This window comes from Ictalurus furcatus, chromosome 20 (genome assembly GCF_023375685.1).
Source record: "Ictalurus furcatus strain D&B chromosome 20, Billie_1.0, whole genome shotgun sequence".
NCBI lineage: Eukaryota > Metazoa > Chordata > Actinopteri > Siluriformes > Ictaluridae > Ictalurus > Ictalurus furcatus.
In genome coordinates, this window is record NC_071274.1 from 20,471,123 (window position 1) to 20,575,037 (window position 103,915).

Genomic DNA, 103,915 nt, shown 5'->3' on the forward strand with positions numbered 1-103,915 from the left:
GTTCTCACCTCACATCTAGTGTTTTCGAGAAAGCAGATGAATGAGTGTAATTTGTAAATGCACGGTTCTAGATAAAAGGTACTTACTTATTGCCTTACTTACATCCATAAGGAAAAGTGTAGTTTAGTACCCTGGTCCTTGGGGCATCCCCTGTCCTTGTGTGCTCCTAACTAATTATTAGCCTTTTCGGCGTCAAAATGAGTGTTATACAGCAGGAAAACATTAGAATGTGCACAATAAGGGGTAGTCAAGAAACAGGGTTGCGAACCTGTTTAGAAACTTAGAACAGTCGGCCATGAGAACATTAAAATAACCATGAAAAAACACTTCATAGAGTCCGCTTGGCATGGAGGTCTGGTTGAGGGAAAAGAGGTTAGACGGTGAAATCTGGCAACCCGGGTCTTGGCGTAGAGGCGGGCACAGCGGTGGAGAGAATGACACGAACATCCATTGGTGGCGGAGCGCCTGGTACCCAGGAAACAAGGAGAGGAGAATGTAGCATCTTTCCATCAGCATATTAGCACAGGAGGCTAGCGCGATGCAGAAGCGGGGCGCTTTTGTGGGATGTGTGAGAGTTTAACGGAGTAACATGGCCTCCAGAGACTGAGGAGCTCTGGTTTCGGAGCATGATTCACCGCCAGGTGATACTGACTCAGGTGAGTGAACGGAGAGCCTTAGAACTCACTTAAACTGCATACTTGCGTACTAGGAATTAGTAGGGATGAAAAATGCCTAATATTAAGGACCTATTATGGATGCGTCCTAATCTAGCCTTCATGGCTACTCCCTTACTAAGTAGTAGGCTGTGTCAGTACATTACGCGCTTAGGTACCCTACTATTTTGGCATGCTACATAGTAGAGTAGTAGCCTGTCTTTGTTTACTGCGTTTTTCCATAATAACTCAAACTGTATGTCCTTAACCGCGCCCTATCCACTATATAGTGCACTATTTATTTATTTTTTAGACTATCCAGGGCACTCATGAAATCCCACAATGCACTGCAAAAGGTTCGGGACCAAAATGATGCACTCGAGTATGCACAGAATACCCATAATGCACCTGTATGTTTGTATGGAACAGGAAAAAAAAAAAAGTATCCTAAAGGTTCTTCAGTAGGTGTCTCTGTGGGAACCTGAAAATAGAGCGCCTGAAAAGGTTCGGTTTGTTTCTTTGTGGGAACCCAAACAACAGACGATCCTAAAGGGTTCTTTGGTGTGTTCTTCTAGGGGATCCAAAAGAGTTCTTAGATTTGTTATTATTGAGGAAACCTACAGCGGAGCATCCTAAAGGGTTCTTCAGTTTGTCCCTCTGAAGGAACCCTGAAACAGAACATTCTAAAGGTGTTCTCTCTTTTTTTGTCCCTTTGTGGGAACCCAACATTGGAGCATCCTAAAGGGCCCTTTGGTGTGTTCCTCTAGGGGAACCCAACAACAGAGCATCCTAAAGGGTCCTTTGGTGTGTTCTTGTGGGGGAACCCAACAACAGAGTGTCTTAAAAGGGCCCTTTGGTGTGTTCTTATTGGGGAACCCAACAACAGAGCATCCTAAAAGGTTCTTTGGTGTGTTCTTCTAGGGGAACCCAACAACAGAGGATCCTAAAGAGTTCTTAGGTTTGTTCTTCTAGGGGAACCCAACAATAGGGCATCCTAAATGGTTCTTGGGTTTGTTCTTCTAGGGAAAACTAACAACTGAGCATTCCTAACGCGTTCTCCAGCTTGTCCCTTTGTGGGAATGTGACAACAGAATATTACTAAAGGGTTCTTCGGTTTGTTTCGTCACCGAGGGGGAACCTCACAACAGAGAGTTTCCTTTTCAAAAAAGGTTCTAAACAGAAGCTAAAACATTTAGAAAGCTAACCATCCCAAGAACCCATTGAGAAACGGTTTTTCCTAACGGTATAGGACACCGTTTTTTTTACATGGTTTCAAACATCGTTTCGATTTTTTCCCCCAGAATTCCCAGTCGGTTACTATAGCGACCAGAGACACATGGCTGATTTCTAGCCTTAAGGTCTCAGCATCCCAGTCCTCGAGTCGACTGTGCTTTTGTGTGTGCGTGAGTGTGTGTGTGTGTGTGTGTGTGTGTGTGTGTGTGTGTGATACACTTTTTGCTTATCCCTGAACCTCTTTAAACCTCGTTTTCTACTTCTAATCACATCTGTGTTTGTTTTCCGCGTAATTTGTACATTATATTCATGTTTCATAGCTTGTATAACCCCGTACACTGATGTACTTGGTGACAGTGAAACCCAGGAGCAGTGAAGCATGTAATTTGATCTCTTTGTGTTGACCCGGAGCTGGTATTGAGCATGATCGGTAATACCCATTGACATCCATATCATGATTGCTTGATGGCTCTTAAATAGATAACAACAAAAATGTAATAAGGCTGCCATTTGTGTTCTCCGGTATTGTAAGGTGCTAAACAATGGCTGGGAATTGAGGAATCCTGATGATGATGATGATGATGATGTAGTATGATGATGATGTCATGCTTTTAGTCAATCATCTGTGAAATCAGTGCCTAGATCTACGTTGTGGGCAGTGTGACAGTATTTAATAGGTTATTTGAGCGTAAGCTAATGTGCATTTAGGCACCAGATCAAGCCAGATCAGGATTAAATGAATAGCAGTGTGTGTTTAGGAGCCATTTAAAATCAGGCCAGGCCCAGTAATGACCCTTCTTGCAGGTTCATGAATTTTCAAATCGAAGTGTTATGAACTATGGAAAAGAAGGAGGAAAGAAAAGGAAAAAAGCAACAGATCACTTTGTCCGTTTGGGTCTATATTTAACTCATTGATTTTTAAAGGGAATGGTATCATTTGCCCATGCTGTACATCCACGTCATTTACATTGACATTTACGGCATTTGGCAGACGCCCTTATCCTTATACTGAGCGATTGACGGTTAAGGGCCTTGCCCAAGGGCCCAACAGTGGTTGCTTAGCAGTGCTGGGACTTGAACTCCTTGGAGAACTGAAGTTTATTCTCAAGTCCTATTCCCATTGTTTCACCGAACAATTGTGTGACGTCTATAGCTACAGAACATCGCACTTTTTAATCCGTTTATACGTACATTTATTATTGTGTCCCATTTAATATTATTATACGGCTACTTTGTAACCGTTATAAACAGTCTAACCTTAACCCTCGCTAGTTTCTCTAGTTCGAGGTGAAACTACAAAGCGCTACGAAGTCCTGAAGACTTTCCTGTGGAGGAAAAACTTTACTTCTGACAGAAAAACCAACACCTTCTGACCAATCAGAATCGAGAATTTTACAGCGCGACACATTGTGAAGTGAATAATGATTTTTACAAGGCTTTTTGTGTGTGTGTGTGTGTGTGTGTGTAGTCTCTGAAACACTTTTGGGAAATAATAAGAATGATAATTGAAATGAATATTTAGCATTTGAATGTAGATCCGTGTTGTCCCTGAAAGGTCACATGACCAGATGAGTGAACTGTCTCATTGATCGGGCAATTAGTGACTTTACAAGTCAATATTAGTTAAAATGTCACATCCATAACACTGTAATTACCCTACTGTATTGCCCTGATCCATGATGAAGTACGCATACTAGAGTGTTTTCCCCAATCTTGTGTGCCGTATATAGCAAAAGCAAAGATGGATCGATATCCAGAGGTCATTCCTAATCGTCCGGCTGCACCTGGGTGCCGGTATTTGTTGACGAGGAGAGTTGGGTTAACATCGATTCCGCCGCGAACCCTGCATGCAGACCAGGGTCGGTGACGTGTAGGGCCTTCGGATGCTCTGCGTATTGATCCTGCTCTAATTTCGGCACAGAGGGAGCGAGAGGGAGGCGACGGCGGGGGAGGAACAGAGCCTTGTTTGCTCGCAGACCGTTGCACTTCCTGTTAAAATAACCACCTGCCCACATACCAACCCAGGGTTCAGATACGGCAGGCGGAGGAAGAACGTCGTTAGGGAATATGGATTGTACGATCAAATCCGATTTACTATATCCAAGAATGCTACATAAAAAAGCGTTGAGAGTCTCATACAGCTAAGCACTTTATTAAGTACTAAGCACCACAGTGCTGCTGAATTTTCGATCGCTGGCGCCTGACGGGCTGGTTTGAGTATTTCAGAAACTGCCGATCTCCCGGGATTTTCACACATGACAGTCTTTAGACTTAGCGTTTACACAGGACGGTGCGAAAAACAAAAAACACCAGAGGGTCTGCAGGCTGAAACACACACGACAGAATTTCACCACGTGAAGGGATTTCCCAGGCCGGCACACATATTACAATGGGGCGCAGCTGCACTAAAGCTCTGGAAAGCTGCTATGATAGAGATGTGGTTGTCGGATACACGAAGTATGTGTGTGTGTGTGTGTGTGTGTGAGAGAGAAGAGCGATGTGTAACATGCTGCTGCATTTTATAGGTCAGAGAGAGACGCCCAGCCGTTCTGTCCACACACACTTTAAATATGCATGGAGTCATGGAGTCACACAGGGAATGCGAGACGCTGACGAGAGCAGGGCGCTGCGCTTTTCAATCAAATAAAGACTGGGAAAGAAACGGAGGGCGAGAGAAAGAGTGATGACATAAGAGATAACGGATAGAGAGAGAGAGAGAGTGTGTGGATTAGGTGACCTGAGGGCACATGGATTGACACTCTGCAGCTCACCAGCTTCTAGAAACCAATCAGGATCCACACCTCGTTCCACCTATGTATCAGTTGATCAGGTAGTAGGTGCGTCTGCTGCCCGGCCATGCTGGAGCTACGAGAGTTAGATTGGACACCACTCGACTTTAGAGTCTGACTGATATTAATATAGACCACTTGAGCCTTTTTATATCCTGAGGAAAAAAAGAGAGTTTGAAGGCCTGCAGTCTCACTAAGATTCCTTAATACCCCACTGATGAACTCCCAGCAGGCCGTCCGCCAGCTCCCTTCACCCTGTGTGTCTGTACGTAATGTAATGAACCCTTGTGACAGGAAACTTGCGATGGGAGTGTGTTAAGTGAGGCTTCACGCAGTCTGCTTCTGGATGCCGAATGATCGTAATTAATTTATCAGGGCCTGGCGTAATCGTGAGGCGCGCTTAAAGCCTCTATTACCCGTGTACATACAAACCGCCCACAGTTGATTACAGCATGGTACAGCTTAATGCGGGAAATCACGATCTGGAACTGGAAGAGGGGTATAAAAAAAAATAAAAAAATTGCGTCCACTTGTCCTCGGAGCATGAAGCGTCACTGCAAATCAGTTTACTGCAGTGTTTCTAACCGATCAGCTTTATCGTATAATTTCCTTAACATTTCTTCTATCCTTAAGGGAGTGGTGTCTTCCAGGATGACCCCGCCCCATCCACAGGGCACGAGGGTTCACTGAAAGGTTTGATGAGAATGAAAATGGTGGAAATTATACACGAAGGCCTTCACACTCACCATACTCCAACCCCGTCACACACCTGTGGGAGATTTCGGAGCGGCGTATGAGTTAACGCTCTCGACGACCATCATCAAAACACCAACTGTCTTTTGGAAGAACGATATTCAGCTCTCCAGGACAATTCAAGAGACTTGTGGAATCTGTTGAGAGGCATATTTGAAAGCTATTCAGGCAGGTTTTCCTCCATGTCGAAAACTAATTGCACTCTTAATCTTAAGATCTGTTTGTGCCACCTTTAGAAGCAATAACTGCAACCGAACGCTTCCGATAACCGGAGATCAGTCTTTCACGGCGCTGTGGTGGAATTTTGGCCCGCCCTTCTTTGCAGAACTGCTTTAGTTCAGCCGCACTGGAGGGTTTTTGAGCATGAACTGCCCATTTAAGGTCCTGCCACAGCGTCTCAATTGGTTCAAGTCAGGACTACGCTACTCCACGACTTTCATTTAGCTTTTTCTGAGCCGTTCAACGGTGGATTTACTCCTATGCTTTGGATCGTTGTCTTGCTGAATAATCCAGTTCTGCTTGAGTTTCAATTTACAGACTGAAGACCAGACATTCTCCTTTAGGAGTTTCTTGTAGAGAGCAGAATTCATGTTTCCCTCCATTACTGCAAGTTGCCCAGGCCCTGAAGTAGCAAAGCATCCCCACACCATCACACTTCCTCCACCATGCTCGACTGTAGGTATGCTGCTCTTTTTGTGGAATTCGGTGTTTGGTTTACGGCAGATTTAACAGGACAGCCCTCTTCCAAACAGTTCCTTTTTCGACTCATCAGTCCACAGAACGTTCTCCTAAAAGGTTTGAGGATCATCAAGGTGTGTTTTGGTAAAATTCAGACGAGCCTTAATGTTCTTCTGGGTTAGCAGTGGTTTTCGCCTCACCACTCTTCTATGGATGCCATTTTTGGTATTGGATCTATTTTTTTTTTGCTTCAATAAATAACATTATCATATAAAAACTGTATTTTGTATTTACTCGGGTTGTCTTTGTTTTTGCCTTTTTAGATTTTGTCTTTGGGTCTAGTATTTTTTTGGTCAGATGTGATCAAGAACTACTTACTTTCAGGCAATTTGACCGGCAGGGCCGCTGACCAATCACAGACCTGTAGCACATTTCCTATATATCCTACTCTGAAAACTCAACCTGTTCAAACCTGTTTTATTTTCTTGCAGAAACGAGTGTATTGGACATTGCAGCCTTAAAGATTCTAAAGCTTGTGTCCACAAAAAAATATATAAAAGATAATCAATAACCCGTAGCGCGGAGCATCTAAGACTAAACAGAGATAAATCATGTTATTTTGTTGGATAAATGAAGTCAGGCCAGGCCGACCCAGTAGTGGACCTCTTGTTAGTCCGTGATGATCTGAAATGCGATTACTCTGAGCGAGCGTACGTTAAGTTGATGTTCAGAGTCTGATCTCTGCAGCTAACCGGATCGGTGTATACAAGTACACTATGATGAAGATTCAGTGTATTGATGGAGGCAAGAATTCTGTAAAATCCTCTCTACGACTACAACATTATTTTTTGCTGGATTGAATATGCTTATAGTTAACACGTACCTGTCCTAATTTTATTCATCATAACCGTCCTCTGACTGCTTTTGGTCAAATACAGTATACTAATCAGTATTACTGATATAAATATTGTTTCTTCGTCACACACAGGCTCTGCAGCTCTCAGTCAGACTGTAACCCATGACATGTGTGTGTTAGACATCCCGCTGGTAGTGTTGCTGACTCTGAGCAGTGTTATGGCCACTGCTATAACCCCCACCTCACCTCATCCTCTGCCTGCTGCTCGCTGCAATGTGTCACCTTCGAAAGTCTCTACAGTGTCCCGGTGTTGACAAACCGAAGTAGCGTCTGTTAAAAAAGCTCAACGGTACTGACCACCCACTTCTCCGGCTGACAACCGAACATGTTTCCCCACTCGACCCGCTTCCACAATCTCCAGTGTGAACAATTATATTTTAGAGAATTTGTAATGACCATACTGTACAATCTAGTTAAACATATTTGAAACATTCAGACATTGGCTAAACATCTGCCGAAAAGCTGTTAAAATTGCTAGTTAAGAGCTGTACTGTATATCACTTAAATATAAATAGCTAGCTTCTCAAAATAATATATTACATACAACGTGCCGACTAGCACTACACCAAGTAGCTATACCAGACAAGTACGAATAAGGCAACTCAAAATGGCGGCTGTATCACGTAAATCCTGCCCCCCAGTAAAAACAGCCAATCACCTTGCGGATTAGGCGTTACCAGGCCTGTTACGTGTTACATGTGGCCTGTCATATTCTTATCCGGATATAGCCATTTTAACTCTAAGAACCATTTGAAATCCATGTTTTAAAGGTCATTTTGTCAAATAAATAGGTCTCTGTCCATCCAAGTAGATTTTTAGCTTGGTTTTGCATGGCGGGTTGCCAAGATGGCTGCCGAATGGGACTTTACTGGCTAAACATGCATAGATAAACACCTTGCTAGTTCGGTAGTTGGCTAGCTGCTATTAGGCTATGAATTAAATGGGTCGCTTTAGGATTATGGGTAGTCCAGGACAAGTCTATTTTTTTTCCTCTTCTTCTGTACCAAATCTGTTCTCTTGTAACATGAATGGAAGTTGATCGATATGCTGAAATTTAAATTTGAATGGAATGAAAGGTCTCAGGATTTGTTATCGGACGCGTATCCGGACGCATGCACAACGCAACACAGTATTGAGCGTGGTGAGCGCCGTAAAGTGTGACGTGTACACAGATTGGCCCGAAGCCTGGAGTACGACAGTCCCATCAGTGCAGGTCAAGATCTCAGCCTGTGTGCTCCATCCCTCTTTCTTTCACATTACTTCTCCTTCCTCACACTACAACTGCAGACTGGCAATTGACATTTTGGTAATAGCATGGCGTTAGCCCTGGCAGGCAGACCCCCACGTGTTATTTCACAGGGAGCCGGGAGCATGGAAGGAATTGGTATTTTAATATGGAATGGTCAAATGGTATTAACCTGATATGATGATCTCATTAGCCTTATTGTAAAAATCGCATTCGTGTCGTTTAGAGTGTGACGGCTAGCGAGCCAGATTGATTTAGTCCTTTGTGAACGTGAGGAGACATCCTGAATGGCGATTTCGAGTCTTTTTAGGATTTCAAGGACCAATTAAAAGCACTTGGAGAACCTTTAATCGAAAGAGCGTGCTCTCTTTAAGACAGTATTTTTTTTTTAGCGCTTTGTAAAGTGGTAGAGGATTGGCAAGGACTTGCTTCATGTTGAGTCATCACTGTAAACCCCTACGCATATTCATTCTGCAGGCTACACAATGAAAAGATGTGTCTTCCTCTTCCTGTTCTTCTTCTTCTGCTTCTTCTTCTTCTTCTCCTCTGAGCCAGAAACAAGGACGAGAGGATGCCAGGCGCAACCGAAAATGACTAATAATACGTGCTAATGTGCGATTGCGCTGTGGGAATGCAATCCTGCTACTTAGCGTCTCCTGTCATCCATTGATTTTTTTTTTTTTTCTCCCCCCTCTGCGTTAGCATTGCTAGGCGAAATATTCCTTTAAAAAAAACGTGTATCGAATCGGCAGCACGAGACAAAGAATCTAAACCACAGAAGGAGAAGAAGACGGTTTAGTCAGAGCATCCAGACGGAGCAGATGAAGACAAGAAGACGAGAAGAGAAATAGTCTGACATAGCCAAGAGAGCGCTCGAGGCTCAGATACAGAGCAAGCAGTTTACACCACACAATACAGAGCCGTGCAGACAGAAAGGCAGGCTGTGGCACACACACACACACACGGAATCTGAAAGCTGCTTCATCAGACGGATGAAAAGATCTCCAGAAGTGTGTAGATTGAAAGAGGGTGTGTTTTAGTGGATGCTCGATGCAGCACAAAGCGGAGACTGGTCCTTCATCCACAACCCCCGCCCTCCTCCCTTTACTATCTATCCTTTGTGTTATGTCTGACTGTAATAAAGCAGCACTCTTCTCCAGAGAGGATTTGCACGATTTCCTTCGCCCCCTTTTTAAACGTGTTCATCTCTCCATGACCGAAAAAAGAGTTCCATCCCAAAAACGGGAGCTAATCACAATCCGAGCAAATTTCCATAAAAATTGTTTCCATAAAAAAAAAAGATTACTGTAAATTCTGAAATCAAATCTAGGTATTTTTTTTTTTAAAACGGCAGACTTTCTCATAAAGCGGCTTCACAGAAATCTGGATGTAGATTTAGATCCATCATGAACAAGCCAGAGACAGCAGTGGTGAGGTAAAAAAAAAAAAAAATAATGAAATCTAAAGAAGAACCAGACTCGTCTTCTGAGTAACACCATTTCCAGGAACCGCAGGGATATTGCGCGTATTAGAATAATGTGGACCTGTAATAGCTCTATTAGTTTGACATAGTCTCAGGTGGACAACGTGAGAAATGACAAATCACAGAAATAGGAAGAGCACAATCAGTGTTCTCATCTTAAGAAAAATCTCCAAAGCCATTTCCGGAGACGTGAATAATGTAGTGCTTTGCGGTCGTTTCATTTCTATGCCATATTTCTATTGTCAGAATACTTTAGCCTGAGTCAATAGGATCATAGGATTTTTATCTGTAATATAGTCCTGGTCCTATCTTCATTCCTGTCCAACACAAAACAGGTGAACACAATAAGGCAACAGATGAATGTCAGGAAAGGGGCGGAGACAGGATCATACCACAATGCAGAGATGGAAGCCGTGACACTTGGCTACCCTTCCTCTTTTTTAATTTTTCTAACCTTCCTGTTTCAAATCGACTACTTCCTGGTAGACTGGTTTCACTTCCTATGGTAAATAGAAGCCGTTTATGCCAGCAGTGCTAAATCTATTGTACTACCCTATATGTAACATATCCATCTCTTACCACCTCCTCTATCTCTTCCCTTATTAGAATTTATACCAGAACCGCTTTCTCGGGCTGGCGGCCATGGCCTCGCCGTCTCGCTCGTCCCAGGCCCGGCGCCGGAGCAAAGACCCTATCCGGCACAGCTTCAACCCGGAGCACTTCCCAAGCGTGGACTTCCAGAACGGCGAGCCCGAACAGCTGGCAGCCGCCATACCGCGTTCCACCAGCGATACGGACCTGGTGACATCACACTGCCGCTCTACACTGACCACCAGTACCTCCCACTACGCCATCAGCCAGTCGCCGGACATCACACTCACATGGGACATCAAGGAGGAGGTGGACGCCGGAGACTGGATCGGAATGTATCTCATCGGTGAGTGATCAGAAATCGGGAGGTGTGAGGAAAGCAGTCTGGATCTGGCTGTCTATAAGAAACAGTAAATCTGTTCCCGCTCTCTCTCTCTCGTATATAGCTCTGTAAATCGCTTTAATCCCTCACTCTTCTATCACACTGTCTCACTGTTTCTTTGGGCCCGTGTGAGCTACTGAGATTGGATTGAATCCGATACAAACATGAATCCATTAATCATTTGTTGTCACATTTCTAGCCAACACAGACTTGCAGCAACTGGCTGTGTTATAAATAAAAACGAATTGTTTGCTGAAGAAAAAAAAAAAAGTGCTTGGAATTGGGGACCTACATCATCATTGTGTTTCCCTCCGAGAGGGTGTACAGATTCTTTTCTCTTTCTCAGATGAGGTGCTGTCAGAGAACTTTCTGGACTATAAGAACCGCGGGGTGAATGGCTCTCACAAAGGCCAGATCGTGTGGAAGATTGAAGCCAATTCCTACTTTGTTGAGCGTAAGTGCATTATCTTACACACACACATGCACACAGTATATATTGTACGATAGGCCTATTATAGAGGCCTACTTTTGAGTCTTACTTCGACGACATTGCACAATCGCCATAACCTGCACAACTTGGAGCCTTATTGCGTTTGGATCAGCATATTTTATCCTACAATCTCCACAATCAAATAATCCACATGCAGTCAGCGAATCAGAGCCTCCAGCAGGCCTGAGTAAGGATGATAAGGGTTTGATCTCGATTGTGCTATTACCCAAGCGTAAAGACTGCATGACGTCACTATGTTCTACATAGCTGCCATGGAAACAAACACACCATGTCCACTGACACAGTTTGCTCTGAGCAGTCGACTCTGAGTACCGAGCGCTGTAATACACTCGAGCGAGACTGGCTTTTTTTAACGCCCTGTCTCGCAGCTGGGGTCCACATTTGGTTGCATACTCACACACAATCCCCTTTGTGGCGCAGTGCAATACCTCATTAGATGCGCCTTTGTGTACTGAGAGCGGTTCTGAGCAGGAGTGCTTCGAGGACCATAGACAGAAACATTGGTGTTTCTTTATGTACTGAACTATATGGACATCTTCAATTAGAAAGAAAAAAGCTGTTGAAATTCATTCATTCAGCCACAGTAACCATTTATCCTGGTGGTTAGATCCTAAGTCTATCCTAGGAACACTGGACATGAGGCGGGAATACAACTTGGATTCATATATGTACATGAATGAGCTAAAGGGACAGAATTTCTGAGGGAATACCAAGCAAACTTTAGCTACTAATCGACTATATATATATATATATATATATAAAAAAAAAAAACCTACAACCTATCAGGATTTCTGAGATTTTTTTTTGTGAGCCATGTTAATGTTTGCCATTTTCTAATGCTACCCAGCTAACATGATTAACTTAATAAATTTGAATAACTTTTAAAATGATATTGCTGGCTATCTGGCCTATAAACGTACTTGACTGGATTTCTGAGTGAATCTATAAGTCATATTTATTAACTTTTACTACAGTTGCTAGCTCTAACTAGCTGGCTAACTTGTCAGGATTTCTGAGAGTATTTCTAAATGTCTTTACAAGCTAGCAAATAAGCTAACCTCACAGGATATTTGAGAAAGACTTTCCTCTTTTATAATTTCCACTGCTAATGCTGACCAACTAGCTAACCTAAGTTAACCTGACAGGATTTTCCATAATCCTTACTTCTAATGCTAGATGACTATTTAAAGTCATATTCAAAAAATGTTCCGAATTTTCCAGCTAGCTGCTGGCTAACGCTGACAGGATTTCTGAGAGTATTTCTAAATGTCTTGACAAGCTAGCAAATAAGCTAACCTCACAGGATATTTGAGAAAGACTTTCCTCTTCTATAATTTCCATTGCTAATGCTGACCAACTAGCTAACCTAAGTTAACCTGACAGGATTTCTGAGAGGATTTTCCATAATCCTTACTTCTAATGCTAGCTGACTATTTAAAGTCATATTCAGAAAATGTTCCGAATTTTCCAGCTAGCTGCTGGCTAACAAAAGCTGCCAGGATGTCTGAGAGGACTGTCAAGTCGTTAAGAAAAAAAAATGCTGGTCTTCCAATGATCTAGACTTCTAATGATACTTAGATAGCTAACGTGAGAATTCCTGACAGGATTTCCGAGAGGATTTTAAGTCATATTTTTGCATGTTCACTATTTAATTAAAGTACGTTTACAGGATCTTCATTGGCAATACTAGCCAACCAGCTAAAATAAAAAAATAAACAAACACAGCAACAACAACACCTTGACAAGATTTCTCAAATAATTTTAAATCCATATTCATAAAGATTCACACTTTACCCTAGCTAGCTATCGAATCCAAACCAACTTGACAGGATTTCTGAGAGGAATTGTAAGTTATATTCATAAATATTTAAAAAAAAAAAAATTCACTCTTTAATACCAGTCAGCTAAAATGAGCTAGCTTGGCAGGATATCTAATACATTTGAAGGGCTCAAAGACTTGTCTGCAGTCTACGGAGAGATGATTACGTACATTTCACGTCTGTGTCTGTGGTTCTTTATCTCAGTAATGCATAGTGTACATTCATTTCTGTTGAATTCTCTTGAATAAATAATAACCACCAGTAATAATGGTGGTTGCAGCTTAGCTGGGGTATGCTAGCATCAGTATGACTCTGCAGAAAAGGAGGCCGTCACAGCAGCTGTTTCGGTGCTACGACAGTGATTTATCACCCCCATATGGCATGTTGCAGGGAGAGCGCAAAGCCCTCTGTCTGTTGTAACACACTGCTGTATTACTGCTACATTAGAGACTAAGAGGTTGGCCGATGACTGTGTTGAGCTGGAGGGGAAACACTCTGTGAAAGTCCTGTATCTCCTCCACAGCTCTGTTTTCCTCATATAAAGTGGGGTTTACAGAAAGAGAGAGAGTCGTTACTGACCGCACGCCCTCTGCCTTTGTCCTATAAATCAGCCGTGTTGCTAACAGGAAATGCTGTTGCTGGCAGTCTTCAGCAGTGCAGGATTAATGAAGCTGTAAAGTAATCTATTTGAAGGTGTGTGTGTGTGTGCGTCAACATGGAGGCTAATTTTAGCCATGACACTCAGCACTTAATCCATACCAAACGCTGACCCTCGGCCGAACTCGTCAGCGTTTTCGACGAACGTGTTTAAAAAACAAAACAAAAAAAAAAAACAAGAATTCTGCTGGTCTGATTTGTTTAGGCCATTTTAATGCGAAAGTAAAAAGCCGTAGGGTGTTATTAAAAAAAAAATCTCAAAAGGGACCGTCTGTCATCAAAAGAACCTGTTACACACTTGACTGGCAGCTCTGATGATGTCTGTGCTGCTGTGATTACTTTACATAAGTGGTAGCTTTTTTATTTATTTATTTCTTTTTATATCACAGTGCTTCTGAAACTGTTGGAGGCTAGTAGATGTTTAAGAGGGTAATGCTTTGCTATAAAGTCCACATGTAAGCATATATTAATATGTAAGTAATGCTTTTATAACGTTTCTAATCAGGACATAATGAAGCATATGCTGTACATTAACGGCCAAGTGAGTCATATCTGAACAGCCATTAATAATGGTAGTAGTTAAGTGATAACCATCATGATAATGCATTCTGTTATCGTATTAATTAGGAAGCTGAGGTCAGAGCACAGGGTCAGGTATGATACAGCATGATGACTATCACAGAACCTTAACCACTGCACAATCGCCGCGCTAAAAAAAGTAGGTGGTCAATTTGAACCTCTTCCTCTTTTACTCAGCCGAGACGAAGATCTGCTTTAAGTACTACCACGGGGTGAGCGGCGCCTTGAGGGCAACGACACCCAGTGTGACCGTGAGGAACCCTTCAGCGCCGGTGAGTGTGTGTGTGTGTGTGTGTGTGTGTGTGTGTGTGTGTGTGTGTGCACTGTGACCCAACTTTCACCCTGTAACTTTTACATTGCACTACAATGTTTGCAGTACATCATCATCATCATCATCATCATCGAGTAACACTGCAGAACGATTTTTATTACTGAACTCATAAAAATGATTAAAAAAAAATTTCACAAAAAATGTATTTTTTTAAATTTTCGCAATGGCTGCTTTAATCAGTTTCATCGTCTCCTCTTGAGTGAGGATTAGGCCTCGGGCTTGCATACGCACGGATCATCTTGAGTCTATTAATATAAGCTCAACTTCAGGCAGCCTGTTTATCATTTCTGATCTCACACACATTAGACTCGGATCCTACCTAATCATCACAAAGAATTACAGAAGAGTACTTGTGTATCGGTCCTTCTGAGAATAGACGATGCCCAGATTGATATGTAATCAAGGATTCGATGTATAGGAAGTGCATTAAGAGCTTTTTTATTTATTTGACGGGATAAAATCATTGTCTTGCATGAACCTAGAAACTAAAAGCAAGACAGGATGTTGTTGGTTAAGTAGTGTGTGTATTTTCTGGGTTTGGTATGAGTGTAAAACTGATCTCACTTTATTGTGGCTTTAACTTCAGCTTCTGCAGAATGTGTGTGTGTGTGTGTGTGCATATGTGCCAGCATGTGGTAGCGGTTGGTGAGGGGGTTTAGGTGAGGTGTGGGGATCTTTTCTCTCTGAAGAGCTCACACTCTCTCTCTCTCTCTCTCTCTCTCTCTCTCTCTCTCTCTCTCTCTCCCCCCCCTCACCCACTCTTCGTTTCTGTCTCACCCTCCCTCGCTCAGGTGTTCAAGCCGGTTGCCGTGGACGACGTGCCTCAGAGTCAGGGCAGGCGAAGACTCATCAGCTTCTCTCTGTCAGGTAGAGTACGCACCGCCCCAAGCACGTTACCATAGCAACTGCCACGAGCGCGCTTTCCAATTAGGAGAGAGTAATTAGCTTAGATAAATTTTCAGTCCGACCTCTATTTTTAGTGACTCCTGAGGGACGCTTGTTATCGATCGCCACTGCAATCTTTCACTTACAAATCCTAACATGCCACGGCTTCCCTCCGGAGAGGGGCGACGTAAACACGCTCACATAAACGCTTGGAGCGACGAGCCGAGCACTGAGCCAGCAGACGAGGGCTTTTAAAACTCTTCAGCTTTCTTTACCTTGGGCATTTAATTTGCTGGACTTCTGAGTGAAGCTCGTTTCCTCTTAGTATTTCGTGTGTGTGTGTGTGTGTGTGTGTGTTCAGATTTCCAGGCGACAGGCTTAAAGAAGGGTATGTTCTTCAACCCGGACCCCTACCTGAAGATCGCCATCCACCCGGGCAAACACAGCATCTTCCCTGCTTTACCACACCACGGCCAGGAGAAAAGATCAGGCATCGTCTGCAACACCGTCAACCCCGTGTGGCAGAGAGAGGTGGGGAGATATGACCATACATATGCACAAACACGGACACACATGCACGTACGCTAACCATCCACTTCAGTTAATGTTTCACATTGGATTCAATCTTGTCAGCCAAGAACTGGAATCCTTTGCTATCATGGGCACAGACTCACAAATCAGCAGTTTCTGAAATACTCAAACCGGCCCGTCTGGTACCAACAACAGTCACAGACATCTTCATTCTGATGTTTGATGTGAAGATTAACCGAAGCTCTTGACCTGTATCCGCGTGATTATTTTGCATTGCGCCACTGCCACATGATTGGCTGATTAGATAACGGCATGAACGTGCAGGCGTTCCTAATAAAGTGGATGGTAAAAGTGTATGCTCCTACGTGTTACACCTGGACTTCTAAAAGCCTCTCATGTCCTTCTCTGAGATCCGAGCACGCTGTTGTAGTGTTTTAATGTCGCCCTTCCCTGACTGTCCTCCAAATGAAAATATAGGAGTGTATTTAATAATCATGATTTGCAAATCTCATGCTACGGGTTTTACAAGCGAGTCTGCTGTGTGCATCTGTTTACCAAACCCAAATCGAAATACAGTAAATGAAGATTCTGATTGGTCAGAAGATCTGATAGTACAGCCCCGATTCCAGAAACGCTGGGACGCTGTGTAAAATGTAAATAAGAACAGAATGCAATGGTTTGCACATCTTATAAACCCACATCGAATCACACTTACTTTTCCAGGCTTTTGTTGCCCCCGTCCCGTCTTTTTTGAGACGTGTTGCGTCCATCAAATTCAAAATGACCTTTTTTTTTTTTCTTCTTGAAACGGTACATTTCCTCAGTTGAAACATTTGATATGTTTTCTATGTTCGACTGTGAATAACATACGGGCTTATGAGATTTTACACAGCGTCCCAACTGTTTTGGAAGCGGGGTTGTAGTTCCGGCTACAACTCAGATGACAGGTTTATATTAATGTGCTCAGTGTAACACGTATCACCTTCAAGATAGAGAAAAGAAACGAGAGGCTGATGAGGAAAGGACTGTTTATAGCTGCAATAGCGTAAGCGGTAACAGGAGCTAGCTTGTTTCGCGGACGTTCCACATCACCGACCGTAAACTATACACCGATCGGCCATAACATTAAAGCCACCTGCGTAATATTGTGTATCGGGTTCCCTTTTGTGCCGCCAAAACAGCTCTGACCCGTCAAGGCATGGACTCCGCAAGACCTCTGAAGGAGTGCTGTGGTATCTGGCACCAAGACGTTAGCAGCAGATCCTTTAAGTCCTCTAAGTTGTGAGGTGGGGCCTCCATGGATTGGACTTGTTTGTCCAGCACATCCCACAGACGCTCGATCAGATTGAGATCTGGGGAGTTTGGAGGCCGAGTCAACACCTTGAACTCTTTGTCATGTTCCTCAAACCGTTCCTGAACAGTTTGTGCAGTGTCTCAGGGCGCATTATCGTGTTGAAGGAGGCCAGTGCTATTAGGGAATAACGTTGCCATGAAGGGGTGTTCTCGATCTTCAACAATGTTTAAGCAGGTGGTACGTGTCAAAGTAACATCCACATGAATGCCAGGACCCAAGGTTTCCCAGCAGAACATTTCCCATAATATAATGTGAGAAGATTTTAGGATCTTGAAGGAACTGTTCAGGGAATTTGAGTGTTCATGAATATTTTTGGCAATAATAGTAATCATATTGTGTTTAATAGCGTTGCTTGTAGTTTGCAAGGGAAATACTTAAGGTTTTTTTTTTACGAGCCTGATTTCTCTGGCAACCCGGAGAGCATAATTGGCCCTGTTCTGTGAGTGGGAAGGATGGCGTTTTTGTTTTTTTCCATCTTCTGTGTGTATCTGAGAGACTCTAACCAGGCATCTGTTCGCTGTTGTCCAAAGGGAAAATAAGTCAGTGTGCAAGATATACAGTACAGAGGGGACTGTGCGAAAGGGGAAATCACTTCCTTTTATTCTTTCTGGAGGGGTAAAGAATGACGGACGGCTGGTGTTTTATGATGTGGAGTAACCACTTGCCTCCGAGTGCGTTCAGCTGTCCAGTGTTGTTGTATGAGGAGCGGTTTGAAAGGATGCCATTACATATCGCAGAGGAAGCGACCCTCCTTTTCAGACGGGGGAGTCTCAGAGAGTCGGACTAAATTTGTCGAGAAAACTGGCTAAAGATTGCCAGTCAGAACCCCGTACACGGTTCCTCAGAGAGCACTCGGACAACACGGATACGCCTTTGTTGGTTGGAAGGATGGCTCTGGTTAGGTCTTCTCCAGCTGGATAAATGATCGGCAGCTTTCAGTCAGAGCTTTAGATGAGAGGGATTCATCACGTGAGTGATTGAAGCACCCGGCGCTGAGAGCCAGCCCTGTGGGGGAGGAGGGAAAGTAGGTCGACGTGTAGAGATGTGGAAAATAGGGAAGATTGGTAGAGAGGAGTGAGGCGAGGGTTCAAAAGGGGGTGGGAGGAATCATCTCCTTTTCATCTTTCAGTGAAGGGAAAACGATTGAGGCGGCTTATTGCCGTTTGCCTTGGAGAATGACCTCACCCACGGCTCGCGGTCTCTCCAGCTGTGGCTTTTCTTCTTTCCCCCCACCACCCTCGCAGTTAAACACACAAACACATGCATACTTACACACTCTATGTACAAGTATAAAGATCTACTTAGTGCCCATGCCCGTAAATACTCTAGCAACCAAGAACGATCATGATGTTCTCTGATATCTTTTTGATGCCGTTAAATGCTGGTTAAGAGTTCTAACATGGCGTCTTCTCCGTAAAGACCCCCTAAGGAAGACAGAGATGACAGAGGCATGCTGGGTAGTGTAGTCCGCATTCCATCAGAGACTTTATGCCAGAGGCCTCGGGTCTTAATTTTTTCGCCTTCGCCTGTGCATACGGGCTGCAGTAGTGCTTTGTCATTTCCTTCTCGCTTCTTAGCGTCTAACCTCCTCCCTCAGAGAAGACCAGCGATGGAAGGGTAAAGGAACTGACACCAAAATCGACACCATCTCCCGATCAACATCACTTACTGATCTTTGTCACTGGGTTTAAAACGTACACCTAAATTACACAATGATGGGAAAAAACCCATCAAAATTCTCATCAGTTAGAACATTATTAATTATTACACCTAGACGTTCTAACCCAGGGGATATAAATATGAGAATAAATAAATTGGAAAGCCCATGACTGATTCGAACGAGCAAGCATAAGTGTGGAGTATGTGCGGTGCCGGAGATGCTGTGCGAGGGTTAAAAGTGCTCTCTCTTCTCTTCTTTCATCTCCTGTTTCACAATCTGTGCAGTTCTGCCATTCCCATAGACCCACCGCTTCCTGTGCCGATGCATCACAACCGTGGCAGCTAGGGATTAGATAGGACCTTGCCTGCAGACACACACACACACACACTCTCACACAAAAACAGAAGACTTGTTGGCGTCATGCATGAACAGCGTAGACACACAGGCTTTTTTTTTTTAATGATCTGGGAGAAATCACAGCACACAGAGACACAAAAGCAAAAGGCACTCGTCCAGTCTCCTTGTTATATTCTCAGTGTTTTCAATAATGGATACCCCCCCCCTCCATCTTTCTTCCCCCAGAGCTCTTATTTCTGCTCTTGTTATTAGGAGCATGCCGCACATTTGTTCTGTTTCGCCGATTCCCCTTCTAGCTCGCGTCCCTCTGTCTGAGATCAACCCAAGAAATCGTACTCCTGCTGAGAGAGAGAGAAATTGGCCATATGCCAGTGCGCTGTTACAAATGGAGCAAACCATCAAAAATAGGCAAATATAAAAAAATTTTAAAAAGCACTCCTGCTGATGGAAGGCTTTCGGCGATCAGAGGTGTTCTGAACTTTCGGCGTATTCCACGTCGAGACATCGTGCCGAGAGGGAGCAGATAGCCGGCCGAGAGGCTCGTATGCACCAGGAAGTGGCATTGTAATTATTATTAATTTTAAAGGAGCCATGTACAATTTTTTTGGTTCCCTCTGCTGGCTATGAGGCAAATTGTAACCATAATAATAATAAGAAGAATAAGAAGAATAAAGTGATTGCCGTAGCTTTCCCCTTCCCAGAGCCAAACCAACCCTCCTTTCTGAAACAGTTAGTTCCTTGTCAGTTGCCTTTAAGGAAAAATGGACCAGAGTTGAGCTGCTCTGTTCTGTAAAAGGTTGGCGCTCATTTCTGGGTCAGAAAAACGTGAGTAATATCTCGCTGCAGACCTACGGCAGCAAATGCACAGCACCTCTTTGTCACCTAAAATACACCCACCTTACCTGCTATATTAACTGTTAGCTAGTTAACTGTTCAGTTAATGTTCTGTTCATGTTAGCAAACCAATCGTAGCAAAGTTAGCTAGTGGTTAATGTTAATTAGCTATCTAAAAGATGTTAGGTTAGTTAGCTAGATGGCTATCTTTATCTGTAGAGCAACATTTATGTATCAGATACAGTCTTAAAACCCATTTCAGTATCTTGATTGTACTATTTCTTAGGGGTAGCTGTTGCATTTAGCATTGCTGTCACTGCAGGTGTATTTAATCCAAGTTTTCAAAGGTTTATTGTATTGTGAGTCTAATTTCTCTCAGGGTATTGTGAAGATGGTTGTAACAAATGTTTAGAAAAGTGCTATACAAATATGGATTACTATTACTACTACTACTGCTGCTGCTACTAGCTAACTAACATTAACCAAAACATCTTGCAGTTGACTAACATTAGCTAAGTTAGCTAGCATGCTAAAGTGTTGTTGAGGTATATGTACCTTGTTTTGACTGAATAAATACAGTATACCGTATGTATTGTAAATTTATAAACTCCAACAAGCATTTGTTGAGGTAACTAGCATTAACGTTAGCTGTATGCGTGCTAACTCAGTGTGACCAAATTCCAGTTGTTTTCTTTTCATATCTGTTGTGTGGCAGGTAGTTCTAATGATGCTTGGGGAAGTTAATTTTAGACATGTGGAACTTTTTATGGTCCTAATTGTGCTTAATGGTGTGTTGAAAGCTCTTTGGTTTTGGTAATTGGTAGTGGATGACAATGGCATTTTGCAAGTTGTGCAACTTCATATTTCTCCCCCAGGGAAACAGGGCATGAATAACAATTTGTTTGAATTTATTTGAAATGTTCCTCAGGGGTGTCAGTAATTTCACCACATGTATAACTTGAGAGAAAACACTATTATTTAAAAAAAAAAAGAAAGAAAGAACGAAAGAAAAAGAGTTAGATAGAGCTATAAAAAAGCAGTATTTCGACTAGTTTTTTCCCCCTAAGGTATCTGAAATTATACAATTATTATATATATTTATACATATATCATATACTGTAGTATAGAAAAATAAATTATTACAAACTGCATTTTTATATAGGCTTCTTCTGTTCTTTGAATTTGAGTTGATTTTACTGTGATAAGCACTAAATTGGACCTGATTTTATCTCTTCTCACTTCCTCTCTCTCTCTCTCTCCCTCTCCCTCTCTCTCTCTCTCTCTCTCTCTCTCACAACAGAGGTTTAATTTTGTGTCTTTACCCACGGACGTGCTGGAGATTGAGGTAAAGGATAAATTTGCCAAGAGCAGACCCATTATAAAGCGCTTCCTGGGCAAACTGTCCATGCCGGTGCAGAGATTACTGGAGAAGCATGCTATCGGGTAAGTTCTGCACATACTGGTCAGGAAGAATTCATAATCTGTGTCTTTGCCCTCGAACAATTTTGTCGCCTGACATGGAGTTGCCTATATATGGCTTGATGTTGTTTTTGAATGAATATGCATTTAAGTTAAGCTAAGCAGTGACTGAATCGTAAATTCTACCAAGACAAGACCCGGTTTCATCTTTATACCATTTTCATCTCGTCTACATATACCGTGGATTGACAACAATCTGAACCTTGCTGCCAGTCCATCAGGCTCGGTATTGACAAGAACTTAGAATTGGCCAAAGAAAAATAATTAAATGCTTCTTGGTTTGTTGCTATTTTTGGCCCAGGGTTCCAAATGGAGTTCATTCATTCATCTTCGGTAACGCTTGGTCCTGGTCAGGGTCTTGAGGAGGAACGGGATGCCATTGCAGAGCACACTGACACCTCCACTATTTATATCCACCTACTGGCATGTTTTTAGGGAGTGGAAGGAAACTAAAGAACCCAGAGGGAACCCACATGGGGAGAGCATGCATATCTCCACACAGGCAGTAACCTGAGCTCGTTCTCGAACTGGGGACCCTGGAGCTTTGAGGTGGAGACGCTATTTGTTGCTGTCCAGATGTAGTAAAACCCTAAATGTCTTAAATGTGGGTGCTTACCGCTGCGTTATTTTTGTCCCCTCAACCATATTTGACTCAGAATCATGTGCTGTCTGCAAAATTCTTATAGAAAGTACATCAAGGTGACCGGCGTCCTAAAGATATCCCATCTTTATCTTCATAAACAGAATTTCTTGTTTATTCTCTGTCCACAGTGACCGAGTGGTCAGCTACACTTTGGGTCGAAGGTTGCCAACGGAGCATGTCAGCGGTCAGCTGCAGTTCCGATTTGAGATCACTTCCTCCATTCATCCAGGTTTGTCCTAATTGACTTCATCATCGCAATTACGCTCAATAGGCAGGGATTGTTTATCTGGATTTCTGATACTCTGAGCTGATGTTGGTGTTCTCTTCATCCTCTAGATGATGAGGACATGTCCCTCAGCACAGAGCTCGAGTGTACCACAGTGCCTGAGGAACCCGAGCAGCATGAGCCAGGGGAAGTGGAGGCAGGAGAACATCCAGCTCCAGTCCAAGCCGAGGACACCATGAGCCTGGATCTGGTTGCTCCTGATCTGCCTCTGGATGGGGACACGTCTTCAGTAGAAGTTCCCATGGATGTAGAGACCTTAGAGGCAGACCTGGGAAGGACAGAGATCCAGGAAACGGAGGAGACCGGGGGGGTCCCGGAGGCAGAATCTGTACCCGGAGAGAGCAGTGAGCAAGAGGTGGAAGCCCTGGAAGCTGAGCAAAATCGAGGGAGTCAGGTAGAGGTCCTGACGTCTGAGCAAGACAGAGGGAGTGAACAGGAAGTGGCAGCTCTGGAGCAGATGGAGCAAGGAGAGACAGGAGTAGAAGGACAAGGATACAGTCAAGAGACAAATCATGTAGAAGCAGCTGATATAGAAACTATGGAAAGTACAGCTGCGGCCCCTGCTGTAGTGGCGGAAGAAATGGAGAATGCAACGGGAGGATTTGAACCTCAACCTGTCTCCCCTGAGGATCGTGCTCAAGCAGAGGATGAGGATCAGGAAGAAGAGGAAGTTTGCTCACTCCGGATGCGTGGTACAGCAAAGAGAAAAAATCGTCCGTGCTCACTACCCGTGTGTGAGCTGGAGACGGTAATCGCCTCGACGTGCGAGGAACCCGAGACGCCGCGCTCGCACTACATCCGTCTCCATCACCTTCTCCACAGCCTTCCCTCTAACCAATCAGAAAGCTCTAAAACAGAAGAAGAAGAAGAAGAGGAGGAAGAGGAGGAGCAAGATGAAGACGGTGCAGCCCCAGAGCCGCTGACTCCCAATGGCCCACGCCGTTCCCTTCCTCGCAGCCGCTCGCACCAGCGCCTCTCCGAACTCGTGCAGATATTAGACGGAGAGGGCCAAGCACTAGGGTCCGATGATCAGGTCAGAGACCAAAGGTCGCCAGGTGAGAGCGAGGGTGAGGCTGACCTTAGCCCGGTGCCGTGCTGTAGTCACATGGTGGCGAGGGGTGCAGGCGCGATGCGTGCAGCGTCTTTCGACAGCGCGCGATGCACCAAGAGCAGCGTGTTCTCCTCACAGGAAGACGAGGACGACATGGACGGGCTCGATGGCATCTTGGACTTAGAGGTGGAGCCTTGTCAGGGATTGCGGACTCGGACGAGGGACGGAACAAGGTGGGAGGAAGTGCCTGACACTCATGTGCAAAGTCCACATGGTATCGTGGGTAATGGAGAGTCCCCAGGAGCTGGGACAAGCAACAGGAGTGAGTTTGAGCGATTCTGACATACGCCACATATTTATTTGATGCTCTTGTCATTCATACTTTATGAAAGCGTGTTGTACATGAGTGCCAAACTCATCCCAGTAGGAATGGTGCTAAATTTTAATAGATGAGCTGAATTTCGATTAGTGTCTAACTGATGTAAACGCTGTCGTGAAAACACGTCTCTCCAGACATCTCATATCTTTTCTGCAGTTTGAACTGTTGAATTTTCCAATCTGATTGATCAGACGGCTTTTTATTTAAGCTCCGACAGTAGTGCTAGCTGTCACATAAATCAGACGTTTATATTAACGCCCTCGTTCTAATATGTTATCGTTTCTATAGTAACCGCTTATTCAATGGGACCTGTATCCTGTATGGTGGACGTGTTACATGATCTAAGGCTGATAATAAACAGATTAGAAGAACAGATTGTTATTAGTAAGTTTTTAGGAAGGAGATGTTTATTTTGCATTTACGGAAGGAGTCTCCGGTGTCTTCAGTGTCAGACCCTCAATGCTAAATTAAAGATAGTTTTATTATATATTATTTTTGGTGTGTGTGTGTGTGTAGGAGAGTGTCCTCTGCCATGTAGTCACCCTCCAGTGAGCCATCTCCCTGCTCTGAGGCCGGACCCCCACCACTACCCCACCATCGACGAGCCCCTTCCTCCTAGTGAGCGCCCCCTTCTGGACTACCCAGTCACTGGATGGACTAGTCAATGACGCTTGCATATTTTTTACCCATCACTGATACACACACACACACACACACACACACACACACTATTTATCAGATTTCCGCTTATCTCTGTTTCACACATAACCAGTGTGCTGAGCCAAGCTGTAAGGATTACCTCATTATGACTTTTTCAAATCTGCCTGCTTATCGGTGTCACTCTATCACACCATTCACTCTCTCTGGCATATGTGTGTGTGTGTGTGTGTGTGTGTGCAGACTGGGAGGCGCGTATCGACAGTCATGGACGCGTGTTCTACGTGGATCACATTAACCGCACCACCACGTGGCAAAGACCAACAGCAGCAGCGACGCCTGACGGCTTGCGCAGGTCCGGATCCATCCAGCAAATGGAGCAGCTCAACAGGAGGTGTGTTTGTGTGTTTGGGGTGTGTGTGTGTGTGTGTGTGTGTGTGTGTGTGTGTGTGTGTGTGTGTGTGTGCCTTCACATGCCGAGTAAGGAATAAAACACTTGGTTTGTGCTGTTGTTATAAGAAATTAATCAACGACCAGGCCGGATGTGATATTTTTCCTCCTTTACCACAGCAATTTGCCAACGATCACACTTTTTATCCATTCATACTTAAATTAAATTTGAGTTCGTTCCTGTTCTCACTTCCGTTAAAGCCGAGTTTACTTTTCGACAGCAACGCCGTGTAGGTTTTATTTTCGGCTGAACTTTTAGGGATACAGATTCAGCTGTTTTTTTTTTTTTTCCAAGAACCTTATTGAGAGTGGTCCATCTGTGGATGATGAATCATCAGTGTAAAGTGCATCATACTTCGGTTTGAGGATGCGGAGAGTGACCTACAGAGGGGAAGTGAAAGCGACGTTGTCCGCCTCGACTTCTCTCCGATTTGGCCTCATACGGCGTGTGGATTTGCGTCCTCTGTGAAACTCGAGACCGCTGCTTCCCTTCACTCCTCCATCCCTCTATTATGTCCTGCATGCTCCTACCAAGGACTTGTAAACAGGCACTCTTGCACCACCTGGTGGACAGAAAAATCACGACACGTAAGGGTGTAACAAGACACCCAGGTCACAATTTGATTCGATTCAAGCTACTCAGATTCACGATTCGATCCAAATTGATTCTCAGCAAAATTCTAACGAAGAAAAGTTATGACTGAAAAGTGTTTTTTTCTTCTTCTTCTTCTGAATCATAAACAATGTAAAACTACAGGTTCACCCTATCTTAAAAATAAATAAATACGTTTATAAGTTCTCCCAAAAATTTTATTAAGTCTCAGACCCAGGGAACATTTTCGATTGAAGCGTAACGAACTCCGGAGCAGTGTCGGAGGTGTCGTTTTAACCCAAAATAGAGCTCCAAAGTCAGTTAAAATGCCCGTCTTCCGCAGCCTCTTTTTCGGGCTACAGGAAGCAATTTCTGCTCAAGATCTTTCCTTCCATGACTATCTAGCAGATGTGAAGGAGGTAGCCATGTTGTGGAATGAAACTGTTCTCTGTTTCAGATATCAGACCATCCAGAGGACCATGGCGACAGAGAGGAGGGAAGAGGACGGAGGGAACCCTCGAGTGGAGAGGAGTAGCAGTACAGAGACCGACTCGCCGCCTCAGACAAGCGGTGAGAGCTACATAAACCCACATCTCTTAACAGCTCACAATGTAGTACTGTATTGGATGGATAACCCTGACCTGTCTTTTAGTGAAGTAATGCTTCATCCAAACATACTAAGCGATCTAACTTATTAATAATAATAATAATAATGGGGGGAAAAACCAGGAAGGCTTTAAATTTAAAGCTTTGTGTTTAAATTTAAAGTTAAATGTATGATTTGTGCAAGAACTGTTCATTATTATCTTGTCTCTTTCCTCTCGGCTCATGTTTCTGTCTCTCAGAGTCGAGGAGAGACTCGCACTGCTCACCGAGTCACTGTCAGAAGATCACCCTGCTGCTGCAGTGTCCAGCCGTCAAGTTCATCACGCACCCCGAGTTCTTCACCGTGCTCCACGGCAACTACGTGAGCTCGTACACACACGCTCGCACACCTGTACGCAGGGTTTATTGCGCAGATCTAATCTGACAGACAGAAGCTGACTTCAGGTGTTCAAGTGTAATGAAATACATCTGAAGCCTGTAAGCACAATGCGATGCCTCTCGGGACATGCTGCATGAGGACATTAGTGTATTTATAAAGACGTCGAGTTATTCGACTAGCGATAATCCTAGCTTGTTTTTGAAAAAACGACATATTATCGCGGTTCGATATGGTCTGCGTGGCTGAACGCATGTCTCTTTCTCCCGCTCTCCGTCTCTGATAGGGCGCATATCGCATGTTCACTAACAGCTCGTGTCTGAAGCACATGATCCTGAAGATCAGGAGGGACGCGCGGAACTTCGAGCGCTACCAGCACAACCGCGATCTCGTCTCGTTCCTGAACCGCTTCGCTGATTCCCACACGGAGTTGCCACGGGGCTGGGAGATTAAAACCGACCCCCAGGGAAAGGTAGCGACAAACTGAGACCTTGCCATTAAATCCTTCTTCCGTATATATACTGTATGTGTAACCCAGATCGAATCCGGCTCATGTGAACGACACCAAAATACAGTGATATTTCAGCAGCTTTGAACAGTGCTGACTTTTACAGTTTCTCTCTCTCTCTCTCTCGCTCTCTCGTTTGACTCTGCAGTCGTTCTTTGTGGATCACAATAGCCGTGCCACGACCTTCATCGACCCCAGAATCCCTCTGCAGAACGGCAGGCTGCCCAACCACCTCACTCACCGGCAACATCTGCAGAGATTGCGCAGCTACAGTGCAGGAGAGGTGTGTGTGTGTGTGTGTGTGTGTGTGTGTGTGTGTGTGTGTGTGTGAGAAATTCAAATGAATGGCACATTTTACAAGCTCCTATAAACATCTTTAAAGCCAACGCTTGGAGAAAAAAACAAACGTGTTAACGCTGTACATTAAGTTAGGTTCCCCTAACTCTTCTATACATTTCTACACAGCGACAGCTAACAAACTATAAAGTAACGTAACGGTAACGATGGAATTAACATTGCTGTTCATACCACAATGCTGTTGAATTCTCACAGTCACTGTTACTATGACGATACCGCTCTAACTGCACCTCAAATCACAGGTTTATACCGTCTTAATGCACTCGTTCTTATACGTTGCCGTTTCTATAGTAACAGCTGATTCGCAGGGACTTGTTCGGGATGCACGCTCCGTATAATCGAAGCGCAATGATAAACGTATTGAAAACGTTCCACTAAAAAAAGTGCGATTCATTTAACGTTTGCGGAAGGAGTCTCCAGTGTCGACGTCTACGTTTTCCTCGGTAAACCAGGCTGCAGATGTTTTTTCTCCGTCATATTAACTTCATTACGTGTAACTCTAACAGATTTAACAGATAAAAATTTCCAACCTGTTGTTCTTTCATTAATACTCGCCTTGAATCATTTGCAAGTGATTTAAATATGGTATAAATAGTATAAAACGTTGAGATGCGATTCTCTAGGAATTCTCTTCTCCATCCATGACTAATGTGAGTCTGTTAGTTAGCTTGTTAATGCTCATAAATGTTGCAAAATTCTATTTAAATCACTGTGTGAGAATGGGAAATGGAAATATTTTAAACCAGGGGGTCCCAAACTTTTCCAGGGCAAGGCCCCCCAAATGGCATTAACATTTGATCGAGGCCCCCCTTTTGCAAGATGTCTTTAAAACACATTAAAAATACAGACTTCTGAATATATCCCCCTTTTTTTTAAATTAATAATTACATCTTACATCTTTACATTACATCACATTAGGAATTGATTGTGTGTGTGTGTGTGTGTGGGTGTCTGAGAGTGAGAATTTATTTTTCAGCAAATTGTTGAGGCCCCCTGGGCGCCCCCTGGTGGCCCCCTTTGAAAACCACTGTCTTAAACTATTACATATGGTGAAGTGCAGATTTTTTTTTTTTTTTTTTGCACTATTACTCAATGACTAGTTTTAATTTTTCATCGACAGGCATCCGATGTGTCCCGCACTCGTGGAGTGTCTCTGTTAGCGAGGCCTGGCAATAGTTTAGTAACCTCCATCCGAAACCAAAGCCAACAGGAGCCGGTGCCACTGGGTGAGTACGCAGCAAATATGGAGCAGGTTTTAATTCCACATTTACAAAGTGCTTAAGAAACACTGCAAACAAAAATAAATTATAATAATAAAAAAAAAGCCGTCCTATAGCAGGTGAACATATCTCAAATATGATTCGACCTATTTCTAAACACTTGTACTGATTTCAATCTTAATCTTAATTCCTACTCGTTATATCATTTTACTCATTTGAAGATTTTTGTTCTTTTTTTTTTTTTTTTTTTTAACAAAAAAGTGTCTACGTTCACTTATCAGTTTTTTGCAGCGAAACATATGTCGAGTAAACGTATCTAACGGAACACTTTTTTGTGTCCGTAACAGCGTACAATGACAAGATTGTGGCGTTTCTACGGCAACCTAACATCTTTGAGGTGCTCCAAGAGAGGCAGCCGAGCCTGGCCAGGAACCATTCGCTCAAGTACGACCTGACCTCTGACCTTCTGATCAGTGTATTGAAGAACTGTAGGAAAACCATGCTCAAGGTGTGTGTGTGTGTATGTTTTCAGAGAAAAGGTACACCACATCCGTACAGAAGGCGCACCCAGACTAGAAAAGCTGTCCTGCGACGCCGACTTTGTCATATTATTAAGGTAAGTCATCTCGAAGCTTACACGCTCCAATATGAGGCAACGTTCAGGCACTTGATATACTATCGTTCTGAATAACGAGTACTAATTTACTCACGTGCAAAAATCGTACGAAATGGGCGTGTTGCAGGTGATTTACAAAGACTAATTGATGTCACGTGCGAAGTCGGGGAACTAAACGATGTTCAGAGGATTTCTGCACGGGCTGATTGTTCGTTATGCGTGTGCGGAGTTCAGATCTCAAAGAGACGAGGCTCAAATTACGATACGAAGGTCAAATAAAAGTGTGTGTCTGTAATATGTTAGATGAGAACGAAAATGGAAATCCTGTCAGCATGGGATGTGTGATTTAATTTAATTTTTTTTTTTAATTTTATTTATTTTTGTATAGCGCTTTTTACAATAGACATTGTCTCAAAGCAGCTTTACAGAAATATCAACATGGTATACAGATATTAAAGGTGCGAATTTATCCCAACTGAGCAAGCCACTGAGTGGCGACGGTGGCAAGGAAAAACTCCCTAAGATGTTTTAAGAGGAAGAAACCTTGAGAGGAACCCGACTCAGAAGGGAACCCATCCTCATCTGGGTAAAATGATGTCATCAGCTTTACGATTCTTTTACTATGGCGTTGTTTCAATATATTTTTAATACATATCCTCGTTAAGACTTATTAAATGGTATCATTTTGTCGCAAATGGAAGGAAAACCAGCTTCTGCAAATGTAATACTTGCCTTTTGGTCATACTAATTTGTACACACAACTGCCGGTCCTAAAAGGCTGCAGTAAATCCGATTTCTCCGAGCGGGATTAAACTCCGCCCCCTGTTTACCATCTTTAATATATTATTAATTAGAGCGAAAGCGAAGAAAAAGACGAGCTATGCTATTTTGCTCTTTTGAAAGACGTAATCCTCAAAAGCCCTGTGTTGCTAAGCTAAACCGGCTTGTATGTTGTTGTTGTTGTTGTTGTTGTTGTTTTTAAACATGTTCATGTATGTAAACACACCCCTTTAGTAAATCACGCCGTCGGTTGTTCGGACTGGTTTGAAGGTTGTGTATCTGTGTGCAGTTTGTTCGAGGAGGAGATCATGTCCTACGTACCTCTCACCACGTTTCACTCCGGCTTCGCCTTCTCTCCCCGCTGCTCCCCCGGCTCCTCCCCGCAAAATTCTCCAGGTGGGTTCAGGTTGCTACGCAGCAACCGCGACTCGCGTACTCATTCTACCGTCACGGTTCGCTAAGCAAATTATTAGCTAACGACACGGAAACGTTCGGCTACAGAAGCTTTCCGACGTGAACGTTCCTACTGTACGGTTTCGAGTCTCGCTCATTTGCTTCACAGGAACCCAGAGAGCTCGTGCTCCAGCTCCATATCGCAGAGACTTTGAGGCTAAACTTCGGAACTTCTACAGGAAGCTGGAAGCCAAGGGTTACGGGCAAGGGCCGGGGAAAATCAAGTGAGTTGGCTTAACTAAAAAAATTAACAAATAAATAAATCACACTGAAAAATAACCCAATACAAAAACACAGGATTGTAGATATATTCTTTATCAACTGATATAGATATGTCATGTTATGATAACGTCCATATGTTAATTGATTAATTGATTGATCGTGGCATTGTTGTTGTGTGTTTCAGACTAATAGTACGGAGAGACCATCTACTGGAAGGCACGTTTAACCAGGTCATGGCCTACTCACGCAAAGAGCTCCAAAGGAACAAACTCTATATCACCTTCGTCGGCGAGGAAGGGTATGCCCTGCATCGATCACTGTTCGTAAAGCTGAGGTTTAAAAGCTGAAAATCTGTCTTTAAAGCTGTCGTATTGTAAGGATTTCGATTCTTCAAGCCATTTTGGATGAAGATTTTGTCATTTAATGCGTAGACGAGAAACGGCGAACCAATACACGTTCTAGTGTAGTAGTGTTCCAATAGTTACGGCATAAATTGTCGATAGCGCCATAGATGTCCATGGCTGGGAGTCCAGGAAGGCAAAATTGGCCGTGCTTTCTCTGGGCGGTCGGGGTGGTGTTGCTCTCTCTGTGTACATCTGTGACCTCATGTATGCAGAAGAGGGCAGTTAGCACCAGTGACAGTTCGAAAAAAAAACATGCCTTGACTAGCACGAGCTAGCTTTCACCCTAACCAGTTGGTAGATGTGATAGAAGAGAGCTAGCTACAATAGATGGTGCGGATTGGAGAGAGAAAAAAAAGTTACATATTGCCGCTTTAATACTGAATATATTACAGCAATTATGGTAAATTGGCTCTTCTTTTAAAAGCAATATTATTTACATAATCTTAACACGTTTTTTTGGTTTTTTTGTCCAGTCTGGATTACAGTGGGCCTTCTCGGGAGTTCTTCTTCCTGCTCTCTCAGGAACTGTTTAACCCGTATTACGGCCTATTCGAGTACTCCGCCAACGACACGTACACAGTCCAGATCAGCCCCATGTCAGCCTTCGTGGAGAATCATCTGGAATGGTGAGACCGTCTGAACACTCCTTCAGATTAATCCGTGATTGGTGTGACCTTGAAATGTGTCACTTCCTTACTGTTCTCAAGCTGTGTGTGATATTTCTCTTGCTTTTTTTTTTTTGTGAGAAATCAACTACCCGGACTAAACCCTGACAAACGTACGTTTGCGTTTAGGTTTCGTTTCAGCGGCCGGATCTTAGGCCTAGCGTTGATTCATCAGTACCTGCTGGACGCCTTCTTCACCCGGCCCTTTTATAAAGCCCTGCTCAGACTGTAAGTGCAATCTGATAACGTATTATTGTCCATCAGAAATGGCGTCGAGGACGTATTGTGTGCGCTGTATTAATGTACTTGTTGTGTTCAGAGCGACTGACCTGAGCGATCTGGAGTATTTGGACGAGGAGTTCCACCAGAGCTTACAGTGGATGAAGGACAATGACATCACAGACATCCTGGATCTCAACTTCACCGTCAACGAGGAGGTGTTTGGCCAGGTGTGTGTGTGTGAAGGGGGAGGGGGAATAAGAAATTGGAGAAATAAGAAATTGGCGGTTAATTGTCCAGAGAAGTGTTGTTGTTGATTTTTTTTGTGGCTCACGAACTTGGCTCTGTGTGTGTTGTCAGGTCACAGAGAGGGAGCTGAAATCAGGAGGAGCTAACATCCAGGTGACGGAGAAGAACAAGAAAGAGTACATAGAGCGCATGGTGAAGTGGAGAGTGGAGAGAGGAGTGGTTCAGCAAACCCAGGCTCTGGTCCGAGGCTTTTATGAGGTATACACACCGCCGCTTTTTTTGGTCGACCGATAGCGGATTTTACCGATACCAATAACTAATTTGGGCGGTACGATAACCGATTAATTAACCCCCCCCACACACACACATACACACATTTCAGAATAATAATAAAGTCATCAAAACTCTGGAGTAACACAAATGGAACTACGGGAATTATGTCATGATAAAAAATTTCCAAAATAAATCAAAATAATTTAATATTTTACCGTCTTCAAAGTCGACGTCCTTTTTGCCTAGAATTTCCAGAAATGTATTCTTGGCGTTTTCTCGAGCGATTTCATGAGGAATTTCCCTGAGATGCTTTTTTAAACAGTATTAAAGGAGTTCCCACCTACGCCGGACTCTTATCGACTGCTTTTCGGAAATATTTCGCTCCGAGTCGTCCGTTTACATAAAGATTACTTTGTAAATAAAGTGTTAGTTTTAGTCTAATGAAAGAAACAAATATTATATTTTTGTCTACAAAACCAGTTTCAAACATTTAATCATACACCTTCAGATCAAAAGGTTTTTAGAGATCCTGAGAAATATTTCAGTCGGGTGTCCGCAAACTTTTGACCGGTACTGTGTGTATTAACTGTTAATAAATATTAAAGTAAATAAAAGATATACATCCAAACTGAACCAAAAACGAACGCTCCAGATAACAAATAAAAATAGAGACATCCGAAACGAATCAAAAAACATTTTGAATAACACGACAAAATTTGTCAGTTTGTTATTTCGCCTCTAGAGGCCGCTCTCGTTCCGTATATTGACAGCGGAACCTTGTCGCAACCGGGAAAAACTATCGGTGTGGATTATTGCCGATATACGATAGTGCGTCTAGCTGATTTTCGCATCAACCATATCTATAGGCGTCATTCACTTTACCTGGTATCTGTCTACTTGTGTGTGCAGGTGGTGGATTCTCGACTGGTGTCCGTGTTTGACGCGAGAGAGCTGGAGCTGGTCATCGCCGGGACGGCCGAGATCGACCTCAACGACTGGAGGACCAACACAGAATACAGAGGCGGTGAGGATACGCGCCTCTTTTTAATCATCAGCCATTAACTAGTAATGAAAGAGAGCTGGTTGCTATCGTGATTATAGAAGTTAATATCGATTCGATGATGTCTGTTTGTGCTTTTTTTTTATCTCGTTGTTTGTTTGTTTCAGGCTACCACGACGGACACATCGTGATCCGGTGGTTCTGGGGAGCAGTGGAGCGCTTTAACAATGAGCAGAGGTTGCGTCTGCTGCAGTTCGTTACAGGAACGTCCAGCGTGCCGTACGAGGGCTTTACCGCTCTGCGTGGAAGCAACGGCCTGCGCCGCTTCTGCATCGAGAAGTGGGGGAAGATCACCTCTCTGCCCAGGTACGCTTTAAATACCTACACTAGGTTGAAAAGTATAAAAAAAAAGGGTGTTTCGGACCATTTTTTTTGTCCATAATGTTGTTCTCCATAGTTAGCTAGTTCGCTAAGCTACTGTCAGGTTAAGAGGTTACTAAAAATGAATGTATGAATGTGAAAATATAACGTGAGGTTAAAGCGAGGCTGCTGATTGGTCAGAATTTAAACGTGTTAAACGATAACTGTGCTCAAAGCCAAAATAATTCCCCGGGTTTTTCTCCACTGTATTTCCCGATCGATCTACCCGACGCTGTCTAATCATTTCTCTGCAAATAATCACGTGTAGAGATTGTGAAATGACGTGTCGTTCGTTTCAGGGCTCACACGTGCTTTAACCGCCTCGACCTTCCTCCGTACCCGTCCTACACGATGCTCTACGAGAAGCTCCTCATTGCTGTAGAGGAGACCAGCACTTTCGGCCTCGAGTGATGTGACGACGCTACACGTCTAGGACACTACTATACACGTGGATCTGGGGGTTTTTTTAGCCGATAAAAAAAAAATAGCGGTCTGTATATTGCTTCGAAACCGAAGACACCGTTGCATGCATCACTCACCTGTGTACATGGGCGTGTCTGGGCAGCACCGTGTGCACCATGCAAGCTGTGTATGCAATATGGCACAACAGGCTTTAGCCTAACTCTTAACTCTCAGGGCCTCGACCTCCGCTGCAGCACTACGACTCCAACAAGGCTGCAGTGTTCACTTGGGATACACACACACACACACACACACACACCACTGACTGCTCTCACCACAATCTCACTCACATCGGCTTGATCGACTCAGTCAAGACACGTGAACACTTCATTCCAAAATGGTGTCATTACAGAGATCAGCACTAATATTAGCGTATTTGAAGCAACACAGGAAATGACATCATGAGCCAGAGAGAGAGAGACAGAGGTGTTTAGGAATTTAAAGCATAACTGGAAAACTCCAGTGTTTTTTTTTTTTTTTAATCTAATCTTTATCAACTGCATGAGCAGGGTTGTCATGGTAACTGTACCATGAATCCATAGTTAGAGTATCATTTTTATCATTTACATTATTTATTTTGTTCATTTTTCTGTTTCACTCCCTGCTGAAAAAAAACCCCAATAGAAACCTTCACCAATAGAATTTGTAATGGTTTTAATGGGAATTGTAATAGTTTTAATGGAAACTGTAACAGTCCCTGTGGGTCTCTACTGGTCATTTGTTGCCTTCTATTGGTGGCATGTTATGTCTAGTGGATACCATTAAGCACCGGTTATGGTAATGGTTTTAATGGTTAGCTGATGGTTTGTAATGGTATTTGTAGTGGAAACCATTAGAATTTCTGTGATGGTTTCAATTGTTTGTTTTTTTTTTTTGTTTTTTTTTTGACATGCCATCTACGCTGTGTTATTTCCTGTTGTACCACAGCTCTGTTGAATTCTTGAATCTGATTGGTCAGAAGAGAAGGTGTTGATTAACTTTCTATAACCGCAGCTCATTCACAGGGACTCGTATGGTGGATGGTCTACAATAATATAAGGCTGATAATAAACAAAATATTATATTAAATATATATTATTTATAAAAGAAAAACATGCCGTCGTTCTATAAGGAAACGTTTACTGTATGTACCGTATATGGAAGGAGTCTCCAGTGTCAATGCTTTGTAAGAGTGAGTTTCCCGAAATTCTTCAGGATGGAGGTGTTTATTGGGAGATTCTTCAGGATGGAGGTGTTTATGCTTTTTGTTGTGGTTTGTGGGGTTTTTTTTTTTTTTTGTCTTATTAACTTTAAAAGAGAAGCTGGTGAGGGAACAACTGTTTATAGCTTTTATACACGACTTAAGCGATGACAGAAACTAAATGGTTAAACAACGTGGCGTTCTTTTATTCATTTTGAAAAATTGGTAATGGTTTGCAAATTGCTGTGGTATAAGAGGAATCAAAAAAATTATCATTTTAGCTCTCCTTATAAATATAAAAATTTGGGGGTTTTTTTTTCCTTTTATTTAATTTTTTATCGGCCAATTTACATTTTTCAGAATTTTTTCTTTTTTCTTTTTTTTTTTTACAACCAACATAATCTTTGCAGGAGCATAGCAGATGCAAGATTTTTTTTTCTTTATTATTTGTTTTGGATACATATATTTCTGACTTACGAACTTTTTAAAAAAAATTATTTATTTGTTTGTTTCTTTATTTGCGTATTTTTTGGGGGGCAAGAATTCAGCCACAGCGGCGTTCGAAAAGTTTTCCCCGCGTAAAATACATTTCGCATAAACGTTTACTGACTTCTATTAGATGTGAATTTGGAGTGAGCTTTTTGCCTGTAGCAAATCATACACACACACACACACACACACACACACACACACACTCTGCAGACCCAGTCGATGGTAATTAGGTTGGAAAACGCTGGAGTATTTTTTACACTAAAAAAAAACAAAAAGACAAAGATGAGTCGAGCAGGTTGTGGTATTGCAAGTCTTTCAATAAGCTTAACATTTTTTTTTTTAAATTGATACAATATTTCATTTTTAATATTCTTTTGTACACTTACCCAGACGGACTTCTGTAAAGATTAATATTCAGTGTAACGCTCCATTGTGTACGGTGTATTCTATGTAATACTATGTAATTACCCTAACGACTTATATGACGTTGTAACACTTAATTTTTTTTCTTCTGTCTGGCGATTGTATTTCTTATTCATACAAATGTACTGTAAGTGGTGCAGGTCCTGGGATTGTCCGGTGATTCTGGCTTGGTCATGTGACGGTTATGGTGTCTATACTTTCGCTTTTTTTTAAATTTTTTATTTTACCTCCTCTCTCTCGTCGTATTTACCCGTCTGAGCACGTTTCAGAAGGACGAGCTCGTGTGCTGTAGAGTCAACGCTTTATATATCGTATGTAAATTGAAAGATATGATACTTTCAGCCCGAAAATCCACATTATCCAAGTGTACAGATATTGGATTTTGGGCAATCTTTGTATTTGTAAAATGAAGTATTGAAATCGAAGACTCTATTACAAAGTAGTATACAAATGAAAAATGCTGCAGCACTAATTATGATTTTTTTTTATTATTATTATTATTATTATTTCCTATTACGCTCAATCCTGGATATACCAATGCATTTGTATTTAATGTGTCACTTGATACGTCGTATAATGGACGTACTGTAAATCAAATGTCTATATTATTGTCTATACGGTGCGTGTAAGGTATAGATATCAATTTTGAAATGCAATGTATGTATTAGGGATTAAGAGGCTTCTTTTTTTAATCTATTAATCTAACTCTTTGCTTAAACTTTGGTTAGATAAAAGCGTCATGCTATGCACATTTTTATTTAAACTAACAAGAATGCAGTTTCCTGTCAGTCGCAGAGGGCTTCTCTTTCATTTCCCAAAGTCTCGGGCGTACGGGAAGGGTTCGTCTCGAACGGACCGAGCAAACTGCCTTACAGCACCTCGGCTCGAACCGTTTCATCCTTCGGAGGTGTGAGAAAGTTCTGGCACCCTGCATCGTCCTCATGAACATAAACACACCCACTGTCCTGCACGAATCTCTCATCCTGTTGCACCGTGTGTTCATCGGGTCTTCGTCTCAGCCGGTTTTGTATCCTGTAAGACTCCTGGCTGCTTTGTCAGGGCGAGCTCTGTTTAAAAAAAAAAAAAAGAAAGAAAGAAAAAAAAAAAGAATAGCGCTGTGCAAGAATGTCAATAAACAATCACTTCGTAATCCCCTGCCTGCTGATCGTTCTCGACACAAAAAAAAAGCACATTGCATTTTGAAATTCTGAACATTGAAATAAAACTTGTTTAAACTTTAAAGATATATGTATTTCTAAATAAATAAATAAATAAATACAGATAAGGGGACTCGAGATATTTCAGTGTTAAGAATTCAGTGGTTGTTAATTTTGAAATACAATTTATTTTTTGAAGTTCACATTTTTTACCTGACTTTTTTTTATTTGTTTTCTTCCATACACCCCATACTCCTCTGCCCAGGACGGCAAGTATGCGGCATAAAGTCAGTTCAAATGATCAACATATGTTTATAATCTATTCAGGGGTGGGCAATCTTATCCGGAAAGGGCCGGTGTGCGTGCAAGTTTTCATTCCAACCAATCAGGAGGCACACCTGATTCCACCTGTTCAATCAGCTGATCTTGGCTTTCAATAGATTCCGGTGTGGCGTCTGCTTGGTTGGGATGAAAACCTGCACCCACATTGTCTACAGTGTCGTTGTTTTATACCCTACAGTATGTAGTAAGCATATTTAGTGAATAGGATTTCATTTTGCATAAAGTCCTACCCGGGATGTTAGGCACTTAAGCCAGAGATTATGTCTTTGTACTTTGTGTTACGTATAGGATTCATATATGAATCTTTTTCAGTATGTCTCAGATTACCTATAAGTATAGATGGACAGCATGGAAAGGTAATAATGGATGCATGAAGCACTAAATAATGCATTTTATGTGCATTAGGTTAAGAAGCAGGTGAATGAAGTAGACTGAGAAATAAAGAACGTTACTACTTGATATGACATACTGCTTACTATGCACAGAGATTTTTTTTTTTTTTTTTTTTTACTTAGTGTACAGTGTTCAAAAAAAAATTTTTTTAGATTGATATTGATGTTCATTTTTAAGAATCGTATTTTATGCTGCTACTCCAAGAAATAAATTATGGAAAGGTTACCATCCGTTTCTACAATAATTATTACTTAATTTCTTCATACGCAATTTTAGAAAGAAAAAAAAATTGGTTATGAATTTGGAAAATATTGAAGATTTTCTAAACCAGCTTATTGTTGAGTTTGCGTGTTCTCCCTGTGCTGCGGGGGTTTCCTCCGGGTACTCCGGTTTCCTCCCCCAGTCCAGGTAGGCTGATTGGCATGTCCAAAGTGTCCGTAGTGTATGAATGGGTGTGTGAGTGTGTATGTGATTGTGCCTTGCGATTGAGTGGCACCCCGTTCAGGGTGTACCCCGCCTTGTGCCCGATGCTCCCTGGGATAGACTCCAGGTTTCCTGTGACCCTGAAAAGGATAAGCGGTATAGAAGCTGGATGGATGGATGTTACTTTGGCCTGCATACTCTATTTATGTAGTTAATAATGTATATAGTCAAGGACAACATGTGCAAATCCCTTTGCTGGACACTAGGTGTCAGGATGGATCTTTTTCCTCTTCTTTTGCGGAACCAACACACTAATTTTAACAGAAGAAGCATTCCTACACGGAGCTTTTATCCTGTTGCTCCCGCGTCCGAAATTGACAAGCAAGTCCACCAATCATATCTCATGATGCGGGTTGTATTAGCCATTCACAGCTTAGGAGGCGGGATTTGTGTGAACAAGCTCGGAAAATGGTTGCTGTAGCGACGCGGTAATACGTTAAAAAAAAAAAAAACAGGTAAGAGTCTGGCATCTTGTTGTTGTTGTTGTTGTTGTTGTTGTTGTTAGCAACGTGCAAAATTAAGGGGATAACTTGCCTAAAATGTAGACAGTGTAGCCAAGAAATGTTTGGTATCTGAAGGAGCTCTGAGACTATTCTTTAATATAACAAATAATGGAGGCTTATAGCTACCAGTGTAGAATTATGCAATAAACACATTCTAAAGTTGTTCAGGAGTTTGTTTATGTGGTTTATGACACCCTAGGACATAATGTTACACTTTTACAGAGCTAAACATATGTATTTGTTTTTATTAATATGGTATAGTAGTTTGAAATAGCTTTTTATCACTTTGTATGTGTTGTTTTTTTAATGCAGGTGGAATTAGTTAGTCAAATTTGGAGTAAACAGCGGGGACAAAAACATATATATGTATGTGTGTGTATATATATATATATATATATATATATATATATATATATATATATATATATATGTATATATATATGTATATATTTGTATATATTTGTGAATCATATTTAAAAATCAGTCTAATATCTGCATGGATTATGTCCATCAAATTAATTAATGATTTAACATTATTCGTAAGAAAGGGAAAGTGAAGGGGTCTGTAAAAAAAACAAAAAAACAACAAAAAAAAAAACATTTGAACAATTCATGGTGTCCCTGAGAGATTTTGAACCTCTGTGTTTAGCTGAACTTTATTACATTCATGTATTATGTATTGTTTTTGTTTTTTGTTGTTTTTTTTTAAATCTAACAAACAAAAAAAAACAGGAGTGTCTCATTTTTTATAGTGACCTGAATGTTACCAATAAGTTTAAAACTAATAAGAAATCAGAAAAGGTTTCAATTTGATCATGAACTGACCCAGAAAGCACTTTAATAGCCTTGTTATATTATACACAGTGGTCTAGCAGGTGAACATCTTCATGACGCTCTGGTCCTGTGCTTTTTTTTTTAAGCCGTGACACGACGTCTGTATCCTTGAGTGATGTTCAGCGTCCCTTCGTCGCTCGGCATGCTTCACTCCCAGAGCGTCCAGCTCCTGTGTCTCACGGCGTCCAGCGGCGTTCCGCTCTTCTGCCGTGGCTCCACCAAGCAGCTGCCCTTCTCCATCATCGGTTCCCTGAACGGCGTGCACATGTTCGGGACAGGCCACGATGCTGCGCTGTCCTGCTGCGAGACCGAACGAGGTGGACGTGTGCTGTGGAGAGTCTTCCACGACAGCCTGATGCTCATCGGCATCAGCAGCAACGCTGACGTTAGCGAGCTGCACTTGCGGCGTTTGCTGGAGAACGCCTGGAACTGCATGGTGCTCGTGCTGGGCCTGGACGAGCTGGCTAACACGCGGAACGTAGAGCGGCTCAAGAGAGAGCTGCGCTCTTGCTACCGGTTAATCGACATGCTGCTCGAACGCGGCGTGGACGATCGCGATGGCGATCGGGGCCTGATGGGAGATCTGACGCACTGCGTTGACTGTATACTGCTCCCTCAAGCCGACCTCCTCCAGGAGACGCTGGACGCCTTCACCAGGGCTGCCGAGAGCGAGTTTGGCTGTTTGCTCGTCCGCGGTCGACTCGCAGTAGCTACCGAGAAATGGTGGCGTCTCGCTCCTCAAGAGCTCGTCCTTCTTTCTGCCCTTGCAAATCTGCCCCCTGGGAAGACATCATGTGACTGTCCAGTCTTTTTACCCCAAGGTAGCCCTAATGTCGCGCTCAGGCTGCTGTGCTTCCAGCTGCTCCCTGGCGCCATAGCTTGTGTCCTGTGTGGTCCCAGACCGTCTCTGTACCACGTCGAGAACGAGCAGGTTTGTCGTTTTTGGTCTCCCGTAGTGGAGAACCTGCGATCCTGTTTGGACCAAGCCAAACGCTCGGCTCTGTCTCCTTCCGTCGGCCTCCGCCGGGACGTCCTAGCTCTCCTCCTAATAAACCGTGAATCGCGCAGATCGGTGGAGTCTCTCGGCCACGCCTGCTCGAAAGCCACGCCTCCCCTTTCGCCGGCTCGTCGCTGGGAGCTTCTGCGCCTCTTTTACACGTTTGCGGCGACGCGCTATTTCAGCTCGGAGGAGTCTCCGAGCTCAGAGCGTCCAACTGCCGAGCTGCTCCACGAGGAGTTTTCCGCAGGGTTCACACACCTGCCCGTGCACTGCTACCTCGTGACCGATGAATGTAAATGCTACGCCGTGCAGACGCCTCAGCACCAGCTCTTCCTCCTCACCGACCTCTCCGTGCCCACGTTCGCTTTGCGCTCCGTCGCCACACACACTCTGGATGCCGTCACCACGGCGACCGGCTTTTAGTGCGCCAGACAGCGTAGGTGTAATTACTGGGATTATATAGTACCATGTTGGAGGTTCTGCCAAGGTGAGGCATACACTAAGTCTAAAAGGGTTGGCGTTTGTCCAAAAAAACAAATAAATAGTATTTATATAAACTCTATATAAAATGTGAATGACTTTGATAAATAAGTAAAACATTCCTGTGTCTCTCTCTCTCTCTCTCTCTCTCTCTCTCTCTCTCTTGTGATGTGGCCAGCACGGTGGCGTCCCATCCAGTGTGTTTCTCCCAGCGTGCCCAGTACAGACTCTGGATCCACCGCAACCCTGACCAGGATAAAGAACTTACTTACGTGCCGAAGATAAACAAACGGATATCCACACCGATACACAGCTACGGACTGGGGGAGGAAACCGGAGTACCCGGAGGAAACCCCAGCAGCACAGAGAGAACATGCAAACTCCGCGCACACACACAGGGCCACGGTGGGACTCGAACCCCGGAGGTGTGAGGTGAACGTGCTAACCACTATGCGCCCCTGTTTTCCGCACCATTCTGTGTAAACGCTAGAGTGAAAATCAGTGTGAAAAATCCCACTGAAATATTTCTGAAATACTCAACCCAGTACTAAGTCCGGCACCAGCGACCATATCAGGGTCAAAGTCGCTGAAATCACTTTTTTTTTCCCCTCTCCCTTCTGATGTTTGATGTGAACTTTAACTGAAACTCTTTGCCTGTATCCATCTGCTGTATTTTAGCTGACATCGGACTAACACCGAAAATTCACCATGTCAGCGATTACACAGTTTGAAAAATGTTTTTCCATGGACCGTCTGCCAGATTGTCCGTAGAAAAATAATCAACACGTTCTGACCAATCAGTATCACGAATTCAACAGAGTTATGGTATAAAAATATTTTTAAAAACATGATGCTTTTTGAAGAAGGACAGTTTCTTCTGTGCCTGAGTTTGATACTGTTCTTAAAGAAAGTGTGACTGTGAATCAGTACCCATTTTGCTGACCTAATCACTCTACCCATTACATTGATTTTTTTTTACCCATTAGCAAAATTGGGTTCATTTTGAAGCCAGGATTCTACTGCACTTTTGCCTGTAGTGGCCAGAAACGATAAAGTATAAGCGTTTCTTATTATACATTCAGTACAGGGAGCCTTTTAATCAGCTACTAGCTAGTCCTTTTGTCTGATGTGAAACTGAAATCCCATAAGAGAAACATACTGGGTGATGGATTTTGTTCTTTACTGGTGATATATAAGTACGTTTTGCAGTCCTGCACGTTGATGTATTAGTGTTCTTTTCTTCTGTTAGATGGGTCAGGAATTTTTCCTCCACTTAAGCTGTTCTCTTTTTCTTCTTCTTCTTTTTGTTTTTTTCTTTTAAATTTATTACCAAGTTGTATCTTGGACCGAAATTCGTATCCAGATTTCACCGACATCCCTATGTTACTTTGCTTTCTATTAAATGTTATTCTCAGTTGTGAGAGAATACTGAGGGTCTGTATTGTGAAATATCATGTGTGTACGATGTATCATGTATATGGACAGCGTGAGATAATGTCTGTGCAGCAGTTTGGAGAATGTAGGGTGTGTCACAGACAAAGAGTTGAGATATCTTCTACACTGCCGGTTTGAACGGCACTTAAAAACCGGGTTTATTTGTACACTTTAATAGGCACAGTTAATCTGCACAAAGCGAGCTCCATGAAGACAGGGTTTGCCACAATTGGACTGGAAGAACTTGAGTGTCCTGCACAGAACCCTGACCTCAACCCCACTGATCACATTTGGGATGAACTGGAACGCCGACTGCACCCCAGGCCTCCTCATTTAACATCAGTGCCTGATCTCACTAATGCTCTTGCAGCTGATCACAAATCCCCACAGCTACGCTCCAAAATCCAGTGGAAAGCCTTCCCAGAAGACTGGAGGTTTTTATAAGAGCAATAGGGAACTAAACCTGGAATGGGATGAGTGTTATGGTGAGGTGTCCACAAACTTTTTGGCCGTATAGTGTATTTTAAATCCTAAATGGCTGTGTATTGTACATGTAAAGCACTATAGGCTGCAGAAGTCATTATCTAATGTCTAGTGCATTTAGGAGTAAGGAGCTATTAGGGATTATCTTAATATGTATCCGTTTGAATAATCATTGAACAGTTAATAAGTAAAGACCGACAACTTTGGCAGAAGAAGACGTAATGTGTAATGTAATATGTACAGTGAGTAAATTAAATTAACAATGCCGAAAGTAGAATGAATGTATCAGTGTAAATTATTGAAAAGATCTATATAGAATAATAAATTAATGTTGTTGTGTTTTTTTTTTTTTTAAATATTCAAGAACTTACTAAAGAATCCAGGAACATCTCTAGAAGCTTTTAACGATAAGAGCTGAAAGAATCGACTCTTACTAGTGAGCTTGAGCCGAGTGCCTTTTCAGTGAACCGTTAAGGAGCCAAAAGAATCGATTCTTCCCGGTGAGCTTGAGTGCCCTGGCTATGAACCGTTAAGGAGCCAAAAGAATCGACTCTTACTGGTGAGCTTGATCCGAGTACCCTGACAATGAACCGTTAAGGAGCGAAAAGAATCAGCTCTTACTGCTGAGCTAAGCAACCAAGTGTCCTGTTAATGAACCCTTAATGAGCCAAAAGAATCGACTCTTGGGAGCCAAAAGAATCGACTCTTACTGCTGAGCTTGAACCAAGTGCCCTGTTAAAGAACCCTTAATGACCCAAAAGAATTGACTCTTGTGATCCGAAAGAATCGATTCTTATTGCTCACAATAATAATCAATTCTTTCTGCTCCCAAATGGAAAATTGGCAGGCTTCTTCTTCTTGACTCCCCGAAAAGAGCTGAAATTCCTATTATTAAAAAAAAAAAACCCTCGTATATATGTTCCTCGATTTTGTTTAGCAGTTTCTTGAATATTTAAAAAAAAAAAAAAAAAACATTTATTTATTATTCTAGATAGACCATTTTAATGGCTTACACAGACATATTTATTCTACTTTACTATTCAGTCTTGCGTTTAAAAAAAAAAAAATTGACTCATTTACACAATGTACATATTACCAAAAAAATATTTAGGGCTGTAATTGGTGCATTTTGCAGTTTGAAGCATACTTAGTGTTGTTGTAAGAAATGGTACATTAAAAAAAGGCAAGACCACCATATGGACACATTCTCACGGGTGTACCGCCGTGGCTGTGTCCTAAACCCGCAGGCACTCAATAGGTAGCCTACTCTTGCGACTTCCTATTAAGTGTTGCAGAATCTTTCGTACCTCGGGTCTGTCATTAGCGCATGGGCGGAGTCGGACACAGGCAGTTTCATTCAAGCCGTGTCTGACTAAAGTCTCCTCCTAGAGTTGCTCTGCGCGCGGGGAATCTTCACTCTGTGCAGCAGTCGGTCGTCTCGGAAACCGGGGGAACCTTCTTCAAACACGTCTGGTGCGTAAATACTGATGAATGAGAGTGGGAGTGGGAGGTGATGGTGGTGGTCCCAAGAAGTGCAAATGTATGCATGCATGAAATAAGACCTTGGTGAGGAAGTGTGTGTGTGTGTGTGTGTGAGAGTGAGTTAGTTGTGTAGGCTACACTCGTGTCCAAGCGTGCTTTGCTTATCTTAGTACTGTCCCCGGTCGGGATCAAAGGTCTCATGGAGTTTTTATAGCCCGTGCGCGTGCGGTGCATTTTAATCGAGTCGCGCTTCTGTTACAAGCTTGTAGCTTATTTATTTGAATTACGCAACAAGTTTTAAAAACAAACAAACCAAAAAAAAGCAATGTTTCCGTGCACATGCGCGAGACCAGGAGTGCGCCGTGTGATGAGTTTTCCTCCTCTCTCTCCTCTGGGGTCTCCCATCAGGACTTTCTCTGTAGGTCGGAGCCGACTCGCGTGGGGGAAGATGGCCGAGAACAAGGCGCTCAGCCAGCGCAGGAAGGTGCTCACTATTGACACGATGAACGCCAATGTGAAGAAGGTGGAGTACGCGGTGCGAGGACCCATCGTGCAACGCGCCGTGCAGCTGGAGAAGGAGCTGAGAGAGGTGCGGTGTCTCATCTCCAAGCTTTAAGGCTCTCAGACCACTTTTTAAGTGCAAAACAAATTCCACTTATCCCCTCCAACTGTACACTCTCAGAAGTAAAGGTACCAAAGTGTTGTTTTGTCTTGGTACTCCACTGGTGCAGTGGTCACCAACCCTGTTCCTGGAGATCTACCCCGTCTAATCGTTACCTTAAGAAGTTCTTGGATCATCTAAAATAGATGTGTTCGATTTGGGGTGGAGATGAAACCTGCAGGAAGGTAGATCTCAAGGCCGACGGTTGGTGATCAAAGCTCTAGCGGTACCATGAAAGATCCAAATGTTTACCTGGGAAGGTAACGTTAATTTAGGAAAGCCTTTATTTGACACGTATACATTACAGCACAGAGAAAAATATTATTTTCACATATCCCGGTGAAATTGTTAGGAAGTCAGAGCGCAGGGTCAGCCATGATACAGAGCCCCCGGAGCAGAGAGGGTTGACGGCCTTGCTCAAGGGCCCAACAGTGCCTCGAACCCCTGACCTTCTGAGCAGTAACCCAGAGCCTTAACCATGGAGGCATCCCTGCCCTTTTAGACCTAAACAATACACCAATGGTAGGCTACAAGTGGTGTACATACGCTTGATCAAGGAAAAGTGCAGTTTGGTACTTTCTCTCTCTCTCTCTCTCTCTCTCTCTGAGAGTGTACACATAGGCTAGGCTATTAGGCTAGTTATTTCGGCTACATGTGTGTATTAATAATTTGGTTGTTTATCCGAGCAGTTGAGCTTTTCATTCTCGAACTCCCCGTTTGTATTTGTTCAAGTACTTGTTGTACATGTTATTAATTATTGATGTTTGGTTTAAAGCCGTTCAGTTCAAGTAACCAGTCAGACCAGCTAATAATTATAAGAGCTTCGTATTAAATATAAATCCGTGATAATGTTGGGAACCGCTGATCCAATCATCTAATCCGCTCCAGTCCAGCACTTCACATTTCAGTCTTTTTAATGCTTTACTGAACTAACCAATACGGAAACTTGTGCAGGTCCCCAAAATATGCCGCGAAGCCGTTTCATGTAGAGATTCTCGGTCCAGTCTTCAGGGACCACCAAGTCGTCGAGGGCTGTGTTCTAAACCAGAAGTACTATTACGCTGAGTAATACTGTTCTCACACTCAAGTTTGCTTTACGGCTAAAGTTAGAGCAACAAAAAAAAAAAAACCCCAAAAGAAGCTGTATCCGTGCTCATATCGATAAGGGTTTAAACTTCTGATCTGATCGTTACACTTTATTAAAGTACATGCATTCAGCAGAATGTATTAAACCCCAGGTTTTTGCATGTTGTGCGAAATAACCGTCACCCTGCGATGCGTTTTAATATCTTTATAGGACATTTGTCAATAGAAATGTTTGCGGTTAAGTGTACAAGTTACGTATTCTAGCTTTGGACATGGTCCAAAAAGTGAATCAGGACAGACATTCGAGCCCCTTTGCCGTCAAGAATGTGTAATATGTGGCGTTTGCTTTGTTTTCCTTGTTTTCCTCAGTGTACTACAGGTTACTGTGTTATTTCAGCAGTTATTTCATGACTCGCTTGCTTAGACTAGGTAATAAAGGCTGCTAAGCTCTTGGAGATCTTGCTCGGGCATGTTTGCAACCTATGTTACTACATACCACACACTTGGTCGTAATGGGAGAACATGCGTTATCTGAGCGATGGTTCTCAAGTTCTTATCATCGACAGCTTTCGAGTTTGGGTGAGATTCTTGGATAATTGCACATAATTGCACATAATGGGTGTAAAAAAAAAAAATATGAGCAGACATAACATTAGATTCTAGTCCCTTCCTATGGTAATATTTTAACACAAAGATTTAGCTAGTTCATCACAATGACATGTGAAGATTTTTTAAAAATTTTTATTCTTGTACTGAGTCTGCAGACATTAGACAGGAGATTATTATTATTATTATTATTATTATTATTATTATTATATATTTTATTTTGATTGAGCTTTCTCAACTCACAGACAAAAATGCAATAAGATTACAAATCAAACTATACAGTCAAACTTCAATAAAGAAGTCCAAGAGAGCAAAACTGCCTTCTCAGTGGGAGGGGCATACTCTCTCTCTCTCTCCCTCCCTCCCTCCCTACCTCTCCTGATTGGTGTGTGTCACTGTGAGCTCATGTATGCAGAAGAGGGCGGATAGCGCTTTGCTGAGAGTATGTTACATTTCCCTGTGATGCAATGTAAGCAGCAATTTGAAAGGGAAAAAAAAGAAAAAAACGCTGTTGGCTGGCTTCACTGTGGCTTAGTGGTTAGCACGCTTGCCCTACACCTCCAGGGTTGCAAGCTGATTGGCATTTCCAAATTGTCCGTAGCGTGTGAATGGGTTTGCACCCCGTCCAGGGTGTCCTCCACCTTGTGGGTGTGCCCTGGACTAGGCTCCCTGCGACCCTGTGTAGGATAAGCGGTATGGAAAATGGATGGATAGATAGCTGAAAGCTATCTATAAGCTGAGTTGCAGTCACAGTCAACAGGTGTAACTTTTGCTTGGTGCATTGTGCGTGAACCATCTTCTCTAGCACCTATTTAGCCATTATGAGCGCCTTAGCTCCTTCTGTGCAAGCAGATCAAGGTGCTCGAGCGTCATGATTTGGCGAGGCATTTCTAATCATTCGGACCCATGTTTTAAGTGTAAAGACCATGTCATTGGACCAGGCCCATTAAAAGAGTGTACAACCTGCACGTAGTCAAACGGTACATTATAACGTAAGAAATCAGTGTCTAGTAAATTGTGCAAGACAGTGGTTCAGACCTCAGTACTTCCGTTGGGGAAGTACTACATTCAGCATGCGCATACAGCGTTGTTCTTTTGGGAGTGAAGGACGCATGAAGCTCTCTACCAATCAGCTGCCTCTGCGGCTTTTGCTTCTGTCAAACAGCTCATCAGAATGACCGAGTCGCAAATCTGACCGAGTTGCTGGAATCTCTGGGAGTTTCAGGCAGCTACCAGTTTCCACGGTTGCTCCATTAACACTGGCTGCTCTGCAGTCTATTATACAAAAGTGTCTTTTATATAACTTCCATTCAGACACTGGTTGTTGTTTTTTTGGCGTATCAGACGTTTACCTGGCGCACCTCTTCATTTCTACACAGACGTATTGTTAAGGATAATTAGACCAGATTTGATATAATTGTGAAGCTATAGTCACGGTTGTTGATTTCCAAGTGAGCCAGAGGTGAACAGGAATTGGGAGGTGAACAGCCTCAGGAACACGGCACAAGAACATAAGCAGTTTGTTTTGGATTAGACTGTGTGATCAGTGACAAGGGTTTCTGGACCGTAAAGGGCAGAACTTTGAGTAAAATTCAACACTAGTCACAGATTGACGGTATGACATCACTGCTGACCTTCTCATTTCTTTGGCTGGACACGCCGCTTATGAGAAAAAAGCTGCTTTTTCTTATACACACACAGTATAGTAGCTGAGCAACATTAGCTAAGATAATCATCCAGCTAGTTAGCTTAGCTTGAATTAAAGTTACTTTGGTAGCTTAACACTAGCTAATGGTATATTAACATCACTTGCTAGGTTCACCAACAAGCTCACTAATTATTAGTTAACTACTTTATTTTGTAATTAACACTGGTAGTTAGATAATGTTAGACTAGCTTATTAGCTAATATGAACTACATAAGCTAGCTTATGGTAGCTTAACTACTTTATTTTATAATCAACACCGATGGCTAGTTTGGCAAACAAGATAGCTAGCATGTTAGGCTAACATCAACTAACGTTAGGTTAATTATTTTGTAATTAACTACTTTATTTTGTCGTTAACGCTGGTCGCTAGGTTCACTTGGTTGCACCAGTCACATCCCCACCCTTTCCATAATCTGAGCTGCTTTTCACCTGTACTGAACCTCGTGATTAGCGAACACAATAGTAAGGCCTTGGGCCGGTCTGTGCTGAAACTGAATAGTTTCCTGAGGAGGAAACCTGTCCGGCTCTGGCTGCACTTTATACATGTTTACACACCCACATCTCAAAGTCTACCAGCGGATCATTTCTGAAAGCACATACTCAACAGAGCGCTTTGTTTGCTTTCTAGTCGCATAGATCAGCCTCATCTTTGTTTGAGTGTGGTCCGATCTTAGAGGCCCGTTTGCCACAGAACTGAGGACATAAAAGGAGCTATTCAGTTGAGCAAACAATTAATTACACAAAGGCTACGAGGACGGGTCGAAAAATTGTGACGCAAAGATTCGAGAAAAACAGGCCGAGAGACTGAAGTTCACTCTGACCTCGAGAGCTGGTTCACGCCAGATGATTCATGCTCACCCAAGTGTGTCTGAGATCACACATTTACATATGGGAATGCGCCTGTCATCCATTGTGCCCGTACTCATTTTGTAGTGTCACTAAAACGGTTAGTTAGTAATATACATTAGTTAGCTAAAGAACATCTTTCGATATAGAGCTTAAACTGTAAACTGAATTTTCATAAGTTCAAAGGTTCAGTCAGGGATTGCACAAAATTCTTGGAAGTGCTGGACTTGTCATTTTGGCAATTTAAGCATAATAGAAAATAACATTGGCAATTGGCCCTTTTTTTCAAACCCCAGATCATACATTTATCCATCGTTCTCCTGAACACTGAAGTCTCGCCCGGATCATACCGGAAGCCTGTTTTATATTTCCGTTTTCCGGGGTTTATAGTCAAATTAGTGTATGTTCCTATCTGATACTGTGACGTTAAACGTGTGAAAATGGCTTAAAAAAAGTGCTGAAACTTTTACAATATTGCATTGACCGTGTTTTGACAGTACCTCACCCGTGAAAAGTTTAATAACTGTTCAGATGATCTGACGCCATGGCCTGAGGCTAGCTACGGTGATATAATTAACTACGTCGTTTTCTCTGTAGGCGTTCGTGGCGAAGAACTCCGAAATTATAACAAGCACAGAAGTATATAATCACCTGCAGCGCAATAAAACAGGCCAGGTTTTGTACAGGAAACATTATTTTTTTGAAAGCAGGCAGCTTGGGTAACTAGCTTTCGCTGCTAGTTGTCATACTTTTTATCCATTTATAGTTACATTTAATGTTGTAGAACATACCTGTCTGCGAAACAAGTACATATATATATATATATATATATATATATATATATATATATATATATATATATATTATAACGGCTATAAACAATCATGCTCAAAATCTGACACTAAAGACTCCTAGACACAATCCAGATGCTCTCATTTGACACCCGCTGCTCTATTTCAGTCCTTTAAACCAAACAAAAGGGAAAAAAAAAAAGTCAGTGCTCGTAAAGTCCTGGAATTTCATTGAGAAGTTTAGGTGTAAATCCTGATTTGGTCACCCTGTACATAATTTCTGATAAACCCCATGACATGTGTGCTGTTACTATTGCACTGAAGTAACAATCATAACAAGCATTTACTGCACTTCTCGTGCCATGACCCCGAGTTGAAATGGCCTCCATGGTTACAGAGGCATTGCTGTTTGTTAAAGGTGGTCGTAAACTGAACGTTGTATCCTTCCACATCCTTCCAAAATCGGACACTGAGGGGACTTGTGGATGCATTAGCCATGTTTCCATGTTAAGAGTTTAATCAGACGAAACATAATGACCCCCTAATAAACGTATTTCTTAGTGAATAGAGACGGATAAATAGTTATTTATATATAGTTAGCGACCATGTGTGTGTTAAATCTCAGAACTGTCCGAGACGATATCGAGTCGTCGATTAAGATGCTTAATCCGGAACCGTTAACGGGTGCTGTGCGAGGACCGAATCAAGTCTGAATTCCTTTCAAGTTGGGATATTTGTGGCAGCCTGAGCAAATCCGTTTCGTTTAACCGTACACTTGTGTCAGTAAATTTCCTTTCAGAAGTTCAACTAGTTTCAGGCTCAGTTTCAGGTTCAACTTCCAGCATCGAAACAGCAACCATGTCATGTCTTCAGATTACTGTAAAGGAGCAGATTCAAAGTCAAAGATCGGATACATATTTTCCTCTTTACTCCAAATGTCATGTTTGATGTTCAAAGTTTGTTTGTTTTGTTTTTCTTTTTTCTCCTCTCCCCCTTTTTTGTTCTGCACTGGTGCTAGAAGTTGACTACATATCCAACAACATTAACCTTGTAGCACCAACAACAATGTCGCCCTATTTAAAGTGCGGTTGGATTACTTTTTGGGCGTGGTGTGTATATTATGAAGTTTATTTGGGGCTAAATTAAAAAAAAAATAATAAATTTGCTTTAATATATTTAATGGAAATAATGTTATATAATATAATGGTATGGAAGAAAGCAGGGGTGTATGTATGTTCAATCTTGTGGTTTGGGAGGGGGAAAAAAAACTTTACAGTAATCCCCTTCATCTCACTTTAATTGTAATTTCCTTTCTGTTTCAATATCGATCACAATATCAAACTGTTTGTCTGTCTTACCCTCCAGGAAGATGAGCTCTGTTTTACAATTCCACTAACCTTAAGTGAACTCGGTACCGGCGCAGGTTGTGTCTTGCTGGGTTTTTCTCAGCAGGGGAGCAAGTCATGTGCTTTGAAAACATGAACCGACAGTTTCTCAGTTGCCGTTGCTTGCACATGTCGTGTATGTACGAGTGCGTTTTTTTTTTCACACGCTGTCAGCATTATAGCATTAAGTGAAATACACACACTAATCCCGTTTTATTCTATAGTTATATACATATCAGATGTATATCTTTTCAGTATTGTGGAGGAACATGTATGGGTTAGAACTGATCCTGTACGCTGATCGGTGTTGGTTTGATTAAAACCAGGAACTTTATCCTTTTTATCTTTTCTCAAAGTTCAGACGTAACATTAATCTGACCCTGACCAGTCCCTCCAGGATTTGGCGATTTTTGCGATCGCAGAAATTGCAGCAAAATCGAGCAAACTTCGCAACATTCGGAGGAGCTTGAAATTTTCCAAAAAATTTCCGCAGATTTGGGCGCGTTCAACCGAAGCCCTCTTCGATTCTCGTGTGTTGAACACGAGTAGAACTAAAAGCTCTAATTTGCGAACAAACATCACTGCGAAATACCGTGCAAAACAATTGCGTGCGATTGCAATTTCGCCAATTCAAGGAAAAGAAAAAAAAAAAACGCACAAAAATGTCTGAACTGCATCGCAAATTTGAATAAAATCAAGCATTTTTGGCCACGACAATCACACGTTTATGCAAAAGATCACAGATCTGGGTTGGGCCAATCAACGTCACACGTTCATGACCTAAAATAAATCAGATATTCCAGTATTTAAAATCCGATCTAATACTATCCTACCAGCCCTGTACTCACTACTAACCGATACTCAGTAATGGATCAGTTCATGCTTAGTATTTATTATTTATAAAGATAATCTTTGCCATTTTTAACGGGACCGAGAGACCTCCATCTCCATGGTTACGTTCTGAGCAATTTGGCTTAAAACTGGCTCACTGAAGAGCTATAAATCTTCCTAACAAACCCTTCGATCCGTTACGGTGTCTTGAAGAATGTTACGTGTTCAAGAGCTCAACACACTACCATTCGCTTGCTTATCGACTCGACTCGACTCTCGTGCACACTGCCCAGGCTTTTATTGTTTTTTTTCTTCACGCATTCCTGAGGACGTCCAGCTGTGTGTATTAACACAGCTTTGTTTTTTTAAACCTGTACCATACACCAGACGTCCAACAGAACGACTCTGCGTGAGCGCAGAATAATAATAATAATAATAACTGCTTCATCCTCTTAGTGATCTGTGAAAAAGTCTTGACCAGAAGACGTTGATTTCCATAAAGCTGCTTTGTGACAACGTCTATTGTTAAAAGCACTAGACGAATAAAATCCACTTTTAAGAGTAATAAAGATTCCTGATTCAGATTAGACTTTTTTTTTTTTTTTTTTTCTTCCCAAAATGTATAAAAATCTCAGCCATGTTGGAGCGTCATCTCAGTACACGTATGATGTATTACAGTATATTATAACGAAGTGGATCAGTTCTGTTTGCTGTAAAGTGTCGCAGCTTAGGAGTGCCTTATGACTGGTTGTAAACACACCAGGCTGGGTTGGTGTGTCTGACCTTTGGGGTGTTTCTCACATGCCTCACCTGATTGGCCACCGCTGATCGGCATCTCTTTTGTTCGACCAATAATAGGAGCGGAGGCTCCATACCGGCGAGGGTGGTTTTATTCAAAGCATACGAGGACTCCGAGGATGGAGTTTCCAGCTGCTCCTATTGGCCACACACACACACACACACACACTCTCTCTCCCTGTAGAAGAACATAAACAGTGTGTCGGTTCTCATGCGCACCACCTGCTTGTCTTTCACACGCCTGCCATGGGAAAGAACGACAGAGTTGCAAACGGAGAAGGATGTTGGATCCGTATAAAGCTGTTGGAGAAACCTGATGTGTATTTAGGAGAAAGTGTGTAGGTTAGACACTGTATGCAAAGTTAAATGCAAAACTAATCCTGCGCTCTGATTGCTGTACCATGATTTTAATTTGTTTATATTATAATGTCATGCTGCGTACCGGTCTATAATCTTTTGTATAATATTTCTATAGATTTGACTGTTACGTACTGTTATGGATCTGTGTCATGTCCATCTTCGCTTCTTCCAGCATTTCAGGGTCTGTAATCCCCGTATCTGACCTTTCACCCCCGTACTCCCTACACACTCGTCCTCTGAAGAGTCACGGTCATCGACCTTAATCTTTTTTGTCGTCGTTTGTTTTATTTCTTTTTTTGTTCCTGTGTTTGGATCAGTGCAGACTAGTTTGAAATTTTCATCAGATCGTTTAAAAGCACGTCTGGCGTCCGAAGTGCGTTTCTTTCGTTTTTGAGCTCCAAGGCTTTCAGGTCAACGCAGTGATACCGTTTGTACATGACGTTTTATGAAAAAGATCACTTCCCGTATAAAAGTCAGACTTCAAACCTCATAAATCTGAAAGTCGCGCATAACAGTGTGCCATAAGCCATATAATCAAGTCTGATTGAGATACTGTACAGCTCCACCTGGTTTCTGGTGAGTGTGTGACGATTGAGAGAAATAATTTGCAGGTTGGCCTCGTCGCACCTGTGCAGATTTCAGACTATTTCTTCGTTGACTGAGCGAGAAAACTGTGTGAATTATTACTCGGGAACTATTACTCGGGAATGTTGGACTGAGAAATCCAAGAGTTGAGGATGCCTCAGCTGTTTGCTCCGTAAGGGATTTGTGTATGAGTGGGGGGAGAGAGAGGGAAAGATGGAGAGAAACAGACAGAGAGAGAAAGAGACAGATAGAGAAAGGGAGAGGAGGGATACAAACACTGAGGGAGACCATGAGAGAGAGAGAGAGAGAGGGACAGTGAGACAAAGCAACAGAGAGAGAAACACAGAGAAAGGTGGCGAGACAGGAATGGAAAAAGAAACAGGGAGAGAGAGATAGACATAAGGAGGGAGAGAGAGAGAGGGGGACAGCGAGACAAAGCAACAGAAAGAGAGAGAGAAACACAGAGAATGGTGGAGAGAGAGAGAGAGAGAGGAATGGAAAAAGTAACAGGGAGAGAGAGATAGACATAAGGAGAGAGAGACCGACCAGAGGAGGGAGAGAGAGGGGGAAAGATTAAGAGAAACAGAAAAACAGATAGGGCAAGAAAGAGACAGATAGATAGAGAAAGGGAGAGAAGGGATACAAAGACAGAGGTAGACCATGAGAGAGAGAGAGAGAGAGAGACACAGTGAGACAAAGCAACAGAGAGAGAGACACACAATGAAAGGTGGAGAGAGAGAGAGAGAGAGGAATGGAAAAAGAAACAGGGAGAGAGAGATAGTCATAAGGAGAGAGGGACTGACTGGAGGAGGGAAAGACAAAGAGAAACAAAGACAGACAGAAAGGGAGAGGAGGGATACAAAGACAGAGGGAGACAGTGAGAGAGAGAGAGACAGTCAGCAAAATAAGGCAACAGAGAGAGAGAGAACCAAAAAAAAACACAGAAGGGCAGGGAGAGAGACAGAAGAAGGCAGAGGGGGCGGCAGAAAGAGAGATACAAACAGACTGATAAACAAAAAGGGAGGGAGATCGAGGGGGAGAGAATTTGCTTGACAGATAAACTGGATTTCGTTTGTTACTTTTCTCCCCTGATTAATAAACATAACGAACTCATGGTACTTTTGAGTTAAATTAAGGCAGTTGCCACATTTTAGCCTGCATGAATTTCTGATTTCCGATCTGTCCACACCTGAACAGGTCAAATGCAGAAGAGGAAGTAGGTTCTAATCCTCAAGACGGCGTGAACACTTTGCTTCTCTGTTTTGATAGGGAGTGAAGAAACCCTTTGACGAGGTCATCAAAGCTAACATCGGAGACGCCCATGCCATGGGACAGCAACCCATCACCTTCTTCAGACAGGTGCCATTACTTCAGAGAACAAAACAAATCTTGCTTACTTTATTGGTCAAGTTTCTGTTATTAATAGTCGACACAGTTCGCATGTAGTTTGCCGGGTCAGATTAGCAATCTCGGAATCGTGACTCGCCCGAGCGGTTACCATGTCCTCATCACCTTGTAACATTTTCCTGTGTCTTTAAACAAACTTTTAGAGTAAGGGATTTTTGTGTTAAGGTTTTTTTTTTCCTTCCCAGTAGTCTCACTGTTGTCCTTCTTTTCAAGGTCTTGGCACTGTGCTCGTATCCAGATCTGCTAGATGATAACAAGTTTCCTGATGATGCCAAAGATCGTGCACGGAGCATTCTGAAGGCGTGTGGAGGAAGCAGTATCGGTATGTTGTATACGCATGTGTGATTTAGGAGGCGTGGCCTCTCTGTCAGTCCCTTAGAAGGTGTGGCCTTTGTGCTTGTCCGTCATTCTTAGTTTAGGAGGCGTGGCCTTTTTGTACTTGTCTGGCATTCTTCGTTTAGGAGGCGTGGCCTTTTTGTACTTGCCCGTCATTCTTAGTTTAGGAGGCGTGGCCTTTGTACTTGTCCGTCATTCTTAGTTTAGTAGGCGTGGACTTTTTGTACTTGTCCGTCATTCTTCGTTTAGGAGGCGTCGCCTTTTTTTACTTGCCCGTGATTCTTAGTTTAGGAGGCGTGGCCTTTGTACTTGTCCGTCATTCTTAGTTTAGTAGGCATGGACTTTTTGTACTTGTCCGTCATTCTTAGTTTAGGAGGCATGGACTGTTTTTTACTTGCCCGTCATTCTTAGTTTAGGAGACGTGGCCTTTGTACTCGTCCGTCATTCTTAGTTTAGGGGGCGTGGCCTTTGCACTTGTCCGTCATTCTTAGTTTAGTAGGCATGAACTTTTTGTACTTGTCCGTCATTCTTCGTTTAGTAGGCGTGGACTTTTTTTACTTGCCCGTCATTCTTAGTTTAGGAGGCGTCGCCTTTTTTTACTTGCCCGTGATTCTTAGTTTAGGAGACGTGGCCTTTGTACTTGTCCGTCATTCTTAGTTTAGTAGGCATGGACTTTTTGTACTTGTCCGTCATTCTTAGTTTAGGAGGCGTGGCCTTTTTGTACTTGCCCGTCATTCTTAGTTTAGGAGACGTGGCCTTTGTACTCGTCCGTCATTCTTAGTTTAGGGGGCGTGGCCTTTGCACTTGTCCGTCATTCTTAGTTTAGTAGGCATGAACTTTTTGTACTTGTTCGTCATTCTTCGTTTAGGAGGCGTGGCCTTTTTGTACTTGTCCGTCATTCTTAGTTTAGTAGGCGTGGACTTTTTTTACTTGCCCGTCATTCTTAGTTTAGGAGACGTGGCCTTTGTACTTGTCCGTCATTCTTAGCTTAGGAGGCATGAACTTTTTCTTACTTGCCCGTCATTCTTAGTTTAGTAGGCGTGGACTTTTTGTACTTGTCCGTTATTCTTAGTTTAGGAGGCATGGACTGTTTTTTACTTGCCCGACATTCTTAGTTTAGGAGGCGTGGACTTTTTGTACTTGTCCGTCATTCTTAGTTTAGTAGGCGTGGACTTTTTGTACTTGTCCGTCATTCTTAGTTTAGGAGGCGTGGCCTTTTTGTACTTTTGTACTAAAATTAAGATTGAACCATTTCTATGATCCTGAATAACAATTTAGTATATCATAACAGCTCTTAATTGTAATCTATTGAATCCTTGGTGATCTAAAAAGCATTTAAGGGCCTTGTAATAATTGAAGCTGCTGATTTGAAATACATCCGATGACCTCAATCAGGCTTAATTAGACCCTGAGCTTTCTTCTAGGCTTCAATGTTTCAACACATTTGTAACATGCTGCTCTTTTCCTCCCTCTTTTAGGTGCATACACTGCGAGTCAAGGTATCGACTGCATTAGGCACGACGTGGCCTGCTACATTGAGCGCCGTGACGGCGGGATCTCCTGTGACCCAGACAACATCTATTTGACCACAGGCGCCAGCGATGGCATCGTCGTACGTCCTCCTGATTTAACTCTATCCTTCTGTTCACTGCTAGCAATGAATGTGCCTTTTGACCACACAGATATTGAAATACCCATGATCCTCCTGATGTTAGCTGTTTGTACACAGCTCAAAGTGTTCGAGAAAATGGGGGTATTTTGACCCAACCAGAACATAAAGGTCCAGAAAATCAAGAGCAGAAGGTTTAGTAACAAGAACACCTTCCTGAATTTCCAAGGCAAATAAGAATTTTTTGCACCGTCAGTTTCTAGGAAAAGATTTTTTCCACTACAGTCCAGAGAACGCTGAGAGGAATGTTTGGCAAACACACTGTATATTTGTTTAAGTGTGTGTAGAGTACATAATGTACTGTAAATAGTTTTACACTGGAGTTATGAGGAAACGTATCACCTCCAGTTTAGCTTTGTGCTAACTGCATAGCTAAATCATCTCTCTCACACACACACACACACACACACACACACACACACTGGTACTCGGAGCTTCAGCTCGTCCAGTATCTCACACACACTTGTTTAAGTGGATTCAGACACATTACAGAGGTAGCTTCAGTGGTAGCTCTTTGGAAGCGGAATCATTCCTGCACATTGTTTAGTATGTAGTTTGGTGCACGATGCAGGTACGAGGCGTGGCTTAACGTGTGAAGGCAGAATTGCACAATTGAGGCTACACTGGAGGTTAGAGGCTTTCATTACATCTTGGCAACATTAGCTTTGTTGTTTGGGTGCCAAATCTTTAGTCACGAAACAGGAAAGAGAAAAATGGGGAACATTTGTATTATTAGTTATTAGTCATATTATATGGTCCTAGTATATGATCATTTTAATCAATAAATAAATGACCGAGTGTAATATTTTTGTCTCATTAGTTTAATCGGGTTCTCTTTGTCTACTTTTAGGACTTGTGTGAAAATCTGATGATGATTTAGGTCATTTATGCAGAAATATAGAAAATTCGAAAGGGTTCACAAACATTCAAGCACCACTGTATATATTGTTTTTTCTCCCTCACTCTCTCTCTGTCTGTCTGACTCTCTCCCCCTCTCTCTTTCTCTCTTCCCCCTCTCTTTCTCTCTCCCCTCTCTCGCTCTTTCTCTCACCCACTCACTGTCTCTTTGTCTTTCTCTGTCACTGTTTATCTCTCTGTCTCTCTCTCTCTTTCATACACACTCTATATCTCTCTCTCCTCCCTGCACTCTTTCTCACTCCCTCTAATTCTCTCCCCACTCTCATTCCCCCCCCATCTCTCTCTCTCTCTCTCTCTCCCTCCCTCTCTTTCTCTCCCCCTCCCTCTCTCTCTCTCTCCCTCTCTCTCTCAGATCGTGATGAAGTTGCTGACAGCAGGTGAGGGTCGCACCCGTACAGGTGTGATGATCCCGATCCCTCAGTATCCTCTGTACTCGGCCACGATATCCGAGCTGGGCGCCGTGCAGATTAACTACTACCTGAACGAGGAGAAGTGCTGGAGTCTGGACATCACCGAGATGCAGCGCTCCCTACAGGCCGCCAGAGAGCACTGCAACCCGCGGGTCCTGTGTATCATCAACCCAGGCAACCCAACAGGTACTAAGAACAGTCCAGTGGTTTTGTTAAATGTCTCCTTACACACCATGCTCTTTGCTGTAAAATATTCAAGTCAAGAATATTCCAACATTGTTTTGATGAAACATATGTCCGCTCTCTTAAAGTTGAGACGTCAAAGGATGTGGCAGAAAACACCAATCTGAGGGGGAAATAAACCGATCTTTTTTTTTTTTTTTGCGCATGTTATCACGGCAGTACTAAATAAAAAGCAAAAGGCAATGTTTATGATCCCTCTTTTTTTTAAAAAAAAATTTATATTAACATTTTGCCGATTCTACAAGGTGTATATAAACTTCTGACCTCAGCTGTTCCCAAATCTTAACCCGTTAATCTACATAATCTTAGTTTTATATAACCACTTTTGTTGAACTATATTTAAAAATGTGCATTCATAAAATGTTGACATGCTGTGTCATTGTCTAGACTCAAGAGCTTGTTGATTCATGATAGATGGTTATTTATTTATCTTTTTTAATCACTTAAACGTGTGTTCAAGGCTTCTGTAGCTCTGAAACCCAATATGAGACCAGAAAAAGAGAGATTCTAGCTGCCTTCGTAATATTAGTGCTCAGCTAGAGAGTGGATTTTTGTTCATCTCTATATATTACGGTAACGTGACGAAAAAGTCAAAAAGACACTTTAAAGAACATCGTACTGACACGTTATTTTCTTTATTGTACATCTTTGCAGACCGCAATTCATTTTATAAAAAAAAAAAAAAAAATTATAATAAAATAAAGCTTCCTAAATGCACGTGCGTACTTTAATGTTACCCGTGCGTTACGCATGGTTAAATCTGAGCCGCTGTTCCTCCTGACAGGTCAGGTACAGAGCAGAGAGTGCATCGAGGACGTGATCCGATTCGCTGCCAAGGAGCATCTCTTCATCATGGCTGACGAGGTAACCCGATATCTTTCGAAGGGCCGCTTTGAGGAGTGCGTCTTTCTGCGTTTAAACATTTTAACCCTTTTTAATTCTACCTCTTTCAGGTGTATCAGGATAACGTGTACGCCGAGGGCTGTGCCTTCCACTCTTTTAAGAAGGTGCTATTTGAGATGGGCCCTGAATTCTCCAACACAGTGGAGCTGGCCTCGTTCCATTCCACCTCCAAGTGTTACATGGGAGAGTGAGTACACTCTGTCAGCCAGACTGGGCCTGTTTCCCAGGCTCTTAATGAACACTGGAATTGGAATGTAACTGAATCTGGGGCATTGCTTCTAAATAAACTGATTGAGAGAAACTGGTCATTCAAGGGGAGCTTTTAAGGGTCAGTTTGCACTGTATTCTTTTTTTTTTTTTTTTTTTTAACTATTTGTACGCTGTTGCAGGTGCGGTCTACGAGGCGGTTATATGGAGGTGATCAACATGGACCAGGATGTGAAGGCTCAGCTCCTTAAGCTGGTGTCCGTGCGTCTGTGTCCCCCTGTGCCAGGTCAAGCGCTCGTGGCCCTGGTGACCAACCCTCCTCGGCCTGGAGAGCCGTCACACGCTCAGTTCATGAAGGTGAAGACCAGCTGTCATGTTCCTAACTTCTCTGGTAGCATTAGCAACCTTTTGGATTACAGTGATGAAATATTTATCCTCTTTTTGTCTTGTTTTGTTAGATTAATATAATACTCCCAAGCTAGAACTAGTGTACCTCATGACCAACGTCACTGAAAATAATTGACTTTTTCTTATATATATATAGGGGTGGGGTAAAGTAGGTGTCTCCAGAGACCCAAGGGGTGTATTTAATTGGGAACTCATAGAACAGAAAAGCATAGTGGGCAAAGTTATTTTAAAAAAAAAAATTTTTTTTAAATAAATAACATTAGTCTTGTGATGTGTTCAGGCTGAAGCTTATATAAGTTTAACCGACATGAGCTCCACCCACTCAGTAATTAACTCAACTATTATTTATACTTTGCACTTCATATTACACCCACAGGATCCACGTTCACCAGACTGCAGTGTAATAAGTTATATTTTAATATGTTAAAGTCTAGCGTGATGCTTTTCCCTGCTGTGTAGGAGCGCACGGCCACGCTGAATGACCTTGCACAGAAGGCCAAGCTGACTGAGGACATTCTGAACATGGTGCCCGGGATCAGGTGCAACCCCGTGCAGGGGGCGATGTACTCGTTCCCTCGCATCATGCTGCCCGAGGGCGCCGTAAAAGAGGCTAAGGTATATGTCTCGGCTTTTTCCGATCTCTGATTCTCGATCATATGTCTGTTCGAGTATGTCGGTGTGTGTCTGTAATTGTGTGTGCGTGTGTGTGTGTGTGTGTGCAGGAGAATGGTGAGGAACCAGATATGTTCTATTGTATGAAGCTCCTGGAAGAGACCGGGATCTGTTTGGTCCCTGGCAGCGGGTTTGGGCAAAAAGATGGAACGTATCACTTCAGGTACAATACGTCTCGTGTTAATCAGGTGAACCTGCACCTTATGCAGAGGTGCCAATATTCACGGTTTAGCCGTAATGTAACGCAAGGCGATATGGAAGAAGACACCTTAAAACTATTTAACAAGCCAATAGTTCGTTTACTTCGTTTACTGTCGATGCTCTGAGCGGCAGTGTTTGTGACGTCACTTCCTGAACTCTGAAGTCGAGGAGACCTTCCCGACTTTTTGAGGAGGAATTCAAAGGGTTCGTTTTTCTGGATCGGAGGTCAGAAATTCAGAGTTACGAATTTTAGTCGAACGCAGCGTTAATCTAGGTGAACTTGGACCTTTTGGATTGTTTTTTTTTTTTGTTTTTTTTTTTACCTCAGTCTTGTGAGCCAGTAGAAAACAAGTGGACAAGACTGTGGTGACGTTGCACAAAATGGAGGAGCTGCTTAAAATGAATGCGCTCTCATACCTGACTTTTGCCTCAGACGTATGCTTGGATATTTGTGATTAAAATAAAAAAAATTTCTCTGCATGTTATTATCTCATGAGCATTGCCACGTTTACGGTTTTCTACTTCTACTTTTTTTTTTCTTTAACTATTAATACGTCGCGCAGTAAATCATCACAGTGTGTTATTTGTAGAGCTACCACTAGTTGGCAGAGTTCGCCCGTTCATTTGGATATAATGTCCTGTAACTTTATACTGTGGTCATTTATCCTCTTATGTCCTCTTCGAACAGGATGACCATCCTACCACCGGCTGCTAAACTCAAGATTTTGCTCAATAAAGTGAAAGAGTTCCATCAGCGATTCACCAAGCAGTACTCTTAATACGTCCTCTCAACTTTCTCAACCGGGTTGGCCAGCCAAGTGCCTGAAGCTGCCATTTCTGACTCCGAAAGTGTAAAATCCCATTTTCACAAACTGGTTTTTGCACACTGATGTAGCAATGGTTAACTAGAGGGGTTAGATTATTAGCACTACGTGTGAAAAGAGAGTTTACTTTCTAAAAGTCTGATTTATGAAATTTGTGTATGGAAAATAGTGTGAGTGCGCGTGTGAGTGCGCGTGTGAGTGCGCGTGTGAGTGCGCGTGTGAGTGCGCGTGTGAGTGCGCGTGTGAGTGCGCGTGTTAAAGGACTTAGCCAAGTAATTACTGCTGGACAAAGCCTAGTCTTGCATTTTATAATTAATTTAGGATGTAATATTAAATGTTTTATCCTGTTTATATAACCATTTTAATTATTTTAATGTCTAATAAATCAGATCATTTTACATGAAATGTTCTCGTTTCCTTTCGGGTGCAACACAAACCTGTGACCACGGGAGGGCGCACTCGCCTCGACTGAATCGTTGGACTGTTCATAACAATGGCACAAATCTTTGCATTGTAAAGCATTCGCAAGTGAGACGGTCTCACCTCACCTCACCTCACAGCATTCTGTCTATCCGAGTGGAGTCAGAGGAGGACATGAGGACGAAAAGGTCAGTGTAATCAGAGGGACACCGAGAGAGAGAGGGGGAAAAAGTGGAAAAGAAATTGGAAAACTGAGAGAGAAAATGGGAGGAAAAAAATTCAAACATTTAAAAAATATGCTTTAAATATTTTAAAATAAATCAATATGTATATATGTATGTACCCTGGAGGTATGAGGCAAAAGTTTTAACCCCTAAGCCACCGTGCCCCCACAAATTAATATTTAAAATATTAAAACTTCTCTTGGGGGGAGTCACACGTGATGATTTTTTTAATAAATACACACTGGGGAGACACCTTACACCTCCAGGGTCCCCAGTTTGATCCCCTGGTTCCTATCTGCTTAGAGATTCATGTATTCTCACTGCATCCATATCGGTTTCCTCTGGGATCTCCGGTTTCCTCCGAGCCTCCAAAAACATACCATTAAGTAGAGTGGCTATGCTAAATTGTCCCTAGGGGGGTGGGTGTGTGTGTGTGTGTGTGTGTGTGCACATGGTGCCTAGCAATGGCCTGGTGTCCTGTTCAGGGTGTATTCCTGCCTGGATAGGCAGCGTTCCCTGGATAGGCTCCAGATCCACCGTGACTCTGAGCTGGATAAAGTGCCAGTGAATGATTTTTTTTTATTTTATTTTTTTTAAAGTAACATTTTAATAAATAATTTCTCAGAAAAATAATCCAAGAAATGAAAGAAAAGGGCTGGATGCATGGACCTTACTCTCAAAGGGAAGGTTTGAGTGCCACAAAGAGTTACACACGTTAAAAGTGTATTATTAAAAGCGCTGTTCAAAACAACACTGGATTCGATTTTCTGGGATCCTTGGTCACGTTGGAAACGGCTTCACCAAACAGTAGTGCACGTTCCTTCTTCTCCGTTCAAACTCCTCTCAAAACCTCATCCGCCAAGCTTTCTGTAAGAAATCTACAATTACACAACAATTAAAGCCCTGCATGTGGAACGCTCTTATCATCACCAGGGCATAAAAATCACACAGCGAGAAGAAGAACCAGACTGCCAATCAGCGACTATTGTTCTGTTCATCTCTCGCCTTGAACTCTGATCTTCGCTCCGCGGCATGCCTTACGTACACTACCATTTGGATACGGAACGTTCCGGTGATGGCTGCCGTCATTTCAGTTCAGTTAATTGGCTCGGAGAGAGCTCAAAATAGTGCCAAACAACAGCTCAGGTGGAGGAAACGGCGACGGAGAGCAGCGCAACGAAGAGAAACCATCCGTCGTTTACGAGGTGATGCCGATTCACGTCAACATGAACGGGAAGGAATAAAACACAACAGGGCACGCTGAAGTTGATTCGTTTCCTTTAACAGCATGTTCCTTTGTGGTTTCTTCCTCATAGTCCTGGCCATAGCAATTCACCAATGCTGACATTTTTATTTATTTTTTTTTAAAAAATGCCATGTTATACTTGTATATTTATAGTTACATTTACTGTTGTAGAACATCTTCCAAAACACTTAGTTCCTGTCATCACTTACGTTACAGCCGCTATAGACGGTCGTTCCCTCACCAGCCACCCCCCTTCCCCTCCCCCCCCACCTTTCTCTTGACACTACCCAGGAAAAAAAAACGAAACGCGGATTATGTGACGTTACTGAGAACTCGAAAAAAGCATAAAATTCCTACGGACAAAACAAAAAAAAAAGCACCGACACTGGAGACTCCTTCCGAAAATAACGTGAAATTAACGTCTCCTCATAGAAATCATCAACATGTCGACGATTACTAGTGAGAATTAGCGGGCTGTTTTCAGCGCCAGGTGACAGGTTTTAGGTCGGGAGGATTTAAAGAGGCAGGTGTTGGGTGACGTCACGTCTAAGATTGTTTCGCAAATCCTGTCGAGTGTCATATTTAACAGGTGTTAATCATTACATTTCAGGCAAAGAATCGCTTCGATTTCACAAGTCGAAACACCGATACGGACACTCGTAACTCACTTGAGGTCAAAGGTCACTTGGGGTCTAACGTTGCTAACAAGAATCACAGACAGACAGACGGAGAGACTTCCACTTGTCCCATACTGTTTCAGCGTTCCCGATGAGATTTTGTTCATATTTATAGATGACGGCATTTACGCATATATTTCGGGTTTCGTTACTACTTTACAACCAAAAATATTTTTTTTAAAAATCAAAGAAGCAAACATGTCTTGGCTAATCGGGTACATTTCGGCTAATTCAATTCACTTCGATTTGTGACTCGGAAAATTTGTGTAGCACTTTTAACAATGGACATTGTCACAAAGCAAGTTTACAGAAATATATCAGTTAACAGAGAGCATTTTTGATCAATCCAGAGGTCACGGTGGCGACGAAGAGCTCTCTGAGACGACACGAGGAAGAAACCGTGAGAGGAACCAGACTCGAAAGGGAACCCGTCCTCATCTGGGTGACACCGGATAGTGCGATTATAAATAAATCCCTGTGTATATAGCTGTGTGCAACATGGTCAAATAGTGCAGCTGTGTAGCCAGGAAATCCATCCTAGTTTTCACATGAGGTTTGTTGACATTATCGACGGTTCACTGATGGATGCTCAGTCCTAACGCTATCATAGCAATTGCAGCCATCTTTATGGTTTCTAAGTGCCTCTTTAGGCTGTCCGTGTGGGGCCGTCCTCAGCAACGGCGAGTGCTTTCCGACTAATGAGAACGCCGAGCAGAAGTAGCGTATAAAAACCGACTTTGTTTTATAAGCCCGCTGTCCGCGATTATGCACTGCACGCGTCTCTCATGCACGTTTTCCCATCTCTCTCTGCGCCCGCCGGCGCTCTGTCTGTGGTGCATTAGTAATGCTCCCCCTCTGTCACAGACTGATGCATCTCCAGAAGGAAAGAGACATGGTCAGGTCTGGGTTTGTGCCAGTCCTGAGGAGTTCACACTCAGTAGGAACTCTGATCGTGAACATTACATAAGTACAAACGAGCCTCGTATCGTGGATCGACGTTTCGGCCATGCGACCGCGATGCGATGATTTCGGTTAGGAAAGACAATGTACGAATAATACTACTCTGTTTTGCTTTATTTTCAAGCGATAAACTCACTAACGCCTTATTATAAGTCGGATTGTACTCGAGTACTTATTGATTTTTGACTTCTTTTACACCAAACAGGCGTGCGTCGTCGATCCGCTCGGAAAACGTCGGGCACACAGACCCAGTGATGAACTCCCTGACATCTCAACACGCGTACATGGTGTCTGTTGAAGGTGCAGGGGATTGAAAAGCACCCCGCGATGGTGTATACACGCTGTCACAAGCCTACTGTTTTGTTCGCGCTCTTTTTATAGCACTTTACCAGACCGAGACATGATGGAACCGGGTTTTTGAAAGATAAGAGTGATATACACTGCACTGCCAGGAGAGGTTTTGAGTATAACTGTAAAGCATTACCATTTAATCCCTATTAAATAAAATAACACAGACTTGCAACTCATCGGGTGAGTCAACGATCGCCATCGACGGGTTGAAACTAACCGGATTGGGTTTTTAGCATTGACTGGTTGGTGATGGTTTTAATTAGGCTAGAAGTTTGTTTATGTTTTGGGAAATAACACCAATTTTGTACGTTTGAAAAGATGGGTACAAACAAATAGTATGAGTATGTATGAGTATGATTTAAAACCAATCATGAACTGGAGTGATGTAGCTGAGGTTGAGGAACTGTCCGAGCCAGAATTCACACGCCATGCTGACACTGCTTTCTACATCTGGGTTTTTCTTTCTTTCTTTATTTATTTATTTAAATGTACTGTTCAGGGCACGCCCACTTCAGATGTAAATCCGAAGACGTATACAGATATGGAAATTGATGCACCAACTCAGAGGGCGGGAGATTGTTCTATAGGTGCTGTACTGATGTTAAGCTGCATGAAACCTTTTATGGAACTGACAGGCGAGTCCAAATCCATTATATTGTCACACACAGACACAAAAGTTTGTTTCAGGAGGGTTATATAAGCGTAGTAAGTCATCCCTCGGCAGGAGAGAATGGAGGCCCAGTAGGAGGACATGCTTTGAGGGGGTGATGGTGTGCTCACACCTACTCTTCCTCCGGTCTCATCTGTGCTCGAGCGCTGCGTTCTGGCTCGGCACATGCGCCGGGGCGAGAAACTTCACAACGACTTCAATAGAAACACAGTCATCAGGGAACAGCAGGTGACCAATGAGGTGATGATCCACACACCATTGAAGAAGTAAAAGCGCTGAACCTGATCCAGGTTGATCTAGTAACACGCTGGTAGCATTTGGAGCATCTTAAATGATAAATAATAATAATAATAATAATAATAATGAGATATTCCAGTTTAGTTAGCACTGTAAGGGGTTGACTGCTCAAAGAAAATGCGCTCACGCTCCCCTGGAACTGTTTGTCGGTGATGTCGGCTCATTTCGGTGTGTACACTTCGTTTTATAAACTGCACGGACGTCATGCATATTTCATATGAGGACCCTTTAGAACTGCCAACAGATCGGCTGCAGGCTGACGGCGTCTGAGCACATTACCATAACGCAAAATTTTCCACGAGTCATTCCGGAGAGGGTTTATGTCTCCGCATGTTTTATTCAAGACCTTAAAAGACAAGTTATTTCCAAATCAAAAACAACAACGCCTGCTCTGTTTTCTCCCCTTGTGCCTCATCACGTGTTCAAATCAGACATGTAAACTTGTATTTTTTGACATGGGAAGGTGAACACGATATGTACTCACAGTTCCAAGTAGCTAAAATTGTAAGGACCATTAACACTTGTATAAGCTAACTAATAAAAGGGGCTAATAATTTAGCTAACTAGCCATTAAATATTTGGTGCAAACGATGTAGTGGAAACAAGACAAGATTATCAACATTTTCCTCAGATGTGTAGGTAAATTATTTTGAAAAGGATCCTTACTGCTAATATTACGGATAAGCGCCCGCTAACAACCGCCGCCGGATGCTAACTTCTATGTGCTCAGTACTCATAAACTCAAAGCTCTACGAAAACGTCGTACAAACAATATAAAAGCAAAATGACAGTGGAAACAAAACAAGAATATCAACATTTCTCTCAGATGTTTTGGTAAATTACTTAAAAAAAAAAAAAAAAAAAAAAGTCTTACTGCTAACATTCCAGCTAATTCCTGCTAATTATTAGAACTAACTGCTAACTTCTATGGGGTTCGTACTCCCAAAGATTTGAATACACCAAGAGTGAGTTATGAAATCTGAACTTATTATAAGTCTTCCGATCTGTATTGTTTAATTACCCAAAACAAAGACTTGTAGAAAATTCTCAAGTATACAGTTTGCCTGTCACACCCAGTGAAGGAGGTGTGGCTTTACAGCCTGTCAGTCCCAGTAAAAGAGTTCTGTCCTCTTTGCCTGTCAGCCCCAGTGAAGGAGGCATGGCTTTACAGCCTGTCAGTCCCAGTGAGTCCTCAGTGCCTGTCAGTCCCAGTAAAATAGTTCTGTCCTCAGTGCCCATCAGTCCCAGTGTAGGAGGTGTGGCCTCATTGCCTGTCAGCCCCAGTGAAGGAGGCATGGCTTTACAGCCTGTCAGTCCCAGTGAGTCCTCAGTGCCTGTCAGTCCCAGTAAAATAGTTCTGTCCTCAGTGCCCATCAGTCCCAGTGTAGGAGGTGTGGCCTCATTGCCTGTCAGCCCCAGTGAAGGAGGCATGGCTTTATAGCCTGTCAGTCCCAGTGAAGGAGGTGTGGCATCAGTGCCTGTCAGCCTCCAGTGAAGGAGGCATGGATTTACAGCCTGTTAGTCCCAGTGAGTCCTCAGTGCCTGTCAGTCCCAGTAAAAGAGTTCTGTCCTCTGTGCCTATCAGTCCCAGTGAAGGAGGCGTGGCCTCTGTGCCTGTCAGACTCAGTGAGAGAGGTTTGGCTTTTGTGCCTGTCAGTCCCAGTCAAAGAGGCTTTGTCAGTTCCCAGAAAGCTAGATTTTGCCTTTCCTGTACATGAGCCGCCCTGGTTACGAGTCTCCTCCAAATAAATACATTTAAAGCCATTTTTCTTCAGTTCTGCCTGAAAAACACAAACACGTCGAGGATCTTGAATATAATAAAGCCCTGCTCTAAAGTGAAAAAGTTGCAGCTTGTTTTCAGAGGCCTGTTTGCTGCACGGCTGTTCATCTGAACATACCATGTGACTCATGATCTGCGCTAAACGTCCAAATGCACTGAGTAAGCGGCTGCGCATGCCAGCTGGAGAGGACAAGACAGGCCACAAGCTATCATTGACTCAGAGGGTGTGTTTGTGAGTGGTCGTGGGTGTATGTTCAAAAGTGCGAGCATTCATGCTCCTCTTATGCGATATTTTGAAACACCGCTTTCCTCCCAGGTGAATGTGGATCTCAATTATACCGACGAGACAACATGCAGTGCAAAAACATTTCCCGCGTGCTGTCCCACTGAGTGATTACGATGTCCTGAAGGGTTTTATTCCTTACGTTAATTTGTTAACGCTGACAACTTTTTGTACATTAAAAAGATAGACTTCCTACTTTCAATTGAACGTTGTGGAACCATGTTTGCCTCTTGGAAAGGGGGTGGAGCTGAGCAGCTTTGCGTTGCCTGGTGGTGGAGGCGATTTCTGGGCTGGAAAAATGTAAACAGAAGCTCTGAAGGAAAGCATGTGGAACAATCCATTCCATGGCCAGATTTCAAATCACAGTTCTTCTAAGTTATCTTTGAAGTTAGGTCATTATTACAGATCTAGGAACATGGTTGAGAATTTCAAATGGCACCTTTAAGATTTCTGTTATTCTATTCTAAGTATGTATTTTTAAAATACTTACAAATACCAGAAATTTGTAAGCAAGAAGTACTTGCTAATCGTGTAGGACTCGGCAGAACTCCATAAATACTGTTTATTATGGGAATTAATTCAGTTGGGTAATTTCCAAGGCATCACTGGTTATTTAAACCTTCACAATCAAGCTGTTGGCAAAACATGCTCTCCCCCTCCCTCTCTCTCTCTCTCTCTCTCTCTCTCACACACACACCGTATCTTCCATTTTCTCCTCCTTTATGTCACTTTTCCTCCAGCTCTCTCACTCAGATGAGATGTGATGTGCTCTTCTCGCGCGTTTCTGGTCCCTTTCACGACTTTTACGCATAATTAAGTCGTGATTACGCATCTTGAGAGCACGAGCTGATTCATCCAGGTTAAAGATATCACTCCGTGCAGAAGCAGGAGTAAGATAGCGCGCAAAACGCAGCGCGAGGAGCGCCCGTCGCTGTCCGGGCTGGGCGCGAGAACGCGCGCGGTCGCGGCCGGCATCCTCGGCGTGGCCATGGTGCTGGTGCTGGTGATCCTCATCCCGGTTCTGGTGAACGCGGCCGGAACCGACGCGCGCTACGAGACGCTCAGCGCCTGCAGGATGGTCTGTGATCCCTACGGCACCATCAAGCCGCCGGCGCGCGCCACCGCAAGCGACCCGCGCTCCATCCAGCCTCCGACCACTTTTCTGCGCGGTCCGAAAGGTGAACCGGGGCGCACGGGGCGCACTGGCCCGAGGGGTGACCCAGGTCCACCTGGACCACCTGGCCCGCCGGGAAAAGTCGGAAATCCAGGACCACCCGGGTTACCCGGACCTCCGGGAGTGATCGGTGTGAGCAGCGGCGTCGTAAACGCGGCCACGTACACCACAGTACCCAAAGTCGCTTTTTACGCAGGGCTCAAGAAGCAGCACGAAGGCTATGAGGTCCTCAAGTTCGACGATGTGGTCACCAACCTGGGCAACCACTACGACCCGGGCACCGGCAAGTTCACCTGCTCCATCCCGGGAATCTATTTCTTCGTGTACCACGTGCTCATGCGGGGAGGCGACGGCACGAGCATGTGGGCAGATTTGTGCAAAAATAACCAGGTAATAATAATAATAATAATAATAATAATAATAATAAGCATTATTAAAACACCTCTTCAATTAAACCACATCAGAATGGAGCAGTCTCAGAACAACCGGTGGTGCCTTCAGTATGTATCTTTTCCATATGCTGCATGTAGTACCTTTAAAAATTATGGTACTAATATGTGGTACCTTTATGCACCTTAACACATTTTTAAAAGGTACATTATATCCACCTTTCCAGCTGAAAGATACATTATAAAAGGTACAAATGATGTACCTGTGATGGTACCACCCCAACGACAAGAAAAAGTACAGTACTCCAGTATACACCAGACCTGGCATGGCTCATTAAAGTTTATTAAGTGAGAAAAGTCCTGTCTTCATGAGCCGGATTGAAAGTAGCACTTTTGCCAGACTCTAAACATCACCAGCGTTAACTCTGACTCTAAACATCACTATTTTAAAAAGATTTGAAATAGTCTATATGGAGGAAAAGTGTCCCGGAGCTTGCGTCGTAGTTTTGCCGTACTGTATAAAAAAAAAATAATAATGTAAAAATGACACTGTACAAAATGGTGTAACTTTCCAGTTCAAGGAAAATTTTGCTTCACTTCACGTGTAAGTGTAATGGAACTAGCATTAGTATACAGTGTATCCTATTGAAGCACTAGCCTACACGACTCTTCAGGAACATATAAATAAAGGCTTATAAAAGTGTGTCCAGCTCGGCATCAGCAACAAAAGAAAATTCTGTAATTTACTGGAAATGATCGGAAGTTCACTAAAATCTCAGAATGCATTGCAATGTTACTGTAACTCGCTGTAATACAGGGCACTGTTGCGTAATTTCGCTCTAAAAACCACAGCAGTGGGTTACTGCGCGCATCACAGCATGCTATTTTTCTGCAGGTGAGGGCGAGCGCCATCGCTCAGGATGCAGACCAGAACTATGACTACGCCAGCAACAGCGTGGTGTTACACTTGGAGCCTGGAGACGAGATCTACATCAAGCTGGACGGCGGCAAAGCGCACGGAGGGAACAACAACAAATACAGCACGTTCTCTGGGTTCATGATTTACGCAGATTAACCCGGGACAGGACTTGCCGCTTACGTGAAAGTTAACCTGCCTGGTCTTTTCACTCAAGAGGCATTCAAATGAAAGGAAACGCTGCGAATAAACGCAATTACAGTGTTCACTTGTGATTAAAAGTTCTCGTCCTTAAAGCTGGACAAGACGGTATCGGATCACGATGGTTATGATAGTGTAACGTGTGGAAACATCCTTTAAAAGGTTCATTGGACGTAGTGACCTTAAGCATGTGGTGACTTCATCCATCAGTTAGATTATAGACGATTCACTGTGAGGTATGGAAAAGAAAAGTTCGGTTAAGTAATCATGTTGTGTTTGTTTGCTGGTCAGTTTTGTGCTCAGTCACATGTTCTGATGAGCTTCATTTTGAGTTTTACTAAGACGACCTACTTAGAAGTAAAAACGGTTCTGCAGAAGATTCACGCCAACGTCAATATATTGTACCTCATTTGATCTTTGTATCGCTTTATTATTGAATAGCATAAACATTGTGCGATCACGAAAATAAAAGAAACGTCTCTAGTGCTGTTCTTGCAAAGCATTATGGGTCAGAGAAAGGTCAGCAGTGTATACCTATGGCACGAGACTGGAACCAGGTTCAATCTCAATCCTGATATTCCTCATACCTCTTCTCCTAACACTTTTCAAGGATTCATCTTATCATCCTGAGCTCAGAAATTCGGGTCTCGAAGATGCCAAGTCGGCCCATCTGGGCGAGAGGAGCATACGCTCTCTCCCCGTCAATCACAGCGATACTAGCCAATCACGGGCGTCTGTGAGATCAGTTATGCGGAAGAGGGTAGATAGCACTTTCCTCCGAGTGTGTTACGCGGTCATGTGATGCATCGTGAGCAGCAGTACGAAAAAGATGCACGTGTCACGGAGTAAGCACGTGTTAGCCTTCGTCCTCCGCACCCTTCCTAGGGCAAACTCCAAAGGATCCTTCGAAAATTTTATAACGCCAAAACCAGTGTTTTTGGTCACACGGTCAAAAAACATACAAATGGACGTGTAAGAACAAGTAAGCGTTTCATGTTAATACACATTTCTCTCCCCCCCCCCCGCCCCATTTTTATAGAATTTCGATCACTACAAATTGTATTATTTCCGTTATTTCTTTTCATCCATTTAGTGTTTCATTTTCTCAGTGCTATAAATTCAATCTTCATTTGCCAAAATGAAAAATGGTATACGGTCTGCATTTATATAGCGCTTTACACTGGTTCTCATTCACCCATTCACACACACACACACACACACACACACACACACACACTCACACACCAATGGTAGCAGAGCTGCCACGCAAGGCGCTAACTTGCCATCGGGAGCAACTCGGGGTTCAGTGTCTTGCCCAAGGACACTTCGGCACGTGGAGTCACGCGGGCCGGGAATCGAACCGCCAACCCTACGATTAGTGGACCACCCGCTCTACCACCTGATCCACAGCCGCCCACAAAAAAAAGTCAAATATACACGTCATCAAATCATTGTGGTTCCATTAGAAAATCTTATATAGTGAAAGCAATGAGATGATGAGCATTAACACTCTACTGCATGATTCTTCTACATTAAAAAATGTTTTGATGGATTTTTATTACTAGAATTAGTAAGGCAACAATGTGCAATCATGGAAAGTATCATATAGTAAAAAAATAACACAAAATGTATGAGATTATAATTCCAATTACTGCATTTTCTGGACTATAAATTGCTGATTTTTTTTTTTTTGGGAAGGGGGGGTATTTTTGCCACCTAGTAAACATGTAAAAGTTCCATCTTCTAGAAAGGAAAGTAAGGTAAGAAAGTATGTGGACGGATTTTACTCACTCAAAATACAGCACATACAAAAATTCGATCCAAACATGTTTTGGGTGAAGTATCTCTTTAATTCTTTCTCTTGAATTCTTAATTCTCTCTTGACACATACAATTTTGAAAATAATTGCAATTGCAAAATGTCTGAAATGACACGTTTTTCTTACTTTGAAGGTGAAAATTTTTTAAAATATACTATTAGAGAAGCTTAGGGTCTTTTTTTTTTTTTTTTTCTCTACGTAGGCCTGTTTCAATTCATGATGCACATACTACAGTTCCGTTATCGCATGTTGTTGCCATATGGCAACAATTACATTTGACCAATTACTAAAATACTTAAAATATATAAACTTGTTTAAATGACAAAAAAAATAAATGTTAACATATCTCAGATAGTGTTTACTGTTTTTTTTTTGTTTGTTTGTTTGTTTGTTTTCCTTTAAATAGATTTGTCTAAAAATTAATCAAATTTTCGGAGCCCTACGACGATGACCTTCACCATGCCATGCAGAAAAGGAAGTGGAAACAGCACTTCCTGGTCATCTGACATGGCATTTTATTTTATGTCAAAGTTAAAGCACCCCTTTTCCCAGTTACAAAGGAAAATAATAGCGTTGTATTATTGCCCATCAAAAAAAAAAAAAAAAAAAAAAAAATGGAGCTACATTAATTGTTGCCATATGGCAACCTCATGCAGTAAAGGCTCACATACCAAGCTATTTTGACTATCGCTTATTAATTGTGAATATTTAACTGTTAAATTTATATTATATATATATATATATATATATATATATATATATATATATGCATGCCAAATAAAGCCGCAGTGAGTCAAGTTTAAAGGTTTAGCAAAATAAGTGCTATTTCCCTGCAGTTTGTATGTGGTGTTGTTTTTTTTTTTGGATTACAAGCAGCATTGTTGGATTGCATTTTTAATTAGGATTGGATGAAAAAAGCAAAAAAGGCACAATCACAGTCCAGACGTTGCATTGACGTGATATCCCATTGAGGCAGAATGATTAGCAGAAGGTATTTGTCTGGAATCAAAAGATGTCCTATTCATTTTCGTGTCTGGAGAATAGAACAATGTTCCCCAAACCCTGCTTTAATTGTGCTAATAATGAATCAAATCCAGCTATTTTCACTGCTCAATTATACAAAACAACAGCCTTTGAAATCGGTTTTTGATTCATCTTAATTGGACAATAACTGAATAGCCAAGGTGAAGCTGAATTCCCCACACACATAACATTTATACTGTAGTTGAATCTATTTAAAGGTTAGCCACTGCTTGGGGTTGTCTATCAGTATCTTGTCCACCTGCTTTTGGCTGATGCCCCTGGAAAGCATTTTGGGGACAATATTGTTCAGGATGTGGGAGTAACCGTGGCCGCCGTACTTGGTCAGTCGGTTCTTGGTGTGGATATCATGAGCGATGACGATCCTGTCCTCATAGCCCTCTTTAATTAGAAACGCCAGGCTGGTAACAGAAAGACGAATATACAGGCAATATGATGATAATAAAGAATAAACATGAGCATGCTCATCATACGAGTGAACCTAAATGAAGTATTCATAACATAAATATGACATAAATAAAGCTGAACACACCAATTTTAATCCCATGTGCGGTAATTTAAAAGTGTTTCTAGATCTGGAATAACTTACAGAATTTTAACATTAACTTAATACCATCATGCAACTGATTGATTTCTGCATTTTGGGCTTTTTTTTTTTCTTCTTCATTTCCTTAAAAGGCAGCTCACAAGGCTTCTGTAGATTCATCATATAGATAGCAATGTTTAGATGACAATTGCAATACACTACACAGGCAGCAGAGGGCTCTAAAAATGACTAACTGCCCCCTTAAAATCCTATGACGACTGATGTACAGTATCTCACAAAAGTGAGTACACCCCTCACATTTTTGTAAATATTTGATTATATCTTTTCATGTGACAGCACTGAAGAAATGACACTTTGCTACAATGTAAAGTAGTGAGTGTACAGCTTGTGTAACAGTGTAAATTTGCCGTCCCCTCAAAATAACTCAACACACAGCCATTAATGTCTAAACCGCTGGCAACAAAAGTGAGTACACCCCTAAGTGAAAATGTCCAAATTGGGCCCAACGTGTCAATATTTTGTGTGGCCACCATTATTTTCCAGCACTGGATTAACCCTCTTGGGCATGGAGTTCACCAGAGCTTCACAGGTTGCCACTGGAGTCCTCTTCCACTCCTCCATGACGACATCACGGAGCTGGTGGATGTTAGAGACCTTGTGCTCCTCCACCTTCCGTTTGAGGATGCCCCACAGATGCTCAATAGGGTTTATTTTTCTTCATCTTGGAGGTGTGTTTGGGGTCGTTATCATGCTGGAATACTGCCCTGCGGCCCAGTCTCCGAAGGGAGGGGATCATGTTCTGCTTCAGTATGTCACAGTACATGTTGGCATTCATGGTTCCCTCAATGAACTGTAGCTCCCCAGTTCCGGCAGCACTCATGCAGCCCCAGACCATGACACTCCCACCACCATACTTGACTGTAGGCAAGACACACCTGTCTTTGTACTCCTCACCTGTTTGCCGCCACACACGCTTGACACCATCTGAACCAAATAAGTTTATCTTGGTCTCATCAGACCACAGGACATGGTTCCAGTAATCCATGTCCTTAGTCTGCTTGTCTTCAGCAAACTGTTTGCGGGCTTTCTTGTGCATCATCTTTAGAAGAGGCTTCCTTCTGGGACGACAGCCATGCAGACCAATTTGATGCAGTGTGCGGCGTATGGTCTGAGCACTGACAGGCTGACCCCCCACCCCTTCAACCTCTGCAGCAATGCTGGCAGCACTCATACGTTTAGACAACCTCTGGATATGACGCTGAGCACATGCAGTCAACTTCTTTGGTCGACCATGGCGAGGCCTGTTCTGAGTGGAACCTGTCCTGTTAAACCACTGTATGGTCTTGGCCACCATGCTGCAGCTCAGTGTCTGGTTCTTGGCAAACTTCTTATAGCCTACACCATCTTTATGTAGAGCAACAATTCTTTTTTTCAGATCCTCAGAGAGTTCTTTGCCATGAGGTGCCATGTTGATGTTCCAGTGACCAGTATGAGGGAGTATGAGAGTGTTGACACCAAATTTAACACACCTGCTCCCCATTCACACCTGAGACCTTGTAACACTAACAAGTCACATGACACCGGGGAGGGAAAATGGCTAATTGGGCTCAATTTGGACATTTTGACTTAGGGGTGTACTCACTTTTGTTGCCAGCGGTTTAGACATTAATGGCTGTGTGTTGAGTTATTTTGAGCGGACAGCAAACGTACACTGTTACACAAGCTGTACACTCACTACTTTACATTGTAGCAAAGTGTCATTTCTTCAGTGTTGTCTCATGAAAAGATATAATCAAGTATTGACAAAAATGTAAGGGGTGTACTCACTTTTGTGAGATACTGTAGTTGGAAATCCCGCACGCACAAACTCTATTGTGAAAATAAGACCTTCACACATACAATGTCTCATTTTAAACCATTCCCTCATCATATACAGCAGACGGGAGTGTGCAAATACTACAGAACTGATGTACGTGTCTTGTTCGGTACTTACATTTGAACCCTCTGGCTGTCATTGGGCATGTCGATGCCCAAATTAAAGGGGTAGTCCAGCATTTCTGTGCCGAAGAGGTCGTACTCAAGGTAGCTTCCTAATTTCGCAAACTCCAGCAACTCGTCGTGGTCAAATATGGTTCTGGAGAACATCGAGAAGAAAATACGTGAATGAGGTGAATGAGGTGAACTGATATGAAAAGGTACAAGAGGTTCTCAGCATCGACAGAGACAACACAGATAAAGAAGTGATAATAAATCTTTATGCATTTATAGGAAACCTACATGAATGTAATGCTATTTTGAACATTTTGAGCTACTATAGGGTGCAAAAAAAAAACACCCCTAAATAAGCTACAGTAAACATTTGGGCAAAGACATTCAGTGCTGTGAGAGTGTATTATTGCGCAAGCGTCTTATTTAACATTTTGTACCGTTTTCAGACTTGTTTGATTATGAGTAATTCAGGTATTGGTACTGTTAAGAGATTTACCCCTGTCCAAATAATACATCGGGGTTTAAGTGGGGTTAAAGATGACAAGGTTACGACTGGAATTTCTTGTTCAATAAATTTAATCACAAAAGTGTTGTTCACCTGTCCAGATGAGACATCACGGTTTTAGAGATGTCTCCTCCAGCCTCCTGAAGGATCCGGACTATCTCGCCGGGGGCGGCGGGGTTCCGGCCCGGGTGGATGATAACGGGACATCCCAGCTGTGTCTGAGCATGCGCGGTGGCACGCAGTACTTTCTTTTCGCTCTCTGCGATTGGCCAGCTTGTGCCGATCTCTCCAATCACGCCACAGCGGATATCGGTACCATCTGCGCCGTGCGACACCTCAGTCACGATAACATCGGTGAGCTTTCATGAGAAAAAGAAACAGCAGCAATCACATTAAATCAAACTGTGGATGGAGTAAAATGTTAAGACAGCCAACTTTTTTCCGTCACTAGATCTTCTGCATTATAGGAATTGTCCACCTGTATGTTATTCTTCTAACAATTCACATGTACTAGAGACCTGGGCCGAGAGTATGGGTCATTCTAAGCCAAACAGGACATGAGAGTTAACACTAACACACACACACCTCCTCCACGGTCATCTTCCTCGTCTCATCAGAATGAGTGTCGTCCACGTAGTAGCCGGCCCCTGCTACGATGTTGACCCCTGTGTCCTTGGCCAGCTGGCGTAAAACGGGCAGATCTCGAGTTATACCCGTCGTCGTGTTCTCCACAATGGTGCCTCCTCCAGCCTCCTTGAAGCATACCAGTTCGTCTCGCACCGCCTCGAGCTCCTGGTACAGCAGGAGGTTCTCCCGGTGGCTGTACGCGTGCTGCTGGAGCCAGTGCATGTTCTTCAGTTGGAACGGTGCCGACGAATTGTCCTCGTGTCCTGGAGCCGGGGGGACAAAGCAGTACTCGAAGTTCATAGTCAGGTGCTCGTGGGTCATGGTGCGACCAAGTTGGTCCGGATCCATCAGGCCCAGGACCGTCTGGACCTTCCCGCTCAGATGAGACATGTCTTGAGATAAATCGGAAACGCAGATTATTTCAGTGCCAAGCTTATCCAGAATTCCTCTAATGTCTTTTTAGAAAGATCTATTGCCAGAGATGCTGTTTTAGGAAATTTAATCACCACCTCCTGACCAATCAGGATTGAGACTGTAACAGCGCTGCGGTTTAACACCAGAACAGTAATGCCAGGGTTGCTAAGATTTGTCCTGGAAATTATAGATACAAAAGTCCTCCTGCTCTTCTAAAGAGTCACCTATTTAACCCACTGTGAACTTTGAACGTTGCACTGAATCCTTGCATGCATTCTTGACTCTTGGTACAGCACAATAAACTGGATTTCATGGAGCTGCAGTCTAATAAACACACTATTAGTTACTTTCAAATAACATGCATTTTCTGAGTAAGATTTCCTCATGCCTCAAATATGTAATAGTAGTAAACAAAGAAGACAATGAATAATGACAATGAACTACACAGTGCTACATATCAAAATCAATCAAATGCATTTTATTTCATCTTTAATCATCAGACCATTAATCAACCCGATTGACACCTGCATTAAGAGTGTACCTGCAATCTCTTTCACCGTAAGGCCAAATGTTCGCTGCAGAGTTCAGTTTGCAGATCCACAAGATGTCACATTGTGGCTGTAATCCAAATCCCAGTCTGCTACACATGTAGTGCACTACGTAATGTGTAGAATCCAGCAATGGGAACACTGTGTAGTATAGTTAGACAGGAAGTAGGAAGCCATTTGTATTGCAGCCAGCTCGCGCGACTTGAACTCTGAAATATCGCGAGATTTGCGCTTTCCGCCCCCTTTTGGTGAAAAAGAAAAACACTGCGTCCGGCATTTTTTTAAAATGGGATTTGAGCCCACAGCTGTATGGCATATGAAGGACAAAACAGTGCTATCTTTTAACTAACTATTATTATTATTATAACTATTTTTTCGTTGTTGTTGTTGTTTTTTTTTTTTTTTTAATCCTGTAAATGCTAACTTAGCAAGTTCTTCAAACTGTCAACATTGCTCTTTCTGTGTAAATAAAGTTGAGTATGAAAACATGGATAATTATGAGTTGATATATATATATATATATATATATATATATATATATATATATATATATATATATATATATATATATATATATATCACACCAATGGAGCAACAGCAGAAGAAATGGTACTGGGGTTAAAAAGAAATAAGGTGTCACTGCAGATTTTTAGTCTTGTATGATAGGACACATAATAGGATTGATGTAAAGTCAGTAAGACTTTGAGCTTATTTAAGTGAAACAAGCATTTCATGACAATAGTATTTTTCAAACATGAAACCCCCTGTGGTCATGGACAGGTATCTGATGTTATAGCAGTATGACTGGAAAGGGTATTTGGGCATGAAACCCCCTGTGGTCATGGACAGGTATCTGAAGTTATAGCAGTATGACTAGAAAGGGTATTTGGGCATGAAACCCCCTGTGGTCATGGACAGGTATCTGAAGATATAGCAGTATGACTGGAAAGGGTGTTTGGGCATGAAACCCCCTGTGGTCATGGACAGGTATCTGAAGATATAGCAGAATTAACATAAAATGGTATTTGGCATGAAACCCCCTGTGATCATGGACAGGTATCTGAAGATATAGCAGAATTAACATAAAATGGTATTTGGCATGAAACCCCCTGTGATCACGGACAGATATGAGAAGTTATAGCAGTATGAATGGGAAGAGTATTTAATTGGCACGAAACCCCCTGTGATCATGGACAGGTTTCTGAAGATATAGCAGTATGAATGGAAAGGGTATTTGGCACAAAATGACCAGGCCAAATAAGGAATGTCTTTTCCAGTGAACAGCACCAGAGGCCATAATGTAGGCATTCCAGGGGGTGAAGAATCCCCCTTTTATCAAGCTTTGCTCCACCCCCTCTTTATACTGATTACCTCCACTCATAGGTCTCCAGTCTGGTTTATCAGCATTGTGCAAGAGTCATTAGTGCAAATTTAAAATCAAATTTCTGCATGTGTACTGTAGGTCAAATGAGATCTTGCAGTCTCTGTGTGTAAAAAACAAACAAACTCATTTTTAGATCTCATCTCACAGTTCAAGCACCAGATGTTTTTTTAAGCTGCAAAAACCAAAGACCTGTCCTGTGGTCTTGCTTTATTTTGACATTTCCCCATTGCATAGTAAAAGTGGTAGCAGTAAAGAGACACGAGGATCAACCTATAAATAATTAGTACAAATTATGCTATTTATTTCACTAAGAAGTGCTTAAATACATGAACCTTCTTGTAGTATCATTACTTAACTTAGCCTAGTGTGTGACATTTAAATTCATTAATTGAAAGAATTAATCTTGAGCTTGGGTTACAGTGGAAAGAAGATCACTAATTCGTTTTTGTTTCTTTTCTCTGCTTTAAATGTGGATTAGTCGGTCATCCGTTTTCTATACCGCTTATCCTACAGGGTCACGGGGAACCTGGAGCCTATCCCAGAGAGCATGGGGCAAAAGGCGGGGTACACCCTGGACGGGGTGCCAATCTATTGCAGGGCTATACTCACACTCACATAGACATTCACACACCCATTCAAACACTACGGACACTTTAGACATGCCAATCAGACTACCATGCATGTCTTTGGACTGGGGGAGGAAACCGGAGTACCCGGAGGAAACTCCCACAGCACGGGGAGAACATACACACTCCGTACACGCAAGGCAGCGGTGTGAATCAAATCCCCAACCCTGGAGGTGTGAGGCAAACATGCTAACCACTATGCCACCGTGCGCCCCAGATAAACAAATAAACAAACATTCAAACAAACAAATAAACAAATGTAAGGAATAAAACACTATGGGGCATGCTGTATACAGGAAACAATCCATTATAGGGTGGTATGATAAGCAATCAGATTCAACTTGGATCATTTACTGTAGTTTTGACTATAACTCAAATCATAGGATTATATTTATCTACTCATTTTAATATGGTATTGTTTCTACAACATCTTGTTATCTCCACATTATCTAAGACTGATCCAAGACACATTTCTGCCACAGAAAGTCTTTTTTTTTTCTTTTCTAACATGAGCAGCTGAGAAAAAAAGAGAGGCTGGTGATGGTACATCTGTTTTGGTCTTTTGTGTTTCTAAGGAACTGACGCCCTCTACTGGTAATACCTATGTGAGTTCAGTTTAGGTTCGGTACTAAACAGGAACAAAAATAATCTGAATGGAGGCTCTGAAGGACAGGAATAAAGGTCAGAAAATTACAAGTAGGAAGTTCTGCATTCCATACTGTTTTTAACAGGCTACTCAACAAGTCCTGTTTAATATTTCAGTACATTTAGGCATTTTTAAAGGGTTTTCATTGGCTTCGGGGTGTCTGAATAAATACAATTAGACATTAACTAACCATTAAAAACAACTAGATAAGCAGATCATTTTAGAGAAAACGACACCATGGTCAAAATTTATAGACGTATTTTCTTTAAATAGTTTAACATAGGTAACATAAGTTGTAATGAACACACTTTGTTACCCCTTTGGGACTTCAATCAAAGGATATTCAATGAAAAACAGGTTAGCTTAGCTAGCTATATGCAGAGCTAATAAGACTTCACTATAGAATAGGAAACCAACCAAATCAGCCTTATTGATGACTTTTCTGGGATTTTGAAAATATTCAATAGAAACGAAAAACCTCATTCTAGATCCATGAAATTGTGAAGGCATCCTGAGGACAGCCCACTTTAACTCACCCCAAAGATTTTTACTTGAATTCAGGTCTGGGCTCTGACTAAGTCAATCAGAATCATTGATCTTCTTTTGGTTAAGCCGTTCCTTTGTTGATTTGGATGTATGCTTTGGGTCGTTGTCGTTCTGAAAGGTGACTTCATCTTCATTTTCATCTTCAGCTTTGTAGCAGAAACCTGAAGGTTTTGCACTAAAATCAACTGGAATCTGTAGCTATTCATGATTCCCTGGCTGAAGAAAAGCAAGCGTAAAGCATGCTGCTGCCACCACCATGCTTCTCTGTGGGTATGGTGTTATTTTGGTCATTATACCTCTTAAATTTGGTCTCGTCAGACCATAACACATTTTAGCACATGGTTTGGGGTGATTTAGTTGGGCTTGGATGTTTGTTTTGTTTTTTAATAAGAAAGAGCTTCTGTTTAGCCACCCTACCCCATAGCCCAGACATATGAAAAATACAAGAGATTGTTGTCACATACAGGGAAAAGCCAGTACTTTCCAGATATTCCTGCAGCTCCTATAATGTTGCCGTAGGTCTCTTGGAAGCCTCCCTGGTAAGTTTTTGTCTTGGTCACATCACCAATTATAAAAGGGTGTGCACACTTACACAACCAAGTTGTTTTCCCTTAAAATGTTTCTGATTGTTTTTCACTTAATTGATTATACGTAGTAATTTCGCATCGAGGGTGGGAAATGTTCTGACATGATTCATCTTGGTTGTTTTTTGGGGTTTTTTTTTTTTCATCACAAAATCCTGCCATTTTAACAGGGGTGTGTAGACTTTTTATATCCACTGTAGAGTAACTGACTCTTTCCAAAAGAATTAAACACACACACACACACACAGCAGATCTGATTGATATCTTAGTATTTAATACTGTATAATCTGCCCTTCACATCCATATTCAAGACACTATATGAGATATGTACAGCATGTTCAAATATTTACATCTTGTTAACAAAGGCAGAGTTCAGAAAGCTGCCATATCGGTAACAATGTGAAGTCTGTGTGTTCCATCACCGTGCGATCTCGCGATTCAGGAAGTTGTTAATTGGATTGGAGTGGTGCCAATGACACTCACTGAAGAGTTTTAACAGCCACACAAACTCCTCATTAATGAATCCCAGAGAACATTAATGACTTCTGCAGACGTCAGAGATCCACCATTAAAACAGCAAAACAAGGCATGAATAAAAAAAAAAAGGGGGTAAAAATGGTCATACCATTTGTTTATAGTTAAAAAGTGCTATAACTTAAACGTGTCTCTGTTGTTTTAAATGATTTTTCTCTCTGACTTTTTAAATCACTAAACCAGCCGCAGTATAAAATCTGTAATAAAGTCATACACGTCCATCTGAGCTTATTAGTTTTTCGTTTTTGAATTATTGTTCTTAATATCAGCGTAATATTAGTTAGTTCAGTGCAATGTCTCATCCAATATAGTGCACCCCAAGCTATACTAATTTTAATGGGTCTGACATTTCTACACGGTTACATTTTTCTGACAGTCTGTATTCTACATAATATTAAAGTATATTATATTATTAGATTATTCAGAATGCTAAATAATATCTTCTAGGATTTTCACTGCTTCTTTTACATTTTTTTTAACCTGGAAGACCTTTCCTAAAACAAACCAAAAAAGGAACTTTTTTAAAAATTATTATTATTATTATTATTATTATTATTATTATTATTATTATTTTCTGAAAGCATTAATGCCAAGTAGAGCAGTTTAAAACATACAGTTGAGTGCAAAAGTTTGAATCCCCCGTAGATTTGGAATGAAAATGAAGGAAAATGTACTTTAAATGAATGAATAAATAAATAAATTTATCTAAAAAAAAAAAAAAAATTAAGTAAAAATGAGAAGTGTGTGTGTCCTGCAACAATCCAATCCAAAATATAAGGCAAAATCAACAGAAAAATACTTCAATATAAAATCATAAAATCCCTGATGTAAAGAAGTATGATGCGTATGATAATATCATCTTCAACATTAATGTCTTATCAAACACTATTTGACCATTTTTCATAAAGAAGGAACAAAACCGAACTGAAACCCTGATTTACTGAAGGTTTGTGTGTAAAAAATACCTTGACACAACCTGTTTAAAAAAACAGTGCAGGCCCTATGGAGGATTGCATCTTTTAAATAAGTAAAATACATCATTTCTGTTTTGCATGTCTTAATAAATAACCGAAAAGTGCACAATACAGTGCAGAGTCGATGTCAATTGATTCATTTAGCACCTGCTGTGTGATTTATCGCAGCCTCAAAGTCATTTAAGCAACCAGCACTGCGTATGTGTAAATGAATACAACCGAAGAGCAAGTACTAAATGTGCAAAAACCCTGTTTCTGCTATGTGAAGACAAAATGAAGCTTTTATTTTATTTACGTTTTTTAGTATCTCAAAATAATGAGAACGTTTTCTGAAATTATGACAATATTACCACTGGTAAAGTTTGATTCATATTATATGTTTGCTGGACATTTGAACTTCTGATGTTGACAACATACATCAACATAACAACAACAACTCATATCTGCACTCTTTTATGTTAAAATAACGTTGTTTTCAATAGTTTTATGACACCTCAGCACTGTGCCATATTTGACATGCAATTACTCAGACATTTGGCTTTGTGAGATCTGAACTTTACTTAAGTATTGTTCCGAATTAAGCATTTTTGTCAATCAGCTAGAACATAACTAATAACTGTGCACACAATTTATTACACACAGATTAAGCTCTTCGTTTGAGATCTTAGTAAATCAGGACCGGAATGTCTCATGACTATTAATTAAAATGGTCTTTTTAATTTTGGCCTAAGGGTATGCAAACTTTTGCACTTGACTGTATGGTACAAGATTAGCCGTCCCTTTTGATACATGTGTACACATACACACACACACGCTGAAAAAGAAATATTATAGATATATGGTTAAGGCATTCAACCAAATATTGCAGATAGAGTTGGAGATTGTAAAAGCTAATGATAGAATGCATAAAACCTGAAGATAAAGATAAGATTTCTACTTAAAATGAAATCTATGCTTTAAAAAAACTGGACATGAAAAAAAAAAAACCACAATTGTCTTTGGAAACCAATGGTGTTTTGGTTTGAGTATCAATTCTTAAAACATAAAGATTCTGGAGGAACATAAGAGTCCACACGTTATGTGAAGCTGATAACTAGTAGGTGATACATAACGTATTTTCATTTGTAAAGGTCGGTCCTTTAGTGAATATTTTATCGAGTTACTTTCGAGATCTGACTCGAGTCTCAAAATGGCCGCGGACAGCCGACAACGGAGGCCTGACATGACACACACATAACGACACGGCGCTCCTGGGAAGAGCAGACACCACAATTAGGACGTGGGCATGCTGTTCATTCCTTTCCTCCTCCCTCCCATGAGAGAAAGAGGTTCAACACCACCCCCTCGGGTAAGACACGATGGTACATCCCACATGTCTTGGAATGGGGAAGTCAGAATCCCCCACTTCTCAAACCCATTCCTGCATGGAGCGCTTGCAGTACAGTATGTGGCGCTTGGTGTCCTTACGCTTGACCCGGAAAACAGTGTGCAGTAGGACCATAAGGCATAGGGCTAGCACGCAGGGTATGGCAATGGCCACAGCCTTTTCGGTGCCACCCGTGCCCTCAGGTTTACGCACGATATCCACGTCGTCATGCTCGTAATGTGGTGGCTCGTCATCCTGCGGCGGCCGCCAGTCCCAGTCAGGGTCCGAGGGCAGGCCGTCGCAGCCCATGAAATCTCGCAGGATGGACCTGGGGTACCCCGGTTCTACCCGCAGCCTCCGGTTGTTGAACTTCCAGTACTCTTTTCCCTTGTAGAAATACGTGAAGCCTGCATTTTTTCACAAGGAAATTCAACTATTAATATTAATGACTATTAATTGCTAATATACCACATTGGTCTAGAAGGTGTGATTAATGTTCTATAACAACAAGACAGTAGTGCTGGCAACAAGGCAAATTCACAGGTACACTACTTGTACGGCAGACGTTCCACGACATCTAAGACTAATAATTAAGAAATAATTAAGAAAAAACAACTTGTTATTTAACTGAGAAAATATTCTCTTATTTTCTTCTTTCCTAAGCACTGCTCATAGTTCCAACACAGCACAGCACAGCACAGGGAGGAGCTGATAACTATGATACAACATCTGGATTTAATATTCAGCCAAACGTATAAAACGAATGTAGTTTACCTTAACTACATTCTCCACGAGTGCAGAGCTTTAGTGACAAGACTTGGGACTTTTTTAATAGTCAGTTTTGAGTTCAGCAGTGGACTGAATGTGCAAAGTGAAAGAAAAGGACCCACCATTAGCCTTGTCCACAAAGGCACCCTGAGGAGAGTCTGGGATGCCCTTCCAAATGGTGATGGGTTTGGGATAACCAGGGTCCATACTCCGGATGTCCTCATTGTACCTCCAGTACCTGAGCCAAAGAGAGAGGTTTCAGAATGGAAAGTCATTTTAACATTTGAGACACAAGATAAACACCCTCATACAGTATACTACCTCTGGCTGTTACAAATACTGACACTGGAGAATATTTAAACATCTCTTTATAGAAAACTTCACCATATCAGCAATTACACATAATTCTTTGATGAATAACAGCACAATAACATATTAGAATAAGCACCTGTGATGATAGAAAATAAACCTTCAGATTCAAGAATTCCAAAGTGCTGTGGTATATGATTCATGGAGAGCTATCTTGATAAAGACTAAATATTGGAATAGCTACTAGCTTACTAGTGTAAAATTATACAATTGTGCTGAGTTTGTCATTGTTTGACTCCAGTTTGCGATATTTTATTAACGTACAGTATATTGACCCAAAGAATCCATCCATTTTCCATACCGCTTATCCTACACAGAGTTGCGGGGAGCCTGGAGCCTTTCCCAGGGAACTCGGGGTACAAGTCGGGGGACACCCTGAACAGGGTGCCAACCCAGTGCACATACTCACACACCCATTCACACACTATGGACAAGTTGGAAATGCCAATCAGCCTACAACGAATGTCTTTGGATTGGGGAGGAAACCAGGTGGAGTACCGGGTGGAAAACCCCGAAGAAACAGGGAGAACATGCAAATTTCGTGCACACAGGGAGGAGGCAGGATTCGAACCCTCAACCCCAGGGGCAAATGTGCTAACCACTAAGCTACCATGCCTGACCCAGATCCTTTTTTAAAAAAAGTTTCCATGAGATTCCATCTTATGAGTAGGAACTCCTCAGTAGAACAGTAATGTGTTTGGGGTAGTTCAAAGGCATTTAAAGGAGGCATGGCAACCATTTTTTAAGCTTTAGTGACTCAGCTGCATCTTTCTGGTTTGACTCACCTGTCCCCTTTGAAAAAATATGTTTTGGCCACGTCCTCCCACCACACAGCCGTCTCGATGTTCTGAGACGGCATCCCATTGCCGAACAGCGAGATGTCCTGAGGGTATGTGGGCTGCAGAGTGGTGTCCTTGAATACCCAGAATCGATGGCCTTTAAAGCGAGAGAACGAAATCCACCTTGTTATTAGTATTTGTCAAGGAACGTAAAAATCGTGAAATGTCACGAGCTGCAACGTCAAATCCGAGTCAGCCTTCTAGCAACATTGATAAGTTCAGCTCTTAAAGGTATTATCTGCAACCTGTTCTCTTAAGCTAGTCCTTGTATATACTGCAGCTTAATTAAAACAAATGACATTTCCTAAACAGAATGTGGTCTCACCTTTGAAGAAGACAAACTTGCCCTCGCTGTTCTCGTAGACAGCATCAATCTTGGGGGGTAGCCCTTTCCAGAAGTAGCTGATCTGCATGGGGTAGCCAGGCACCACCGAGTTATCACGCACCCTCCAGAACCACTGATCCTAATGAGAAAACCATTATACGGCATATTAATGCATGATGATGCACTTATCAAATTTTAATGTGAGCACCAACACTGTGATGCATTATTCCATGGGGTCAGTTGAGTTGATGTATCTCAATTATATATATATATATATATATATATATATATATATATATATATATATATATATATATATATATATATATATATATATATATATATATGAGTTACAACAGTTTACTGTACAGTAGCCAATCAGAATCTGATGAATCTGAGAACCCTAGAGAAGACCCATTGCTTTCTACCTTGAAGACGAACAGCTCTTGGCGCAGGATGGCCAGTGTGTTGAACCCTCCATCGCAGATGTTGGGTTTGGAATTGGGGTTGGAGGGTTTGGATTTCTGTGGCGGCCGATGAGGACGGCTCTGACGGTCGTGCTTCCGAGGGTCAGATGGAGGGTGCAGGCGAGGAGGAGGCGCCGTCGTGAGCAACCGAGTTGGCTGAGGGTTCTTATCTGGAGGACCTGGAATTATCAAGAGAATGGATTTACCTTCATTATCTTTGTCTGCCTGTGTTATCTGATTGCTGATATGGATACTGACCATGTGCCTCATTTAATAAGCAGGATATGCAGGAATTTATTCATAAGTACTGTTTGAAAATGGGATTTATAGATAAATAACATAGCTCCGAATCTATGTTGGTGCTTGGACCCATAAAAATAGACAATAGTATAACTGATTGTTAGCTTTAAATAGTTTGACGACGGTCAATCGATGACCGACAGAGAACATAGAGAAAACCTTTTCTAAGTTGGATTAGCGATTATATATTTAAAAAATTACCATAGATTTTCTGGATGCCTTGTAGATCGTCGTGAGGCAATTTAAAGCTCTCCGTGTCCATGTACTGGTAAAAGGGGGCCATTATCGCAGTAGGGTCGTTGGAGTGCTCCAGACCCAGAGCGTGGCCCAGCTCATGGACGGCCACCAAGAACAGGTCATTCCCTGTAATAACGTACAAGGACAATTGAGCTGTATCCGCACACTGAAATACTCGGGCACACAAAAGCAGAGAAGCTTATGGTAATGGTTACAAAAGCACAGCAGAGATAAGCCTTTTTATGATTTATGGCTGGAGGAGAAAATTGAGAAACAACCTAAGAATTATCAGGATACAGCTATGTGAGCATTATAATGCTCTCCGTGCAATTCTGAATACTTTATAGCTAGCAGCAAGTAGGAAGTGAGATTATAAGTGCTTTCAAATGTTTGGGAAAGCTTAGCAAAAACATAATGGGTTATATGAGGGTCAAAAACTTGCATCTACATTTTGCTACTATCTCTGTAGTTATAATTTGTTAAACTAGCTAGCTACAAACTTAACCTACTAAGCTTTGCAGCTAGCTAGCTAAACAGACCAACTGTTGGGACACTGTAGCTAGATAGCATGTATATCTAGCTAGCTATCACGAGTAACCAGCAAGTGAGATTATAAATGCTTTCAAACATTTAGGGAAACTTAGCAAAAGTATAATTGGTTATATAACAGGTAAAAATCTATTTCACTACATTTGGCTTCCTGGTGTCACTCTCAAATTATGTTTTTTTGGTTTTTTTTCCTGAAAGACTGCTTGGGTGCCATATTTTCTATGTGTATCTAACGACAACACTAGCTAAAAAAAAATAAATAAATAAAAAATAAAAAATAAAAAAAAGGAATAAAGGGAAGAATTAAAAACAAATCCTGTTGGTACAATTTGACATCATTTGGTTCATCATTTGGTTCATGAGATGCTCCTGTATGGCATGCTCCTTGGAAATGTATTAAGCCTATAACAAGCTTAGCTATTTAATAAATAATAACTCATGTCTTTGGAATCAAGAGCCTAACAGTGATTGGGATCCAAACAACAAACCCACAAGCTACTAGATAAAACCTTTTACAGAGCCTTGATAAGAAGACATAGAGAAGTCCATTAAAGTGAACCTCATGTAGCGATAAAGACTATATCCAAGCGAGCGAGCACGTCAGAGCTTTATCTGTCTCAGACGGCAGTATGAATCCTAGCTGTCAGTATGCATTATGGCCATGATAGAGATGTTCAGCACAAGCACAGGAGCATCTTAAAAGCCCTTTTCGACTAGCCAGACTAGTTATTATAGCTCACAGCACAATGAGAATCTGATTACCACTCGGCTAATGGATGTGCATTACAAACAACACCGTCTTGTCAATTCTGCCATACTAACAAAGACTCATGACGACTCACAAACAAACATGGACAGAACAGTTATAAAACCACAGACATAAGCAGGATGGCTGAATGTATGGATGGACATAAGCAGGATGGCTGAACGAATAATGTAGTTGATCTTCCAAGACATCTTTAGCGTCTGACATTCGCTTATTTTGATTTGAAGTTATTGCAGCTAAGAGATAGAAGTCGATCTCATTCATTATTTATGGTTAACAGAAATACATCTTCATATGCAAACAAAATTTCGTATACTCGGTTTGTTAAAATGCTTTTTACATTTTTTTTTTTATTTAAATAAACAATATAAAATAGCAGAGATTATCTTGGTGTACAAATCAAAAGTTCAAACCGGAACTGTATTATAGTGCACAAAACGTCCAAGAATTTTCTGTACAAATGCAATTTTAATCTTTGGGGACAGAATGGCCCCAAAAATATTCTGTCATTCTGGTTGTCCAAGTTAACAGAAGCCATAACCAGAGGTGCTAACACCTAGGTTTAGCCATAGCATTTACGATTTTTGCTATGGTGATACAGGAGACGCCATCAAACGATAATTTTCTACTTTTAAAGATCAATAAATCAGAGTTATGAATAAAATGTCAATTGGCAGAACGGGGCAATTCACTGAAAGGGAAAGGACGCGGGACACGAAGGACTCGCATTTGCTTCTAATAGTGCTTACTTTCACTTCACACCAACTTTACCTAAGTGAACGTTAACAAGGATTAAACTTGTGAGCCAATTTTGTTGTTTTTTTTAAAGTGGGTGGGACTGTGGTCTTCTTGTATGGTAAAACAAAATGGAGGAGCTGATTATTATTATTAATTAGCAAACCAAACCTTTGGCTTGTTTTTTTCTTATTGTCGCTTGCAGCGATGTTGGCGACTCTGCATAGCGTTACAGTGTTCACCTACATGAAGTTTTGATTATGTTTATAGATGAACGTAAGTCTCACTGCATCCTAAACCATATCGACAAGTCCGTCTGAAAGCACCGACGAACTGTTTGAGGGAAATATTTACTCAAAAGAATTTGGGTGAGATAGACTTTCGTTGCATTAAAATTGTAGCTCCAGTACAAAACTGGAGAAATACTGGAGAAAAGCACTGATGGAAGACATTTACACCAAGTGGATTAAAGTTGACCTTTTTTTTTTTTTTTTTTTTTTTTTTTTTCCAAAAACAATTAAGCCGATCCATGAATGTATTGATTGTTGTCATCCAGACTGGTACACCGATTGAGAGAAATGGAACGACTTGCACAAACAAACAACAAAAAGCCCCTAACCTGCCGTTCTCTCACCATCATGGTTGGGGTTGCCCAGGGTCCAGGGTTCATCAGAGTCAAAATGCGTATCACCCCCTATCCCAGGCCCAGGGAAGTACGCATGAGCCAAGAAGCCTCCTTCTCCATCAAATGGAGAGCTGTCACCGTGGAAACCAGATGCGAAGATAATGGTGATGTCTACGTCACGCTTACCGCTCTCCAGCGCGCTGTATGGGACAGCCTCGAAGTTCAGCGGTGTAACGCTCTGCCACACATCAAAAGCCCTCCGGATGGCTTCGTGAGTCTCCCGTGCGCCCACCTTAGGGGTCACATTCTTTATACTGGAGGAGAAACAGGACTTATTAGGCTAGGCTACTGCTGGAATTTGTCCTTTCATACCTTTATTTAAGCCTTCCACTGAAGAAATATCATGTTTTCGGATTCACAAAGCAGCTCGTTTGTTCGGAATCCTAACCCACGCAAATACCTTTGCTCATTTATCTAGCATCTACAACACATTTTTGAAATCCGTTTATTATTAGCCATTATTAGATCATGTAGCACGTTCGCCACACAAGCGTATGAGCTGTTACTCTAGAAACGATAACGTATTAGAACAAGCGCGTTGATATTAACATATCGCTCGTGTTAGAGCCAGAACTACTGCCCGAGCCGTGCTGTTATACGAAAATAATTCACACCTTCTCACCAATCAGATTCAAGCATTCACTCGACACTCAACACCCAAGCTTCCAAACACTTCCAGGTTCTGTATACTGCTTTAAATGTACTTGTACTTGTATTTGATGTCTAGGTATTTTGCAAGAAATACATTAATCTCATATGTACAAGTACAGCTTGGAAATCTTGACGTTCTTATGGCTGGCTCTTTCGAGATTCAGAATCAAACTACAAAAAAAAACAAAAACCCAAAAAACACTGAAATCTTATAACCTAACGCAGTTTGTTTTCAAGTGCTTTTTGTTTGAGTATCACGTGATGAAAGCGTATGAAAAGGTTGTACCGTTAGAGCATCATTCGACGAGCACTAGACGAAATAAGTAATCTGCTGTAATTACGTCCACATGGAATAGCTCAATGTGAGATGGATCAATTATAAGGTTATTCAAAATACAACCATCTTTGATACGACATGTTCCCACTGCTTTAAATCAGGTGCACAGGCTATTGATTTGGTTTTCTGACCAAGGACGAGTTTCTTCTTTCCAAATCGTTATCATAGCCGTTATTAAAAGAAAAAGAAAAAACAGTAGCACAAAAAGCCAAGCACCTGCACAGCTTTCAAAGTGGCCTATTAAGATGATGGGTTGCCTACACGTAGAACAAACAGAAAAGTGATTTGTGAGGGGTTTTTTTTTCAACCTGCAGTTTCTAAAAGCTCTGAAGTGAACTTTGGGAAGTGATGGCTTCGCCGAACTTTGCACCGTGAAGGCTTTATCTCGGGCTGACAGACAGGAAGAAGCCGAAAATCTCCTTCGGCTCATTCATTCACTTCTCTCTCTCTCTCCCTTTTCTCTCGTTAAAGAGCCGTCAACAGCTGCCAGACTTCGGCCTCATTTACGTTCCATTTGCGTAGGCGGCTCGTCAATTAGAGAAAGAAAAAAAAAAAGCAGCAGATTTGAATAAATCATTTTCTGTTATCGCCTGCTGTAACCAGGCGAGTGTAAATTGAGGTGAGAACACCCTCCATTTCCCTTCAAAGTTTAATCTCCAGGAAATTATGAAGGCTAAAGTCACTGTTGGAGGTTATTTTATGCTTGAGTATATCTCCACTGCAGTGTGAAGTATTGGGAAGGAGTCAAGGATTTTGTGACCACTGGACACATTCAACCTCAAATGTCCTTGAGTCCGTTTTTATGGGCTTTACTTACTGTAGCATTGTAACTCCTTCTGAACCAAACTAAAGACTGGACATCCTATCGGTTCCAGTCAAACCTTTCTGAGCACTGTTTCTTCGAGCATTTTTTGTTTTAATCGCGTCATTTTAAAATGTGAAAACGAGGAATCAATCAATGTTTATTATTATATGATTAGTGAACTGGGAAATGTTCGAATCAACTCTTTTGTTGGAACAATCTAGATCTTATCTACTCGAAAAAGGACACCATCCAGCATGTTCTGCATATTTGAGCTCTTTCCAACATTGGCTATGTGATGTTGAGATCCATCTTTTCATACTGAGGACAACTGAGGGACTCGTACATGACTATTAAAAAAAGGTGCAAACGTTCACCGATTCTCAAGAAGGCGACACGATACATTAAGAGCCAGGGGGTGTAAACTTTTGAACAGGATTGATTAATGTTTTTATAGCAGCAGCTCTGACTGTAGTTCATGGCTAAACTGCTGTTGTATAATATGTATAAACCACACAGTAATCGATTATTTTATCATAACAGCATACGCCATCATATTTTATTCGCCTATATATGAATATAATATGCTCACCTGTATGTGATGTGCGTGCGCTGCCACTTTTGTCCAGTGAGCGCGTAGCGACGTGTCCGTGACTGCGGGCCTGACTGTCTCCTGACCTGATCCGGGACGCCACATCTGGGCTTCTTCATCCACCTGGGAGAAACATCAGGATGGTTAACAAAGCAAAGTAGCGGTATAAAGATGCAAAGCCTCACACTCACACTGCCAGGGTTGGGGGTTCGATTCCCACCGCTGCCCTGTGTGTGTGGAGTTTGCATGTTCTCCCCGTGCTGCGGGGGTTCCCCTCTGGATTTCCACCACCAGTACAAAGACATGTATGCTAGGCTGATTGGCATGTCCAAAGTGTCCGAAGTATATGTCTGAATGTGTGTGTGAGTGTGCCTTTCGATGGATTGGCACCCCGTCCAGGGTGTACCCCGCCTTGTGCCTGATGCTCCCTGGGATAGGTTCCCCCCGACCCTGTATAAGCGGTATAGAAAATGGATGGATGGATTTAGTTATCAGCTTGATCTCCTGTCAGTCCCAGGAAAGGAAGTGTGGCCTCCCACCTTCTCAAAGCTAATAAAACATAAAACAATATTGAGCCCTTTTACATTAAGTTATATTGCAGCTAAAAACCTCAAAATCTCTAAATATACTGAATCTAAATATACAGCTGCTTGAAATGCATCTTTCAAACCATTGATCCCGGTATCGGTATTCTGAAACGACAGATACACACGGATGTTACGGGCACCGATTGACTGATTTGCAGTGTTACTAGCGGCGAAAGATGCTGAATATCATTTCTAAGCTTTGAAGAGATTGTGAAATGCCCTCAAGCTTAAAATATCGATCGGTAGCAGGGTTCTACTGTGTCTGTTTAGTGCTGTTCATTACTGAGTACTCAGCGATTTTATACACTTTAGTGTGCCATCAATACATGATTAAAACACCACAGTTCTGATAGACTTACAGGCCAACAAATTACTTATATATATATATACACACACACACAATTGGCTTTAATACCACAAGCATCCATATGAGTCAAATATGTGTGCTTTTACACAGCACATTCTGTTCTGGAATTATAGCATGACTCAGCAAGAAAATGACTAAGATGATGATGATGTCTCTGTCTGAAAAAAGGACACATTTAAAATGTACAAATAGACAAATCTAGGTTATAAGTATAAGTAGAAAGGAACATTGAATTCCATCCATCCATCCATCTATCTATTTTCTATACCACTTATCCTAGACAGGGTCGTAGCGAGCCTGGAGCCTATCCCAGGGGTCTCGGGGCACAACGTAGTAAGTCAAATAACCACGTTTTAAAACTGTGGTGAGCAGAAAAGCATTTCAAAATGCACAATATGTCAAAACTTGAGGCAGATGGACTACAGCAGCAGAAGACCACACTTCTGCCAGCCAAGGACAGGAGTCTGATGCTACACTGGGCACAGACTCACCCATGTTGACAACTGAATATTGGATAAAGACCAGAAAACATGGCCAATGATTGGACAAAATAAAAAAATATACAGCAAGTTGCCGAATATGGAAAAGCACGAGGGACAAACGTGAGGGACAATAGTTAGTTCAATACAGACCTACGTATGTACAATGCCATTGTAAATATTTAAACTCTGAGTAAAAGAATCATTTTATTCTTAATCATAAACCCAACTGTTTAGAGATGCTCTAATTCTCTAATGCATGATCCGTTAGGTTTGTTCTCTATGCGAATGGGCTTGACAGGCTTACCAAGGAATTATTTTATTTTATTTTAATTATTTGAACTGCTGACACGATCTTGCGTCTCACTACCGGAATAAAGTGATAGATTGACGCAACATTTAATTGTCTAATGTGGTTAGGTTCCAGTGATTGACTTGGCCAGTCTAAAATCTTCCACTTTCCCCCCTGATAAAGTCCTTTGTTGAGGTGGCAGTGTGTTTTGGATCGTTGACTCGCTGCATAATGAAGTTCCAACCAACCCAATTAGATTGGATGCATTTCTCTGTAAATTGGCAGGCAAAAATATTCCTGTAAACTTCTGAATTCATTCTGCTGCTACCATCATGAGTTACATCATAAATAAAGAGTAGTGAGCCTGTTCCAGAAGCAGCCATTGAAGCACAAAGCCATGACACTACCTCCACCATGTTTCACAGATGAGCTTTGACGTTTTGGACAATAAGCAGATCCTTTCTTAATCCACACGCTGGCCTTTCCATCACTTCGGTAGAGGTTAATCTTGGTTCCAGAAATTTTGCGGCTCATCTCCATATTTCTTTGCGAATTCCAATCTGGCTTTCTGATTCTTACTGCTGATGAGTGGTTCGCATCTTCTCGAATGCTCTACTGCATGATTTCTTAGCTTTGTTCTCTAGCCAGATGGGTTTGACAGGCTTATCTAGGAATTCTTTTTATTTATTTATTTTAAATGTTGACAGAATCCTGCCTGAATAAAGTGATAGATTGACTCGATATTTTATTGTCTAGTGTGGCTCAGGCAAAAATAGCTCCAGCAACCTCTGGGATATCTTCCAGTTGTCTGTGTGCGTGTGTGTTGGTGCATACTCACTCTATAGTGCTCAGGTCTAAATGTCCCGTGACGTTGAGGCCGTAGACACGCTGCATGGTGGCGATGGCTGACTGCATGCTCAAAGCTGAGCGCAGGACGGCCATGTTGGGCTGCGTGGGCTGGAGGTAGCCATACCTCTGTAACCAAACCTTGGCAAGGAAAGGAGAAAAATAGTAAGGTGAAAGTTTTTGTAGTCATGTAGCAAGCTATCATAGTCATACTGACTAAAATCTAATGTCTGTCGACAACTCAAAAAAAACGATAATAGAGCGAATAATTCATGTGCCGTCGTAATCACTAATCAAATCAAATATAGGGGGCGTTTAAGTCTGTTTCATGACTGACATGACTGTGACTGAATGAATCTACAGCCTGGGCTAGAAAGAAATCCAGGAGCCTTTCGATCAAAAGGTGCAGGGTATTTGTTGGTACCTGGAATAGTGAAGGCTACAGCAGGGGGAAGAGCTTTCTCTTATAGAGCCCCACAGTTATGGAATAGCCTTCCAATTAGTGTTCGGGACTCAGACACAGTCTCAGTGTTTAAGTCTAGGCTTAAAATGTATTTGTTTACTCAAGCCTACCATGAATAGACTTTCTGTTACGCAAAGCACAGTCTTACCTAACAATCTCTCCCCCTCTCCTGCTGTCGAGCCAGACACGATTTTATGGAGATTCTTATTTATACAAATCAAATTGAATTGAATTTGCACCCCAGCCTCGCTTCTCGTTTCTTCATACCATTCTGTGTATTTTTCATACGCTTACTGGGGGATGCTCGAGCCCTCTGTTCCACAAAAACCCCAAATATTCTCTAATGACCTTAAGTCATTTGTTAATAGCAAATAATCTGAATCTTACTGACATTAACTTTATACAAACGTTTACAAAAAGCCAATCCCATTACAAGTATTTACACCATTCTGACCAACCCTAAGGCTCTCTTCAGTTCACAGCAAAGTGTTTTGTCAATTTACGATATAGCCTTTCCTACACATCAGGCTTTGTGACGAGAATAAAGTGTTGTCTATTTGCACTTATGTTCCTGTGACACAGCTGTGATTAAAAATGGACTCTTCACTCACAGCTTCTTTCACAGGCTCAGAATAAGCTTATACTGTAAGTTAGATGTTAGATGTGCATTTTGTTTGGATTTGTGTCCTCTGTCATGGAAAAGTCTGTTTTATTTTTTTTATTTTTTAGACCAGACATGTTGATTGAGCACGTGTTGATATTTGGTCATGTGATACATTGAGTTATTCCACAACACTGTTGAATTCTCGGATGTGATTGGTCAGAAGGTGTTGATTAGTTTTCTATGACAGCAACTGTGATGAGTGCTGCCTAAATGAAATCATAGGTTTTTGTTCTAATATTATAATATGTTATTGTTACTGTACTAAGAATTAATTCACTAGGAGTGGCGAAAATGCCCCTTAATCTAAGACTAATAATAAATGTATTAAAAATGTGCTGATATTTAACAAGTGAGGACTTTTTTTGGAAGGAGTCTCCAGTGTCAGCGCTTAATATCATGAACCAAATATAATAACCGTGATAATTAGCATTTTCCAGCCAAATATTTCTCAACTTGGTGTGTAAAATCCTTGAAGAAAATTCGTACAATAATAATAATAATAATAATAATAAGCAGTTCCTTGTTTTCCTATTGGCCCATTCTTCCAGCATTGGCAGATTTGCATAGTTAAAGTTACACTATATTAGTGATGTCCTGTTTGGAAAAGAGTCGAGAGTCTCTTGAGAGTTGACTCGCATACTGTATATGAGCAGTATTATTTTTTCCCCCTACTCTTAAGTAGAAAGTTTCTCGAAAGTTACTACAGTAGAAATCCTTCCATGGAAACATCTGGTTTCAACATCTGAGCTGTTTGTTAGCATGAACTCATTCCTATGCTTTCACCACCTGCATTGAAGTTTGAGATTGCTTATCATTAACATGATTTAAAAGCAACGTTACTTCCTTGTTTGTCCAAACAGGGTATGAACGGCCATGTTTATGTTTAGATATAGCGTTGAATCATGTGACCTTTTTTTGGTTTTTTTTCGAGTTTAGAACAAAATGGAACGGAGGAATTTGGGAGCTAATTGGGGGAAAAGTTGTCTCTTATATGTAAGCTGAGCTAAATAATTTGACTCACTGAAAAGAATTCAAATTATTAATCTATATGGATGAATCTAGGCGGATGCAAAATGTGCATACCAGATTTGGCCTACCTTATACTCGTCCATTCAAGAAGCACACTTTTTCTTTTTTTTGCCAGACTGCTTTCATTCATGACCATTAACAGGTAAATGTGACTTCAACAAGCCTCTAATATATTTAAAGGCTGCCACAGCCATAATGTCAAATCAATACCAAACTACGCCATAAAACACAGAATGAGGCAACATTTCCAACACTTTGCTTCCATTATCGATCAGCGTCCTCCTCCAGAGACGCCCGATGCCCTGAGGATGTTATTAAACCACCCAGATTCGTGCAGAAGCCAAGGATCAAGGATCGTTCACTTCTTTTGTTATAAACGGCTTTATGTCCGGGCTGGGATCGATTACGTTCGGTTCCACAGGTACACAGGAACCTGACGTCAGTTCTTCATGATGCGCTCTCTCTCGCTGCTCTTAAGAGGTTGGTGCAAACTCGCAGATTTTCAAAGTCATCATTAAAACCAACCTACTGAACTGAAAAATCTCACTGAAGAGAAAATGTGCCGTCTGAGGCAGGCAGGTTGATTCTTAAGCTGACGTAGCTGCCAAAAATGCTTTTAATAGCGCATCAGGAGAAGATGCAGCTCATGTACTTGTTAGTTTTGCTGTGTATCAGTGAAGATCAGGATTAGATCCAATTAGGTTTGGTTCCAAAGAGATCGAGATCCATTTTGCAGATCAAGAGTATGTGTTTGCAGATCATACCTCATATAAGATATCAGTAAGTGATTAAATCTATTAGTAAATGAAATATATATATATATATAAAATTCTATAATTAGGTTTAATGGATATCTTTCAATTGTGTTTTTAGGTTTAAATTCTCTACTGACATCAGAAAGAACACGTCCGACATTTTCTTCTCCTTTCACGATGTTCCTGCAAGTTTTGCAAGTCATCATTTAATTTGACCTGCTGAGTCGCAGGAAACTACTTATCTGGAGAAAGTGGAAATGGAACAGTGTGTGTGTCTGAGTAATGAGGTGATGCTGGTAACTATACATCAACTTTAATCTAGCTTTGACAGTTAAATGAGCTGAGATAAGAACGGTGCTTCTTCACAGAACATTAATCTAACTGGGTTAGGTTTAGCTGAGAAAACTAACAGTAATGGAATATAATATAAAATGGCATTTCCATAAAAAAAAAAAAACACAGAGCAAACGGCGAAGTTCGTAAATAACCCTTGTAAACTGTGTGCAAAATTTCCTTACCTCAACTGTAGTTGCTTAGCCAAGGCATGTTTGTTACGCAGTATTTTCTTTTGTTTTAGTTTTGTGCTGGATTTAGAAGACTAATGTAGATGAGAATTAAAGGAATCTATCGCACCTGAAAATAGACATTTATTGGATTTTAAAAATATACAGTAATTATATTATTGATTCTCAGTCAGAGCTTTATCCCGGTCGATGAGGGAAGATTAAAGGGCAGTGTAACACACTAAGGAAACTGCTGACTGCCCTCTTCTGCATACATGAGCTCACAGAAGCAACACTATTGCCTAGTGTTGCTGTGATTGACAGGGGACAGACTATGGCCCTCCCACCCAGACAAAATGGCCAAATTGTTCCCCCATTGGCTCCCCATCTACAGATGGCTGGGGCGGTATACATTTTTTAATTCCTTTGCAAAATTGTCCCAAAATTGTCCTCTGCTTGTGCTACTCTACTTTTGCCGGAATTCTAGAGAGCCTTATAAATCAGCTCATACCATATGTATATTATGGCTAAAAATATATCTATCTGGGTCATAAGACTACACTATGATGATGAGGCTTTTGATATTCAATAAGTAAACATAAGTCAGCTGGGGTGTCTAGGACAAAAAAAAAAAAAACCTACTTCTGGGACAAACCCAATGTTTCTGACAAACTGATAGGCCAGTTCTATTTGTGAACGGATCCCCTGGGCCTCCACCTGGCTCGGAACCGGGACGACTTCCTCCGTTGTCCCAAATCTCCATACAGTAACATTATATTCCTCTTTTTATGTAGACAGAATTTCATTACATCTTTATAGATCCCTCGTTGTAGATCCCGATAATACAGTGGTACAAGAATGTGTGTGTCTGCTTGTATGCGTGTGCATGTTTCTCTCATAATATGCAAATCACATATCTGAGTAGGCTTAAAGGCTTAGATTTCATACCCTACACACTCCTCAGGAGGACATCTCTTGCATTTTAATATTGTTTTTAACATTCCCTTGTCGACTTTGCCTTATGACTCAGAAGTGTGTATCAACTCACATGTGGCCACTTGCGGTACAGGTTTAGGAGCTTATTATTTTTTTTTAATGCACTTCATTTTGGCAGCAAAAAGAATATAGCTGTTTTGATTTGTTTGGCAATTGTCACAGATTTCCCTTTTGCATTGTGGTTTCCATGACGACAAGCACCAAGAGTTTCAGTTTTGGTCCTGTCTCCTCCCGTCAACCTGTCACTGGTTTGTTGCCCAGCTGTGTTCACCTGTTCTGTGTTTGGCCCATGATTAGTTTGTTGGGATCGACTGTTGATTCCCTTTGGTGATTCTTTATTTGGCTTACATTTTTGGAATATGCTCATGATTACCTCGTCTCGTCAGCTGTCAAATACAGACGGAGTGGCTAGACAGTAACTGAAAAAGTTACAGGTAAGGTCTGGGAGCATATATGTGACATTTTGTGCTGTTTTGGCCAAGAAATTGCTTTAGATTGCAAGGCATACCGGACAAGTTCTGCTCCCTGAAGTCTATCCCTCAGGCCTTTGGAAGGGAATGTACTTAAATAGAGCTTCATTGAGCCTAATCTACATCTCTACAGGTCAGTAGCAGCACACTGCACAAGAGCCACCATGTAAGATTCTCTCAAGCCAGAATCTACCACAAACCAACTTACATTATCACCCAAGATAGCTATCCTACTTCCATTCAGAGAGAAGGCGCCTGGGATTGCAAGCTGTCCTAACCTTATGGTCGGAACCAGCCAATCATCAGAAGTGTCAAAGCAGATCTTTCAGTCCCCAGCTGTCACGCTTGCTAAGTATCTGCTAGAGCACTGAAGATTCAGCTGCAGAGTCACGGATATGTACAAGCCAATCCAACTTCTCTCGCTGTCCCTGTCTCTTTTTGCCGCATATTGCCGAGCCAAATCCTGTTTTATCCTTATTTTATGTCTTTAATCAACTGTGTGCCTCAGAGAGCTTTGATACTGAGACACTGTAAGATATTGAAAATGTGACTAAAAAGAAAATAAAAGGTAAACAAAAAAAAAAAAAGTATTCCAAATCAATAGCAGATACAGGATACAACCGGCAATCCATCCATCCATCCATCCATCTTCTACCGCTTACTCAACAAATCTCAAAAGGTACAATAGCTGCCTTTAAAGTCCAGTTACATATTATATATGACGTATATGTTATGATTCCTCTAGGTCAGGGCTCTGTAGTATGATTAGTTCAAAACCAATCTGTTCAGAGTTAAAAGTTCATCCCAATGGTGTTCAGTGGGGTTGAGGTCAGGGGCATGGTTATGCTGGAACAGCTTTGGGTCTCTTAGTTCCAGTGAAGGGAAATGGTAAATCTACAGCATACAAAGACACCCTATACAATTGTGTGCTTCAGAGTTTGTGGCAACAGCCTGAGGAAGAACCAAATATGGGTATGATGTTCAGGTCTCCACAAACCTTTGGCCATATAGTCTATACGTGTTATTTCTGCGAAAGTAGGGTAGAATCTAATTCGAGCCGAGCTGTTAAGAGACTCATTAGTGGGATTCTGGTTCAATTGCATGGAACCTTGACCCTTAACTGCTGACCTTCATAATGAAAGCAAAATATAGA

At 41.9% G+C, this 103,915-nt stretch overlaps 6 protein-coding genes across 9 annotated transcripts; 4 read left to right on the forward strand and 2 right to left on the reverse strand.

The window, feature by feature from the left end:
• The first annotated feature begins 413 nt into the window (after positions 1 to 413).
• Positions 414 to 36,033, forward strand: hecw1b (HECT, C2 and WW domain containing E3 ubiquitin protein ligase 1b). Its single transcript, XM_053651824.1, has 28 exons — positions 414 to 656; positions 10,358 to 10,688; positions 11,071 to 11,178; positions 14,469 to 14,563; positions 15,414 to 15,489; positions 15,869 to 16,038; positions 21,544 to 21,686; positions 22,494 to 22,594; positions 22,702 to 24,024; positions 24,598 to 24,699; positions 24,982 to 25,132; positions 26,238 to 26,350; positions 26,626 to 26,747; positions 27,049 to 27,234; positions 27,419 to 27,553; positions 28,748 to 28,853; positions 29,195 to 29,291; positions 29,380 to 29,463; positions 30,533 to 30,639; positions 30,806 to 30,920; positions 31,103 to 31,216; positions 31,796 to 31,948; positions 32,117 to 32,215; positions 32,307 to 32,436; positions 32,567 to 32,713; positions 33,638 to 33,752; positions 33,896 to 34,094; positions 34,448 to 36,033. The coding sequence occupies exons 1-28, from the start codon at positions 627 to 629 to the stop codon at positions 34,557 to 34,559; spliced, it is 4,764 nt and encodes a 1,587-aa protein (XP_053507799.1). The 5' UTR covers positions 414 to 626; the 3' UTR covers positions 34,560 to 36,033.
• A 3,449-nt stretch (positions 36,034 to 39,482) lies between these two features.
• On the forward strand, positions 39,483 to 45,002 carry fuz (fuzzy planar cell polarity protein). Its single transcript, XM_053651888.1, has 3 exons — positions 39,483 to 39,535; positions 40,504 to 41,904; positions 42,076 to 45,002. Exon 2 carries the CDS (start codon positions 40,533 to 40,535, stop codon positions 41,838 to 41,840), a length of 1,308 nt encoding a protein of 435 aa, XP_053507863.1. The 5' UTR covers positions 39,483 to 39,535; positions 40,504 to 40,532; the 3' UTR covers positions 41,841 to 41,904; positions 42,076 to 45,002.
• Positions 45,003 to 45,153: 151 nt separating this feature from the next.
• Positions 45,154 to 65,155, forward strand: gpt (glutamic--pyruvic transaminase). Of its 2 annotated transcripts, XM_053651869.1 has the most exons (13): positions 45,154 to 45,287; positions 45,705 to 45,885; positions 56,223 to 56,312; positions 56,574 to 56,682; positions 58,175 to 58,308; positions 59,636 to 59,879; positions 60,721 to 60,800; positions 60,890 to 61,026; positions 61,229 to 61,403; positions 61,914 to 62,069; positions 62,177 to 62,289; positions 63,016 to 63,759; positions 64,729 to 65,155. In XM_053651869.1, the coding sequence occupies exons 2-12, from the start codon at positions 45,745 to 45,747 to the stop codon at positions 63,104 to 63,106; spliced, it is 1,470 nt and encodes a 489-aa protein (XP_053507844.1). In that variant the 5' UTR covers positions 45,154 to 45,287; positions 45,705 to 45,744; the 3' UTR covers positions 63,107 to 63,759; positions 64,729 to 65,155. The 2 variants fall into 2 exon arrangements, with proteins under 2 accessions (XP_053507844.1, XP_053507843.1); XM_053651868.1 differs by lacking the exon at positions 45,154 to 45,287 and having other exon boundaries at positions 45,383 to 45,885.
• A 5,370-nt stretch (positions 65,156 to 70,525) lies between these two features.
• Positions 70,526 to 75,260, forward strand: c1ql3b (complement component 1, q subcomponent-like 3b). Its single transcript, XM_053651909.1, has 2 exons — positions 70,526 to 71,623; positions 72,518 to 75,260. Exons 1-2 carry the CDS (start codon positions 71,048 to 71,050, stop codon positions 72,695 to 72,697), a joined length of 756 nt encoding a protein of 251 aa, XP_053507884.1. The 5' UTR covers positions 70,526 to 71,047; the 3' UTR covers positions 72,698 to 75,260.
• Positions 75,261 to 75,330: 70 nt separating this feature from the next.
• On the reverse strand, positions 75,331 to 80,411 carry pter (phosphotriesterase related). Of its 2 annotated transcripts, none has more exons than XM_053651895.1 (5): positions 80,223 to 80,411; positions 79,226 to 79,659; positions 78,734 to 78,999; positions 78,140 to 78,280; positions 75,331 to 76,000 (listed from the first exon to the last, which is right to left on the reverse strand). In XM_053651895.1, the coding sequence occupies exons 2-5, from the start codon at positions 79,655 to 79,657 to the stop codon at positions 75,790 to 75,792; spliced, it is 1,050 nt and encodes a 349-aa protein (XP_053507870.1). In that variant the 5' UTR covers positions 79,658 to 79,659; positions 80,223 to 80,411; the 3' UTR covers positions 75,331 to 75,789. The 2 variants fall into 2 exon arrangements, with proteins under 2 accessions (XP_053507870.1, XP_053507871.1); XM_053651896.1 differs by having other exon boundaries at positions 79,226 to 79,530; positions 80,223 to 80,410.
• Positions 80,412 to 84,110: 3,699 nt separating this feature from the next.
• On the reverse strand, positions 84,111 to 97,993 carry mmp16b (matrix metallopeptidase 16b (membrane-inserted)). Of its 2 annotated transcripts, XM_053651867.1 has the most exons (9): positions 97,875 to 97,993; positions 95,312 to 95,434; positions 92,879 to 93,183; positions 90,159 to 90,320; positions 89,619 to 89,836; positions 89,191 to 89,329; positions 88,812 to 88,962; positions 87,780 to 87,895; positions 84,111 to 87,296 (listed from the first exon to the last, which is right to left on the reverse strand). In XM_053651867.1, the coding sequence occupies exons 1-9, from the start codon at positions 97,976 to 97,978 to the stop codon at positions 86,932 to 86,934; spliced, it is 1,683 nt and encodes a 560-aa protein (XP_053507842.1). In that variant the 5' UTR covers positions 97,979 to 97,993; the 3' UTR covers positions 84,111 to 86,931. The 2 variants fall into 2 exon arrangements, with proteins under 2 accessions (XP_053507842.1, XP_053507840.1); XM_053651865.1 differs by lacking the exon at positions 97,875 to 97,993 and having other exon boundaries at positions 95,312 to 96,628.
• Between the last annotated feature and the right edge of the window lie 5,922 nt (positions 97,994 to 103,915).

What these genes read in the sequence shown, in the direction of transcription:
- fuz (XM_053651888.1), top strand. Translation starts at nt 40,533, where the DNA reads ATGTTCAGCGTCCCTTCGTCGCTCGGCATGCTTCACTCCCAGAGCGTC.
- c1ql3b (XM_053651909.1), top strand. Translation starts at nt 71,048, where the DNA reads ATGGTGCTGGTGCTGGTGATCCTCATCCCGGTTCTGGTGAACGCGGCC. An exon ending in ATTTGTGCAAAAATAACCAG is followed by an intron (nt 71,624 to 72,517) that starts GTAATAATAATA and finishes ATTTTTCTGCAG; the next exon opens with GTGAGGGCGAGCGCCATCGC.
- mmp16b (XM_053651865.1), bottom strand. Translation starts at nt 95,637, where the DNA reads ATGCCAATCAGCCTAGCATACATGTCTTTGTACTGGTGGTGGAAATCC. An exon ending in AGGCATCCAGAAAATCTATG is followed by an intron (nt 89,837 to 90,158) that starts GTAATTTTTTAA and finishes TGATAATTCCAG; the next exon opens with GTCCTCCAGATAAGAACCCT. An exon ending in CTTTGTGGACAAGGCTAATG is followed by an intron (nt 87,297 to 87,779) that starts GTGGGTCCTTTT and finishes GAAAAAATGCAG; the next exon opens with GCTTCACGTATTTCTACAAG.
- pter (XM_053651895.1), bottom strand. Translation starts at nt 79,657, where the DNA reads ATGTCTCATCTGAGCGGGAAGGTCCAGACGGTCCTGGGCCTGATGGAT. An exon ending in GGAAGATGACCGTGGAGGAG is followed by an intron (nt 79,000 to 79,225) that starts GTGTGTGTGTGT and finishes TTCTCATGAAAG; the next exon opens with CTCACCGATGTTATCGTGAC. An exon ending in GACAGCCAGAGGGTTCAAAT is followed by an intron (nt 76,001 to 78,139) that starts GTAAGTACCGAA and finishes TTCTGTTACCAG; the next exon opens with CCTGGCGTTTCTAATTAAAG.
- gpt (XM_053651868.1), top strand. Translation starts at nt 45,622, where the DNA reads ATGTTTCCGTGCACATGCGCGAGACCAGGAGTGCGCCGTGTGATGAGT. An exon ending in TGGAGAAGGAGCTGAGAGAG is followed by an intron (nt 45,886 to 56,222) that starts GTGCGGTGTCTC and finishes CTGTTTTGATAG; the next exon opens with GGAGTGAAGAAACCCTTTGA. An exon ending in GTGTGGAGGAAGCAGTATCG is followed by an intron (nt 56,683 to 58,174) that starts GTATGTTGTATA and finishes TCCCTCTTTTAG; the next exon opens with GTGCATACACTGCGAGTCAA.
- hecw1b (XM_053651824.1), top strand. Translation starts at nt 627, where the DNA reads ATGATTCACCGCCAGGTGATACTGACTCAG. An exon ending in CACTTCCTCCATTCATCCAG is followed by an intron (nt 22,595 to 22,701) that starts GTTTGTCCTAAT and finishes TTCATCCTCTAG; the next exon opens with ATGATGAGGACATGTCCCTC. An exon ending in GTGGAGAATCATCTGGAATG is followed by an intron (nt 31,949 to 32,116) that starts GTGAGACCGTCT and finishes GTTTGCGTTTAG; the next exon opens with GTTTCGTTTCAGCGGCCGGA.